This window comes from Vipera berus (assembly GCF_964194415.1).
Source record: "Vipera berus genome assembly, chromosome: 6".
NCBI lineage: Eukaryota > Metazoa > Chordata > Lepidosauria > Squamata > Viperidae > Vipera > Vipera berus.
This window is the reverse complement of record NC_138208.1, coordinates 22,562,608-22,688,919: the sequence shown is the minus strand read 5'-3', so window position 1 is coordinate 22,688,919 and position 126,312 is coordinate 22,562,608. Positions and strand designations below refer to the sequence as shown.

Genomic DNA, 126,312 nt, shown 5'->3' with positions numbered 1-126,312 from the left:
TCTGGCCTTCTAAAGAGCAGTCAGGGTTGATTTTCTCTAGGACTGACCGGTTTGATCACCTTGCAGTCCAAGGGAGTCGCAGGAGTCTTCTCCAGCACCATAGTTCAAAGGCCTCAATTCTTTGGCGCTCAGCCTTTCTTATGGTCCAACTTTCACAGCCATACATTGCAACTGGAAAGACCATAGCCTTGACTATACACACTTTTGTTGGCAGGGTGATGTCTCTGCTTTTTAGTGTGCTGTCTAGATTTGCCATGGCTTTCCTCCCGAGGAGCAAGCGTCTTTTAATTTCTTGGCTACAGTCCCCATCTGCAGTGATCTTGAAGCCCAGGAAAATAAAATCTGTCACTACCTCCATTTCTTCCCCATCTATTTGCCAGGAAAATACTATATGCCAGCTCACAAATATCATCCAGCAAATCTAATTTTGTCTTATACAAAACAAAGACATAATGTGATAATATTTATAGACCACTTTATGTTTTGCAGTATCTATAGGAAGCCACTTGATTTAGAATGGTAATTTTCCTTATTTGCCAAATCACACAGATTTATTGTGTTCATGTAAACTGATTTCATTGGAAAACTATAGATCAGTCAAGGCAATAGAGTGCCCAACCTATGCATTTGTTCAGTTAAAGAAGGACTGAAGAATGGTTGCAGCATTTGGGTATGGCTAGTCTAGAGAAAAGAAGGAGTAGGGGGTGACACAATAGCAGTGTTGCAGTATTTGGAAGTCTTCCACAAAGACGACATCAACTTATTTTCCAAAGCACCAGAGGGAAAGACAAGAAACAATGGATGGAAACTAATCAAGGAGAGAAGCAACCTGGAATTAAGGAGAAACTTCCTAACAGTGAGAATAATTAACTAGTGGAACAGCTTGCCTTTAGAAATTATGGGTGCTTCATCACTGGAAGTTTTTAAGAAGAGACTGGACAGCCACTTGTCTCTAATTGTATAGACAATTAGTTGAACTAGATACTAGAAGACTTCCAAGGTCCCTTCCTGCTCTATTCTGATTAAAGGACAGCATATGATAATGCTGACTTATCATTCTTATTATATTTACATGTTATCCCTAGTATTCACTACCATCCGGCCATCCTGGGTATATAGATATATTTTGCAGCTCCTCCATGCCCTAGAAAACTCGTTTTCTGTTGCTGAAAGGACCTCCAAATTAATGCATTTGCATGCACATCAAAAACCTTTTATTGTTCTTCTGCTACATTTAAATGCTCTCTCTCTCTCTCTCTCTCTCTCTCTCTCTCTCTCTCTCTCTCTCTCTCTCTCTCTCTCTGTGTGTGTGTGTGTGTGTGTGTGTGTGTGTGTGTGTACCGGGGGAAGGTAGAGATAATTTGAAATTTTCAGATGGCTTTTGATTCAGAATGCTTAATAACCAGAGCAGGTCTGCTTATTGAACCAACGATCGAAATACAGCCCACATCTTTCCCAGTATCTCTGGAACTGCAGACGCTGGGTGTGTGTGGGGGGAGAGCTAAGAAATCAGGCCAACAAATACTTTAAAAATAATCCTATCTGGGAATTATGAGAACTGAAATGCCACAGATCCTGAAACCAGACTGGGAAGTGTGATTATAGGTAGTATGGTATAGATAACACAACTCATTTCAATTTTATAGTGTTTTGTTCAGTCATTACATCATGCTTGCACACATGTCAATTCATCTCATGTCAAATCTATTTGGTAGCAGATTTCCAAGATGTAGTTTATTCATCTCCAGCTGTCTTCAGTCCCTCCCCCTCCCGCCTCCCCACAGATTACATGGGATATTTTGTTCTCATTTCCTGCATGCTTCTAATCTGTTACAAGGTGACATTTTAGCACTGTTTTAACCAATGCCTTTTGAAAACTGTTTTTCATTTTACCGTGGAGTTTTCTTTTTCATCCCCTTTCCTCTTTTTTATAGCTGAATCTTAGAATTGCAACCATAAAGTTATTCTCTAAATTGTTCGGCATTCCTATTTGTTGATATTCCTTTTCTGCCTACAGGTCTCTCATATGCAGTTTGAATTCATTTTGCAAAATGCTGCATTGAACCCACCATTAAAGTCACAGTGCTTTTCTCATGTTTTGGAAATTCAACCATTTTTAAAGCAATCATTTTGTCTCCCCTGATGTGGACTTGATAAATCACTGCTGCTGACTGATAATACTTCCCATGCCCTTTGGATTAATAAAGATACTTTCACTGCCTTCCTAGCTTTCCCTACTAATTCCCAAGACAATTAAACTAGATTTTGGTCTTGAACACTGCTGAACCTCTTCAGAAAACACACCAAGTTCTTCACAGCATTTCTTGCTCCTCAGCTTTTCAAAATCTGCAAATGGTTCACTGTCTCCATATACAACCGAACAATGCAAGGATAGGTAGAAAAGCACATCACTTGGGAAATATCACCACCCTCAAGCCTGCATTTGGTCAGCAGTGTGTTTGCTGGACAGAACTGGTTCCTGAGCTATTAATCTATGTGGGGCATAAAGGATCCAGTACTGCAGGGATTCCCAGCTTTTCTAAGCATATTTGGAAATGCTGAGAATATGACACAATGTAGCTGCCACTGAGAATTCTTGTCCATTTTGAAAACTGGAATATCTCTGTCCCAGAAACTGTATCCCTCCTTGTTTTCTTTTTTTTTGGGGGGGTGAGAGTTGAGCAGAAAGCCAATTAACTATTTTCCAAAATACCTATGAGAAACATTCTTGTAAGTAAAATGATTTAAGAGTCCAGAGATGGGCTAAATGTTTGCATTTACAAATGTTATTACAGAATGGTTGCTAACAGCAAATTAGTTGGCATTTTGAGAGCCAACTCTACAGAAAAGCTGATTCTGTTGGAGACTGAACATTTTATTTGCCTCCCAATCTGACTTCCAGATTATCCTCTGCATACTAGATGATTTTCTGCCCTGATATTTAAAGGAAAAATAAAAATCCTCCTCCACCAGATGTTAGGAAGGAATAAAACAATCTCATAAATTGTATACATGTATATCATTTATTTTCCCATCAATTCTCAATTCATCAACAATTGTTATCTTTTACAAATGTGAAACATACTAAACTGAATAGAATTTCCAGAACCCCTTTTTATGAATTGTTTTTAGTAAAATTGTTTATAGTAAAAAAAAAGCTACAATAAGAACTGAATTTGGAGGAAAAGAGGATTTTCAAATAAGAAAGGGAGAGAGACAGGACTGTACCAGTCTTCATATCTTTAAATTATATAGCAAAAATAAAAATGACAAGACTAGGAGACATGATTGTTGGAATCAAGCTTGGTTGGATGTTTTAATGTTAAAAGTTATTTTTTTCAATTTGTTAGCCAGAAGTAAGAGAGATTGAGAATGGTTTATTATGAAAGTAAAAATAGAAATGTTAATGTTAATTAAGATTAAAAAATAATATTGACATGTGTGTTATTGAAAATCTAGCTGACAGAAAAGAACAGAAAATAGCAGTTTCTTTTCAAGGGACCAGGGAAAAATTTACACCGTGTTCTGAAAAAGTAAAAAAAAAGACATTAATTTTAGAAAGAAACATAATAACAAAGACTGCTAGTTGGTGTAGTAGTGGCTAAGACATCAGACTACAAAATGTGAGACTATGAGTGCTAGTCCTGCGTTGTACACAAAGCCCACTGTGTGACCTTGGGCCAGTTTCTTTCAGATCAACGAAGCAGGCAATGACAAACCATTTCTGAAAATGCTGCCAAGAAAACCAAGAGACTAGTCCAGAAGTCTAAAATAATTGGACATGATTGAAGAGAAGCTTAGAATATGTCATGAATTCAATGTTAATAAGGATCCAATGTTTCCCCCCCCCCCCAATAATAATATATGGCTGTAAAAGTTGGGTGCTAAGAAAGAGTGGTAGAAAGACCATTATTAAGGGTATCATGGACTGCAACCTGCAGACTGAAGTCTTGAACCAAATAATGGCTAATGATGTCACTGATGTGCAAGCAGTTTACATACTTTGAACTTGTGACATGAACGAATGATGGGCTAAAAATATGTTTATGCTTGGCAAGTTTCAGAGAAGAGAAAAACCATGGGTAAAGTGGACAGGCAAGATTCACAGAACATTTGTTGTCAGAATATTTTGAAGTCAGAAGTTCTAACAATTCCCAAACTCTGTCCCTGAGAAACTAGCAGAGCTCAGACATCCAGCCTTTGTTTGGGAAATCCAGCCTTTCACTCCATGGGTCTTCCCTCCCTCCCTTTATAAGCAATTACTTGCTTTAAAAATAAATATACCTATAGTCTCTCTCCCAGCTGACCCTGACTTTTCCCAATGTCAGACTTTTCCAGTGTAAAAGTGAGCTTAGACATTAGGGGACCAAGAAGGCATTCTGGTTTCTGAATTTTCATTGCTAAAGACGCGGCATGCCTCATGCTGAATATGTAAGACATTTGAGGTAGATTTCTTTTTCTTTAGAATCATCTTGCAGTTTGTAGTATGTTGAGACCTCTTATGATCTGTCCAGAGTGTTATATTGACTTTTAAAATCTGCCCTGCCAATAAATATTCAAATAAATAATTAGGGAGTCAGTTATGGAAAACAAAGTCAATGTGGGAGTGGCAGGTCACAAATAATGACCATGTGATGTCACGCTTAATGACATCACAGGATTCACTTAACAGCAATCAGAACTGCTAGAACAACCTTCACTAAGCAGTGCAGGAATGTGACATTGCATTTTATGACTGCATTGCTTAGCAATGGAAATTCTGGTCCCAATTATCATTGTTAAATGAGAACTACCTATAATGCATAATACATTCAATAACCATTTGTAAAAATTATATTTATCCAACCATTTGTTAAGCTTTACATAACTAGCAAATTTAAGAAGCAAGTTCCACACAGATTTAATCTTCTCTCCTTCTTCCCAGGAAACTTATAGCAATGCAATTAAGATACAATTTTTTTTTACCTATTCTTACTCATCTGCACCTCAATCCCTAGTCTGGACTGTGTTGCTTCTTCCAAACCACCTGCCTCCCACACTCTTACATAATTTGAGAAACTGCAAACGTAAGGAACCTATCAGTAGATGAAATATTAACATAAAAGGATGAAAAAAATCATGTTGATTATAAATTTTTAAACAGTGATTAAAATAGCTTTTGCATGAAAGGCTGTTTGGCACTGAAGCAGTTTATCTGCAGTTGACCACACATCTATTTTAAATAAACATAACTCAATTTAAAATTGATGATGACACTGATGTTGTTCAATGTTTTATCTTATACTATCTTTACTAGTCTTTAATATGCATGGCCCTTGGATGTAATAATGGTTGATAGTTTTAAATATGATGGGAAAAATCAATCTTTATAGAGAATCCTGTAACTGGATCATTGACATTCAAGACATCCTACTCCTAGTCACCACACTAAGAATTAATATGGAATCATCCTTATATAATATATTCTTATGAATTACATATTATCTTCACTGAACACTGACACAATCGACCCCATTATCCTTAAAATATGGGAAAGACGAAGCCAAGCTTACTCTGTGGTTGAAAAATTAGTACTCTATGTTTATCAGTTAATTACAAAATATGCTGAGCAGAAACATTTGTTTCTTTGCTGAGATATTCCTTACTTCTCTGAGGCTCATAGCTTTAGGAACAAATTATAGTCAATATACTTGAAACAGAGGAATTTTGTCTTCAATTATAGTTTTCTTCTTTTCCTTCTCTAACTTTTATATCCTAGAAAAAGTTATAAAGCCCCTCTTGGTGAATCAAACACTCTAAAATTCTCAAATGGAACTCCCTGCTTCTTTTAGCCCCCAGGATTATTGACTTGCAACATCAGCAAAAAAAATTTTAAACATCTTCTGTGCCTGCACAGAAGAACTATTTAAAGTAAAACCCATCAGGTCTTCTTGTTCTGGACATATGGCATGCAGTGCTGTGATTCTGCAACCTATTAAGAACCATCCAGGTGCACCTTCTATGCAAGGTGTTTGGACAACTAGAGCCTTTGTTCTAAAGGACCAAAATAATGTTTTTGCTGTCAGATTTATTTTTGTGAATGAAATAAAATTGAAAATGGCATGATTCTATAGCTTTAATGGAGTCAAAAAAGTTATACAAAGCAATGAGATGAACAAAGTTGTGTTTCAGTACATCGAACACATTGCTTTTGTCATAATAGAGCAAAGTAAATTGGCTCATGTACATGCTTAAATCTTTTTTAAAAAAATATTTAGAATAAAACAGGTATTTTACAGTGCTAAAGACTACAGGTAATCCTTGATTTATGACTGAACTTACAAAGAATATCCTGAGAGCTACTTACCATCTGTTTTTGGTGTTATGGCTCCCCAACACCACACGCTCATGGTCACATGATCACATTTTGGGTCCTTGGTAACCAGTTCACCTTTACAACTTTTTGTAGCTTCCAATGGCCACATGACGATGATTGTAATATTGTCTGCTAGTTCCCAGTGTCTATTTTTGGTTTCCAACAAAAAACTGGGGAGACTGGGTTTGCTTAATGACTGTAGCTTTCACTTAATAATCATTGTAAAATAGGGGTCATAACTTGCAATCTGGACATCTGATGCCTTGATTTATGATCACAACAATTTATGATTGTAATTTCAATCTCAATTACAGTTGTAAGTCAAGGACCTTGTTCCACAAGGTTGTAACACTCTTTTCTCAGTCAGTAAATATTTTTAGTTTGTAACATAACATCAAATATATTTCTGTGTAGATAATAAATAATATTTGTTTGCACATAATATATAGCATCTTTGGAAGAATAGACAAAGAAATGAATATTTCTAGTTTAGAAACACTAACATTTGTGATCAGTGCTTTTTTTGTAAAAGAAAAAGGTGCCTTAACTCACACGTCATACAACCCGCCTTGCCTACCCTACAAGGTTCCATCCAAAAAAGGTGCCGGAACTCCATTCTGGGCGTTCTATGACAAAAAAAGCCCTGTTTGTGATATACTAGTATATCATGCTCAAGTATTCTGAGATTTAATGAAGGTTTTGAAGACAGGTGCTCAGATATTAATAGAAAAGAATTGCAGACACACATATATGCACACACACACACATATTCCACTTCCATTTCCTTGGGAAGGGGTGGCAACTGGAGGCTAGTCTTTAGCTTCAGGCTGAGGAGAATGGGAGTGAAAAATAATAAGGCAGACTTTTAACTTTGTAGAATGAAATTTATCTTATTAAATCTTTTAATAACTTATTGGGTATTCATTGATGAGACACTATCATGTTGCCATTGTTTCCCCTATTTTCTTCTGACTCCTTTCTATTTGCCAGAAGCAGGTTTATATGTTTGCTGGTTTTATATTTAACATTTACAATCAGTTTTTAAGAAATTAATACTTTCAGTGACTTACTTATGAGTGATTTCAAAGTCCAGCTTCTAATACCTGCTCTCTGGTTGAGTGTTATGGTACAAAAGTACATTCTATTGAATACATAGAACAGTTCCTGACATTCAATATAATGCTTCTGTCTAATCTGGTGATCACTTGGGCCAGTTACACTCTCTCAGCCCTGAGAAGCAGGCAACGGCAAACCACATCCAAAATCTTGCCAAGACAATTTGCAGGACTACTCCAGTTGCAGGAGTCAAGACTGACTGACATGAAGGGACAAAAAAAAAAACAACAGAAAAAAAAATACGGTGGCATAATGTAAATGTAATTATAATACAATACAATACAATTTCTAACAATGGCCATCCAGACGAGTATGCATCCAATAGAGATAGGTTTTGTTTTTAAATAATTTCACTGCATTAATTTATTTATTTTATTTATTTTAATTCCATTTATATCCCGCCCTTCTCCGAAGACTCAGGGCGGCTTACAAGCTTAGCAGTAGCCTTCATTCTATGTATATGCCTGCTTATTAGGGCTTTCACACACACACCAAGTGGCATTATTACAAAGTCAGCTTAATTGCCCCCAACAATCTGGGTCCTCATTTTACCTACCTCGGAAGGATGGAAGGCTGAGTCAACCTTGAGCCTGGTGGGATGCGAACCTGCACTAATTGCAGGCAGCTGGTGTTACTTAAGGAGGCATTAGCCCACTGCTCCACCAAGGCTCTAAACCAATACAATGAAAATAATATTTTTTTCAGCAAAGGGAAGATTGGAAAACTTGTTCTAATCAGAACATCAAAAACCCCTTTGTCCCTTTGCCCAACCCCCAAAAACCAAAAGCCTAATTCAAATGTTCATAGACAACATCTAGTGATACATTCAGGATTTCTTTTACGTGTCAAATCATAATTCTTTTAGTCAGCTTTTTCTGCTCCATATGGTTCTTGAGCTTCTAAATATTAGGGATATAGACTTAAATAGGTGAAACAATGTGCAATTGTTTAAATTAATAATGTGACTAAGCTTTCAGTAAAATGTAAGGTGCTTTAAAGCTCATTAAAATATTATTTACGTATGTTGGATGCATTCACAATATAGAGCATTTGGGGAGTCAAACTATATAGCTCAAGAATTTCATGTTCTTGAGAGCCTCTATAAATCCCTGAGCTGTAAAAGTGAGGGATAAGAAATGGAAATTTAATCAGGACCAAATGGAAATGCTGCTAAATTTGAACATCTGGATTTCAGGAGATACACCTGTCAGAAAGGAGTTGCACTTCTTAAGGATCAGGTTTGCAGTTTGAGGGACCTTGAGAATCTGGTACTGATATGAGAAAGCACATTACAGCGATGACAACATAGATTTTGACCTGATATATCAATTCTGTGCAATCTTTCATGGAAAAACAACCACGAGACATATGCATTATTAACTTCAGTGTAGGCTTTTTAGTACATTGAATTATGATAAATGTGGCAGAAGAACTTTACAAGGAAACTCTCCCCTACTGTCTCTCCCTAAAAATGTCCTGTATTATTCTTAGAATGAAAAACCGTCAAAGATGTTTTGAAGCAGTGGATTTGGGAAATAATCTCAGAAGAATTTAAGATGAATCTCAAAGGTTTACTGACCTTTCAGAAAACCCCAGAAATATCTATCTGAAAATGAGCATTTTCTACAGTTTTTTGAATACTTTCCTCATGGCAGTCTTCTGAGACTGAAAATGTAACATCCCAACTCCCAAAAGATTATGCCTATGCCCTATACAAATTGAGATTAGGTCAATTATAGAATATATTTATGTTTATTTATTAAATTTATATGCTACCCATCTTACTGTCAACAATTCAGAAAATTGCAATCTCACTCTTGTTTGAGGTTAACTTAGCTTTTATTTAAAAAAATAAATTCTAGGCCACCTAAATTAATTATATATTCAATATCTATTAGCTGACAGATAAGGAAAATATTACTTTCTAAAAATATATCTACAAAAAGCGTTGATGAATCCTTTAACTAAGGACTGTAAGGTAGGAAGGTGACCTTAATAGAAATATGAGAAAACCTAGTCAAAGGGGGCTGAAATACTGATTACGTTCTGGGAAACAATACAGTTATTAGAAAATGGTTCAAGCAAACCTCTCCCTTATTCAATGGAGTGTAAGAAGGAGGGGAAGTACAGCCCAAATCAGACTTTCAAAGTGCTGTTATTATAACTCAGAATACAGAATACCAAAGACACAATGGTGATAGATAGAGCGATGCCAAATAATAGCAATATTAGGAAGAAAGCATATGAGAAGCTGGACAAAGAGGCTGTGACTCCTAACTGGGAGTGGCCCCAAGAGATCTCAGGAACAATGTCAGAGCTGTCAGTCCAGAAGATACAGTGCTAGGAATACATAAGGTACTGTGCAAAACCCTCAAATTCCCAGGCTTTTGGTACAGTATAAGATACACACTATATATATATATATATATATATATATATATATATATATATATATATATATATATATATATATATATATATATATATATATATATATATATATATATATATATATATATATATATATATATATATATATATATATATATATATATATATATATATATATATATATATATATATATATATATATATATATATATATATATATATATATATATATATATATGTGTGTGTGTGTGTGTGTGTGTGTGTATGTGTGTGTGTGTGTGTGTATGTATGTGTGTGTGTATATATATATGCATAATTATACATATTTTGATATAAATTCATTTCACACACAAAACAACACTGGGTAGCAAGACAAACCCAATCAACAGAAATTTGTTTCACTTTTCAGAATCAGGCTTACTGGCCTGAAAATCTTAGTATCTAAAACAGATTATACAAAAGAGGAAAGTAGATTAGCAGGCATGTAACCCAAGACCAAATTTAGCTCCTTAGATTATATGCGATCTCTTAAGAAATACATTAAAACGCAATCACATGCATCACTTAATGAAAGGATTTGGTATTATTTTTTCATCATTTAATCATCCCCTAATGTATGCCTATATCACATCTTTGATTCAAATACTATTACTTTAATGCATGTGTTTTATATGCATAATCAGGAGCATTCTAGTGAAGTGGGCATTATAGTTTTAGCTTGTTTTTTTCTGCATAAAAGAAATTGTTTCGTTGTTTTGGGAAAATAAAATATAAGGCTAAAAGTATTTTAAAAGCCTAAATTTTAAATGGAGTTACTGCACTGAAATAATTATAGTAATTACAGTATAGGGGAACCATGTAAGTTAGCAGTATTGATGCAGAACCCTTGCATACAAAAGCTGTACCTCTTTTTTAACAACTGGTTTGCTTTAATGAACTTAAATTTGTACTTCATCATTCTTGCCCCTCTTATCTCAGTCCTCTGACATGACAACAGTTCAGCTAGGCTCAGAGTAGCTTATGAACCAAATATGGGTAGTCCTGGTTTAATGACCATTCAAACTTACTGTCGCACTGAATGATAGTCATGGTAGTCATGACTGGTTCTTATACTTACTGCTATTGCACTGTCCCTACAGTCACATGATGATTTGTGACCTTCCGTGCTGGCTGCAAGTAAGTCATGTGACTTAATGAGCTGTGATGGTGTGACCGTGGTGGTGCAAGTGGTTAGAATGCAGTATTGCAGGCTAACTCTGCCAAATGCCAGCAATTCAAACCTGACTGGCTCAAGGTTGATTCAGCCTTCCATCCTGATAAAACGAGGACTGATTGTTGGGGGCAATATGCTGACTCTGTAAACTTAAGAGAGGGCTGTAAAGCTCTGTGAAGCGGTATATAAGTCTAAGTGCTATTGTTAATGCCTTGTGCTGTCCTCACTTAACAATGGCAACCAAGACTGCCCAAACTGCCATTGCTAAGTGGTGTAGTCACACAGTTTTTCAACTTGTGACCATGTTGCTTAACAACGGAGCTTCCAGTCCCAATTAGCATCATTGTGAACTACTTATAGATTAGTTGTGCTTACATCTCACACAAGAAAAAAGTTAAAGGATTGTGAAATGTTCAAGATTTTCATTTTATTAGCGGAATTTCATGTGGTTATAGAGCAGACATGTCAAACACAAGGCCCGGGGGCCAGATCCAGCCCGCGAAGTGGTTTCATGTGGCCCGCGAAGTCATCCTGGAAACAGTGAGGGAATGGCCCCCACTGCCTTGGCCCTGGCCCAGAGACCCTCCTTCTGCCAGAGACCCTCAGATCTGTCCCACTCCTGCCCAGGCCCTCATAGGCATCCTTGATGCGAACGATGTAGAGCTGGCCATATGCCCACCCAGTAGGCCATATGCACTCTAGCCATGCCCACCCAGTAGGCCATGCCCACCCTGGCCATACCCACCCAGCCCCCTGAGGGCAACCGCAATGCTGATGCGGCCCTCAATGAAATTGAGTTTGACACCCCTGTTATAGAGATTAAGAATTTGGATGCAGCAGTAGTGTAGTAACTTAATGTTCATTAAATTATTCTGAAAAAAATGCAAAGAAATTTCAATGATGGGTTTTCTGTAGAGAAAAATAGAACACATCCATTTAAATATTATACTCTCAGGCAAATTCTTTATTTATGCACATGGTAGAAAAGTACATTATTAAAAAAACTATGTTCACTTATTCAAGTGAAGGTATAAAAATTATATCCTTTGAATCTTCTCAGCAGTTAGATCTGACATCTTCAGCAACTGTAGTATCAAAAATTTGATAGCAAAGTCTGTTTTCTGTTCCATCTTTGACATAGTAAGATTTAATAAAGCATTCAAGCCACGGGAAGTCATCTATAAATGAAAGGTAAATGAAATGAGAGGGGTTTTTTTGTGTGTACTGTACTTCATCACTCTGACCTATTTCAAAAAAGGTTTTACAGGGCTGGAGTGTCACTTTGTGAAATAAATATAAAAAATAATGAACCAAGAAAATTCAGCATAAAATTCATATATCTCAAAAGGCAGTTCTGATTCTATCAGACGTTTGAACTTCTAAAGAGGAAAATCTATTTCTTAGAATTCTGTTACATGGCTTAAATTCAATCGTAGTCCTTCTCTTACAGAGATAACTTGTCGATGCAACACAAAATTATGCAGAAGTTAAGTTTTGCCCTTATGCTCTATCCTCTTCCTTAAAAACATCAGACATCTTTAATTCACAAGTACAAAATACATAGTGAGGAATATAAACTACTTTTACAGCAAACAAGACTAATCCTGCTGGCAAATGCACAGATTGCGTTTAGGTTTATAAATCTTTTTGTGAGGCTTATGGGAAGAAAAGCATTTATAAAAATTAGAAAAGACAACTTACACCATCTGTGACTTTGTTTGAAGGGACAGCAAATCATTTATCTGTGATTTTGACTGACATGGTTAACATCTCACAATATAATGTAGTTCTTACACTGAACATAATGGAAGTGTCATATAAAAAATAGGACTCCACTACTGAGAATACTCCTTTTCTACTATGTTACATAGATCTGCTCTTGCATGTTATAATTTTCTATATATTCACTCTTCACGATAGTGCTACAGATTCATCAACTTTCCTGGAAATCAAAGCATATGTTTTGCTGTTCCAAAGGCCCCTTCTATCTAATTAGTTTTAATCTGCCATGTTTCAAGTACAGCAGCTCTTTTCACTAATTGATTTTATGGAATTAAGCCTATAGGTCTGCCATTATATTTTACTGTCATCGTTACCAGTCCTTCCCAGACTATAGGTCATTGATCTGATATACATAGTGAACTGGAATTGTAAATGATCTCATATACATACATTTTAAGTTATGAAATGACAAATGTAAAGGATAGACTTCAAAGAAAAAAAATGGCTAAATTGCCCGAATAATATTTTTGGGGTAGTGGTGATGGTAAAAAAGAAGGACTCTTATTATCTTTTCCAAGAACAGAGTGACAATGCAATTACTGTCTTAAAAATAATGTGTATCTTTGAAGGCAATTCTTCCTAAGAATTTAGTTGATTGATCTGCCCCACACATATTTTTTCTTCATGATGACCTATCCTTAAACTGGTCCTTCAGTTCTTCCAATCATGCACCTGTTGCATTCTTAGCATCCAAATGAACAGATTTTTTTCCAGGATGATCTTGCATAGCATTTAGTAAGTTTGAGAGCCAGCTTGGTGAAGTGGTTAAGGTATCATCAGGCTAGAAACCTGAAGACTGTGAGAAAAAACTTGCCAAAAAACTGCAGGGACTTGTAAAAGCAGTCCCCACGGATCAGACGTGATCTAAAAACTTATTTATTTGAACAAGCCGGCCTGGTCTGATGGGTTTGGGGTTTTAACATTGATCTTAACTAATTTATTGCATTGGGCACAATTATTTAATGTTTTTTAACTTTTGTATCTTGTATTTTTGATATTTATTGCCCTGTACACCGCCCTGAGTCCTTCGGGAGAAGGGCGGTATAAAAATCAATCAATCAATCAATCAAACAAACAAACAAACAAACAAACAAACAATAAATGGAATAAAGTAAAAAACAACAACCCTGAACTGCATGCACTCAAAACAAAATAACCAACATAAAAGCACAGCTTTTGCAAATATTTTGCTCTAATAAAAAAAAAGGAAATTAAGTCTTGATTTCCTGTCAGAGAAAGTTTACTAAATAGCAAAATATTTCAGACAGAACTTTTCAGTAAACTTCAATGCTTCAATAAATCTCAAGGCTAATCACTGACATATTTCTGATCTGCAATTCTTGCACAAAAGTCACTGAGTGAATGGTGATTTATTTCTAGACTATAATGGATGAATTTAATTGTTTAAATTCATACCACCTGGTTTCTGACCTTGGTTTGTGAAAAAAATTGGCAACATTATAGACATCCTACTTCTGTTTTTGAAAATTAACTTGAAAGTAATCAAATTTATATTTCTACCTATAGAAAAAGGAACTTGGCAGTTCTCTATGCAGGCTTTCATGTTAGTACTTAAAGATGATTCCAAAATAGGCTTCTTTTGTTATACTTGATAGCAGCTGTTTTGTGATATGCTGTAATAGCTTATCTTATTGCCAGAATACCAAGAATGACCCTTTTCAATTAATACTTTCTTTTTTATTCATTCCAATTATTTGACAGGTAATGTTTAACAGGACATTTATATATTTGTTATAGTTTCCAATTACTTTTAGATGTAATTCAACATCTTGGCTAGATATTTTTGCTTGAATACATGAAGGACTGCTTTTAAATTAAGAGTTTATGTTCTCATTCTTCAGAAGTTAGGAGCAGTACCTCCCTACTATAGAAAAGAGATTTCACTGACTCCTTGCTCTTTTTGTTAGAGATAGGTAAAAATCTGTTCTTTGTATGGAGCCCTTTGTGCTTCTGTTATTCTAGAGAATGCTAGAGTGTAGAATTAGAGAATTCTAGCCATTACTAGTGTTATTTTCCTTGCTCAGAATTAATAGCTAAGAATATGATTCCAAGATATCTAGTACTGGATTGTTTTCTTCTAATTTTCCCTTGCTTTCTTATTTCATAAAGCACATTTTTCTCTATTTACTTTACGTTTCTCCATTCCAAACATCCCATTAGAACACTATTTTTTGGCTATTTCTTCTCCTGCAACCAGTAATAATCCAAGATATTATGATTAGTAGTCACATAAACAACCAGAAGTTCAAAATGGATTGGGCCCTTTTGTCCAACTATTGAGTCCTTCCCAATAACCTGGGATAGGCAGGTGTTATTGTTTAATGATATTAAAGGTAATGTCTTGTTCCAAGTAAAGCTGCGTTTTGCAACTGGTTGGTGGTGATTTTATTAATGCCAATGGTGTTCAAGCAGTGTTCCATATGTTTTGTGATTGCACCAAGGCACCTATTACTACTGGTACTAGCTTTGATTTCTTTTGCTAGTCATCCTACTTCTATCTGGGTGTCTCTATATTTTGTGATGATGATTTATTAAATTTATAAGCTGCCTGACTTTAATTTATAAATGGTTTAAACATCAGCAGAAACTAAAAAAAGATAAGACATAGCAGAATAATAAACCAGGTAGAAACAAAGAAAACAACTAAGTTGAAAGGAAGGTTTAGTCATCCTTGCCAACAGCCTAGGCAAGGAGCCAGATCTTCAGGGCCCTTCAAAACAGCAGAGTGGGGGCTGTTTGGATGCCAGGGGGAACCTCCTTCCAGAGAGCAGGCCCTGCAACAGGGAAGGCATGCTTCCGAGGTCCTAATCAATGGCATTGCTTAATTGAGTGCGTCAACTCTGCCATACTGAAAATGCCAGTCAGATACTATGGGAGATAGTTCAACACCTTCCTTCTTTTGTCCCTCAACCTACAACTTTTATTCCTCTTTTGTAGTTCTAGTAGACATTTACAAGTCCATTCAAACTGCTTTCTGTCAAAGCCTAAATCAGTAACCAGAGCCCTTTTAGGATGTTAATCAAAAAGATCTCAGTTATATTCTCATGGCAACTAACTGCGACTAACCTAATGATTAGGTGTGAGCTGGCAGGTGAATTATCCTTAATGAATTTTTTAACATTGGAAGAATCTAATATAAATGTCTGTCTTTACAGAATGTAACCAAAGGGACTTATTATGAAGTTAGAAAATATATAAATTAATTTATTTTCCTGTCCTTGAGGTTAGGACAAATTGCAGTATAAAGACAGATGTAACAGACAAATATAACAGGTACATGAATAATAAAAGGTGCATAATATAAATATTATCTGCATAATTTCATCAATATAAATTCGTTACCTAGAGTTCTGCCTGCAGGGCAAAGTCTATTCATGAGCATCTCCATATTCTCTTGAAATATATTAACGATTAAGACTTGAGAAGCTGGAATTTGGAAGAATTTTTTCTGGAAGAAAGAATAAAAATAATGTTGATATTATTAAACAGCCTGTTTTTCTTCCAACGATTTCATTTTGGAATGAGAACTGAAATTAATTGTATGTTTTAATAAAAGCTTTTTATTTTCTTTTGTCCTGTTTGGCTGCTGTTTGGTATAGCAACTAAACAAGACAGGTACAGACTTCAACAGATAGTTAGGACTGCAGAAAAAAAAACAATTGTAACCAGCATGTCTTCCATTGAGGACCTGTATACTGCAAAGGTCAGGAAGAGGGCTGAGAAAAATATCTACAGGCCCCTCACATCCTGGACATATAAACTGTTTCCCCTCAGGATGATGCTATAAAGCATTGCATGCCAAAACAACTAGGCATTGATCACAGTACTGTCTAATGATCACAGTACTGTGATGATCACAGTACTGATAATGATCAGTAATGATCACAGTACTGTCTTATGCCTAGGAGTATTTATTCATGTAGTATATCTGTATTAGTATTATCCTTCTCATCTTTTCTACTATCTTCTCCTATTGGTATCTTATGATTATATTACCTTGTTTGTATATTTGTATGTACATTGATTATATTGCAATCATTACAATGATGTTTGTATGTACACTGAGAGCTTCTGCACCAGAGAAAAATTCCTTGGGTGTCAAGTCACACTTGGCCAATAAAATATTCTATTCTATTCTAAAAGCTTTTTATTAAATAAATAGTTTATATAACAAAAGTGTCCCAGTGAATTAAAGATACATTTAAAATAGAAAAAAAATCCAGAAGGACGTTCCAGGAGGATTGGAAAATAAGTAAAAAGGTTGAAACCAAGTCCAGTGCAAGTATCCTTCTTTCCGTATTTACAAAGGCACTTGTGTATGCTTATTTTTCAACTAACTGTACATGGAATTGGCCATACTTTTTTTTACTATATATTTCTTGGCATCTTCACTTTGCTACAAAATAACTTTGACCAAATGTAAATTTAGATTTAATCTAATTAAGTCAAGAGACCAATAATCTACTTTCTTACACTGTCCAGGAGATATACATCCAATGTTCCTGTTCCATCATCCAATGTAAACTTCATCACGAAGACGTACTCAAGTGGTACAATTCCTAACTCTAAGCAGAAGCAGACCAAAAACTCTATTTAAAAATAATTCAAAGGCAACAATGCACACACATATACTAGGTGTTGACCAAATGTGATCAACACTTTAATGAAAGGTGCTCAAAAGCTTATAGTCATTAGAAAGCAGCCTACAAGCTGTAAATTTAGTGTAAGGTTAAAAAAACACTTCAATAGCTCTTTTATTTGGGCACATTAAACTTAGTTGCTATTGTGGTAGAATCATTTCAATTACACAGAATTATTCCTAATCTAGACACTGGGAAAATGCTATAGATGAGAATTTCTCAACCTTGGCAACTTTAACTGGATGGATTTCAATTCCCTGAATTCCCCAGTTAGCAACTAGTTGGGAATTGAAGTCTACCCAGTTAACATTGCCAGGATTGAGAAACACTGATCTATAGATTCTTTGAAACAAAAACAGTTTCCTGCAGAAATCCTTACAGGATATACCTCATTAAAAAAACTATTTTGATAACCAATTTCTAATACAGGATTCAATCAAATAGATTGTAGTTGAATAAAAGTATACCTCTAAATCAGACATGTCAAACTCGTGATGCATATGCATCATATTGGGACGGATTTGCCATTGCCGGCAACGGGGTGGGCGTGGCTTCCACATGATGCATCCGATCTGTGGGCCGGCAATTTGACACCCCTGCTCTAAATGATCATCAATAGGTAGGCTATTTTTAAAATAAATCTTTCTTTAGCACAGTTTTTATTACCTTGATTTGAATTTTAACCCATTGGAGGACTGTAGAAATTTAAATCCAACACATGGGGAGCCTACTTTTAAGAAAGTTGTTTTACTATATTAATTTTGGAATATCTATCATTTGTTTATATTTCTCACAACCTGCTGGTCTAAAGGGTAGGCTCACTATATATTCCAAGGAAATTTCTGTTACAGCAATGCTGTCGAATATATTGCTGTTTACAGAGGACTTCTCAATACGCTTTCAGGTGAATCAACATTAAGCCTCATATATCAAAAAAAAACATTTGAAGAGCTGGGGCTGTGATTCAGTCTCTCATCTTTTCAGAGGGCTGCAAGAAGCCACTTCCTGGGGACATGGAGTTCCAACTAGAACTTAAAAGGATATCTCTCCACAGCAGAAATTGGATTAAATGGGCTGAAAGACCTGACTTTTCTTAAGAGTAGAATAGCATTTTTAGAATGTTACTTCAAGGCAGGTATGATAAAAACCCAATAGCTGAGCTAATGTGTACATGTGGCAATGGGGAAGTTGAAGACATATTCACATGTCTTGTTGTGCTGCAAGTTCTAAGGGAACATCAGATCAACGAACATTCTCCCTCTATTAGAGAAATTTCTAGGGAGATCAGATAATTTTTATGTGAACCATTTTCTTCAGGATTCAAATCCAGCCACCACTTGTGCAGTAGCAAAAATTTTGTGCTGTTGCAATGATGATAAGGAAAAATTGGTTAAAGAACTAAAGATCCTTATTCTTATCAATACTTTGCTTAGTTGTTTTCTAATAATTTTAGAGAACATATATTCTAATGTATAGATTTATTATGTTAAGTTTTATTAGTATTAGATAAACAAGGTATTTTTTTGTTAACCTTTATTGTCAAAGTACAACCATGTATACATTGAGATTGGCTGAGCATTGAGGACTACACATAGTCCTCAAGTTATGAATGTAATGGAGCCTGCCCATTCCATTCGTAACTTGAGAATTCGTGGGAGTGAATCTCATAACTGAACGAGATTCACTCCACTTTTGCCCACACATTCGCTAATCAAATGGGTGAGTGAATACGCAGTTTGCTAAGTTCACATGAGCTATCTCAGGGTGGGGAAGGCCCTTGGGTGTGGCTAGTAATGGAAAACGCCCCCAAGGCCTCACCAAACCATTAAGATACCTCATACTTCCCCCTCCCTTCTTGCCGTGCCGGAGTCACTTACCTTGAAAAGACCTGTCTCCTCTCTGCTGCGGTTCCTGCCTTTGAGGGAGAGGAGAGTCGATGGAAGCTCCTGAGTGCCGTAATATTGTGCAAATTCATGCACCCATCCTCTTTTGTAGAAAATGGGTGCCTGAACTCTCACGGTGTTTGCGGTGCCTGTCTCCTGCTTCCCGCAACTCCTTTCCGCCACCGCTGGAACACTTTTCACCAGGTCAGTGACCTTAAAGAGACTGGAAGCTCCGTCTGCCTACCAATGGGGCATTAAGAAATGGACGGAATGCTCCATTTCTCAAGCGCCCCATTGGCAGGCAGAAGCAGCTTCCAGTCTCCTTAAGGTTTCTGTCCAGGCAAAAAGTGTTTGAGCGCCTATGGGGCATTTGGAAACAAAGCATTTGCTTCGCTTTAAAGCGCCCCATAGGATCTCAAACACTTTTTACCCAGACAGATACCTGACAGAGACTGGACGCAAATGCTCTGTTTTTCAAGCGCCCCATTTGCTCACAGACGGAGCTTCAAGTCTCCCCAAGGTCTCCATTCGGATAAAAAGTGTTTCAGTGCTTATGGGGCACTTCCAAACACAGAAATTCTCTTCATTTTGAACTGCCCCATAGGCGCTGAAACACTTTTTTATCTGAACAGAAACCTTGGGGACACTTGAAGCTCTGTCTGTGAACAAGTGGGGTGATTGAAAACGCAGGGATTCTCTTTGTTTTGAAGCACCCCATAGGCGCTGAAACATTTTTTATCTAGAGACCTTGGGGAGACTTAAAACTCTGTTTGTGAGCAAATGGGCGATTAAAAATGCAGCAAATCCCTGTGTTTTTAAGTATCATATTTGCTCACAGATGGAGATTCCAGTCTCCCCAAGATCCCCGTCTGGGTGAAAAGTGTTACAGCAGTGGCAGAAAGGAATTGGGGGGAAGGAGACTGGCACTGCAAACACTTTTTGCTCCAAAAGTGAAAGTTTCTGGGGTCCGTGATCTTTCAAGAGTTCAGGCACCATGCAAAAGAGGATGGGTGCTTGTACTTGTGGGATATTACGGTATCTAGGAGCTTCCATTGACTCTCCTCTCCCTCAAAGGCAAAGAAACAGCAGCAGAAAGGAGACAGATCTTTGCAAGGTGAGTCCGGTGTGGCAGGATGGGAGGGAGAAGCAGTTGTGGGGAGGGGAATAGGGTGAATGTTGCAGAGCTGCCATGGTGCTGCAACTTTCGTAATTTTGGGACCTCCTTGTAAATACTAGGGGGTGCTTTTTGTATAACTTCGAACGAGCATTAAGTGAACGCTCGTAACTTGGGGATTACCTGCATTGTAATAAGGTGTTTAGAGTATACCATGGTTGATTTGTTTTATAATTGCTAATATGTAACTGTACCTACATCTCTTTCTTGATCCTGATTGTATTTCCTGGCTTCTATTGCTCATTTTATTATTTAATGTTGCTGGTCACTGACCAAATAAATACATTTCAAATTCCTTATCTGACCACTGGCTTAATTGTGGCTTTTCTTCCTGTTCCTCAAAGTTATTGTCATAGCCCTTAATACCTTGATTTCTACCCTTACTTTTGGAAAAAACACACACACACTCCAACATTTCTTTAGTTTGTTGCAATTAGCAGTGGAATGACAGAATGCTCCATGTTGCATATCAGTTGTGAGTTAGCTATGGCAGTCTAATTGTTAATTGAGGAACAAAAAGGAAAAGAAAAAAAGCCCCTACATTTATGGAAAAGTAGATTTCTGACATTACTTATCCAATAAAATAACTGCATCTAAACTCGTTCATGAACAATGAATGTTGCCTAAGGAAGTGAGATTATTCATCTTTGCTTATATTTCTAATTTTATTTTTATTGTCTATGCAAAAATTACAAAGAATAGCAGAAAAGCTAACAAATGCAATCTGTAATACATTCCTTAGAAGGACAAAATGCCTGCAAGTGACAAAAGCAAATGCATAATTAGGCATGGGTTGTTTTGTTAGTCAAAACTTACATTTGTTAAGGTATCTAGAAAGGTGAGGATTTAAAATGTTTCCATCAGCTATATAATAATAAAAAAACTTTACCGAGTAGAAGGTGTGACATATGTTGATAAATATTTAAAGTCTAGCAAGTAATTGCTCATTGGAATGTAACGCCAAAGACTTTGTGTTCTAAAGATTTAGCTGGTAAGCTTTCACAAAGCTATTCAGTGATTTTGATGGAAAGATGTAATTATTTGCAAATTACCAACTCTTATATCTATTTTCTACTTCTTTTGGTCTATATGCCCTATTTAGATAATACCAGAATAAACACTAAAGAATATAAAATCCTGCATGTTGTGTTTGTTTCCTATACACCAAGTGTTTTATTTATATATGAATTATCATTTAATTTAGCTAAATATATTGTCCCCTTTTTTCACCTGTGGATGTTCTACATATGTTGTACAATTTAACCACCTTGTGGCATCTATTATAAGCAAGACAGATTTAGGCATTTCCTTGCCTGCTGAAATAATTGGCTACTTTAAATTACACATACACTGCTGAATGAAAATCCAATATTATTGAATAGCAGAAGAATATCACATAACCTTGTGCTATAGAAGCGTATTCCCAATATGGTTTTTGCTGTGAAGCAAGGCAACCCAGACTTTCCATAGTCTTAGGTTTGGAACAGTGCTTGCACCTAGCATTTGGAACAAAACATCAATTAAAAATCACCACAAATATACAGATTCAGCTGGTCTCAACATCACGCTTGATGATAGGAAAGTTTTTGTTACTTTAAATACAAGTTTTTGTTTTAACAAATCTCTGGAAAGTAATGTAAGTAAAAGTAAAAATCATTGCCTACAAAAATAGATTATTTCACCACACAACCTAAAGAAACATGCAGAGAACTGGACAATGGGGTGTTCCTAAAAATCTATTTGCTGATTCTGGTTTCTTGTCTAATGCCTTAACCATTACAACAAACTGGCTCTTAGTTTAGTCGGGCAACATCCTTATTGTCTTTTTGGCACCATTAACAGCATTCATAAAAATACAATACAAAATTACAAAATAAAATCAGCAAGAATCTTTCTTCCAGACCTTCAATGTATCAATACTGCTGCAGTTTTTTAAACTTTTTAATTGTTGATTTTACTTTCTGTTATTGCTTTAATATCTGTCTTGCTGATTTTATTTTTGTATTGTATTTTCATGAATGCTGTTAATGAAGTTTATTGTTTACACCTATTACTTGTAATTACAATATTTACGTAATTGTAAACAACTGAGATAATTTTAAACAGTAAAACACACACACAAAGGGGGAGGGAGAGGGAGACTTGGTCCCTTTATGTGTACATTTAAAAGATATGCTTTGCAAAACTTAGGAATATTTTTGGTGAAAGCTTTGCATAGCTCTATGGCCATGCTACTTTGACATTGCTCAAACTCATCTGATCTCAGAAGCTAACCAGGGTCAGAAATGATTAGTACTTGTTTCGGAAACTGCCTGGGAATACTGCACTTTGGTGGTTAAGATACCAGGCTAGAAACTGGGAGATTGTGAGTTCTTGTCCTGCCTTTGACCCAAAGCCAGCTCAGTGACTTTGGGTCAGCCACTCATTTAGCCCTAGTGTTAAAGAATCTCCTTAGCGGGCTCAGACAACAAGAAAGTTCCTGCTTCAGGAACTTGGGAGCAGGAGGCAGTGGAGCATCAGGAAGACATGGGGGAATTCTGAACCAGGAGGGATGGGCAAGAAGGAGACCAGGAACTTCAGAAGGATCAGAGGAGCAACCAGATGAGCGGCTGGCTGACAAAATGAAGAAAGAAACACAGCTCCATCCAAGAGGATCAAAAGACGCAGCCGCAATTGATGAACAGGGCTGAAGAGGAACGGCCTCCTCTGCTGGGTCCTAGGGCACACAAGACTGAGAGGAGAGAGATGCAATGGAGGTCAGCGAGGCTGCTTGCATGGAGGCAGCCTCTCCTCTCCTAATAAGTTGCACCTAATAGTTGCCAGCAACTATTTAGCCCTGCACATGGAGCAGACTGACACCGAGAACAACTCTACCATTTTGGATTGTGCATTTGTTCAGTCCCTGCGTACCTTGCCTTGGAATTTCATCCTTGACTCTGTTTCTGGACTTTGCCTTGTGGACCTTGGAATTGGATTTTGGCTTGTGGGATTTATGTTTTTGGACCATGGACTTGTATTTGCTGGACTTGCTGTTTTTTTTTTTTTGACTTGAGCAATTGGACTCATTGAGTCTTGCTCTGGTTCCTGTCCTGGGAAGTACTATTCAGTGCTGGTGAAGCCTCAATAAAGACTTCAAACCCTTGGAATGTATGTTTGTGTGACTGGGACAGGACAATTGGGAAGGAGGAAATGGCAAACAATTTCTAAAAAAACTTTTCCAGGAAAACTGCAGGGACTAATTTAGGAACATGCCAGGAGTCAACAGTATGAATAAATCTTTCAGACTAATCTTACCTCATGTTTTCATGGAATAATTTTCTTAACAGATTGCTATAGTGCTGTAATAAACATATATTGATTTAGCAAAGCAAAACCATCTATGATATTGTCATAGGGCAAAATTGTCCGTCCATCCATCCATCCCTAAAGACTGGATTAGGTTAGGGATACTGTCTAGTGTACACTCAGTGAATGACACTGGGACAAATAATTCTTTTTGAAAATCTACCAACCTGCTGAATGTAAAATTGGTTGACTGCCATGTTAGGTCACACTAAGTCATTTGGAATGAGTACAGCCCCAATGGATAAATTAGTGTCTTTAAAAATTTTTAACAATATACTTTTCTAAATTATTATATGGTATAAACTTTTCTATAGCTAACATAAATTGGATGGCAAGACTGTAGTAGGTGAAACACCATAATCCATAAAGTTTAAGCTATATTTTTTTCAATTTGCTCATTTTATTATGTGCCAACAAGTCACTATCGATTATTGACCACATAATTTTCTATGATCAATTTGTTCAATTATAGGATAAATTAAAATGAACTACGTAGCCTAAGCAATTTGTTATGGTTAATTATTTGCTCAATTTATTCATAATATAGCTTCTCAAACATTTCATACTTGCAGATCAGAGGTTTAACCATCAATATTTGATTAAGTAAACAAAGCTGAACATGTATACATATATTACTTTATGCTTATGTTTGCATTTACCCATAATACTGCATGTTTCCTTCCCAAAAATATGGAACTGAAAGATCCAATAGCACAAGACAATCTTCTTTGGATGTCACTGGTATAATTCCTTTAAATTTTTTAGTGAACCTCAAGATTTCATTCAGAGTCCCTCCTATAAAAAAAATAAAGAAAATCTTGATTATTTAAATAGTATTATATTCATTGAACTACCACATTAATCTTTGGGCATTAATGCATCTGTAGTTTGTGGAAACAAATGTAGTTGTCACATGATTAGGAAAAGATGAGGTACATAAACATTTCACAGCTGTCAAGATTCCAACTGATGATCCCAACAAGGTAAGCACAGCTGAGACATTCCATTCTCTAATGCAAAACTTTATTGAGTACAGCATATCGGCACTGATGAATAGAAAATCAGCTCTGGTGAAAATGGGGCCAGAACAGTAAATTAAAAGTGTAGAACCTTCCTTCCACTCTGATTGTGCAGGTCACATTCCCCAATTAAGTGTCAGACATTTGTTATGAGAAAATTCTTCAGTTAGTTCCCAGCCCAGCCATTCTGTGATGACCTTGATTCCCAGGCTGGACCATTGCAGCTGTGCTGGGCACTCCAAACAAGCCCCCTTCCCCCTGAGTCTGTTGGCAAGCAGAGAAACAACAATGGCTGAAACAGAATAAGTTTCTTTGATGCTTGACAGCTACATTGATTGTCAAATATTAAAATATAGGCTGACTGTTTAGAACTCAACTCAGATTGTTACTTTCAATTTTTTAAATAAAAAAATCTCAGCAGACCACATAAAATCTTCCTAACCACAACCATCACCGATTATCCTCCACTATGGAATAATTCGGACTTTCATACACAGGTAGTCCTCGACTTACTTCATTTACTGACTGTTCAAAGTTACAACGGCTCTGAAAAAAGGGACTTATGAACATTTTTCCTACTTATGACCACTGCAGCATCCCCATGGTCACGTGATCAAAATTGGCCACAGACTCATATTTATGATGGTTGTGTGTCCTGGGGTCATTGCAACCCTTTTACAAACAAGTCAATGGGAAAGCCAGATTCACTTAACAACCATGTTATTAATAACTACAGTGATTCAATTTACAACTATGGCAAGAAAAATGGGGCAAAATTCACTTAACAAATTACACTCAGCAACAGAAATTTTGGGCTCAATTGTGATCATAAGCCCAAGACTACCTGTATTGAGCTGGAAAAAAAAACTACATGTAATTGACTTTAAATCCCTAAATTCCAAATGATTGCCCCCAGAGGTTTATGAAATATGGAACACTGTGAGAAACTGACTGGTAATGGCTACATTATACCTTTTTGCTGAGAATTCTGGGAGTTAATATTTCTAGAAAGTATCCAGTCTGGAGATGGCTGCATTAGAAATCTCAGCAGTATCCAAATGGGGATATTCTCCTGTCTAGCTTCCAATATATAATGATGTGTCCCTATTAAATCTGTTTATATCACAACATATTTGATTTTTCCACAAATGTTAGTCACATAATGACTGCACAACCAATCTACTTGGATAGTTGCCATTCCTTTTAATGATCATTATTTGTATTTGTTTATTTTCTCCAGTTTATATGCTGGAGACTCTTGAGCATATTGCATAGAAAGCAATGCCAAATAGGATTAAAAACAATAAAAAGCCAAACCAAGCCAATATATCTATACCTCAGAGAGTGTATGATCTTATAGTCTGTCCCTAAATGCCTCCAGAACTGTCAGATTTATATGATTCTATAAAGAAGAAATATATTGCAAGATCTTTGCTTTTAAGTATGAATACAGTTTTATCTTTGTGAGAATACTGACATCCAGAGGATGGTTTAAGTTAAAAGTATGCTTATAGTAAGAAAGGGATTACATCTCACATTTTAATCAGCCAGAACACTTTTTTAAAAAAGGACAAAGCATAGTTTCTAATTATGTATGTGTGTATACACACACACACACATACACATATATACATACATACACACACAAACACACATATAAAAACTAAAAAGATTTTTAAAATTTGTGATTCTTTTTGTTATTATGGCAAATTCTTATCCTTATTTTCCTTCTTCCAATTCTTCTTATGAATAATTTTTCTACCCAAAGATTCATGTCAACAAGAACTACAACTGAAAAAATAGTAAGATAAGATTTTCAAAATTAGATGCTAGAGGGAACTAGAAGGAACAGAAGATTTAAAGAACAGTTGTACTCAATTTACAATTTTTAAAATGTATTTATTTTTAATTATTTCATCAAGAATAAAAGAGATATGCTTTCATCTCTGCTAAGCCTTATTGTACTTTTATTGACACCAGGATAGAAATAACCATGCTTTATGGATTTCTTTATAGATAACAGATGTGATATGGAAAGATGAGATCATTTGTTGTATTTTAAGGGGTGATAAATTACTAAAATTGTTTATACTTGCTGTGAGGAATGGGAAGTCACTTCTCTATTTCTTTTTTTTCTTTACTATATTTTTACTTCTCTCTTTTTTCCTGTTTTCTTTCTTTTCTATATCTTCTATCTTTATTTTTAATCCTATTTTTAGTCTTCATTTAGCAACTGTTCACAGTTACGATGGTGATGAAAAAGTAACTGCGACAAGTTCTTCCATTTATGACTTTTGCAGGTGTGTAAAGCAAAGGAAACCTGAAGTAAGATCATAAGCACAGTTGTAATTTTATTTAGTAATCACTTTAGTTAACAACCAAGTTGCTGGTCCCAAGTCACCAAACAAGACTACTTGTTTAGGGTAATATCTCAAATATGCTGAATTCTAATTTTAATGGACCATTGGGGAGGAAGGGGTTGTCTATTATTTCCAAATCTGCTAAACAGGAACTATTTATCGCAACTATTTATATAATCTGCATAATGCCATTATGCAAATGAATAAGAAATATTATTCATGCAAATGATATACATTACCATGGCTTGTAATAACATTGACAAAAATTAATTTGCCTCATCTACACCACATCAAATACAATGGATTTGTTGGTTATTTTGAGGGTATGTCTGCATAGAATGTGGTCCATTGCATCTGAAATCTGCTAAATAGGAATTCATTATATCAAGGTTTAATTATATATCATTAGTTCTAGATGAAGTTGAAGATGAGATTTTCTTAAAAATGAAAGAAAGACACAACAGAGACTTAAGCATATAAGCTTATAGAATTGGTATATTCATTTTCCGTATTTTCAAGTCTGTATGAGTTTATAACCCCAAAACAACACAGGAAAAGATGTGTGCTTATGTAGTAAGAACTAAAAATGTGTGTATGTACTGCTAATGTATAAAACAATTATTCTCTTAAATTTTAATGGCTTGTTAGAAGCATATGAGGGTAAAAGCTGACATGCAAATGTTTTTTTAGGATTAGAGATTATTACAATGTGTAAAGAAATGTACACAGTTAATTAACTAACCTTCCAGGAAAACTAATGTATCCTCTGGGTCTTGTAATAGTTCTTTGTGTGTCACAAAATGAACAGCTACCCGCCGCTCTCCCTGATTTTCAGTCTGCCACATTACAGAATTGCAGAACGAGGTGCTTTGCAGGATTGAATCTGAACACGTAGCTGAAACTTCTCGTAAAATTGAATCAAGTTCAGTCCCATCTGGGATTTCTTGCCTGAAACAATTACAGCCTGAACTGAACACCAGAAAAGTGCTTAAAGTAACTTTTCAATAAATGCAATATAAAAATGTAACAGATAATTCAACATTTCCACTTGTATGTTAGATAGGCTGCAGTATTTTAAGGCCTTGATTGTAGTGTGTCACCTCACAGCATGATGGGTGGCAAGCAAATTTTATAAATAATAATAAATATAAAAAAGATTAGGAGAACTAAATTTCCATAAAACACGCAAGCTTGATTGAAAGATTAAAGATTAAAAAATTCAGAATCACATAACATTTATATTAATACATATAGATAACTTCACACTGGACAAAATATAACTTTACACTATTTCTACCTTTAAGACATGTCCTGATATCTGACAGCCCCATTGCACAGCTGGGTCCCTGCCTGGCCACTTTGCTGCCTTGTACAACTTCCAAAAACACTCCCTTTATCTGGTGGATATTTTGAATAGGGAGCTGTGCAGCTGCTTCCATTCCAGGTATTGCTATTTCATATGCCCCCAAATGAAAATGAAAAAAATAAAAATAAAATATTTACAAACTTCACCTGTAAGATTGCTGAATTTTTAAATATTACACCTTGGCTCATAATAATTTCCACAAATGTACGTAGATATACATTTTTAAACAAAACAATTTTAAAGGTATATTGGCACATATTTAAAGGTATCATCTCCTTCAAGTGGAATTCAACTCTTCATGACTTCCATGATTACATTCATAGAGTTTTCTTGGATAGAAGTTTCTTTTTTTTTTGTTTGGGTAGTGTTTAGAGATTTTTTGTTTGTTTGTTTGCAAAAAAAAAATAAAAACCTGGATTATTTTTCTTATTTCCCAATCCAGCCTACAATCTTGGTGTTCTTAGGTATTATCAAATTCAGGTATTAACTAGATCTAATCTTCTCAGCTCTTGAGGCTAGACTAGATCAGCCAAATACAACTAGAAGTTGGCAATGTCCAGCTTATCTCAAAAAAAAAATTGTGATGAAAATGGCCTAATTATTGCCTGGAAGGGAAACTAGACATTTCAAGATTATAAGGTAGATCAGAAAGTGAAAAAAACATTTAGTGAAAAGGTAACGGCAAATATCTTTTCTAACACCACCAAGAAAACTGCATGTTGAGTTTGATTGGAGGGTACAGAATACTTAGTTGCAAACATTCATATAATATTCCCCTTCGTTACTGCCTAGCTTGTTTGGGTTTTTACATTTTGCACTTTATTTGACCTTACTGGATATGTAGCTTTTAGTGTCTGGTTTCTTTACTATAAAGCTTTGATTGTAGCAATTTAGAATTTTTAATAGATAAAATAACAATATTAATTAATTATAGAATATAAAAATAAATGATGTATTTATTGTAGATTTTAAATTGCAGGGGATTAAATATATAATGCTATTCTATCCTGTAAGCAATGGCTCCAGCAACAGATACAAGTATCTGTATCACTTGGACACTTACAATGAATTGCACTGAGGGCAATGAAGTTTTACAGACTGGTGGAGTTTTTCAGGCTCGAATTTAAGCAACCTAGCTCTGATGCGGTAGTTCTGAGGAATCTGGCTCATTCTGATGGTATTCAGTGTAGTTGCATCAAAATGCTGGTGATCTGTTAATACTATAAAACAATGAAAACATAAAAAGCATTTGGATAAACATGAACAAATATATATTCAGGAACACCATCAGTCATCCATTAAGCTACTTTGCTGAAATTCTCATTTATTTATATTAATTGGCATTTCAAATGTTTAAGTTTAAACTATATAGAGCACTTAAAAACATATGCCCTCATCAACACTCATGTGCAACAACAGCAACAACATCTTGGACTAAGGGTGGACAAACTTATTTGCAGTTGATTACACATTTGTATGCATTCATAAATTCTCCTATTTAATTTCTGTACTGTTCTTTTAATATATAGACATATCCTTCATATATATATATATATATATATATATATATATATATATATATATATATATATATATATATATATATATATATATATATATATATATATATATATATATATATATATATATATATATATATATGTGTGTGTTTTTGTGTGTGTGTGTATATATATATATATATATATATATATATATATATATATATATAATGTATGTGTTTTTTTATATTAGCAGAATGCCAGTGCATCCAAGAATTTTAAAAACTGGTGTATAACTAGGTTTTGTTTCACAATATTGTTGATGGATTAAATCAAGTTTATAAATACATATATATATATATATATATATATATATATATATATATATATATATATATATATATATATATATATATATATATATATATATATATATATATATATATGTTGTGTGTGTGTGTATATATATATATATATATATATATATATATATATATATATATATATATATATATATATATATATATATATATATATATATATATATAATGTATGTGTTTTTTATATTAGCAGAATGCCAGTGCATCCAAGAATTTTAAAAACTGGTGTATAACTAGGTTTTGTTTCACAATATTGTTGATGGATTAAATCAAGTTTATAAATACATAACACATCAATTCAAATATTATAGCCTGGGACAAAATGCTTTCCTAGCCGAGCCAAAGAAACAAACAAAACAAACTTCTGCTTCTCTAAGGCCCTCCCCACCATTTCCTGCTCTATTACAGTTTGTTTATTAAATCAATTACTTTAATCAAATTATTTTTAATTGATAAATTTATAATTATTTTATTATTTATTAAATTCACCAACAGTGCTATTCTAAAATATCTCAGAGCCACAGGAAAGAATAGGCAGGAAGTCCTATTATAAAAGAAGTTCTCTTCCCATTCTAAAATACACAGAATACCTAACGTGAAATTCTTACCTGTAACAGACAACTGCTGACATCTTTCTACACAGGATCCTACTTTGAAAAAAAGGAAAGGGGAAATTCATTTTCTTTTTTTCCTAGCACTGTTTTACATAAGCAACACAAAAGAAAGAAGTATAGCATATAGAGATGGAAATGTAAGATAATAGAGTTCAATTCTAATTAATAACATGCAAATAATTACAGATACGGTGGGTTTCTTTTCAGATTTGATTAGCCATATTGTATAAGCGGATTACCTATTTAAATTTTCGGAGAACAACGCAGCGAAATAAGCATTTTAAATTTAAAATTCTACCAATGTAGATTTTTCCATACATTGTTGGAATTTTATTTCATTTTCAAGACAGCAGTACTACATATAAATTCAGAATTTATTATTTCATACTATTACAAAAAGAAATATTATTCTGCTGTGAATACATCTACAGCACAGTTGTTTACTAAAATGTTCTAGCTTTTCTTAGTATCTTGTTTTGCATCAAGAAAAGAAACAGCAGTGGACTTAACCACGTTATAAAAATAGGATCTGTGCTCTTCCGAATGTTGAATTATATTTTTCAGTATCTTTTCACTGCTGAACTTGCTGGCTAGGGCTCCTAGAGACTGTTGCTCAGAAAAACTTTGAGACAGGTTTCTCAATCCTGTTCTATGAATATACAAAAAAAAGATATTTTAAAAAAACTTACATAAATTACAAGAAATTTCAGGCTCCGGAGAATCTCTTTCTGAAGTCTCGCTTAATGCCAAGTCTACAGTGTCCAGAAATCTAATAATGAATATATATAAATATACTAAAAGTGAATAAAGTTTAGCAGACTATTAAAAACAGGAAATTAGATTTCAGTTAATTCTACTGCTTCATAAGTATAACAACACTTTAATATTAGCAGATATTGATTGTGCCATATTTTTCACATCTCTAAATTTCCATGCCATTATTTCCAGAATGTTATGCTCAGATCTAAAATGTTAAATTACAAGGTCTTTTGGAAGTGTGATGGTGTATGAAAACCAGTATTGTCGTAATGTGCATCTGACAAATGACCCATTCAGATGCATTCCCTACTAACTAAATGTTGATATATACTCTACTGTACTACTATTAACAAGCAAGGTGCTTGTATATAACTGTGGATAAGATGTTCTTTTATTCTAGATCAACAAATTATGCAAGTGTGTGTATATACTATGTATACTATGTACGTATTCATATACACACACATACATACACACACACACACACACACACAAACAAATAAGGTAAGGGAACTAGATAGGGAGAGATACTCACTTAAAAGTAATGTACACCAGAATTTACAAAAAAGTATTTATGCCATAGCTATATTCAACAATAGCAAAAGCAGAAAGCAGCTCTGAACTCACCTTTCTCTTTTGTCCTCTGCCACTACTGTGCTAATCAGAAGCCCAGAAAGCAGAGTGTGGTAACTAATCTTATCCTACTTGTCTACCTCCCAAAACTTATGTCTCAGAGTCCCACAGTGTATTTATCACTGACAATTCTGGGACAAGAAATTCATTCAAGAGCATCCAGAGTGGAAAAGGCTATCGCAGGTTATATCACAAGAAGATGAATTAGGAGAGCAGAGCCCCATGCTGAACAGAAGCCAATACAATAACTTGCATTCAGGCCTGCTCATAGTTTACATTTTGTACAATCATACAAATCTGAAATAATAGCTTTATCTTCAAAGGGGTGTCTGAATAGTTTTCTTCTGCTCTATGGAAATTATCCTGAACAATTCATGATACAGAGATTTGCTTACAGTATGGAATACTATTGTCAAGCTCCAAAAACCAAGAAAGACATGCTGAGATTTTTCAAAGCAGATTTCTTTATTGTTCCTTACCTATAGACAGAAATCTTGCCAAGCTAAGAGAGACTACTTGCACCATAAAATATATATTTTGGGAACTATTAGGGAGGAACCATCTTCACCTTCCTTCTCTCACACAAACTATCTAACTATGTTGTCTCTTGTCCTTTGGAATGTGCTCCCTCCCTCCTGGGAATACAGACATTCCCAGGCACAGAAGATGCACATCACAGTTCATAAATAGCAAAGAATCTCTGGTCAAAGAATTGTGGGATGTTAATTTGAGAATTTTAAAACTTTGGGAATGGAATTAATCAAGGCTGCTCCATTTATGAACAAATTAGCATGTTTTCTCTCCAAATCTTAAATGTTATTTACTCACGACTTTAGTTCTATGATATCTGGGTGGTTTTCAGGCAGGACAGCAATCCCACGACCATACCCTGTGCCTCCATGAAGAAGAAACTGTATAACATCAAGCCCGTTTTCAGAAGTTTGGGTTTTGATGTGCACGTTGTACATTGAAATGAACTGTCCAATCTTAAAATACACAGAAAAAAGAATTGGATTATTGTTATCTACAAAACATCTAATTATGACAATGTATACTTTCTTATAATTTAATAGTATTTTTTAACTTAACCCTGGATGATAAAATAATAGTTACTGTTAAGGAAGATATAATCGATATAATGGTAAGCCTTTCTAGCTGCCTAAAATTACACTAGAAAATTAAACACATAGTGAGTTATTAGGCACGTAGAATAGTGGAGTCTGATGCAATTCTGAATATAAAGCAAATCTTAGCTTCAGAATTCTTCAGTTCTAAGTGGATTTCTTTTTACATAAAATGGTGTAAATTGATGGATGGATATCAGGAATGTCTCTGTCAATGAAAAATCTGAAGGTGAAAGAAGATTGGATATTTCAGCAAGGTAACAATCCAAAACATACTGTACCTTCAAATCAACCCTGAAAGAATTATAGGAAAGAAAGAAAATGTTTTTTGAATAGCTTTTGCGGTCCCCCCAACTTGAATATTGGGAAGATCTCAGATGCACCGTGCATGTAAAGAAACCTAAGAATATTTCTGAGCTAAAAGAATTCTGTCATGAAAAGTTTTTTTTAAAAAATTCAAAAAACAAACAAACTGTTCACTAGCTATAAGAAATGGCTGGAAACTATTGTTTCTGCCAAAAATGTTTTAAGGTATTGACTAAAAGGGTATCTAAACTTTTGCAAAGGCCATATTTATGCTTTTTGTTAAATTTATAAGCAAGTCAACATAAGCAGTAAATACGGATTGCAGTTTTCAGAAAAGTATTTAACTTTATACCATACAGAGGTGTGTCAGGTGTTGTGTACTTATGGAGCATGAACTATGACTGAATTTTTGCACAGAAGTGTTGTTTAAGAAATCAGCAATGCCTCTCAACAGTGAGATCATACAAAACTAATGCACTTTAAGCTCACTTACTGGAAAAAAAAAGTTCTAGTGCACTACCAGTAATTTCCAGTGAGTGGCAGGATTGCATACTTTTACCTTTCCAGCTTGCGAACAGGAAATTCTAAACAAAAGTCTGCACAAACTAGTTATTGAAATACTTCCATGTTTAAAAATTCATAACCACTTAACTGCAGCCAAAATCCAACTCCTGCATTGTAAATCCTTGTAAGAAGATGAACGCGCTCATAATGTTCTTTGAACAAAATATAGGGCCCATGCATTTTTTTTAGCATCAATGCCCTTGCTCAGCTGCTTTTTCAATCATTTCCCCTCCATAGTCAGTATCCTTAATCAGTCCTCACCTGCTTCTTCCATTTGTTAGAGTCTCCTGTCTTTTCAGTAAAGCAGTCCTATTACAGTTCTCGACTTTCAACCATTCGTTTAGTGATAGCTCAAAGTTACAACAGCACTGAAAATAGTGACCCTCCAACTTATATCTGTTGCAGCACAGTCATGATCAAAATTGGGGCACACTGGCAAATAGCATGTAATTGTGGCAGCTGCAGAGTCCTGATATCACGGGATACCATTTATGAATTTTCCGGCCAGCTTCCAATAAGAAAAGTCAATGAAGGAAGCCGGATTTACTTAACGATGACATGATTCACTTAACAAACATGACAAAAAAGATTGTGTAAAACTGTGTGTGACTCACTTAACAATCAACCTGGTTAGCAGTGGTAATGCTGGTCCCAACTGTGGTCATAAGTCAGGAGCCACCTACACCTATCTCTGCTTGGCATTTATTTCACAATGCTCACTCCTGAACAACAGAATTTGACAGAGTGAACACACAATCAGTTTCCATACATTTGCACAACTGGATCAATGTATTAGGATTAAGTTTTTATTTTGTCACAAAATGTACCAGCAAAAAGATGAACTCTACCTCTCATATGTAATAGAAGCTGTTTTGCTGCATTTTAATTAGTAAAAATCCAAAGCAAACTGAGGCAGAATGGAAAATAAGGAACCCTAACTTTGATTTATCTCCAGTGAACAAGGACTAGACCAGACATGTCAAACACAAGGCCCGGGGGCCGGATCCGGCCCGCAAAGTGGTTTCATGTGGCCCGCGAAGCCATTCTGGAAACAATGAGGGAACAGCCCCTGCTGCCTTGGCCCTGGCCCAGGCCAGCTGGGAGCCAATGTACAATTTCGTGGTGGTCATCTATGCTGAAATACATTCAGTCTTAGCTTCACAAGGCCGTCTGGAAACAGTGAGGGACCTGCCCATGCCGCATCGGCACTGCCCCCTGGGCGCAAGCTGGGGAGGTATCACCCTTTGTGAGGAATGAAGAAATGCACCATCGCCTGGAAGTGGCCAACATGTGACCCTGCCTACTTTGGCCAGGCTAGGGCCTGGGCAGCGTTGTGCTTCTCTTCAGATTCGTGCCATCCGGCTCAGCCTCTCGGCACTGTCAGGAAAGTGCCCCACTGCCTGCCAAAACCGGGCAGGCTGGGGGCTGGGCAGCACTGTGCAGGTAACATCGACTCTCATGCTGCTCATGGCATCCCCTCCCCCAGAGCCCACCAAGATGGATATGTGAAGTAGGTGAGGGCCATGTGCTGGCCACTTCCAGGCAGTGGTGCATTTCTTCATTCCTCATGAAGGATGACACTTCCCCAGCTGCGTTTCTTGCCTGTTTTTCTCCCTGCCTCATCTCAAATATTTTCCCACCACTCGAAGGAAGGAAGGAAGGAAGGTGAGGGAGGGTCTGAGGGAAGTCCTGCCTTAGTCCTTCCCTGCTGCCCTTTCACCATCCCCTTGCCCCCTCCTCCTGGCCTATCCTGGGGGGGTCTCCAATCCTATTGCTAAGAAAGGTTTGGATACAAAGCCAGGTCTCCTCACATGGAGAGGGAGTGGGCCTCCCTTTTAACTTTGCCCTCATACCCATCATGAGCAACCTGGCTAAGGAGAGCAAGCACAGCAGCAGCAGCCTTGAGGAGGAGGTAGGTGCAGCTGGCCGCCACCTTGGGGAAGTGGAGCTGGGCTTAGTGCCATGGGTGCTTGACGGCTGGGCTGGGCATTTGACCTCCATGCCACCGTCCAACCCTCCCCCGAGGCCTGAGAGGAACAGTGAGGCTCCTCCAGTGGACCATGCCTTGGCACTTGCCCCGGTCCCATCTCCTTCTGCCAGAGACCCTCAGATCTGTCCCACTCCTGCCCAGGCCCCCATTGGCACCTTTGATGCGAATGATGTAGAGCTGGCCACGCCTACCCAGTAGGCCACACCCACCCTGGCCACGCCCACCCGGCCCGCCAAGGGCAACTGCAATGCTGATGCGGCCCTCAATGAAATTGAGTTTGACACCCCTGGACTAGACAATTATCTCTTTTCTTAAAAAGTGGCCTTGAAGAAAACAAATCCCAATTTAACTTAAGGGTTTAGTGAAAATGGCTTAAAACAAAGCAGCAAATCTACAAATGTAAATTCCCAAACAACTGGAGCTCGTTTTCCATATGGCAGGTTGGAATTGGAGGTATGGTTGGCATTAATTGGTACATGACTGCATTGCAGTGCGATTCTTGTTCAACAATGCAAGTGAGAATGTGAATGGCTAAAATGAAAATGCAACTTTCTCCAGCTACATTAGAGACATACCATGGTAAGTTGGTAAGTTGGTAAAGCTTTTTAACTATGTGGGTTAAGTATTGGTTTTTGGCAAACCCGTTGTAAAACAGAGTCACATGACCCTAGGGTACTGCAAACGTCTGTAAATGCAGCCGTGCTGCTAAGTGTCTAAAGTTTGGTCAAGTGACTGAAAGGGGAGGGACACTGTTGCAAGTTTGAATCAGAATTGCAAGTAGCCTCAAGAAAGGTTCATCGTAACTGATTGGTTGCTAAACAATAGGTGGTAAGTGGATGATTACCTGTACCACCCTCAGCTTTAGCAGTAGAATGCAATTATATTGCAATCTTGAAAATGTAATATCATTAGAAATACAATTATTTAAGACTTGCAGTAATAATTCCTATGTTACAAATAACCCTCTTAGCAAGATGGCACTCTTCAATAAGGAATAAAAATTAAAACGTTTTCTTTCTACATTGCAGAAGTCCCAAAATAATGTATGAATCTCAAAATGAAACATTTAGAAAATATTTATGAACAAATCACAAATTCATAGAAGACTATGTTCATTTTTTTAAAAATACTATTTTTAAAGCAAAAAAATTAATAACAAATAAAACAGTATAATTTACAAGGCTACATTTTTTTAAAAAAAAGTTTATCTGAGTAATAGGAAAAAAACTGAAGACTTCATCTTTTTTTTCCAAATGTTCATAGTGGTATTCAAAAAGATGTAGTATAACTCTTAAATACTCTTTTTCATAATAAGTTAATTGAATTTTCTTTACTCGTTCTCCCTCCCCCCCCCCAGAGATTTGGTTTGTTGGGACTAATCATGGCACTTACACAATTTATATAAATTCAATTAATTTAATTTAAATAAATGTACACACAGATTCACTTTTAGTAAAAAATGGAGAGTTAAAACAGAACTAGCAAAAAAAAAAGCTGTAATTGCCAAGAAGTTTCTTTACCTTTAATAGTTTTGCCACATGCACATGATTATCATAAGCTACAACATCCACTGTTAGGTATTTTAATCTACGGAGGAAATATTCATCTCCCTCTAGGTCTTCTTCTTTAACAAGCACATTCCAAGATGGGAAAGGGCATTTTGTGCCATCCCATACCTGCAATGAAACAAAAAAACACTCTTTTTTTAGAATCAGAGAAAATTGCACAAATAATATTCCACAGTAAGGCTTAAAAACTACAATAAAGGATACACAACTTGTAATTCCCCAAAGATTCTTCTTCAAATACCTGTATATATACATAAAACAAAATATATTTTGTTAATGTATTTGTCCGCTAAACTCCGTTGAAGATGTTACCAAGCCTGGTAACAAAGCGTTCGGAAACCAACCCATAAGCTCAGAGAACAAACATTCATTCACATTTTGTTAAATTTCTTTGAGACAGTATTTATGTATAAAGAACATTATTTTGCAATCTTCCGGGGAATAATTTAAAAGAACAAGGCAGAGTGCTCCTAAAAATGCTAGTGGCAATGTTTTGGATAAATGTGTTTTATTCATTCTCCTAAACTTGTAAGTAGGCCATGCAAAATGTTCCAACCATCTATCTAAATTGAGCGTTTGAAACTTGAAACAAGTTAGGAATAAAATATGCCATTTTAATGGCTACAAACGCCTTTTCCCCTTTTAATCAATGGAAGACAGAAATTCACAATGAATCAGTGCCGTATTCTAATTATAAACATGCTTCTTTTATGCAAACTCCATTACTCATTAAACATATCTGCTTGAAAGGTTAGGAGACGTTCTCCATGCCTTTCTTCAATTTTCTGCTATTTTTATTGAGCAACAAAACAGCATCATAAGCAAGGTTTCAGAAAGCCTGTCGATCCAGATAATCAAATGTAGAAATCTGAGAGATATTGGTATGTATCTGACATAGAAAACTCTCAGATCATCCAGAGAAGCAAACATGACTTCCTGAAAATGAAGCCAAAACACAGAATATGGAGAATATTTTTAAGACATTAAAACTTCTTATAAACCAATTTTCTCATAGTTTACTAGTGACAAGAGTAGTTATAATGGGCTGCAGTACAAAGGAATATAAAAGTAAATTTCGTAAAGCAGTGTAATTCAATTTATTAATGGAAAGTATGATAAAGCTAATGCATACTGAGGTAAAGAAAGCAAAATGCATCTAAACATGGCAAAATTTAAGTCTCTCTCTCACACAGAATTATCACAATTTGTATACCTATTTTGACATATTTTATATTTTTAAACTTTCAGAATTCCAAATAGTTGCAAAGGAGGTTAACAGCATACATTATTTCAATCATATTTTCTTAGTATATTTCCTAGGAAATACATTTTTGTTTGAATATATTGAAGTTTAATAAGCAATCCTAATTGCCCTGGTTCATAGGGAAAAAATCAAAATCTGTAACTGGGTAATACTAAAAAAGATTCAAAAGAGATTTAACAGGATAGGAAAAATATGGCTTCAAGCAAGGATGTTTACAAGTACATAGAACTATTTCCTTCCCAAAGTACTAATTATTTGTATGATAATCAGGGCCATCAAATAATGAAGTCAGTTTGGATAGATGCCACCACAAAGTGAGCCAAAACATGGTCAGTGAAAACCAGAACTTATTAACTTGTTTGAATGAAAATTTTGGTATCCAAAAGTTTCAGGAATTATAAAATGCAGCATTATTAGCAGAAGATTTAAAATGATTTTGATGGAAGAAAAAAACCCCAAAGATTCAGTTATAGCCTACAGTTGCAAGAAAAAGTATGTGAACCCTTTGGGATTACGTGGAGTTTTGCATGAATTGGCCATAAAATGCACTCTAAATGTCATGTAAGTCACAACAATAGAAAAACACAGTCTGCTTAAAATAATACTACACAAACATTAGCTGTTGTCATGTTTTATTGCTGCCAAAGGAGGGTCAGCCAGTTATTAAGTCCAAAGGTTCACATACTTTTGCCACCCTGCACCGTGAATATTTCCATCTTATGTTCAATTAAAACATGACAACAGCTGTTTGTGTAGTATTATTTTAAGCAGACTGTTTTTCTATTGTTGTGACTTACATGACGTTTACAGGGCATTTTATGGCCAATTCATGCAAAACTCTACGTAATCCCAAAGGGTTCACAGTTTTTCTTGCAACTGTACCTACAGCTAGTATGAAATTATTGTTGAATTAAAACGTAATGAGTGCAGAGATGGGAATAATCATAAAAAGAGACCTTGAGAAGATAAGAAGATCCATCCACTTTAGCTTTTGCTATTAGTTGGCCAGTGATTTCAAAAAACGTTGATGGCTGGATGTCACATAATTTTTTCATGGAAGGCGGACTGAAAAGATTACTTGCTACCCAAACACGCAGGTCTTCTACGGTTTTTCTGTCTTCATCCGTAAATGAAAATGTTTTACTAGATGTTCGGGGAATCACTGGAGCTCCAATGTTACCATCAAATGTAAGTGAAGCAAATCCAGGACCTGATTTCCCTTGGATCTGATGATTGAACTCTTCGATCTACAAGAATAAAAATGTGTATCATATAGAATAGAGTTTCTCCTAAAATGTTAAAGCTTCATACTAAAAATTATGTAATAAAAAACCCAAGATGTTTAGAAAGTATCAAATTACAGTTAATAGGTTAACCTATGGTTTCAGAACATCTCTTTATTTGGTATTTTTTTTAACTCTCAACTGGTGGAATGGAGAAAGTCCTCAATTCTTCTATATGCTCTGGGGTCATTATCTGAAATCCAGCAGATATAAACTGAGTACATATGGCCATTTTATTTGCAGAAAACATAAGTGTGAAACCTTCTAGAATTAAACGGACAAAGTGACTAATAACGTGGTGATAAAAACACTAACACAGTACCACAGATTGCCTCCCTGTTTCTGAAGGAAGACATTAGTTTGCAAAAATATTGAATTTCAATGTGTTTGAACTAGAAACAATGTAAGCCAGCACTGTTGATGCTTCATGTAAACAGCTGTTCTGCTATAATAAACATCTGATTATAGCATTTTTATTTGCAGTTGGTTGCTAAAAGGATGATCAACATCTGAGAGGCATAACAGTTTCAAAATTAGGTACTTTCCAGGTAATAAATCTTCCTTGATAAAAATAATACTAGTCTTTGGTGAAATAAATCAGCTTCTGTAATCAGTACAATGATACTTGAAATGGCTATTTTCTTTACTTACCTGGTCACCAATATTTGCTATAAGGAGAATGCGTTGTCAAACATAATACAATCACTGTCTTGCTCAAATAGCTCATTCTTTCAAATGTTATTTCTTTCCAATGGGAGAATGCATTTGTCTCATCTTTCCTTCCTCTGGCTCTTTATTTTCCTAATCTTTTATTGAGTCTACTGCAATTTTGTTTGGTTTATTGGTCAGCAGATGCAATAGGCTACGAGTCCTTAGTATAGTCAACTGGGCCAGAAGGATGCATCTGGTTTGGAGAAGATCAGTTAAGATCAGTCTAGGAATAGATTCTTTCAATAACTGATTGGGGAATTTTAATGTATTTCTTTAATGTATTTCTACAATTATTAAATGTATAAATGGTTATATATTTCATAGAGCCTAAGTACATCCGCAGGGATTTATGGCACGATTTATCTTTTTTCCATCATTACCATCAGTAGCTGCATGGGATTCAGTGAATTCTTGCAGAACTTCAACTTGCTGAAGCAATTATATGATTGTTCTTGAACAGGCTTTAATGACAGCCTACTGAGTTATATTTTGGAATATATGAGCTGTGAGACTTGATCCCTTCAAATAAACCTGGATATCTAAAGCAGTTCTGATTTTAATATTTGAGAAAAATGGCATCTTTGGGTTAGGTGTTAAATTAAATTTTCATATATAATATTGGCTTAGGTTTCAAACAACCATGGTGTTCCTAAACTGAAACTATATTTATATATTCTCATTGGAAACACCTAATTTATTTTACTTTACTGATGCAAATTGTTATAATACTTTATTATGCCCTACTGTTTAAAATCTTACCAATGCATATACCTACAGTACATATCTCTATCTATATGGACAGAAATATTTATATACATATATATTAAAATTTCCAATTAATCATTTACTTTTTTTGTCAATAAAACGATATTAATAAGATAGCAGTTTTGGGCAGAAAGCACAGTATTTCCATTTTTAGAGCAAATGTGTTTATGAGGAACTGAAGTCCTTAGCTCATACATTCCTCTATAACACTCGATGCTCAGACCTTCAGACTCCCTTTATATTTAACAGATCTTGTAGAAAAGAGATGGATTATATTATCAGAGTACTGCCAAGTATTTTAGGAGAGTTAAATAATTTCTGTCACAAACACCAGTCCATTTTATGGCTTATCAATGTGTGAAATTTTTCTTCTCTTGCTTTTTTTTCTTTTTGATTTGTTTATATATTACATCTAATCTAAATAAACAAGCAACAAAGGAATGTTGTTTCATCTGTCCATTGATTAAAAGTCTGTGCATTCTACATATAAGTTTGTGCATCTCTATGTGAGAATACCATAATCATTCAGGAAGCTTAAAACTAGAATGATTGAGTAGCTTAATTAAAATATTATTCTAAATTTGCCTGCAATTGAACCCCAAACACACCTGAATTGAATTTTCAGAGAAACGGTTACAAAACTGCACTTGCCCAGCAGCGCCCAGCGCTTGAAATATGCTTGATGGAATGTGGCAAATAGCAAATCATTTCATTCAATGACGATGATGATATCCATTTAGTTGTGTTCAACTCTTGGTGATTTTTTTGTTCTTTGGTGGCTTTGTTTTCTTTAACCTAGGGTTCCTCAACCCCCGGGGCTACAGCCCAGTACTGGGCCTTGAGCCATTTGGAATTGGACGGTGAAAGTGGGCAAGCGCACACATGTTCCACTTGCGTGAGCAGTGTGCGTGTGTGCCCACCACACACATGCTTTCCCACCACTCATGCGGAGCCTGGCCGGCCTGCAAAGCCAGAAAGATTGGGGAATTCTCTTTTAATCACTAACTCTTCCAAACATAATTACTTTCTACAGTGAATTCCTCTACATGACATGGCCAAAATAAGTGAGACACTGTTTTGTGATTTTGCCTTTCATTTTAATAAGTACCTAAAACATTTATTTTATTTATTTTTATTTTAATTCCATTTATATCCCGCCCTTCTCCGAAGACTCAGGGCGGCTTACAAGCTTAGCAGTAGCCTTCATTCTATGTATATGCCTGCTTATTAGGGCTTTCACACACACCCCAAGCGGCATTATTACAAAGTCAGCTTAATTGCCCCCAACAATCTGGGTCCTCATTTTACCTACCTCGGAAGGATGGAAGGCTGAGTCAACCTTGAGCCTGGTGGGATGCGAACCTGCACTAATTGCAGGCAGCTGGTGTTACTTAAGGAGGCATTAGCCCACTGCTCCACCAAGGCTCCTATCTAAATAAAACATGCCTATCTAAATAAAAAAGGTGGACTCTACCATTTGGGGGAATAGTGTGCTTAATCTAAATCAGATATAAAGGCAGTCGCCATTTAACCATCACAACTGGGTTCAGTAAAGCCGTCATTTAGTGAAGCGGTCACTAAGTGATATTGCTGTGGTGCTTGTCAGCTTACTTCAGCTTTCCTTCTCTTTGCAGACCTTTGAAGGTCGTAAATGCAAGAATTGGTCACAAAGTTATATTTTTATCACCGTCATAACTATGAACACTCACTGTATGAAGCAATTGCTAAACGCTAACTGTATGTTAAAAAATAACTTCAACTAAGGTGCAAAATGAAGTAAATGATACATAATCATTTTTAAAAAATCAGGAATTCTAACAGGATATAAATCAATGCCCAATATAAGTTTGCTTACATTTCATTCTCTAGTGAACAAATATATTGCCATAGTTGGAAAAAAAATCCACCAGAACAATATTCATGCAATCGAACCAAATACTTTGGTATGCTATATACCAAATATTTATGTTGCTTAATACTGTGAATATCCCCTAATTTGAACCACTGAACAAAGTAAACACTCACAATTTTCACCTGTAAAATGTACTTTACAACCAGTTCACCTGACAAAGTTGAAAAATTATCCCCAAATTATCCCCCCCCGCTCCATCAAGATTGAAATATATTGAAAAGTGAGAGAGAATTACAAGTTCAAGGACATCAAAATTCTGCTAAAAGAATAGCAAACAAAAATAAATAAGGCTAGAGCGCCTGTTACTCGTCCCAGCTTCTGCCCACCTAGCAGTTCGAAAGCACGTAAAAATGCAAGTAGAAAAATAGGGACCACTATGGTGGGAAGGTAACAGCGTTCCGTGCACCTTTGGTGTCTAGTCATGCCGGCCACATGACCACGGAGACGTCCTCGGACAAACGCTGGCTCTTCGGCTATGAAACGGAGATGAGCACCGGCCCCTAGAGTCGGAAACGACTAGCACACATGTGCGGGGGAACCTTTACCTTTACCTTTTTAATGACCAAGAAGAGGCAGCAAAAGAGTATCTCTAATTAATATTTGTGAATGATTGTGTTTCTTTAAACATGATAGCACAGAAGTAAAATGTCTAATAGAAACAACCATGCTGTCTGTCATGGATCACAGTTCAAGATCCACCTACGATCAGGATGACAGATCACATACAAAATCCCACCCTTATCATAAGACAAAGACAAAATGCACAGAGTAATTTGAGAAAGCCTCAGTTCCGCCTACCTACAAGAATAATATGGCTAGTCCTCTGGCTATGGTAGAGAACTCAAAACTTTGTGCAGTCCATTAAAGGCCAGGAATTGTCTAAGAATTTCCCTCGACGTTAATGTGGTAGAAAGCAACATTCCTAAATAGTCATCCTATTATCATTAATGTAATCTAATTATAATTCATTTAAAATTAAGTTCAAAGTTTTTTGAGCTAGACCTGCGTTCCCCTACCATGCCGCCCAAAGGCCATGTGGAGCCTTCTAGTTCAGTTGAATGGATAAGTGACCAATATGCATCAGCAAGCCCATAAAAGTTAGAATTCTCTCTGTCAAAGATTAATGCCAAGAAGTATCTGCTCTCTTTCCTTTGAACAGACTATAGTGCTTTCTTACCACATGGCAGGAAGTGCATTAAAATTACCATTATTCTGTGAAATCGAACAATATCACCATTTCTGTAGACCTGTGGAAGGGCATCTTTGACTAGATGAAAAAATGTACACACCAGCTTCACGTTGGACTGATCTACAATGGTCACCATTGAGCAATAATCTGCACATGTTGAGAAAAAGAATGAAAAAGAACATGTTTGTCATGCAAAGAAATCCAGATTATTTCTTTATTTTTCATTTCCCTGTCACAAATGACACATAGTACATTGGCATATTTATTTTATTTATTTATTTAATAATATTTATTTATTTAATAATATTTATATACCGCCCTTCTCCCGAAGGACTCAGGGCGGTGAACAGGGCAAGAATAAAAATACAAAGTTACAAAAATTAAAAAGGAATTAAATATCTGCCCAGTAAAAACAGTAAATACAATATTAAAACCCCAATAAAACAACAATAAAAAACCCCACCAATCCCCCATCAGGCCAGGCCGGCTTGTTCAAATAAGAATGTTTTTAGATCGCGACGAAAGGAGTGAAGATCGGGCGCCATCCGGAGCTCAACCGGTAACTGATTCCATAGCTCCGGGGCGCCCACAGAGAAGGATCTCCCCCTGGGGGCCACCAATCGACATTCTCTGATCGGTGGCACCCTGAGGAGGCCCTCTCTGTGGGAACGCACAGGGCGAAGGGAAGTTGATGCCGGCAAAGTACTAAAGTACTAAACTGTAAAATTCCATATGACTTTACTACTAATTCCTTGTCAATCTTTCAGTGACAATACAAATGAACTAAAGCAATATTTGAAAAGTTCATATAACAAATAGCAAAATGTGGTTAATTAGTAGCAGATTGATTCTATCAATATCTTTATTTTTCACACAAAATGTTGTCAGTTGTGTTGCTGCCACCATAACAGACATATTGTACTCTTTTCAATCAATTAGATCTATCTGCTTATTTAAAATCAAGAAACAATATGAACTGATGAATGGATCAATAAAATCCAACCTATCAGACAATTTGTTATCAAAATATTTGTCTGATCCATGAATGAATTTAAATGTTTTTTTTTTAAATATAGCTTTTAGCTAGAATTTTCCTATACATCTACTTTATATGAAAGTAATTCCGACATTTTTTTACAATTTATTTATAAACAAATAAAACAAGAAAATAAATCTTGCATGCTAATTTTCCCAAAGTTTTAAAATATATAATAAAATGTTCTTGCTGTCTCAGCAAAACAAAAACATATCCATCCATCTCTTTTCATACATTACACTCAGTAACAAATGAACATCTTCTCACAAAAGCTTTTGAACGGAAAACTATTTTGTTCAGATACTTAATTTTGAAAAACCTGCAAATCGACTTAATATAGAAATCAATGGCAGATGTCTAAAAAATGGAAACTATTACTTTAAGATTTTGCAACAGGTTTATTGGAATGGACTCTCCCTATGTGTATTGGACATTAACAATAACTGATAACTCTTTTATTCATTACTCGATTTGTAACTTTATTTATACATTCTGCATTTCATCAAAAGAAAAACTGAAGTCAATGTGATATATAGAATGTTGCCACCTGCTTTGCAATCACATTGTGATTACATGTACATTAATTCTATAAAAAGATCTCAAAAGTATGCTAGTTACCAATATACTACTGAATACCACTAAAAGTGGCACATGGTGGCTCAGTGGGTTAGGACACTGAGCTTGTCGATCAGAAGGTCGGCAGTTTGGCGGGTCGAATCCCGAGTGCCGCGTAACAGAGTGAGCGCCTGTTACTCGTCCCAGCTTCTGCCAACCTAGCAGTTCGAAAGCACGTAAAAATGCAAGTAGAAAAATAGGGACCACTACGGTGGGAAGGTAACAGCGTTCCGTGCGCCTTTGGCGTCTAGTCATGCCGGCCACATGACCACGGAGACGTCCTCGGACAAGCGCTGGCTCTTTGGCTTTGAAACGGAGATGAGCACCGGCCCCTAGAGTTGGAAACGACTAGCACGCATGTGCGGGGAAACCTTTACCTTTTTACCACTAAAAAGATCTTTATAGTATCCACACATTTAATTTATTGGAAAAGCATACCAGCTTTGCTTTGTAAATATTAGCAGAAAAATAAGATAAGGAAAAAGTGATCAAAATGATCAGAAAACCAACAAATCTTCCAGCTGGAAATGGTGGTGAAAGGGAAACAGGCCAGATGCCTTTTGCATAAAGCTGTGGAAACTGCATTGTTTAGATGGGGATCATACCTTAAATGAGTGACGGTGGATTTTTTTTGGTAAAAAAAGTGATTATCTAGTTTATTAGATATGCTATACATATTGTATATTCATAGAGTGGCATTAAAATTGTTGAAATAAATAATTAAAATAATAAAGAATACCCTTCAATTGAAGGTTCAAGAATACCCTGATCCATCCAGAATTCAGGCAGAAAGAAAGAGTTAATTGTGAAGAACTGCTTTGTCCATGAGTTCAGTGTGGCACACCATTTTATCTTTAGTACCCTACTGTTGTCAAGTAGATCTAAACTTAATTAAAAACCTAAACTATCCTCAATGTTTCTTTCATATCTCAAGATAAACTTTTTTAGTTTATTTAGCTATGAAAATTGTGGTTCTTATTATGTTTTTTAATCAGTTTCAGTTAATATCTAATGTCTCCAAAACAGTCTCAGATCAGATATTTGTCATGATACTTTATAAATGAAACTAAATTCTAATAACTATGCACTATAATTACTATTATAATATGATGTAACATTTTACAATATTATGGTATGTGAGAATCATTTCATAATATTTAAAAAGTAAAAAATAAGGGTTTTTTGTTATGAATTGAGGAACCTATGAAAATCTAAATTAAATTACTGGAAAAAACTAATATTCAATTGATCTATTTCCTAGGATTATTTTCTTCAATGGTTTAATGCTTAAAAGCAATTACTACATAATATCTTTGTTTTGAGGATTCATATTTTGCCATTGCAAATTTCTTTATTTAAAGAGTTGAATCCCTTTTAAAGCAACAAGTCCATTTTATTACAATGACAAAAGTCATTGTTAATTTAAGTTTTAATTATTTCAATGAAAATAAATATCATCAAATTTGGATTCAACCAATTGTTTGCAATGACTTTGTTGTAGTACTTTTATAAGTTTTTAAGATTTCTCACAGTTTTATAACCCATATTACACACAAGCAAACAAAAATGTTTTTTATAAATGGTTTACAAAAAGAGTGGGAGTCTATGAATTATACAGTATGAAGAAATTATACTCCTCTCTCCAAATTATCTAAATTTCCAATACTTTCGTTCATTTCATTAACTTTTTCAAAGCTAAGTATGATTATGGTTATATTTGCAGTGGGATTTTAATTATCCAAATTACACTTTATTGGCATATTTGAATAAAGTTTGTAGACCAAAATGGGTTTGTAAATAGTTTGGAAAAGAACCAATAATAACCATTTCAAAACACATTAGCCTAACTCTGACTAATCTGAAAAAAAGGGGGGATTTAAATGAGAAAGAAGCACTGTTAGGCATATGGTGTTAGCCTACAATGTTGGGTTGAAAATATATTAACCATAATGCTATGACTTTAAGAAGTTAATTGGCCAATGGGTGTGTAAGTGTTCTCATGGCCATAAGAGGAAGCTAGGAACGTAACTTTTCTCTCTCTCTGAATTCACTGCTCTCTACTGTTACTGTTTTTGCTCTGTTGTAAACCTGAACTGTGTATTGACCTCTGAACCGGTAAGAAGACTTTGTATTTTGGATTACTCCTTGGACTGTTGCTATTGTTTATGACCTGGACTGTTTATTTTTGACTGTGCATTTTTGTTTTTACACCACCTTAAAGTAAACTACATTTTGTTTTTACAACTCAGTTTACTCTTGTGTGACTCTTGCTGCTCTCAGTACCCTTCCTTGTCTGTGCAACTCTTTGGTAGCACAAGGAGACCTCTGCACAACAAATTCCTTAACAAGCACAACACACCTGACAGTGCACTTTTCATTTTTTCTTGTGAGGAGATAAACACAACAAATATACTGAATATCTGTGGAGTCTCACAACAATATCACATTCTTCTGAAAATTCAGCATGACTTTCCAACTTTTTCTGGTGATATAATTTGGGATGTTTTAAAGCAGAAGTTTCCAACCTTGGCAACTTTAGGCTTTGTGGACTTAAACTCTCAGAATTCCTCAGCCAGTCGAAGTCCACAAGTCTTAAAGTTGCCAAGGTTGGAGACCTCTGTTTTAAAGTAATTATTCTTGGAAAAACATAATTGCACAAGGACTCTGCAAATTTCAGATTCTGTTTATGCAGAAAAAGTTCAAATTAAATTATACATTTGTTAGCAATTTATAAAGTTGGCTACTTCAATATTGCATATTTTCCTTACCCATTCTGAAAGGCACTCACCATGGTAGTCACTTTAATAAGTGTTACAATTACAAAGAAAAAATGCAAATCAACATCCCTTCAAAATTAATGCATAGAAAACAGTCTTACAGTAGCAAACCTTTTGCATCTCTTATTAAACCAAAGTTTTATAATGGCTAAAGAGCCTGAGGCCAACTTGGCCCCTCTATTCAAAGAGTTCTTTTTTGGAGGAAAGAGTAACTCTTAAGTTCTTTGTTTTTCTGTGTCCTTATTACTTTCTTTCTTGCCTTTTTCTCTTTTCTTCTACAGTTTGCCACTGCATTGACAAATGAGAGTAATCGAAGTCAGCAGCAGAGAGAGACAACTGCTGAACTTTTCTTCCTGCTCCATAGCCTGTGTCCACTTAATTCAGAAAATATTCTACTGTTAGAAAGCCTTGAGTGATAAACTTTGATGTAAGATATTAAATTCAGTAAATTTAAGATAAAATTAGAGAAATCTACTTAAGAAAAATAAATTAATGGGTTAGGACGCTGAGCTTATCAATCAGAAGGTCGGCAGTTTGGCGCCTGTTACCTGTCCCAGCTTCTGCCAATCTAGCAGTTTGAAAGCATGTAAAAATGCAAGTAGAAAAATAGGGACCACTACGGTGGGAAGGTAACAGCGTTCCGTGCGCCTTTGGCATCTAGTCATTCTGGCCACATGACCACGGATACGTCCTTGGACAAGTGCTGGCTCTTCAGCTTTGAAACGGAGATGAGCACCGGCCCCTAGAGTTGGAAACGACTAGCACGCATGTGCGGGGGAACCTTTACCTTTACCTTTAAGTAAAATATGGTTAAAGAGGTTTGGACACATTCAGGTTTTATTCTGGACCACTTATGAACATGTCTACTTTTCCCTTGACCTGGTGGTCAAGGTCCACTCTACAAGATTCCTACCCATTCTGTAATATCAGAATGTATTTCATTTATTTATTTAAATTTAATAATCACCAAAATCATTGGACAATGAGCAGGGCAGAAAACTAAAAAAGACATAAAAACAGCTAAAATCATAGGGAGCCCGGACTAAAATGCTTTAATAACAAAATCCACAAAACAAAACAGGAGTCATTAAACGAATAACATCAAACCCAGGCCTGGGACAAAAACCAGGTTTTCAAAGCTTTCCAGACCCGTAGAAGAGAAGGTGCTGTCCTGATCTCTGGGGGGACACTGTCCCCAAGGTAAGTGGCCACAACAAAGAAGGCACACTTAGACCCACAAGATGGCAACATTTAATGGAGATGTCCTGGAGCACCCCCTCTCTGCCAGAATGTACTGAGGACAATAAATAGTTGGAGACTAGCATTCTCTCAGGTATGCAGCCACCTCTGCCATACAGGGCTTTTTATAGGTAATAACCAACAAACTGGATTGCATTTGGAAGCCAACTGACAACCAATGCAGCTTTTGCAGCAGTGGTGACACATGGGCACATTGAGAGGTGCCTGTTACTGCTTGGTCCACTGCATATTAAACCAGCTGTAGCTTCTAGGCAGTGGTGGGATTCAGCCGATTTGCACCAGTTCAGTAGAACCGGTAGCTAAATTTTGTTGAGTTCAGAGAACTGGCTGAACGCACACAGGACTAGAACAGCCCGCCGGAAGTGTGTGGCTGCCACTTCTGGAAGTCTGTTCTAGGCCTCGGAGGCCTGAGAGGCCTAGAACGGCCTGCCGGAAGTGCATGAAGCTACTTCCAGAAGTCCATTTTAGGCCTGGGAACCTTCCCAGGCCTAGAACAGCTTACTGGGAATGCATGGATGCTACTTCCAGAAGTCCATTCTAGGCTTCAGAGGCCCAAGCCTGCATCCATGCGAAGAACTTGTTGTTCAGGTATTTGAACCCCACCACTGCTTCTGGGTGATCTTCAAGAGCAGCCCCATGTAGAACATACTGCAATAATCCAACTGTGATGTAACCAGGACATGAGTGAATCTCTGAAGGATCTCCAATTGAAAAAAAGGGCACAACTGGCACACAAGATGAACCTATGCAAAGGCCCTCCTGACCTCAGCTGCCACTTGCTCTTCATGCGGTAGCTGCCCCCACCCCAAGTTGTGCACCAGTCTTCTCTGGAATAATGCAGCCCCATCCAAGACCACAGCTGGCGAGATCCCCATGTCAGGGGGTCCAAATAGACACACAGTCTTGTTAAGATTGAGTTCTGCCCTATCCAGACTTGAAAAAACCCCATACACTGGTCAATACAATAATTTTATCTACACAGCTTGGGATGGTAATGTAGAAGTAACTATGATACAGCAACCTGAAGTAGTGGCTAATCTAGCAAAGATCAAGCCCGAAAGTACCCCAAATAGGAGACACCATGAATCAATCTCTGTCATCATCAAATAAAACTTGACCATGGGGAACCACTGCCACATAGTACCTCCTACTCATATCCCACAGCTGGTCCAACAGTATCAAAAGCCATTGAGAGAACAAGGGGCATTAGGATGGATACATCATGCTCTGCCAAACATCATGAGCATATGTGCCCAAACTGCCTCTGCACGGTACCTTGGTCTGAAGCCAGACTGAATAATAATTTATATCCATGGATTATTATTGATCCATTGAATGATAATCCATTTCCTCCAAGATCCTCTGTTGCTATTATTCAACCACCTTTTCCACAATTTTCTCCAAAATGGGCTGATATGACTATTTACTTGATCAGCTATGGCAGTTTATCTGAAATTGGCCATTAGTTCACAATCTATTTTGGCACTCATTTGCTTAAAAAAAGCATATACCCCAACATATTATAATGGTAAGATGTATATTCAATCATACATACCAGTTCCTTTGCTGAAATATGGAGGCTTGAAGAATGTCACAGCCCCATACAAGTTGACAACAGTTCCATTTTTAAGGTGATTCAGAGGAGTGTATGTGTATTGGGGAACAACTTTCTGGCAAGATAAAAGATAAAATGATCCGTGAGAACATGATCTATGGCAAGCTGGTCAAAAATTCTGTGACTGAACTATTTTATTTTTTTATTAACCTTAAAATGGTAGAATCGATTATGAAAAAAGAGATTTTTCCCATATAAACTAGAGGTCCATTAATTTTTTCAAGTAGTGGATATCATCATGCAAACTCACATAATGCCTTATTTTTTTAAAAAAAATACAGAAGTAGTTATCAATAGAAAAGATTGAGAGGTTTTTATAATTATAGAAGAGAGAATTTTGTAAATTGCTGCACAGAAAATCAAAAACTTTTTATATTTTTTATTATTTCTGCACTTCTGCTTTTTTCTTTCTTTTACTGTTTCTGTTCTTTATTAATTTGAGTTAGTTTGTATGTCTTTTTAAAAACTTTAATAAAAAAGCAAGGGGCTTCTTCACTTGCAAGCAAAGTGTCTTTTCAAATTATTTGCACTAGTATAAGAGCTACCGTATTTTTCAGACCATAAGACGCACTTTTTTTCCCCAAAAGTGGGGGGGGGGAAACGAGGGTGCGTCTTATGGTCCGAAGGTGATCCGTATGGCCAGCCCCAACCTCCGCAAGTGGAAAGCAAGGGAGATTGCCAGGAGCACGAATCGGCACGTGCTGAGAAACGCCAATCTCACGCTCCTGCACTCTCCCTCGCTCGGTTTCAGCTTCCCTTGCTACAAGAGAAAGCAGGCTGAAACGGAGTGAGGGAGATTGCCAGGAATGCGAATCGGCTGATCTCGCGCTGCTGCAATCTGCCTTGTTTCAGCCTGCTTTCTCTTGTAGGAAGGGAAGCTGAAACCGAGTGAGGGAGTTTGCAGGAGCGCAAAAGAATCGCATTTCTGGCAATCCCCCTCACTCCGTTTCAGCTTGCTTTCTGCAAGAGAAAGCCGGGCTGCAGGGCCGCCTCCGCGGGTACTGCTCTAATGCAGAGAGGGAAGGACAAAGAGGGAGGGAAGGAAGGAAGGAAGGAAGGAAGGAAGGAAGGAAGGAAGGAAGGAAGGAAGGAAGGGACAATGGGAGAGGGAGGGAGAGAAAGAAAGAGAGAGAGAAAGAGAGGGAGAGAGAGAGAAGGAGAAAGACTTTTTTTTCTTGTTTTCCTGCTCTAAAAACTGGGTGCGTCTTATGGTCTGGTGCGTCTTATGGTCCGAAAAATACGGTAATTCTCCTTCCATCTTATGAAAAAAATATATAACCTATCTCTATATAAAACCATTGGCAACAATGTGATATTATTTCCTGGATATTTTCTGACCTTACAATCTCTTCCCAGTGTGGATAGGGTTGGTCCAGGCCTTGTCACCTAATGCAGCAACATATTGTGAATAAGGAAAACTTATTTTAGATATTGAGCCCACAAATTTAATTGATTCAAACTTACCATGGATACTGTTTCTTTCCTAGTCACATGTTGTGATGATCCAGTACAAACCTGGGGGTAAAAAGACTTTTAGAACTATAAACATGTTAAAAGTAATTTCAGAATCTTCATGCCAATATTTTAACAAGACTTTCATTAAATATTTATTAAAATTAAACACTATGTATTATATCAGAAATGGACATTTATTTCAGATGCTATTGAACAGGAAAAAAGAAAAAATGATCTTATGAACAAGAGATCATTTTCTTTTTTCATCAGTTTGTTCTCTAAAACAAAGCTATTACTTTGTAGATTCATTACGTATTTACTATTTTGAAAACATAACATTAAGTATATTCTATCAATGAGAAACATCTTCACTAAACTAATAGTACTGTAATACTATTGAGAGATTTTATTTCTCCTATTACACTTAATTACATCAATAAGGGATAATGAGAAATTCAGATTTTTATAACTTATTTAGATTTAAAGATCCAGAAACATAGCATTATCTGATATTTTAATTTAAAAATCTATATCTATATATTTATATCAGAGAACACACAATTTTATAATAGTATACACTAATATTCCTTTGAAAGCAACTATCAAATTTATAGTTTTTAGTATTTTTAACTTTTTTAGTTACATATTTATTTGCATACTGCTTCAAAAACTCCCATAAAAACACAATATAAAACAAGCATCGTGTAAAAATTAATATTCTTTCTTTATTGTTATTTATTGATAATGACCATGACTGCTCATATTTACTAGAAATAAAAAATATATAAAACAAAGAGGTAACTTTGAAATCTTGTTAAGCATCATGACTTAATTAAATTGTAATAACCACAGTCATCTTTTAAAATTACTAATTCAACTACAGATTAAGTGAAAATGGAGAGAATGAGGAAAAAAAACTTGATCAATATACATAAATCGTAGAGCCGGCTTCATCAGACACTTCCACCTGACACCCATGCCTACTGCAATCGTTAGTGGACTTTGCCAAGCTGAACCCAACCACCATGATGATAACCTATAAAAAAAAGCCAATGAGAATGTTATTATATCCGTCACTATACCATTTACATCACATCTTTTTATCCCTACCTTTTAAAAATGGTAATAAAAACCATGATGGTGCAGTGTTTAGAATGGAGTGCTGCAGGCTAACTCACTGCTCACTCCAGGAGTTTGATTCTGAATGGCTCAAGATTGACTCACCCTTCCATCGTTCCTTGGTCAGTAAAATGAGGACCCAGATTTTTGGTGACAATATGCTGCCTCTCTAAACTGCTTAGAGAGTGCTGTAAAGCATTATGGAATGGTATGTAAGTCTAAATGCTATTGCTATAATTTTGAAAAATACTAAAATGAATAAAATGAGACAGAACCAAACTGCCCATTTTAAGATGAATAGTGTGCCTCCATATATTACAATCCTTAACAAAGAGAAAACATGTTAAAAATAGAGAAGCCTTTAAATAAATGCAATGACAAAAACAATGCAATACAAATGAAGGAGAATGGATTGAGTACAATGTAGGTTTGCAGATTATAATAACCAATTATAAGAAACCTTGATGTAGTAGCAATCTGATAGAATTGGGTAAGAGAAGATCCAACAGCAAAGATTTGAAGTATAAATATTATAGTCTGAATGCTGAATGTTATAACTGTAACTAAGCATGTTATATATGGCAATTTTAAAATAAAACCCACTTTAACCAAGAAATGTATTTTTTTCATGCTACGAAAGATGTTTAAGTGTTTATTTCTTTCTGACTCCTATGGTAAGCAAAATAACCATTTAAATTAAGGAAGAAATAAGGCTAAGATTAATAACTCTTAAAAAAAACAAGACTAAGCTGAAAAAAAATCAGATGTAGAAATGTGCAAGTATCAAAGTGCTGAATAAGTGAAATATGGGTCACTTAAATAAGATAATAATTATAAAAATATTAAGTTTATTTAAAAAGTCATTTTTAATAATTTTATTAAAGATAAAACTTATATGGTGTCTGAAAAAGTGCAAATTAAAAAATAAAAAACATTTCTTGAAAAATTCAATTCTTGATAAAAGTCCCCTTCACCAATATATTTTATAAATCAGAATTATGAATATAAATACAAATATACACATATATTTTTCAGCCTATATGGTATTAACTCAATAGCCAAAAAGTTATAAAGTCAAAAATGTGACTTGATGAAAAATGACTTTTGTAATGCTTTCCATTACACTTTCTAAACAGTATTTTAAATGTAAATAACCTGAAAACTGTACTACAGCAATACTTGCATGTAATAATGAAATGAAGCCAATCCAAACCAGACTATATTAGCTTGTCAGAAGAAGTAACCCAGACATTTCTTAAAACTCTCTCACACATATACAGAGGCAGAAAAATAGAAAATATTTTCTAATATCTCAAAGGGAATGACATAGCTTATTCCTGTGTAAGTACAATATAAATCATTTTTGATGTTTGACATTAAAACAGGTTGTAGGTCTAATAGACTTGGAAACAATTCTGTGAAAAAGTATTTACTCCCTTTCAGCTTTTTTATGTACCTCTGCCATTAAACGTGATGAGAAAAGAAATGTTTTGTAATTCTTGAGGCCAAAGTTGGTGCAACCAGATGCTGAATCTAAAGGGTCAATTACATTTTCACAATGTCATACTGCTTACAGATGACTTTATCAAACCAATGAACTGCACTTTGCTGTTATTTGTTCATTCAGACTGACTTTTAATATTGATAGGGCCCATGTAAAGCTCTCGTACAGTTGCAAGAAAAAGTATGTGAACCCTTTGGGATTACGTGGAGTTTTGCATGAATTGGCCATAAAATGTGCTCTAAAGGTCATGTCACAACAATAGAAAAACACAGTCTGCTTAAAATAATACTACACAAACATTAGCTGTTGTCATGTTTTAATTGAACATAACATGTAAACATTCACAGTGCAGGGTGGAAAAAGTATGCAAACCCCTAGCCTAATGACTTCTCCAAGAGCTAATTGGAGCCAAGAGTGAGCCAAACTTGACTCCAATCAGTATGATGATATTGGATGTGTTGCTGACAGCTGTCCTGCCCTTTAAAAAAACACACCTGTTTTGGGTTTACTGGTCTCAAGAAGCACTGTCTGATGTGAACCATGCCTCGCAGAAAAGAGCTCTCAGAAGTCCTACGATCAAGAAGCTGGAAAGGGTTACAAAAGTATCTCCAAAAGCCTTGATGTTCATATGTCCACGGTAAGACAGTCTACAAATGGAGAAAGTTTAGCACTGTTTCTACTCTCCCTAGGTGTGGTCGTCCTGTAAAAATGACTGCAAGAGCACAGCGCATAATGCTTAATGAGGTAAAGAAGAATCCTAGAGTGTCAGCTAAAGACCTACAGAAATCTCTGGCACATGCTAACATTTTTGTTGACACATCTACAATAAGGAAAACATTAAACAAGAATGGAGTACATGGGAGGACACCACGGAAGAAGCCATTGCTGTCCAAAAAAAATATTGCAGCACGTTTGAAGTTTGCAAAAGAGCACCTGGATGTTCCACAGCACTACTGGCAAAATATACTGTGGACAGATGAAACCAAAATTGAGTTGTTTGGGAGAAACACACAACACTATGTGTGGAGAAAAAAAGGCACAGCACACCAACATCAAAACCTCATCCCCACTGTAAAACATGGCGGAGGGAGCATCATGGTTTGGGGCTGCTTTGCTGCCTTAGGCCCGGGACGGATTGTGGTCATTGATGGGAAAATGAATTCCAGAGTTTATCAGGACATTTTGCAGGAAAACGTACGACCATCTGTCTGCCAACTGAAGCTCCGCAGAGGATGGGTGATGCAACAGGACAATGACCCAAAGCATACAAGTAATTCAACAAAACAATGGCTTCAACAGAACAGAATACGCCTTCTGGAGTGGCCCAGTCAAGAGTCCTGACCTCAACCCGATTGAAATGCTGTGGCATGACCTTAAGAGAGCGATTCACACCAGTCATCCCAAGAATATTGCTACACTGAAACAGTTTTGTGAAGAGTGGTCCAAAATTACTCCAGATCGTTGTGCAGGTCTGATCTGCAACTACAGGAAACGTTTGGTTGAGGTTATTACTGCCAAAGGAGGGCCAACCAGTTATTAAGTCCAAAGGTTCACATACTTTTGCCACCCTGCACTGTGAATGTTTCCATCTTATGTTCAATTAAAACATGACAACAGCTAATGTTTGTGTAGTATTATTTTAAGCAGACTGTGTTTTTCTATTGTTGTGACTTACATGATGTTTAGAGCGCATTTTATGGCCAATTCATGCAAAACTCCACGTAATCCCAAAGGGTTCACATACTTTTTCTTGCAACTGTAGCTTTTAATGGAAAAGAAATGCAAATGTTTAGAAAATCCAAGGTGGAGAAGGGTGAATACTTTTTCACCAAATTGTATATGAACATTACACTGAAAGTGATGGACTCATGAAGAAGTACCACTGATTTCAATATTATTCAATTACATTTTATTTTCTCAAGATGTGCCCAAATCATTTATGCTTTACAAAAAAAGGATGTATAAGTATGTGTGTGTATGTGTTTGTACCTTTAAGCCAGACTTGGTTCCTGACCACTTCTGTAGTGATCTCAGCAGCATTCTTGACAAGGTGTTTCAGAGATAGTTCCTCCTAGGTCTGAGAGAGACTAATTGGGCCAAGGTCATTCAGTTGGTTTTGTGCCTTAGGCAGGATTAGAACTCACACTTTCCTGGTTTCTAGCCTGCTGCCTTAATCAAACTGGCTCTCTTTACAAATATAGAATGTATAAAGGTTTGTAGAGATTTGTATTCCAACTCACTTTTCTTACATATAAAAGAAATTCTGTGAGCTGGCTGCTTCATTAACATATTCATTTTTAAGACATCAGCTGCTCGCTTAGAGCAAACAGTAGAGATGGTATTGGATTACAATGGTCTGTCTCAAAAACATGTCTGCAAAAATTCTAAATGTGAATGGTTGTAAGACCATTACAAGCCATTTGTTAACTGCAAATGGTCTTCCAAACATTCATCATACTACCATGCAAAATTTTACAAAAAAGATGAGGCAAAAAAGAAAAACAGTAAGAAATGTGGGGAAAATGACAATGAACAATGATTAATAAATTAAAATAATGCTACATAGGTTGGTGTTGCAATTGTTAAGTGTATCAGTTGGGTACATATAGATATACAATTTATATTAATATTAGTAACAAGAAAAATAAAATCACTTACCCCTTGTTGGACAACTTTGGCACAATCTTCTGCCAGTTTCCCAAATACTAAAATATAGATGCTGCTATTCCTGGAAGATGAGTTTTCTGATTCTGAAAAGATAAGTATCAGTCTCACTATTTTTCCATATGTCTAAATTGAACAGCAGCAGCTCCTGCTCCCACATTGGCCAATATTACAACTTAGCATACCAGATTATTTCTCATCAGAAAGTGAAGGAAACCCTACAACGATTAAGAAGAAAACACTTCTTAATATTCAGTGACTAGTCACGGAACATTTTTCATAGGATAGTTTTAATGCTTAAAGAACTATTTGTCCCCAAGTCATTCTACAAGCAAAATTATGCTCATCTTGTTTTACTTCACAGTGAACAAATACTAAAAAGCAAGATTCACAGTTTGGAAAGTTTTTCTCAAATTATATCTAGCATTATTTACACTATTTACACTGCATAATAGAACTTGCACCCATTCCCTCAGGAACTATATAAATGTTCCGTGATCGTTCCCTGCTGTTCTATTCTGTATATCTCAACCACATCTTCCATGTTGAACTTTCTTTGACAAACTTAACCAAGAATATAATCATGAGAATATAGTACTCATTGTGCTGAAATACCTTGAAGTAGTATCTTGAAGAAAGATGTCCCATTTGCAAGTCGAATCAATTGATAGGACATGACAACTGATCCCTAAAATAGAGGAAAATACTCTAACAAATGTTGAAACTTTATAAACATCAACCTTATTCAGAACTTAAAATTATACCTTAAAACAATATTATTTGCCCACATCCCTCTGAAATATTTCTATCAATACTAAATATATTCAGGTGTTTTTATAGAGGCAGAGGAATTAAGAGTACATTCCTAAAAATATAAATATAATACAACCTGGCAAGACAACATCATCGCTTTTCTGTCACAAACAGTTCTGAGGGAAAGTCAATATTCACAGTTAAGTAGAAAATAAATTTCATTTCCCTTCAAGCCAACATTTACACAGTGGATCACTGGCAAAAAATAAGTATGATGGTTGGGATGATGATGATTCAGGCTACAATCCTAATTTCACTAATCTTGTAATCAGGGCTTTTTTTCTCATAGAACTCTCAGAGCGGAGTTCTGGCACCTTTTTTTGGTGGTTTTTTTCAACTTTTGCACAAGCTGTGCTACTCCCTCTATTGCAGGGGTGTCAAACTCAATTTCATTGAGGGCCGCATCAGCATTGCAGTTGCCCTCAGGGGGCTGGATAGGTATGGCCAGGGTGGCTGTGGCCTACTGGGTGGGCGTGGCTAGAGTGCGTATGGCCTACTGGGTGGGCGTGGCTAGAGTGCGTATGGCCTACTGGGTGGGCGTGGCTAGAGTGCGTATGGCCTACTGGGTGGGCGTGGCCAGCTCTACATTGTTCGCATCAAGGGTGCCTATGGGGGCCTGGGCAGGAGTGGGACAGATCTGAGGGTCTCTGGCAGAAGGAGGGTCTCTGGGCCAGGGCCAAGGCAGTGGGGGCCATTCCCTCACTGTTTCCAGGATGGCTTCGCGGGCCGCATGTAACCACTTCGTGGGCCGGATCCGGCCCCCGGGCCTTGTGTTTGACATGTCTGCTCTATTGGCTTTCCAAAGCCAATAGGAATTGCTGCTGAGCACGCCACAAGACCCAACCGGCAAACGTTGCACATGCAAGTTGTCTGCAACAAAGGCAAGTTGGCAGAAACTTTGCACCCCTCCCTGCTGCCCAACTACACCATCTCCTAGTTGTAAGTTAAGAGAGGACTAGGAGTGGGAGGTGAGGAGCAGCACTTAATTCTGCCCTGCCAAAAAAGTGGAGTCCATGTGCACTCCTGCCTCATTCTCACCCGTGTCAGCCAGGCTCTCCATGCCACGCTGCAGCATGGAGAGCCTGCACCGAAGCACGGAAAGCATGTGTGCGCCTGCCTCGTACTCACCTCATGTCAGCCAGGCTGACCACAAGTCAGAAGGAGAAAACGCAGTGGAAAAGAAACCCCCTCCTCAAATAACTCGCATTTGTCAAGTCCACCCTGCCCTCTGAGAGACCCTTGGCCCAATGGGGAGGTGAGGCCTGGCGGACACGATTTCCCTCTCCACTTCTTTTTAACAGTAGTCCTGAAGATACCTGGACGAGACAGAAGCGGCAATGCCACGGTGCTGTGGGAGCCACGGGGCCCGCTGTACACAATGGGGCTGCGCGGGGTGGGCAGAGGTGGCGCACGTGGGGTGGCTGACCTTCCACAGGCCAGGCCAACTAGTGGCCTATCAGGTGCTGGACCTGCACCGCCGCCTCCTCACCCTGCATGCCTACATGGCTGCCCTGGAGAGCCTGGCCCATGATGCCTGCCGCCACCTCGGCCTGCCCGCCGCCCTCCCGCACCAGCGTCTGGCTCGGCAACTGCAAGCTCTGCGCCATCAGTGTGCATAGTGGGAGACACATCACCTTGCACGGATTGGCCCTGAACTGCTGCACTGACTTAACCTGGTTTGACCACATCGTCCTGTGTGGCTGAAGGGGCTGGGGGTCACCACCCTCAGCTAGGAACTGTGTCTCATGGCTACTATTTTAGTGGTTATCTGGATTCTTGCAGATTTTGTACTTCTATCTGAAGTGGTAATCTTAAGCATTTTTTTCATAAATATATTTTCTCATATTTATCTAATGTTACTTTTGCATCTACTTTTTCAATCCATTTTCTTTCTGTCATTAATTCCCCAAGAATAAGAAATGTAAATTGTAAGCTCCTCATAGCACAGTTCTATATCACTATTAAAATACACTGGGCAATTATTTATTTATTTATTTATTTATTTATTTATTTATTTATTTATTTATTTATTTATTTTTGGGACTTATATGCCGCCCTATCTCCTGAAGGACTAAGGGCGGCTAACAACAATAAAATACAACAATACAAAAGTTAAAAAGAATTAAATTAACAGCCCCAATAAAAATAAATTACAATTGAAGTTAAAAATTAAAAAACATTTTAAAATCCCTGTCGTCAGTCCAGGTCAGCCTGATGGAAAAGAAGTGTTTTAAGGCTGCGGTGAAAGGACCGGAGATCCGGGGCCATCCGGAGCTCAAGGGGAAGTTGGTTCCATAGGGCTGGCGCTCCCACAGAGAAGGCCCTCCCCCTGGGGGTCGCCAGCCAACATTGTCTAGCCGACAGCACCCCGAGGAGGCCCTCTCTGTGTGAGCGTACTGGGCGATGAGAGATTGTTCCCGGCAGCAGACGGTCCTGCAAATATCCCGGGCCTAAGCTATGTAGAGCTTTAAAGGTAAGTACCAGCACCTTAAATCTCACCCAGAGGACAACCGGTAACCAATGCAGCTCACGCAGGAGGGGTGTAATATGGGAGTATCGGGATGCCCCCATCACTACCCGCGTGGCCACATTCTGCACCAGCTGGAGCCTCCGGGTGGTCTTCAAGGGCAGCCCCATGTAGAGAGCATTGCACTAATCTATACGGGAGGTAACAAGTGCGCAAGTGACCATACGTAGGGCATCTCGGTCCAGATAGAGGCGCAACTGGCGCACCAGGCGAACCTGGGCAAATGCCTCCCTGGCCATGACTCCAATATGATCTTCGAAACTGAGTCGTGAATCCAGGAGGACGCCTAAATTGCGTGCCCTATCAACGGGAGGTAACACCTCTCCTCCCATAACCAAAGATGGAACCTCTTGGACTAAACGAGATGCCGGTACATAAAGCCACTCAGTCTTGGCCGGGTTGAGCCGGAGCCTGTTCTTCCCCATCCAAATCCGTACTGCTTCCAGGCAACGAGACATCACGTTGAGGGCATCACTGGGTTGGTTCAGGGTGGAGATGAAAAGCTGGGTATCATCAGCATATTGATGATACCTCACCCCGAAACCACGGATGATCTCACCCAGCGGCTTCATATAGATGTTGAACAGGAGGGGCGAGAGTACCGACCCCTGAGGTACCCCACCCCATATGCCTGGGGACATATTCATTTTCATAAATAGATTGAATTGTAACACTTTCCCCCTCACCTAAGCCTGTTCTCTTGTGTGTATAATTTGAACATAGCCAGGCCATTTTTTATCAGCAGTTGTAAATAGAAACAAAATGTTTAACTTATGTACTAATAACAATTTCTTTCAATTCATTATCTTGTAACATGACTCCATCAATTAAACACATATATGTTGAAGGCAGCATATGCACTTGTATTAGACATCTATTATCTCCCACTGCTAGTCCTTCCAAAAGGAACTCAATATATGTCATACTATATATGCAAAAGTTGTCTCCTATTGAAGTGCAACACATCATTTTCCAAGTAGACAAAAAAAAATAATGTTCCATCTTTACTATACCCACCTGGAGTATATAAACATGGCAGTTATTCTACAATTTTTCACCCCATGGCAGCCTACTATGCTGTCTTCATGATAAATTTGATAAAATTTGTTATTGTTGTTAGCCGCCCTGAGTCCTTCAGGAGATAGGGCGGGATATAAGTCCCATTAATAAATAAATAAATAAAAACAGAACTTAGTGTTCTAAGTTCTTCATGAACTATGTCTGATGAAAATAACTATTTTGGCAGGGATGAATTTTGGGTTATAGGAGCATCTCATTCACTTGAGATGGTATGTACAAGCCATTAATAATGTGGTTGCTAATACAGGTAGGTCCGGCTTATAAGCTGTTTGTATTTAAGGAGATGCTTACAATTCTAGTTTATTTGGTGAATGCCTGAAAGATGCATTACTTCATCTAAGCCAAAAAGAGATGAAAAAACTAAAGGCAATTATGAATTAAACTTGGCTCAAATCTCAAAGATTTGCCGGATGAGAATTGGACAAAACTTTGGAATTTACTATGAACATTTGTCTTAAATACAATAAATTTAATTTGTTAAGAATTGAATATATAATTTTTAATTATATAAATAAATATCTAAATAAAATTATATAAATAAAAGATTAACAAGATGAGAGTTCTGGCACCTTTTTTTGAAAAAAACAGTGCTTGTAATAGATATCAATGAATTTAGTGCAACTTATTTCTGAGCAGGCATAGAACTATGTTGCTGGCCCTTTTGAAAACGTTTTATAAAACTGACAAAATTGAGTTAAAATATTTTTCTTACAAAACTCCTGTGGCTCTTCCTAATGATGCTTTTTACTTTGTAGTTCTCAGGTTACCCATTATGAGCAATGAGAAACACATCATCTTTGGCTTAATGTCATACACGCTGTGTATATGAATATCAATGAAATCTGATTGCAAGATTTTTCTGCAGAGCTTTTTCTCAGAATAAACAAAAGTAGTACATAAACAGCAACCGAAATACTTGTTCAAGATCAAGGAAAAGCAAAGATCAGAAGAAAGACTGGAATCTGTATATAAAAATGTCAACAACAGGCCTAATATATTGTTGTATCTTGAATCACAGTGTATATTCAAAGCATAGGTGACATAACATAATACTATTTATATTGGAATAACTATGGAACAACAGAAAATTGCTGACAGAAATAAAATTCATTCTTCTGACGTGGTTTGCCAATTAAAAAAAAGGCTAGGAGACTTTATAAGTTAATTTAAAAGAACAGTGAAAAAATCCTAATAATTTACCAGATAGATTTTTTATTCCACAACTGTTAGCTTTATATTATAAAGATTTCTCCAGCTGCAATTCTGTATCAGTAAAACAAACTTGCATATTTTATACCCACATGGAATAAAATCGCCTAGGATTGTGCCTTCAGAAGGCTCCTATGTGTCTTCAGAAAAAGAAATAAAAACCGAAAATAAAACGTTAAAATTAAAACATGAATGGATCATGTGAATTACCTTATCTATGGAAAAGATTCACCTACAAATCCCAGTTTATTCTCTAAATATCTATATATTAGATATGTGGTTCTTAAACTGAGGTTAATTTGGGCAAATCCTGAGGATAAGAGACCAATTTGTAAATCCGTGTTTGGTGTGTCAAAGATCCAACTTAGAATTGCCAAGTTGCTTGCGTTAAATAGTCTGGGGTCTTTTTTCCCCCCACAGGAATTGGTATTATTCAAGATCAGGAAAAGAGATACCTATTTTAAGAACTACTGGATTTAAACTGAATGCGTCTCGTAACTCCACCCGTATCTCAAGACTGGCATTTTGCCAGTCTTTTTTCCCTCTGAAATGCATGAACTGTTTTTACCTGAATGTATTGGTTCGCATAATCGTGCCCCAGCTGCAAATGCTCGAGACCGGCTTTCTGTAGGTGTTTGGGCAGAGAATTTTTTACCCTCCTAAGGGACCTACTCACTACTTCCACAGGCATGGTGCTTGTTCCAGACCCACATTTAATGGGAAAGATCCGTAAAGGGGCGGACTGCTCCTTCCCCGGACCAACGCACCAACTTGCAGCAAAACCTCTTGGCTTTCTCCTACTAAGCTGTTCTAGCCCTTCTCACTCTATCATTTGTAACCCGGAAATTGCGGAACAGGAAAGATGCGCATGCGCTCTTGGTGATGTGAAGTGCGAACGGTCTAATTTGTCCTTTTCTTTATTGGGGGCGCTAATGAAGAATGTTTAGTACCGCAGCCTCCCTTCGCTTTGCTGGTCAATGCATAAACTTCATAGAGATTTGTAAGCTCCCAGCCCAATAATTATTGTATGTCACCACTGATTTCTTCAGACTTGACAGCATCTCCTACTATTTCTCATCTCTTTCTTCTTCCAACTGTGGTTGTTCTCGACACGTTTGAGATTATCCATATCTTTCCCAAATGTGTACAATATTCCAACTATGGTTTGACCAATGCAAAACAGAGAGGAACAACGGTTTGTATTCTTCATCAGAAGAAACGTCTAAAGGATCATAGCGTGGTTATCATTAGCCAATACATTACAGATAACAACCTCCGTACCTTCCGCATAAACTAGTTAAAATTATTTCTGGCCATTAACTCTTGCTTTCCCATTGGAATTTTCTACATCAAGGATGATTCCACAGGCGCAGGTTTCACTTTTTCATAAAGGCTATGAAGTCCATTCTATTCCCCATCCTTGATTCTGTGGGAAGTCAGCCCCACTCCAGGAGAAAGAAATATTGTTGGAAATATTTAAAAGGCAGAATATATTTCCCTAAAGGATTTTAAAGGCAGAAACTACCCCCCCCCCACACACACACACAAGTCTCTCTGTCCCAAACAGAAACCAAGTCTGCAGAAATGCAGATGTAATAATCTTGTCAGAAAGACTAGAGTCAGGAAATGGATTAGGAAGAAAGATTCCTAGAAACAGCAATCCCTCACACCAAACAATCCAACTGTCATCAGCTCCAGCCCCAGGGAAGCAGGATATGACCTTTGGGACATAATAGGATTAACCCACCACCATCAGAATACCAGAAAGGCATGCTCAGACTCAGGTCAAAGTTCATGCCACAGGAACAACTACAAGCAAAAGGCTCAAGAATGTCTAAAAATCTACCACTCCCTGCTACATGTGCTTTTTCTCTTTTTCTTCCAGAGCCATCTTTCTGTTTGGCTCTCCTCTTCAATAAACTGGAACCTTTCTAAAGCAGTCACCATGTTGTTTATTCCCGGCTTGGACTGAACCATGATGAAGACTTTTCCATCAACAATTACCTACTGGATTCCCTCAGTCTGATGGTAGCAGAAATTTACCTGCTACCATCTGCCTCTTTTAATATTCTGTAGAATATTTTATTTTATTCTGTGCATGCAGACTTTATAACATCTGTATGCTGATGCTATTTCTTTTGAGATCCCTAGCTGACTTCTCTCTGGTTTCATGCAGGATTTTTAGGGAAATGACGATTTGGAGAATCTTACAACAGTTTATACTAATCATGAGAAGAAAAAGAAATTATCTTCATTATCTTCTTAAGCTGCTCCTGCACAACAAGTCTTTATGTTGGCAATTCCTTCTACTATCACTCAACATCTGGGATTGATCTGGACTATTTTACTGTTTATTTTTGGTTTCTGAAAAACAATGGGTCTGGCCCCTTAGCAAACAATGGGTTTGCTTAACAACCATGGGATTTGCTTAATGACTGCAATATTTGCATTATGATCATTGTATTCACTTAACAACTGCCACAAAAAGATTGTAAAATTGGGCACAGTCAAGTGACAACCCACTTTATGAATGTCACGACATATGAACAAAATTGTGAGCTCAGTTATGGTTAGAAGTCAAGGACTACCTTTAAAAAACTTTTTTATGTTTTCATTTAAACATTTACAGTATCCCTTATTCCTTTTATATGTTTAGGTTGTCTCTTTCTAGAGTAGTGTCTTTTACCCTTTTCCACTTTTTCCTAGTTGTATTGCAAGTCTAAACTTTCCTTTCTCCTCCATGTTATATGTGTGTTGCAATTGTAACTCCACACCTTGGATCTTCTGAATTTCATTTCTTGTGTTTGTCTCTACTCTTTGGATAGGCTACCTCCTTTCCAGATGTCCCCAGTTCTGATTTTTGTATCAACTTCAAGCTGTCTTCCTACAGCCACTTTATTACTTCCCTTAATCTGTACCTCTGTAACACCTGCATGGATTTTTCCAGTTCCTGAAGAAGCACCTTAATTAATTTCCTTGTTTCTGGCTATCAATGCAAGTCTAAAGCAGCTTTAACATTTTTACTATTTCTTAATAGTAACATTTTTACTAATTTTTACTACTTTATCCAGCTGGATTCCATATGTCTAGAGCAGACATGTCAAACTCACGATGTCACGTCACTTTGTGCAACATATCGGAGCTTTTTCCATATTGCCGGCAATGGGGTGGGTGCGGTTTCCTCGTGACGTGTCCAGCCAACACTCCTGAGGTTCAGTGTTTTATGAAGTGACCCAGACATTAATCCCATAAAATATCATAAATATCTCTTCTAAATAAAATAACCAGTCTTCTATTGTACAGTTGAAGTGGATAGCATTTAAAGAGATGGCTATACATCCAAATAATTTATATAATGTTCAAGATAGCTTTCTTTCAAATGAAAATATCTGCAAATTCTGAAATCAGGAGGTTCCTTCTCACCAAATCACACCAAATCAACAGTTTTTATGTTGCTAATTAAAAGTTTATGTTGTTATTTAGGGCTTTTTTCCTCATAGAATGCCCAGAATGGAGTTCCGGCACCTTTTTTGGATGGAACCTTGTAGGGTAGGCAAGGTGGGTTATATGACTTGTGTGAGTTCCGGCACCTTTTTCTTTTACAAAAAAGCACTGTTGTTATTTAAAACAGAGGCAATGAGACCAGGTAGCAAAAATTCCTACAATAGTATTCCATTTCATCTGTGGCTACTATGATGAACAGTAGATGGCGATGTTTATAAAGAAAGAAAAATGTCATTAACAATAAAAGGATGAAGGAAAACATCCCATTAAAAGTAGCAGAAATAATATTTTTAGAATAAGGTTTTAATGATATCAACCTTTGCTATAATTTATTCAGCATTAAAAAGACTAAGTGAATTTATTATTTAAAATTGTGTCTTGATTTCAGAGTAGCACTTGACTTTGGGCCACCATTTTATCTTAATATTTTATTAATTGCAGCAAATCTATGGTAATAAAAGTTAAGGGAAGTCTGCACCCAGCAAAGGTTTCTTTCAGTTTTTAAGGCAGCCTTTTATGGGCTGTGTGTTTAGTCAAAGCATACTGATGATTATATTACACCATTAAAGCAAGTGGGAAAAGTAAGTCTGGATCCAATCCAAGATGTTCATCAAAATGGTAAAAAATTGAGGTCGCTTATTCTTGCCGTTGTATCTTTCTATAAGCAATGGGATAGTCAGGCTTTCAAGAAACATTTTCTAATCTCATTTCAGACAAAAAGCAGTCTCATACAAGGTTCAGTTTTTGTTTTTACTTGAAAGAGAAGCAGGGAAAGAGAGATGAGCCTGTTTGATGTGGTCATTAAGGCACTGAGCTAGAAATGGGGAGACTGTGAGTTCTAGTCCTGCCTTAGGCACAAAACCAGTTGAATGAACTTGTGCCAATCACACTCTTTCAGCCATAGGAAGAAGAAGGAAAGGGCAAACTATTTCTGGAAAAGAAGAGAAAATGAAGTCAAGATTGACATAAATGCACCAAATGTAATAAAACAACAACAACAATAACCCCCACTGAGGCACTATCATGACATGGCTATGGGATTTGTGTGCTCTGAAGAACATGAGAACTATGTCAGAGGTTCAACCGTACTGGACAGATCTCATCAGATGATAAACAGTATATGGTCAGACATAATTTACAGAAACCTATACTAGGCCAGTCATTGCCTGGCTCAACAAGTACTGCTAGGTGTTGGAATTTCTAGGTGTCTGTTGAAAAATAGACTATAGTACTCAAGAATGTTGGCTGAGTAACCAGGGTCAGCAGCTGCAGGAATACTGGAAGCAGTGGAGGGATTCAGCTAGTTTGCACCACTTCAGCAGAACCAGTAGCTATTTTTTTGTTGCCCAGGCCCAGAATGGACTTCCAGAAGCAGGATCCACACAGAGAACCTGTTGTTCACATATTTGAATCCCACCACTGACTGGAAGTAAAGGTGTTTTCCCATCAGAAATATACAAGGATAGAAAACAAAAATATCATGATTTTTTAATTACAAATCAAGTCCAACAAGAGGAGGATATCTGAAAAGAACACCTCAGTTATGGAAAAAAAACAACAACATCCAAATTCAGAAGTAAAAGAACAGAGACTAACATATCAATGTTGAGCTATAATAAAGTATTCACAGAAGCAGAACTGGAATAACTGCAAAAGTCTACGCAGGGCAAAGAAACTGAAGCATGGCCAGAAGTAGCATAGACCACAGAGGCAAACCATGGGAGGTTAGCAGTAGAGGAAGCCAGTATAGATATTGAATTGTTTTCACTCCCAAATCAGGTACCTTCTCCTCTCACTAAGTACTAACTAAGGTACAGTATGGCTACAATTATAAATACCTGCAGCTGTGATTTCACATGTTGTGAAAATAATAAGTAAGTCTGGATCCAATCCAAGATGTTCATCAAAATGGTAAAAAATTGAGGTCGCTTATTCTTGCCGTTGTATCTTTCTATAAGCAATGGGATAGTCAGGCTTTCGAGAAACATTTTCTAATCTCATTTCAGACAAAAAGCAGTCTCATACAAGGTTCAGTTTTTGTTTTTACTTGAAAGAGAAGAAGGGAAAGAGAGATGAGCCTGTTTGATGCAGTCATTAAGGCACTGAGGTAGAAATGGGGAGACTGTGAGTTCTAGTCCTGCCTTAGGCACAAAACCAATTGAATGAAGTTGTGCCAATCACACTCTTTCAGCCATAGGAAGAAGGAAAGGGCAAACTATTTCTGAAAAAGAAGAGAAAATGAAGTCAAGATTGACATAAATGCACCAAATGTTTTGTGTAAATAATAATAATAATAATAAATAACAAAAACCACCATACTCAGAACTGCCTATATACCCACACATTACCTTAACAGCTCTTAGGTCCTTGGTTAGGTCATTAGTTTTTACCAGTCACAGACTGGGAATCAAATCGAAGATTAAATCCATAATAATGATAATGATAGTGATGTTGATAGTAGTAGTAGTAGTAGTAGTAGTAATACAGAGATACCTGGTTGATACCTAGGATGCTGGCAGCAACCCGTGTCAACCATTAGTACCAGTCAATCTGAGTGTTCAGTTGACTGAGTTTCATGTTTTATGAATAAAAGTTTTATAATACAGAGTGGTTGAAAACAAAGAAATAATTATCTGTTATTACATATCAGATCTAACAAGAACAGGATATTTTAAATGAATACACCAGTTCTGGAAAGAACAACATCCAGAATCAGAAATAACAAAACAGAGGCTAACAGATCAATGTCAATTTATAATAAGAAATAAAGTATTCACAGATGCATAATTAGAAGAACTGCAAAGGTTTACCCAGGGCAAATAAATCAAAACTTCACCAGAAGTAACTCAGAATGTAGAAGCAAATCAGGGGGAGTTGGCAATAGAGGAATCCAGCAGACATAAAGCTGTTTTCATCTGGAAACCAGGCACACCCTTCTCTGCCTATGGAAGAACAAAGTCTTCTAAATAAAGAAATACAAGAATTGAAACAAAGCATAACTGAGCATCTAAAGCAGCATAACAACATCAGAATAAGGCTGCCTGCATTGAAACTTGTTCGAAAGAAACAGCTAGCACAAGTGTTAAAAGATGCAAATACTGCAATATCAAGTATAAGCACTAATTCACTGCAAGAAACAAACCAACTAATGTACAGCACAGCTGCAGTTATAACTGAATACCTGGGATGCAAAATCAACAAAGAAGAAAACAAAAACCAAATAGTGTACCACAAAAATGGAAGATTAGCCTGGAAAATAAAATCAGCAAGTTGAGATCATACACAAGCAAAGTAGAACAGATGAAAGAAAAGAAATTGAAGAACAAGAAGACCAAAGACCAAAGAATACAGAAGATCAAGGAAGCGCTGCAAATAATAAAGCAGCAAATAAGAGCTACAGCCAAGAAGATCAGCAGATAGGAAGCACTAATTGCAATTTATAGGCAGAACCTCCAATTTCAATCCAATCAGAAACATTTCTACCAATCCATCAGTGGAGAAATTGCAATGAATCAGTCAGCACCTGGCAAGGAAGAAACAGTGCAGTTCTGGGACAGATAAGGGATAACCCAAAGAAATTCAACAAGGATTGCAGCTTGGTTAAAAGAGGTGGATGTGAATAAAAAAAGTTGAAATGAAAGAATTAGTAATAACAGCAGAAATGGTAGGGAAAAGAGCAAGGAAGATTAAGAATTGATCAGCACCAGATGAAGATTTACTGCATGATTTTTTGATTGAAACATCTAACTGGTCTATACCCACTTGTTGCCAAGCAGTTTAACAATATACTACAAGGAAGTGAAATTGAAGAATGGCTAACATCTGGGAAAACCTACCTGATAATGAAAGATTCAGCAAAAGGGGCAGGACCAGGCAACTGCAGGCCAATTACTTTCTTACCAACAACTTTCAAATTGCTAATGGGTGTGGTAACTGATGCAGTCCAACAGCATCTAGTTGAAAACAATCTCTTTCCATGTGAAAAAAAAGGAAACTGCCGCAATAGCAGAGGAACAAAAGATCAACTTCTAACTGACAAAATAATTTTGGAAAACTGCAAGAGAAGGAAGACCAACCTGAATGCAGCATGGATTGACTACAAAAAAGCATTTAACACTCTGCCACATGACTGGATAATCAAGTGCCTAGAAGTAACAGGAGTCAGTAGAAATGTCAGAAGCTTTGTGCAAAGATTGATGGCACAATGGAAAACATAGTTGCAGAGACTGGGAGAGAATAGTATAAAGAGAGGAGTATTTGAAGGAGATTCACTATCACCACTACTATTTGTCACTGTACTGTTTCCTCTGTCAACAACATTGAATAACTCAAACCGTGGCTATCAAACATCAAAAACATTTGGCAAATTATTCCATCTGCTTTACATGGACAATCTGAAATTTTATGGAAAAACACTACCTGAAATAGAATCATTGCTCAACATTTTCTGTATATATAGCTAAAATATTACAATGGAGTTTGGCAGTGGCGTAGCGTGGGGGGTGCAGGGGGGGCCGGCTGCACCGGGTGCAACATCTGGGGGGGCGCGACTGGCGGGCTAGGGTGCCTGCGCCGACACAGAAACGCTTCTCTCTCCGGGTGGGGGAAGGCTCGGCGGCTCCCTGGGTCTATATACGCCTCTGTATGTGCACGCCGCCGCGCGCTCCCGCGAACGAGAAAGAAAGAACGGCAGCGGCGGCGTCTGCGAGCCTCGCCAGCGGCAGCATTCCTCGGTGTGGGCGTGCCTGCGTCTTTGGGTGTGAGGCTTTCGGAGAGGCTGCCTTTGGCTCCTGGTACTTGCAGCCGGTGTAAAAGAACAAGTCTGTGAAAGCGGGTGAGAATTTCAGGGGGGTGGGGGGGGACGGGAGATCACGGGAGGCTTGATTCTTCTTACGCCAGGGGGGTGCCAGGCGTGCGGTGCGAGAGCGAGGGGGCGCAAATTACTTGCCTTGCCCCGGGTGCTGACAACCCACGCTACGCCACTGGAGTTTGGATTGGACAAATGTGCCACACTCACTATCAAACAAGGAAAAATAGTGAAACTGAAGGAATCAAGATGCCCCATGAAAATAACATTAAGAGTCTGGATGAAAATAATTACTACAAGTACCTGGGTATCCTTCAAACTGACAACATCAAGCACACTGAAGTCAAGAAAAAGATTAGAGGTGAATACATTAAGAGAGTGAAGAAGATCTTAAAGTCCAAACTCAATGGAGGAAATACTATCAAGGCAATCAACATCTTGGCAATTCCAGGCATTACATACACAGCTGGAATAGTGGACTGGACTCAAGCAGAACTAAAAGCAATGGATAAGAAGACCAGAAAAATAATGACAATGAATCGTGCCCTTCATCCTGGCAGTGACATTGATAGACTCTATCTACCATGGCAAATAGGTGGGCATGGAATGTTGCAAGTACATCAGATGGTTAAAGAAGAAAAAATGCTTTGGAAAAATATCTGAAAGATAATGAAGAAGATGGACTGAAGTTAGTACACCAGGAAGACTTACTGATTACTGGAGAAACCAAACTGGCCTACAAGAAAGACTAAATGAAAACAGAATGGAGGCATGGGAAGAGAAAGCACTACATGACCAGTACATTAAAAAAATAGCAGGAAAAGCAGGTAACAATAAGTCCTGGCAATGGCTAAGAGCAGGAAAGTTGAAGAAAGAGACAGAGGGACTAATTCTGGCTGCACAAGACCAAATCTTAAGGACAAAGCCAGAACGGAAAAGACAGGAACAGACAGTAAGCACCACCTATGCAAAGAAGCTGAAGAAACAGTGAACCATCTGGTAAGCTGCTGCAAGAAGATTGCACATACTGACTACAAGCAATGGCATGACAAAGTAGCAACACATGCATTGGAAGATCTGCAACAAATATCATTTGCCTGAAAGCAACTGGTGGGACCATAAAATAGGGAAAGTCATAGAAACTGAAGAAGTTAAATTGTTCTGGGATTTTTGAATTCAAACAGACAGTTACCTGCCACATAACACCTCAAACTTAATAATTGCTGATAAGAAAGACAAAAAAGTCTAGATAGCAGATATGGCAGTGCCTGGAAACAACAGAATAGAAGAGAAAGAAATTGATGAGATAATAAAATACAAAGACCTACAAATAGAAATAGAACAAGTGTGGCAAAGGCAAGCAAAGAGTAGTAGTAATAGGCACCTTGGGTGCAATTCCAAAACAACTGGAGTCCACTTGAACACCATTGGCATTGACAAATACATCATCAGTTGTGAATTGAATTGTAGAGTAAATATTTCTGTTCCTTTGTTGTTGTTTAATTCATACTTTTCCAGTGATTTGTTTTGTTTAGTTTTGTCTCTGTTTAATTTTTTCCTTTTGGGTTTTGTTGAAAATTGTTGAAAGCATAAATGGTAAGCTTTTCATGGCAGTCATAATGATATTAAAATTAGGGAATGTAGTAATGCAATAGTGGCAAATGTAATAATATTTAAATACATGCATAAAAGTGCATGTTAGCCAATATAAATATCTCCATTAGAAATATTTATGTAAAAATCTATTTGCAAATAATAATGCAATTGTGTCCTGCAGCCACTTTTTTTTAGGAACATGGACATTAAATTAATATTGACTTCTTTGACCACATTCTTGTAGCTACTATACTATACCTTAATAATACATCAAAATATTTTAACAGGGCAGAAAACATTAAAGTGAACATTTATGATAGAAAATGAAAAATATTCAGCCATATTTTCATATCAATGTTGACACATGAATAATAACAAATATTAGATATTTTTCAATGTCATTATTTTTGACTCAAATTTTATTTACATAATTACAAAGGCAAAGTGGAATAATACCATATATTCTGCAGTGACAGGCTGACTGACTACAAAAAGCAATTTATGGTATTATACTGGCATCACTATGCCGATATAAAGGTCACCAGCATTAAAAAAATATATCACTATAATGATGGCTGAATTATGCTATAAATTGGTCGTATGCAACCGTGGGATTTAGCTGGTTTGCACCACTTCGGCAGAACCGGTAGCTAATTTTTTTGTTTCCCAGGACAGAATGAACTTCCGGAAGCGGCATCCACACAGAGAACCAGTTGTTCACATATTTGTGTATTGTTTTGTTTTTACAGAAAAAAATATTAAATGTACATTTAAAAACAAAAGTGGACATGATTCAACTTCCCTGGCTACAACACTACTATTAGTATTACCTTATGTTACAGAAAGAAATAACAAAAACTTAAAATACATTCTATGACAGGACAGAGTATAACAAACTGTACATATAACATCTGTAATTTTTTTAGTAAACTGTCTTTCAGTCGTCAGCGTTATATTTACATATCTTTCAGTTGTGTCCTGATATAGGTGCTCATAAGAAATCCTTACATTATCAATTAATCAAACAATAGTCATCTCAGCAATCCTCCTTATCTCTAACCAATTGTACAAATTTTGCCAAATTTCATAATACTCTGTTTCAGTCTTATTTTTGATCTCTAGGGTTAACCTGTCCATTTCGGTGCAGGATAAAATTTTATCTATTATTTCTTCTTTCATGGGTGTTTCCTTTATTTTCCATTTTGGGGCATATGCCAATCTTGCTGCGGTTAAAATATGCACTAATAAGTAGAAAGATGCTTTGCTGAGTTTATCATTAATAATCCCTAATAAGGTTTCTGGTTTTAAATCAATTTTTTGTAGTAATGTTTCTTCCAACCAATTTTTTATCCGCTGCCAAAAATTTTGCACTTCTGAACATTCCCACCACATATGATAGTAAGTCCCTGGAAGCCTTCTGCATTTCCAGCACATCGGTGAGATTTTTTTTATCTATTTTTGCTAACCTTGTAGGGGGAAGGTGCCATCTATAAAACATCTTGTACAGATTCTCTTTATAGGAGGTGGTTAGCGTTAACCTCCTATTTCTATCCCATAGTGCAGTGTTTTTCAACCACTGTTCCGCGGCACACTAGTGTGCCGCGAGATGTTGCCTGGTGTGCCGTGGGAAAAATTGAAAAGTAATTATAAAATACTTTCTTTGTGTTTATTTGATTCCTATTCAAGAGAATTACTTTATATATAGTCAATATAGGCACAGAGTTAAATTTTTTAACATTTTCTAATGGTGGAGTGCCTCGTGATTTTTTTCATGAAACAAGTGTGCCTTTGCCCAAAAAAGGTTGAAAAACACTGCCATAGTGATTGCCAATTATCTAGGTCAATACTGTAACCAAATTTTTTACTCCAGGTTAACATTGTTTCTTTTACCTGTTCTTCTAACAAATCCTGTTCTAATAAATATTGATATATCTTTTTTCTCATTTGGTCTTCTGTTCCTAGAAGAATTTTATCTAATTGTGTATGCTCTAATTTTATCCCTGGTTCTTTTTTTGTCTTTTCTGTATTGTGACTGTATTTGTAAGTATGCCCACCATTCCAACTCTACACCATCTTCTGATAATCTTTTTCTTGTTTTCAGGTCTCCATTTTCGTGTAAGAGATCTTTATATGTAATTACACTTCCTAAATTTATGAATTTGGGATGCATGAAAATCTCTAATATGGATAGCCAATTGGGTATTTCTATATAATTATTTTTTTATTTTTATCCACACGTCTAATACTGCCTGTCTAACATGATGATTCTGGAAGTACTGATGAACCTTATATTTTCCGTCCCACATTATAGCATGCCAACCAATTTGCATGTCATGACCTTCTAATGCTAGTAGTCTTCTGTTCTTTAAGTGTATCCAATCCTTTATCCATACCATATCCATACATAGTGGGATTTAGCTGGTTCGCACCACTTCGGCAGAACCGGTAGCTAATTTTTTGTTGCCCAGGACAGAATGGACTGCCAGAAGTGGCATCCACACAGAGAACTAGTTGTTCACATATTTGAATCCCACCACTGGTCGTATGGATAGCCTCTTACTTGGAAAAAAGTAAGAAACAGTACTCACTAATATCTAAAATAATTTTAAATGGTTTTGCTTTATCATGTTATGTCAAATGTTTTGGATGCATCATTTTCTTTAGGTAGTAACTATCATGAATATTTTATTGTCTAATCAGAAAGGCTGTCAGCATTAATAACCGATTAGAAATATTTAACCAGTTTGCATGGCAGTCAAGAGCCAGTGTAGTATAGAGGCATCAGGCTAGAAACAGGACACTATGAGCCGGTTGATCTCTCTTAGTCCCAGAAAGAAGGCAATAGCAAACCATTTCAGAAATCTTGCCAAGAAAACTGCAGGGACTAGTGCAGGCAGTTGCTAGAATTCAGCATTGACTTGAAGGAACCCCTCCCTCTCCAAAAAGCATGACAGTGTGCTACAAGCAATGACTCAGAAATTAATACTATATACACAGTTGTTTTGGAGCAAGGAAAATGAACAAGCAAAAAATAAGTGTGCTTAGTTATAGCTACTTAACAAATGGCAGTGTTTATTCTGTTTACAAATCCACAACTATGAATTTGAAAGTAGCAAAAAGATGAGGCTCCTGAGCCATCTCTGAGAAGTGGGATATCCAAAAAGATTTTAAAAAATATTTTTGATCTCTGAGTGCTCATAAGCAAGGATGGTGACACTTAAATCTTGTCAGTGGCTTGGAAACCTGCATAGTTGTGTGTAAAATTCAGAAATTAGGAAGCTGGAAGGAAAAGAAGCTGGATAAAATGTTATGCCAAAGGGTTAAAAAGTGGGTAACTTCTTTGATGAAATCTGAAAGTAGTATAAAATCTATAATTCATATTTTAAGAGGAGCGCTCTGTACCAGGCATCAAAATTAGAAAGAGACCATCGTATGGAATGAGTAGTTACAAGAAAAAGATGCTGCATAAAAGAGGAAAACTTTACATCCAAGTGTAAAACACAAATGTCTGAGCAAGTGTGGCAATGGTTCAAGGGATAAAGTATGCTTTTCTTTTTCCTGAAAGATGAGCTAGGAATTCAAGCATAACAAAAATAGGAGGAGACTCAGACCTTGTCTTGGTGACTCAGAGAACCTTAGGTTTGTCTTAAAGCAGAACTCAAAATCAAATCAGTACATTACAGCCATAAACATATACATAAAATATTGAGTAGTAGAACGCTTACATTTCTATATGTGTAAGACAAAAAAAACAATCAGTATAATGGGATTTTAAATAATTAAGAACATAATAAAAATGGATAAAAATGGCACTATCAGAAGCGATAAGTAAATGAGTACCCAGATTTAATATGGTACAGCATATTGTATACACATAAACTGATAAATGTCATATTTTGTTGAATGTCCAAGAAAAAAGAAAGATATATTTGATATAAAAAGGCAAAGATAGCCATAGGTGTTTTTGTAAAAAACAAACAAACAAGGATTATGGAAACTATATTTAGAACAGAGAAAAAAGAAATTCTGATTCTTTGGTAATAAGAAAATCTTAAAGAGATTTTGATCCCTTGATTAATGTTACAGCTGGCTGACTGAACAATATTAAAATGATGTTGTGAAACACAAATGGATACTAATATTCTAAGAACAAAGAATAATTTGGGTCCCCAGATGGTATTACAATTAGCTGATTTATCTTGGGATTGAAAATAATTCAGAATTGGGCTTTCCCCCCCCAGTAAGTTAAAAAGTTGCTCAGATTAGCAAAATGACGCAACGCCCTTCAGCGATGTAAACCTAGAAATACTTTGGCTAAGATCCCTCTGCAGTCCTTTAGTGATATGTTTTAGTAGGAAGCATATTTCCAGATCTCTGTTTCTTCTGCTTTCTTGTGGGACAGGGGAATTGTTTACTGAGACCAACAAAATAAAAATCTCCAATAAAATAAAAGTATAGGTAGATATGCACACACAATCAATTTGACTTAGCTCTTGTATTACAATGTTTTCATAAGTGGAATATTCTGAAGGATTCATTTCTGCAGTCCTTAGACAATCCTTAATGCCAAGTGGTTTTTTCCTAGCAGAGTGAAGAGGAAACAAGATCTCTATAGCTGCAAAGTCTGACCAAAGGATGGGACTTTATGGATTTCAACATTATCAAAAAGTTCTTCATTAGAGGTTTGTGATCTTTTTCTCTTGTCCTGTGTTTGTGTTTAGGTATAAAATATATATTACAGTATTTCAAGACTTAAGTTTATTCCCACACAAGTTCCACTTAATCCAATAGTATGTTAAAAGTCAGTAAATGATATTAAATAAATATGGGATAGGGGTTATAATATTGAATTGGAACCAAGAAGGTCCCAATTCCATATTACATGGTAATATATATCTCAGCCCAGCCTTATATGGGCTGAGAAATATATCACCATTATATTGGTGACTATCTCTCAGTCCAGCCTATCTCACAGTTTGTTGTTGGAATAATAAAGCATGACAAAAGATCCCACCTTTAACTTCTGAGAAATTCTCAAGAACATCTTAGATATTTTATTTAAGTAATCTTTCTTAAGTAAACTACTTGGTAAATAAAATGTTCTTTTTTGATGTTCTAGATGTTCCCAAATGCTCGTCTTTATCCACAAATTTTCCATAGATATTCTGCAGAATTTCGATTTTATAAATGATATTTTCTGTAATAGCAGCATTGAGATTCTGAATCTTGTATTATAAAAATGGCAATGATGGGTACAAGCTTTAGCATATTTATTACAGACTGAACTTCACTGAACAAAACAAGATTTCCAACTGGGAAGATAAGCATAGGATTATGCTTTGAGTATTCTTTATTTGTGTCTTGTATAATTATGCTAGAAATAGAGGGAACATTGAAGACAGAAAAACCAGGTAATTCATTGTTGAAGTTAACTGCAAGATTTTATAGGGCAAAATATGACATTTACTGCATGGAATACATCAAAATGTTGTATTTAACATTCGAAAAAGGAATGAATACAATTAGACTATGGTGTAAAATGTGAACTGCTCACCTAATATATAAACACTATCCATATTCTTACAAGAATTAACATTTAGAAAAGTAGAATAAATATCTATGCTCAACCAAGCACACTGACATTGAATTTATTTTGATATCCTTTAGAAGATGTGAAAAGATTTTTATGTTAAAGAAGATTCTATTGGTTAGAATCAGTTGTGGAAATATTTTATTAAACAATTTCATTCAAGTGTCTATGGATATTCTCAGTCATCCAGGTCACGGATGTCCCAAAAGTGCTTTTTCAAAAGGCAACTGGACTTTCATTTTTTTCCTTGAAGACATTTTGCTTCTCATCCAAGAAGCTTCTTCAGTTCCAATTGAGGAAGCTTTTTGGATGAGAAGTGAAACTTCTTCAAGGAAAAAAAAAAAACTTAAGTCCGGTTACCTTTTGAAAAAGCAACTTTGGGACAACTTCATTCAAGAATTTATCCAGAATATCTTCAGCCTCTTCACTGTCTTCCTTCATCTAAGAGTACACGGCATAAAATGTTAAATAGTGAAGGGAACTATTCTTAAGAGTACATGTATGCTCTTAATGAACAATAAACATTAAAGGCTAGATTTGGCATCAAATCTTTCAGAGATCACACCTAATTTGCTCTTCAAAGAAGAGTGTTTCAGGCCAAGGGACAATGAATATCTGTAGTTATCAAATCCCATAGCAGCCTGGTTGAACAAAAGTTATGCCTCATCTTAATTTCATTCCAGAAAATTTATTAGTTCTTGTGGATGTTTATATTTTGAATTCTATAATGCTGATTTGGAAACTAACAAGAGATCAAAGAAAATTGATATTGTCCAGTTTGTGAAAGAATTGTTAAGTACCTTTTCTGTCTCTTGTACAACAATCTGAAGAAACAAAAAAAATCATATATTTAAAAAAGTACTTTATCCCCTGGGAGTTCCATTTGACAGATTGGTTTGACTGAATGTATTAATTTATAATTTAATTTCCAATCACTTTTTTGTTAATAAATACATAAATACAAGTAATTTAATTGTATGATATGAATGTGTTTGTAACACTAGAGTTGTATTGTTCTGTGAGCTTTTCGTGCTTTCCTTTGTTTTCCTATTGCTTTCTGCATATACTTATTTAAAAATGAAGATTTTTAAAAGTGGCATTGCTCATAAGATTATCAAATTATCAAATTGTTGGATTAATAACTTTTTAGTCTATTTCTACCTTAATCCATCGCTTGTCCATGGTATAAAAGACATTTGATGGTGATTGATTGATTGCTTTATCTCTCTCTCTCTCTCTCTCTCTCTCTCTGACATACAAACATTTTCACTCTATTTAAAGTATTCTTGAAACACAAATGAAAAGATAGAATAGCTTTTCTCCCCCTTTGAGAAGAGGAAAATAATTTCTGCTTTGATACTGATGTCAGTTTGTTCTATGATCTTGAGTGACACATGTCAAAAAAGCAGGTGCACACATTTATGTACAGACACCTGGACAATAAAATCTATTTTTCATTTTAGATAACTATGCATTACCCATTCATAAGCATCACTCAGATTCAAGGTTTTTTATAAGGCAATTGACATAGAATACTTAGCAGAGTATGGACTTTGGGGAGATAGACCTAATGGTTGCCTAGTGGGCTAAGGCCTCCTTAAGGAACACCAGCTGCCTGCAATTAGTGCAGGTTCGAGTCCCACCAGGCTCAAGGTTGACTCAGCCTTCCATCCTTCCGAGGTAGGTAAAATGAGGACCCAGATTGTTGGGGGCAATTAAGCTGACTTTGTAATAATGCCGCTTGGGGTGTGTGTGAAAGCCCTAACAAGCAGGCATATACATAGAATGAAGGCTACTGCTAAGCTTGTAAGCCGCCCTGAGTCTTCGGAGAAGGGCGGGATATAAATGGAATTAAAATAAATAAAAATAAAATAAATAAAGTTGATTTTTCTACAGGAATAGTTTTGACTTCTTTATGTGACCCTTTATGGGAAAGGCTACCCTTATTTCTATCCCATTAACTTTTAGTGTAAGGAAAGCACTACTGAATCTGATCAAAGGAATGTTTCTTTAGCTATCTTTCTTTCAGTACCCAAGTATTTGCCTTCAGGTAGACCGCAAGCAGAATCTAAAGCCAATTCAATGTTTTTCAGTTTCTGAACAATTTGAACAAATCAAATCCTGATCACATACCTACATTCTGTATGAAGCATTATATAATGTAGTTCAGAAATATGCAATGAGGCATGCCATGCATCTTGACTGGATAACAGAATGGACTTCATAATCAATGGTGACATTAGCTGCATGCTGCAAAGAATAATTTTAATATGTTTGTTTGTTTTGAAATTTATAAAGCTGCTCCCTCACAATTTATGATTATGGGCAGTGTACACTAATAAAAATAAACAATATAAACACCTATAAAAAATAAGCAAACATTTTGCTCCCACAAAACCCACTGGAGAAAAGTGAGAAAAGTCAAATCACCTGAGCCAGTCCAGAAAGATATCATGGCAGTTGGTTGTAAAGGCCACTGAAATATCAAAAAGAGTCAGGAGGAATGTACTCCTACCATCCTGATTACACTTAAGCCACCAGAAAACATAACTACTGCCATCTTGGTACTATGTCCCAGCTTGGAACTCAACTGAAAGGTGTCCAAATTATCTCTTCTTTCTATGATCCTTTGAAACCACAATTTGACTGCTTTCTCTTGCCTTCAGATGGAGACTAGATGAAAACTGTCCAGTTCTGTTAGATCCATTGACTTATTTGGATGGGTAGAATCAACCCTTTTTTCTAAGACCTATTTACCACCATATAAATCACTGGAAGGCATTTGAGGACCAAGTGAAGCTCGATCTAGAACACAGATGGTCAGACTTATAGACCATGGACCTTCTCCACTTATTCAGGACAGACCCAAATTCCTCCTACATAACTACACTGGAATGATTTATTTAAAAATTGAAAGAATTACTTTAGGACTCTGTTATCTGTGGCATAGAGGAAAGTATTGACTATATTTGGGGAATTAAAAAAGTCGACTGCAGAGATTATTTCAATTAAGTATTGGATATCCTTTAGAAACTATTTTTTGCATGATGAAAATTATATTAAGGATCCTGTGGAATAGTTTATAATTTGGAATATGGGCCTTTTTACACTTAAAGTATTATAAGTTTAGTCTACTGGGGACAATAATAGGACACTTGCTAGACCTGTTTTGCTATTAAAATCAAGAAACAACTGTGTTTTAAAGATGAATGGGTAAGGCATAGAAACACAGAATTATAAAATTGGAAGGTTTCCATTTATTGAAGACAAAATCATATAAAATACTTCAACTTAAAAATACTTAAAGATATGACATAATAAAATCTTGGAACAATGTTTTATTTCACAGCAAACTATATATATATAGTGAAACAAAGTTCTTTTCAACATTTTGCAATACAAGTTTTCTTTCCAAAGCCTTAAAGATACATGCATTGAGGAAATAAGTGCATAATCATTTGAATCCTAGCAAAAAAATTGAAACATAAATACAGTAGAAAGTAGAAAGACAAGCTTGCATTCAAATATTCATTATGATTTCATGTAGACTTTTTAAAAAAATCTCAAATTTATGCAAAAGTGGAACAAAAGGAAGGTAAGAAAAACAAGGAACTAAAAGCAAAAAAAAATATGTAGCATTAACATTTCAATAAACATTCTGCGCTTTGGCTACTTAAATATTTCAGACATTAAATCGAAATTGGGGCTTGTCAGATGGATTATGTAAAACAGTACTGCAATCATTGAAGCCTGAAGAAAATGGGAAAAGAGCCTAAAGAGATGGTATTTAAAGAAGTAGGTTTTCACACTGGAAACCTATTCCATTGAATTCTGTAAGATTTATTTCTGAGCAAATAAGGATAGGATTGGGTAGCATGTGTTCATTTAAATCAATCAATCACATAACAATCAACTACATCTTAGTTTTCAATCTTGTGTAGTAGATTGTATGCTTAAACAAACTCTTTATGTATTCAGTAATTACATGAAGCAGAATATGCACATTCTGAGAAGTTCAATCAATAAAATATGTTCATCTAGATGGTGTGGATAAACTATGGTATGTTTATAAAAATACAATGCTCTCTCATTGACCTATTTTAAGCTTCTTCCACTATTAACAAGTTCTGTGCAGCGCACTCATTTGTTCGCCAATATATTTGCAATAGTGGTGACTATCTGTAGCTCGAGCATAGGATGAGGGTGAAGGTTCATTCTCTGAGCTTGTGGGTTGGTTTCTGAACATTTCATTACCAGGCTGGGTAACATCTTTGGCAGAGTTTAGGGGATATCTGTGTCAGTATTAGTGTTCTGTTTATAAGGGCTTCAGGTGTGGGTTTGTCAAGTGAGGGTTTTGTGGTGGGTCTTGTGAGGTGTGAGTCATCAGTGAGATGCTTGTGATGGGGAAGTTACCTCAGGTAAGAGTCATTGGATCACCACTCTCTTCACCTTGATTGATATCAACCTGGCTAAACAAACCATATACCACCTACTCACTAAACACCATACCCACAAAGATGATGCCACTACAAACCACTCCATGTCCACAGAAACCATCATGAAACTCCTGGATCTATGCCTCAACACATACTTCAAATTCAATGGGAAAATCTACAAGCAAGTACCCTGATGGGACCATCCATATCAGGCCTAATAGCAGAAACCGTCATGCGAAGACTCAAATCTATAGTTCTACCCACCATCAAACCAAAATTCTGGACACACTATGTCGATGACATCTTTGTCATCATCAAATTGAAGAAACACACCACCTACTCAATAACATATTCCCTGGGATCAAATTCACGTGTGAAGTTGAAACAGACAAGAGACTCCCATTCCTCGACATTGACATAAGGAGACTAGACAACACAGAACTGGAAACCTGCCTCTACTGAAAACCCATGCACATGGACCATATCCTCAGCTTCACAAGCAACTGGTCCACCACACACAAAAGAAGCTGGGTCCAGACCCTCTAGACACACTGTAACACCACAACACTAAGAAAAGCAGAAGAGAAATGGCTGCCTGATGTCTTTCTCTGTAACAGCTATCCAAAAAACCCTTTTTATTCTGACACACAGCACCCAAACCACAACACACCACACAGCCAACCACCACACAAAAACTAACTTACCATATAAAAAGGGGATGTCGGAAATAACAACCAGAATTCTCCAACCCCTAGGACTATCAATAGCCCACAAACCCACAGCCCCACTCCACCAGGAATTATCCAGAACTATAGTCAAGATACAGAAGGATGAAATAAACAATATAATCTACAAAATCAACTGTAACCGTTGCAACCAGTTCTATGTGGGACAAACATCACATCAATTAAAAAACCAGGATCCATGAACAGTGGCTGGCAATCAAATGCAATGATCCCATATCCTTAATTTCTACATACACCAACACCAAATAGCACCAGTTCAATTGAAGCAACACAAAAATAATTGGCCACGCTACCAGCCACCATGCTTGTGAGTTCATTGAAGCTTGGCACTCCACAAGCAATTCCATCAACAGACACATTGACCTACAACCAGCCTATGAACCCCCCAGAATCCAAATCAACCACATAGCCAACCAGAAAGGCACCAACCCTCAACCAACCTACACAAGCCCCCCCCCCCAGGAGTTTAACTCCCAATGACTCTGACTTAAGGTAACCTCCCCATCACAAAACTCTCACTGATGACTCACACCTGACCCATCAGAAGACTCATCACGGACCCTCATTTGACACACCCACACCTGAAGCCCTTATTAACAGAAGAACACTGGCACTGACATCCCCTAAACTCTGTTGAAGAAGTTACCTAGCCTAGTAATGAAAAGTTCAGAAACCAACCCACAAGCTCAGGGAATGAATCTTCACCCTCAATATAAATATTATCCAGCCATCTAGCTATCTATTTTGCATGCACACATGTACAACAATTTCTACATTGGTACACAGCAGCTTCTCTGATTTCTTTTAACTGCAAATTGGGATACAGGTAGTCCAGAGGTAATGGCCAAGAACCATTATGTTTCAAAGTTAGGGTGTTGAACAAGTGGTTTTTATGACTGGTTCTTGAAATTCTGGCCATGCTCAGTGTCTCTGCAGTCATATGATTATAATCCTCACTTAGACTTTTCCTAGAATTATATGACTACAATGTGGCTCCAGGAAAAAAAAAAAGACTTGTTTAAAGATGCTCCAAAGTGTGCAGAACGAGCATAAAAGCTTTCTCAGAAGTACTTTGTCTGTTTTGCATCTGCTTATATCCCTCACTATATTTTATGCTTTCACTAGACATTTAAAGAGCCAATTGTGGGTTATGCAATAAATTAGGTGAATGAAATCAGAGTTTAATGCAACAAGTGAATCATGCCTCTCAGGAGCAGTATATGGATTCAAGACCATATGTTCTTTCCCCCTGAAAGTATAATGGCCCTGAATCAACAACAGTTAAAAGATTATGCTGATTTCTCATATTACCATTATCTATGGAATAATAGAAAGGAAAAAGTGTATGAATAATCATTTTTATTATATTTAAATGTAAATAATTTTAAAATGTATATTAAATTATACAAAATTTAGAGATTGTCCTACTTTCTCCAGGACAAGATGTTAAGTTCCAGCAAATAGCAAAGAATACCCTCCAAATGAAAATGTACAGATTTGAGGGATATATTTGTTTCTGCCTGGTATCTTTCTTTTAGTATAGACTGATGTACAATAAAAATCAAAATCTTGTCAAATAAGCACCTAAAATGTAATATTTGGAAATCAATGTATTACAGTAAAGAATTGCTAATATCAGAAGTTGTTGAGTTTCCATATATTTGTCTTAGACACATATCTACTCTGCATCAATCCAATTAGTGATAACTTCAATTTCATTTTGATAAAGATCACATTCTCCTAAAATCGACACAATGTGTTACCCATTTTATTGAGAGTACTTTATAAAAGCCAAAAGCAAATATTTAAGAATGAAGGAAATATTTGCAGGGAAATGTTTAATCATTTTAAGATGTATTCCAAAGAAGTGTTTCCATGAGGAGTGTTCAGTAAATATGCTGAAATGGTAAAGTAGGTTTTATTTATTGATTTATTTGTTAAATTTATTTGCTGTCTAGGTCACTATGGGATTACTGTAGGTGGCTTACAACAATAGCATTTATGGTGTTCCTAAAATCCAGTTTAAATTTTGCATTTTTACCCATGCCTTTCTAGAATTTTTAAAAGCTTTATGCTGCTAGTTTTTAAAAGTTTGCATATATAGAGATATAGATAGAGAGATAGAGAGATAGAGATAGAGATAGAGACAGAGATAGAGATATGTATACTGTATATCTACACACACACAGAGAGAGAAAAGTCACTCACTCACTGACACTAAGCCAGCCAGAGCTGTTGGGAGTGAGTGACATTTATTTGTTAAATAAGCAAACAAGCAAACAGTTTTATACTGTTTGTCCTAAGTAGTAATAAGAGAAATAGACTTGTCTGATATTTGCAAGATAGTATTGGACTTTACACCTAGAAAGTCCTTGAAAATACTTAGCTTTGAGATTTTTTAAAATTTACCTTCATCTGTATTTTCCCTGCTGTTGTTGTTGTTAGCTGCGAAGTCGTGTCCGACCCATCGCGACCCTATGGACAACATTCCTCCAGGCCTTCCTGTCCTCTACCATCTTCTGGAGTCCATTTAAGCTCACGCCTACTGCTTCAGTGACTCCATCCAGCCACCTCATTCTCTGTCGTCCCCTTCTTCTATTGCCCTCGATCTTTCCCAGCATTAGGCTCTTCTCCAGTGAGTCCTTCCTTCTCATTAGGTGGCCAAAGTATTTGAGTTTTAGCTTCAGGATCTGGCCTTCTAAAGAGCAGTCAGGATTGATCTCCTCTAGGACTGACCGGTTTGATCGCCTTGCAGTCCAAGGGACTCGCAGGAGTCTTCTCCAGCACCATAGTTCAAAGGCCTCAATTCTTTGGCGCTCAGCCTTTCTTATGGTCCAACTTTCACTGCCATACATTGCAACTGGGAAGACCATAGCCTTGACTATACGCACTTTTGTTGACAGGGTGATGTCTCTGCTTTTTAGTGTGCTGTCTAGATTTGCCATGGCTTTCCTTCCGAGGAGCAAGCGTCTTTTAATTTCTTGGCTACAGTCCCCATCTGCAGTGATCTTGGAGCCCAGGAAAATAAAATCTGTCACTACCTCCATTTCTTCCCCATCTATTTGCCAGGAATTGAGAGGGCCAGATGCCATGATCTTGGTTTTCTTAATGTTAAGTTTCAACCCAAGTTTTGCACTCTCCTTCTTCACCCGCAACAAGAGGCTCTTTAGTTCTTCTTCACTTTCTGCCATTAGAGTGGTATCATCTGCGTATCTTAGGTTGTTGATATTTCTTCCGGCAATCTTAATTCCAACTTTTGATTCATCTAGCCCTGCCTTTCTCATAATGTGCTCTGCATATAAGTTAAATAGGCAGGGCGACAGTATACAGCCTTGCCGGACTCCTTTCCCAATTTTGAACCAATCAGTGGTTCTGTGTCCAGTTCTCACTGTTGCTTCTTGACCCGCATATAGGTTTCTCAAGAGACAAATAAGATGGTCTGGTACTCCCATCTCTTTAAGAACTTGCCACAGTTTGTTATGATCCACACAATCAAAGGCTTTAGCATAGTCAATGAAGCAGAAGTAGATGTTTTTCTGGAACTCTCTAGCTTTCTCCATGATCCAGCATATGTTGGCAATTTGATCTCTAGTTCCTCTGCCTCTTCGAAATCCTGCCTGTACTTCTGGTAGTTCTCGATCCACATACTGCTGAAGTCTAGCTTGTAGGATTTTAAGCATGACTTTACTAGCATGAGAAATGAGTGCAATGGTGCGATAGTTTGAACATTCTTTGGCACTGCCTTTCTTTGGAATTGGGATGTAAACTGATCTTTTCCAATCCTGTGGCCACTGTTGAGTTTTCCAAATTTGCTGGCAAATTGAGTGTAGCACTTTTACTGCACTGTCTTTTAAGATTTTGAATAGCTCAGCTGGGATACTGTCACCTCCACTAGCTTTGTTGTTGCTCAGCTTTTCTAAGGCCCACTTCACTTCACATTCTAGGATGTCTGGCTTGAGGTCAGTGAGCACCTCATTGTGATTATCTGGGACGTTAAGCTCATTCTTGTATAGTTCTTCTGTGTAATTTTGCCACCTCTTCTTAATCTCTTCTGCCTCTGTTAGGTCCCTGCCATTTTGGTCCTTTATCATGCCCATTTTTGCATTAAACGTTCCCTTCATCTCTCCAATTTTCTTGAAAAGATCTCTGGTCCTCCCTATTCTATTGTTTTCTTCTATTTCTTTGCACTGTTCATTTAAGAAGGCATTCTTATCTCTTCTAGCTATTCTCTGGAATTCTGCATTCAATTGGGCATATCTTTCTTTTTCTCCCTTGCCTTTCGCTTCCCTCCTTTCCTCAGCTATTTGCAAAGCTTCCTCAGACAGCCATTTTGCTTTCTTGCTTTTCTTTTTCTTTGGGATGGTTTTGGTTGCTACCTGTTGTACAATGTCGCGAACCTCTGTCCATAGTTCTTCAGGCACTCTGTCTATCAGATCTAATTCCTTAAATCTATTTGTCACTTCTACTGTATATTCAACAGGGATATGATTTAATTCATACCTGAGTGGCCTAGTGCTTTTCCCTACTTTCTTCAGTTTAAGCCTAAACTTTGCAAGGAGAAGCTCATGGTCTGAGCCACAGTCAGCTCCTGGTCTTGTTTTTACTGACTGTATAGAGCTTCTCCATCTTTGGCTGCAGAGCATACAGTATAGTCAATCTGATTTCTGTGTTGACCATCTGGTGATGTCCATGTGTAGAGCCGTCTCTTGGGTTGTTGGAAAAGAGTGTTTGCTATGACCATCGTATTCTCTTGACAAAATTCTATCAGCCTGTGCCCTGCTTCATTTTGTACTCCAAGGCCAAACTTGCCTGTTATTCCAGTTATCTTTTGGCTTCCTACTTTAGCATTCCAATCCCCCATGATGATAAGAACATCATTTTTTGGTGTTAGTTCTATAAGGTGCTGTAGGGCATCATAGAACCGGTCAATTTCATCCTCTTCAGCACCGGTGGTTGGGGCATAGACTTGGACTACTGTGATATTGAATGGTTTGCCTTGGATTCGAACTGAGATCATTCTGTCATTTTGAGGATTGTATCCCAGTATTGCTTTTCCTACTCTTTTATTGACTATGAAGGCTACTCCATTTCTTCTGAGGGATTCTTGCCCGCAGTAGTATACCTGATGGTCATCTGAATTAAATTCACCCATTCCTGTCCATTTTAGTTCGCTGATACCTAAGATGTCGATGTTCAGTCTTGTCATCTCTTGTTTGACCACGTCCAGCTTTCCTTGATTCATGGATCTTACATTCCAGGTTCCTATGGAGAAAAAATCTTTACAGCATCGGACTTTCCTTTCACCACCAGACACATCCACAGCTGAGCGTCCTTTCGGCTTTGGCCCAGTCGCTTCATTCTTTCTGGCGCTACTAGTACTAGCCCTCTGCTCTTCCCCAGTAGCATATTGGACGCCTTCCGACCTGAGGGGCTCATCTTCCAGCGTCATATCGTTTTGCCTTTTGGTACTGTCCATAGGGTTTTCATGGCAAAGATACTGGAGTGGGTTGCCATTTCCTTCTCCAGTGGATTATGTTTTGTCAGAACTCTCGGCTATGACCTGTCCGTCTTGGGTGGCCCTGCACGGCATAGCTCATAGCTTCATTGAATTACGCAAGCCCCTTCGCCACGACAAGGCAGTAATCCATGAAGGGGTTTCCCTGCTGAGTGGATTTAAATGTACCTGGTAGGAAAATATTCATTGCAGATGATTTATACATCTAATTCAAGCTTCATAATTCCTTAAAGGACCAGCCAAAAAAATGTATGGGCCTTTAACCAAATTACCAGTGTGAGCTTTTGTGGACCAGCCCAAATATCTTCAGATGTAATGCATTGTGATCCATGAAAGCATTTGCAATTATAAACTGCTTAGTCTTTAAGGTGCCACAAGATTTAGTACTATATTTGCTGCAGGTAACTCATACGGTATTCCTCTTGAAGTAAAAAGGCAGAGCTTAAATTGTTAAATTATTAAAGTTTGCCCTGTGGTATTGTCATTTGTTCTTTTGGAAGAAAATATTATTAGAAATAGAGCACATATTAAGAAGTTAACCTCAAATATGATGCACTAATAAAGTCATTCATTAGTGAAGTGGGCCTTAGGAAAGCTGAGCAACAACATAGCTAGTGGTGCTGACAGTATTCCAGCTGAGCTATTCAAAATCTTAAAAGACAATGCAGTAAAAGTGCTACACTCAATTTGCCAGCAAATTTGGAAAGCTCAACAGTGGCCACAGGATTGGAAAAGATCAGTTTACATTCCAATTCCAAAGAAAGGCAGTGCCAAAGAATGTTCAAACTATCACACCATTGCACTCATTTCACATGCAAGTAAAGTTATGCTTAAAATCCTACAAGTTAGACTCCAGTAGTATGTGGATCAAGAACTACCAGAAGTACAGACAGGATTTCAAAGAGGCAGAGGAACTAGAGATCAAATTGCCAACATACGCTAGATCATGGAGAAAGCTAGGGAATTCCAGAAAAACATCTACTTCTGCTTCATTGACTATGCTAAATCTTTTGATTGTGTGGACAACAACAAACTGTGGCAAGTTCTTAAAGAGATGTTAGTACCAGACCATCTTATTTGTCTCTTGAGAAGCCTGTATGTGGGTCAAGAAGCAACAGTGAGAACTGGACACGGAACCACTGATTGGTTAAAAATTGGGAAAGGAGTCCGGCAAGGCTGTATACTGTCACCATGCCTATTTAACTTATATGCAGAGCACATCATGAGAAAGGCAGGGCTAAATGAATCCAAAGTTGGAAATAAGATTGCTGGGAGAAATATCAACAACCTAAGATATGCAGATGATACCATTCTAATGGTAGAAAGTGAAGAGGAACTAAAGAGCCTCTTGTTGCTAGTAAAGGAGAGTGCAAAAGTTGGCTTGAAACTTAACATTAAGAAAACCAAGATCATGGCATCCGGCCCTCTCAATTCCTGGCAAATAGATGGGAAAGAAATGGAGGTAGTGACAAAAGTGTGTACAGTCAAGGCTATGGTTTTTCCAGTTGCAATGTATGGCTGTGAAAGTTGGACCATAAAAAAGGCTGAGCACCAAAGAATTGAAGCCTTTGAACTATGGTGCTGGAGAAGACTCCTGCGAGTTCCTTGGACTGCAAGGCAATCAAACCGGTGAATCCTAGATGAGATCAACCCTGACTGCTCTTTAGAAGGCCAGATCCTGAAGTTGAAACTCAAATACTTTGGCCATCTAATGAGAAGGAAGGACTCACTGGAGAAGAGCCTAATGTTGGGAAAGTTTGAGGGCAAGAGAAGAATGGGACGACAGAGAATGAGGTGGCTGGATGGAGTCACTGAACCAGTAGGCGTGAGCTTAAATGGACTCCAGAAGATGATAGAGGACATGAAGGCCTGGAGGAACATTGTCCATGGGGTTGCGATGGGTCAGACACGACTTCGCAACTAACAACAACAACAACAAAATAAAGTCATTCAATGATTGTTATAGTTGAATTGGGTTTAAAGTTGAGCATTCTTACATAAATCTAGGCAAACCATCAGAAACACATAGAATAATCCAAGTTGATAATACATTAGCTATATTACATGGTAGGATCTGCTTATGACATGATGGTTTAATAAGATTCTAAAAGAGCAGGTGTGAACCTACAACATACTGAACTATAAACAGTAACTTTTTAGCTTAGTCTACTCTGTTGTGTGAACTTAGCCAATACGTGTGAATGTGCAGTAACTAGTGGTGGAAGTAAATTAGTGAGATCAGATTAAAATTAAAGGTAAATATTATGGGTGGTAATTTCTTGAGAATGGCCACTCTATAAATAGGTATGACAATATTTGTAGGACAACTACTGGAGAAACTCTGTTGAACATCACTCTACATATGAAACTGCAAAGATTATATTAAATGTTGGGCACAGGTAGTGGATAATCAAATTTGCATTTTAGTTTATTATGTCTTAATTTTCTTTGTGTATTTCAGGCACCCTAGTTTTGATGAATGCATTATATGCATGAATTATAGCCAGTGTGCAAAATCATTCTGGTTTATACATCCACAGCACATGCAAAGTTCTACCTAAAAAACTTCCCAGTATATATCATCCAGTTAAACACTCAAATCCTATTTAATTTAACAGGAATTGGACATGTGTTTCAACATCTTTAATTGAATCAGTGGAATCTGAAGATGCTTAATGTTGGTTGGATGAACATGCCAAATGCATTTTGGATGTGTTACAGTATCCATTAGATCTGGGATCAAGTCCATCATCAATGTAAGGAATCATTAATTTAAAACCTGAAAAAGTGTTTCCAGCTATATGCTAGAGCAGCATCAATGTCCTTGTTTAAATGCGATCTCTCCTTTGCTAAATTAATACACTTGCTAATTATCTTCTAGTTGCTGTTTGGTATTTGCCTAATTAGTTTAGCTGTGTCATCCTATTGTCAACTTGCAAATGATTCAATTAATCTTATCTTGTCTTCCCAATAGCCTTATGTTAAAATGAACAATGGCCCAGCATTTGTGTACATCTATCTTTGGGTATAATAATTGCATTCTGTTGTAATTTTTTTTCTTATGAAGCTATTTCTGTATATCTTTTTATACTAAAGCTTCAGCTTTTTCAGTAGTAACAATGTTTAAACTCTTCACTAAAATAAAATAGCCTGTATTCTGAAACTGAAGCCATAGCGGAAGAAAGGAAGGAAGGAAGGAAGGAAGGAAGGAAGGAAGGAAGGAAGGAAGGAAGGAAGGAAGGAAAATTTAATCAAATAATTTTCCACTGCACAAATGATCCAGGATGATGCATATCCTGGAAATTTAATAAAAATAGTTTAGAATAAATGAATTATTTATCCCTTTACAGATACAGCTCTACTGTCTACAAGATAATGAAGATCAAAATGGTGCCACATATGTAATTATTAAAATGTCTATGCAATCCAGTGGTTCATCAATTATTATAATTGATACTTGTGGCATGAGATTTTTAGTAAGAACATTCCAGTAGGAAAATGTAATAAATTAGTAGTACCTTATAATTTCAGCCCCCAAAGGATATAGTTTGTTCACTTACTTGTTTGGTAATAGAATCACTAGAAATTTAAAACCATGTCTATTTTCATAACTAAAATTCTATTTAAGTATCAGTTTTAATATCAGGTTTTTTTTCAAAGCCAGATTCTTGGGGATGATCAGGCACCACTGAACATGGCCTTAACTCTCCTGTTGAGATCAATAGAACATAACATGTTTTACTTGTGCCTGAAGTTTATTTTGGTTTGGGATAGAGATTATAATTAACTATTTTAATTGCTTTAATGGAACAAATCTCTGTTATGTCAAGCAGGTTAATATCATGGAGAAGAACATGGCTCAAGGCTGTGATATATAAAAGGTATGTTAATGAAGGGCAATAGAAAAACATAATTGCTCTCATGCAGCTTTGCAAGATTTCAGGGAGGATCTATGGTTGAGAATTTACAGATTCATACCTTTTAAAACATTTGTCAAGAGAAAAAGTCTCAAACTCAAAACACAAAATACCCTGTGAATCTTGTGAATCCTGGCTAAGTAAAACCAAAGAAAGCTCCATAAATGTTGGCACACTTTGATGAAATTGATGACAATAAGAATTTTAATGGATAAATAATAAACAAATTTACAAGTTAGGGTTTAGCCCAGGGGTAGGCAACCTTGGCTCTTTTATGACTCATGGACTTCAACTCCCAGAATTCCATGAGTCATAAAAGAGCCAAGGTTGCCTACCCCTGGTTTAGCCTAAAGGCTGTCAGCATTATGACTCATCTCTGCCTTTGAACCTAAACTGAGGAAAGTCTGAATCCCTTCACTTCCTTTGTTTTTTCTTGACACTTTTTAACTTGTTTCCCTTATTTATCCTCTCCTGCCAAAATGTTTTGCTTTTTCCCTTTTTGTATTTTATATCTTGTTGAAATGTAATAAAGTTGATTTTTTTTTAAAAAATGACTCATTTCTGTGTTTGTCTTCTGATTACATTTGCCTAGAACAGAGCTATAAAAAAATGTCAGCTGGAAACTGAATGTAACAGATTCTGTTTTGTTTATTTTTGGGGGGGTTGGGTTGCATTTATTGAGGTTTGGGATATTGGAAGCAGCAAAATGAGTATCTTAAATCTTGCCTATTTATTTCACTCCTTAAACCTCCTGAGTAATTCAGGGCTCATTCTGAAATATTTTGCCTTGATACTCAGATTAATTACATTGGATTACTGTAAAATGCTTTATCTGCGGCACTCCTGAAAGTGATTTGGCTGGTGCAACTATTGTTAAGTTATTTACCAGGACTTCTTACTGCAAATTTGTAACTTTTTGTCTTGAAAGCTCTGCATTGTTTTTAGATTGTTGCTCTTGGCCCTAAACAGCTCGAGGCCATTTATCTGTGGAGCTGCTTGCTTCCATAGAGACCTGGCTGATTTTCAACTTCTTTTTTTATTGAAAAGTTTTACAGTACATTTTTTAAATAGAAAAAACTCCCCCCCTCCCCCTCCCCTCCCCCCAACCCTACCCTCCCCTCCCCTCCCCCCTGCCCGACTTCCCAGAGGGTATAAACTCACAAACTTAAGCTAAAATATGCTAACAACAAAAATAAAACATTAAATTCTATCGCACTTTAACTCTCCATAAACATGACTATATTACTAACAAATAACAAATAACTAATAATACATCTTATAAAACCACTACTTATTCAAATGTTAAATGAAACTTTTTAGTCCCATATTTATTCTGAATATACTCGATCCATCTTCTCCATTCCACAATATATCTCTGTTGCAATTGTTCTTTCAAATATGCTGAAATCTTTGCCATTTCCGCCAAGTTAGAAACTTTTAAAGTACACTCTTCTATAGTAGGCAGTTCCTCAGGCTTCGGGGGGGGGCTCACACCCTTCAACCACCAGAGTTTAAACTCTGGTGACCTAGGGGAGCTCTACCCCTACCTAAGCGCTCACCCCCTCCTCTTCTCCCGAGGAGTGGGTTTCCGAGCCGCTAAACAGCTGATCGTCGCTGTTTTTAGCGGCTCTACAGAGAACAGCAGGGCTGACGGCCAGAACGACTGCCATCAACGGAGCCTTGCCACCCGTTCAACTTCTATAGAGAATGCTGTCTTGATCCTACTACAGACTGATTATATTCACTTTGCTAGGATGCCAAGGATATTTACTGCTGTGGTCTAATATGACATAGTGATTATTTAGGTCTCCAGTAGTAATCCTTTTCTTTGTAAAATTAATTAATTAAAAATCCTCTCATTTTCCTGGAAGTTCTCTTCATTTCTTCCATGCCTTTTTGCCAGTTCTTGCTGATAATTTATTATTCCTTGTATTTCTGTATTTTTTTCTTCTGTGTTGTAAATGTTTTTAATGGAAAGCTCTTCAAGATTTAATGAAAAGCAAATCTAAGACACACAAACAAATGCATACATAATAAAGGGTGAAGAACTTTATAATAAGATAAATGGGAGGTGATGTTTGTAAAGCTGCTAACACTATTGCTTATTGGCAAACTCAAGGCATTACATGATCAAATTTGATTTTACCAGTGGAAAAATATCACATGTAATCAGGTATCATCAAACTCATTTACTATAGGAAACAGTGAATAGATCAGACGTGTCAAACACAAGGCCCGGGGGCCAGATCCGGCCCGTGAAGTGGTTTCATGTGGCCCCCGAAGCCATCCTGGAAACAGTGAGGGAATGGCCCCCACTGCCTTGGCCCTGGCCCAAAGACCCTCCTTCTGCCAGAGACCCTCAGATCTGTCCCACTCCTGCCCAGGCCCCCATAGGCACCCTTGATGCGAACGATGTAGAGCTGGCCATGCCCACCCAGTAGGCCATATGCACTTTAGCCACGCCCACCCAGTAGGTCACGCCCACCCAGGCCACACCCACCCAGCCCCCTGAGGGCAACCGCAATGCTGATGTGGCCCTCAATGAAATTGAGTTTAACACCCCTGGAATAGATACTGATGTTTCAGTAATCTTACAACTAGCTGCTTCAGAGTAGGCATACCAGGGCCAGATTAAGGCCAATTAATGCACTAAGCGCAGCCCAAATATGATGCCACTCAGTTGTTCCTACTGTTGCTTAACTCACAAAAACATTTACACTGAATAAGTGCTGAAAACCAAAGTTAAGCACAGTACTGAAAGGGTTAAATGCATGATAATAGGGGAAAATACTCTGTACTCCCCATTTCCTTGGTACCTTAAGCATGTGCTTCTTTTGCTTAATGTTTAAGCCATGGATGATGCATACAGATATACTGTAATTGAGACGAGGAAGTGAGGGACATATTAGGTTTTAGGGCTGTGAAGTACTTTAATTTGATTTGGGAAAAGTGTGGCTGCTTTAATGGTTCAGAGACAGTAACATTTGTATTTGAGATCCCACTTGCTTCAAAGCATTTTATTCAAATGAAATCCAAAGTATTGCACAGTTCTGTTAGTTTTCATATGCAATCCTATTGTAAAGTTAGGAGATGTATTCAGTCTGAGCAATGTACATTCCAAATAACACACTGGTATAGGAATTTGGTTTCTTCGTTTAAAAATGCAAAACAAATGATACTTTATAACATCTTTCTCTCTCTGTATGTAATAGTCACACACACTAAAATGAAACAAAAACATAAATTTGGATGATTTATAACTTCAACAAAAAAGAAATTAACAGTAAGGAATTAGGGACATTGATCATTTAAGAAGCAAGGAACCCCATAGTAAACTTTAATATTTTATAAAGCTGGAAGAAAAGCTAAGAAATGTTAACAGCTGGTGGGCCTTGTGAGACATAGGAACTAGCCTAGAAGTCTGACTAACACAATATTTTTCCTTTAAATCAATTTGAAACTAATTAAATTGTCCTTAATTACATTAAAAATATCCTCCAGCAAAGAGAAAAAAATGACATCAGCTCTAGTTATGAAAAAGTGGAAGAGATAAGAAAATGGCTTACTTTTAATTACATACTATAGTATATTTTAGGAAAGATGAAGAATAAAAAGGTTGCTGTTCTGCAACTATTTCGTGATACTTTGCTGAATTGCAATGTTGTATGTAGTGTATGAATTTGTCTTGAACATCCATAAATGCTGGATTTAGACTGCACAAAGATTCATTCTTGTTTAGATCATCAATCAAGGCTCTCTCTCTCTCTCTCTCTCTCTCTCTCTCTCTCTCTCTCTCTCTCTCTCTCACACACACACACACACACACACACACACACACACATACACACACACGCACACACACACACACAGAGAGAGAGAGAGAGAGAGAGAGAGAGAGAGAGAGAGAGAGAGATGCAGTAAAGAAGCTATGATTGTATAGAAGATTGCACTAATACATCATATAATTTGGCTATTTACATATACATATGTAGAAAAATGTAATGCTTAATTATACTTTTAGAAATACATGCTATACATAAATTTGGTAGATAGATCTACCAGATTTGGCCTGCAAAAAGCCAGCTGACAAGATGACAGCAAACATACAACATGCTCTAATTCAGACATGTCTAACACAAGGCCCGTGGGCCAGATTTGGCCCCCCATGTGGTTGTTTCAGCCCAGCCCAGGCCAACCAGACACTGATCTGCAACCTGGTGCCAGCCGTCCAAGCCAGAATATGCTCAGGCTTAGATCCATGGGGCAGTCCTGGAACCAGCAATGGGCGCCCCCACCCTGCCCCTTGGGTGCACGCCCAAAAGGTGGCAAGCAGACGGAGTCCAGCATCCTTGCTGGCTGTCTTGCCCTGCAAGCTGACGTCGCCCACGATGCCAGTGCTCTCTGTCTCCAGTGTGCACACCCAGGGGGCAGGGCAGAGGCAGCGGAGCAGCTCCTCACTGATTCCAGGGCTCTCCCATGGATCTAAGGCTGAGTTCCCCACCACCACCACCAGCACCTCCATGGCCACCTTGCTGACTTAGCCTCACAGCCATGAGGCTTCCCTTTCATCGGGACTGGCCCCGCCTGTATGGGATAGCGACAGCCAGTGGCAGCATGGCTACCAGCAGTGCTGGCAATCTCTCCAGCATTCAATATTCTTGAATTATGAGCTCTTAGGAAAGGAATCCTTCCTTGTGTGTTGCAAACAGCCATTTCCAGTGGGGAAAACAGGACAAAGCAGAGTGGGGAAAAATATTTTCCTTTGCTATATTTCCAGTCTGAATTAGACCATAGCAGGGTCCCTGTAGGAGAGCTCTTTTAAGGATTATGTATTAATAGAAAAACAACTAACTTACCTCTGTTCCTAAATGCTAAATCTGTTGCACGTAAAAAACAGAGAAGCTCTGATCAACTATCACAGCCACCATTTTGACAGTTCTGCTGTACTGTTGTTTGTGGATGACCCCACTAAATGCAAGCACGGGATAAACTGTGCCTGGTTTCTTCTCCGTCTTTTAAGTGGCCCCAGACTAGTAGCAAAAGTGGCATTTGATCACAAGGCAAGGAGGTATCGAGAAATGTTTCCCCTTTTGCATTTGAGCATCCAAAGAAGGGACAGGAAAGGAGAAAGAGAAAGAGGAAAGACAAACAAAAAGAAGGAAAGAGGGGAAGGAAGAAGAAGGAAATGAAAATGAAGAGGGAAGGAAAAAGAAGAAAAGGGGGAAAGAAAAGAAGGTTATAATGAGAGGGAGAAAGGATCTGAGGGAAGTCCTGCCTTAACACTTAGCCACGAGTAGCCCTGCTGATCTTTCACCATCCCCTTGTCCTCTCCATCTGACCTCTCCTTGTGGTCTCCCATCCTATCGCTGAGGATGCTTTGGTTACAAACCCATGTCTCCTCGTGGGGAGAGGGAGTGGGCTTCCCTCTGACCCACAGATTTGCCCTCCTGCACACACCATGAGCAACTTGGCCAAGGAGAGAGAGAGAGCCAATCAGCGCCCCCTTGGGAAAGGCTGGACTGGGCACTTGCCCTCCATTGCCCAGGGCTCTGGGCAGCCTGAATCACTGGGGGTCCTCTGCATTGCTTGAGAGGGACAGCAAGGCTCCTCTGGTGGGCAAGGGTATGGTGCTCACCCTGGTCTCGCCTTCCTCAGTTGGAGACCATAGATTCCCCGACAGGTGCCCCACAATGTGAGAGATGTTGAGCTGGCCATGCCCACCCTGGCCATGCTTACCTCCATTGTGCCCATCCCAGCCACGCCCACCCCAGCCCCCCAAGGTCAACCACAACCCTGATGTGGCCTTCAAGGAAATCGAGTTTGACACCCCTGCTCTAATTCTTTGCTAGAACAGTGTTTGCCAACCATGCTGATTTTGTGTGAATTTTAACTCCCAGAATTCCCTAGCCAGCATCCAACAATTCTGGAAGCTGAAGTCTTTACATCTTAAAGTTGACAAGCATCAATCTAGAGTCATCTGAATTTTTGCAGTCATGATCTAGAAGCCATAATCTGCACACCATGTGTTCCTCTGAACTGAGCTTTTGTGAAATCAGGGAAAAAAGTAGTTTGTTACATAACGTGAAATACAATTTATTGTATGAATAAACTAAAAGATTAATGTAGAAGCTCTCCTGCATTTAGTGAGGAAATAATTGTTTAAGATTTCAGGGATGCAAAATAATTTACCTGGTCATTTCTGAATCTCTCTCAGTTTATATGCAAAAAGATTGTAATCAACAGCTGTTTTTTTCATACTAAAGATATTAGGGGACTCGTTCTGTGACAGGTATGAACTATTTTCTTTTCTGTAGGAGCTCTCCATGTCCTCAGTGAGGTTTAAGTGCAGCAAGTAAATAAAGTTAATAATTGACATTTTGTCCCTTTTCCTACAGCAGTTTTCAGTGATATCTCATGGCTATATATATTGCATGCATGCTGTACATTTATTTACATTTGATTTCTAATTTCCGATTGACAAAGGCAAAGTACCAGATGTGGCCTGGAAACTGTAAAATGTCCAGGGATGCTTTCAGGACTAATGTAAACATAGTATGTGTGCCCATGCACATACAGATACATGCAAATAGATATTTTGAACCTTAGTTGTTTCCTAATATCCAATGAAAATAAAATTTGTGTCCATGAATATTATATTTCTAAAGTGTTTGTGAGAGTGCTTAGCATGCTAGGCATCCCCAAGAAAGGCTGGCAAATTCTTGGGAACAGAAAGAGAATATATAATCTCCAACAAATAAATAAGAATGATTGCTGTTGAACACTTGTTTAGAAAAATATGTTTTGAATTTGTAGTTTAAGTCTAAGCCTATTCATGCCTGTATATGGCAAAAAGAGAATATAAATCAAAGAATAATGGAATTGAAGGAGTTCTTATAGGACTGTAGCTCAACCTCTGCTCAGTCAACATCTCTGATGAATGGACACCCAGCCTTTGTGAAGATGTTGGATGAAGGATGAAGCACTCACCACTTTATGAAGCAGCTTATTCCAGGGCTTTTCAACTTTTTCACCCATTGTACCACTTTTAGGATATGGCAACATCCAAGTACCACCAGTCACCTAGCAAGGTGTCAAAAACTTGATGACCAAAAATGAAAGGAAAAAAGTGATGAAGTACAGGTAGTCCTCGACTTACAACAGTTCACTTAGTGACTGTTCGAAGTTACAGTGGCACTGAAAAAAGTGCCCCCCACAAGCCACAGCCAAGCAAGACACTTGCCTGCCCACCCAGCGGCGCTCTTCCTCCTGTCTGAGGTTTTCATTGTTATGAGCTTTTCTGTTGAGGATTGGGAGTGGGGTGGTGTTTGGTTTTTATTTCCCCTCTGTCTGTTGGGTGTTTGCCCTCAGCTTATTGCCCTCCCCCGCTAATTTTCTAGGATGGTCATGTACCACCTGCCAGGTGCCAATGTACCACAGGTGGTACCCGTACCACTGGTTGAAAAGCCCTGGCTTATTCCATAGTCTGATAGTATATATTTCTTTGGTTGTTTGGTTGTTTGGTTGGCTGATTTAACATATTTATATAGCTACCTTTCTACCAAAGCTGTCTAGGTGATGAATGAGTAAAAACAACAACAACCCATAACTGTAAAAAAAACTGTCATAAAAATGAAATCTTCTGTTGTACAAATTATTAGCAGTATTGTGCCATTTGCAAACTTGATAAACGTCTAGTAAATCCTTCCTCTGGGTGGTTGATAAAAATATTGAGATGTACAGATCCAAAACAGCCATGTAGCATTGCATTCAGTATTTCCCTACTAGCTGAAATGGTGCCATTAACCAACAGTCTTTGGGTAGCAGTTGTTGTTGCTTTAAATTAATGCGCCATCAGAGCTAAAGCTTTTATGAAGCATTCATAGCATAATACATGCAATATACAAATATTGAGCATTGAGAAGAAAAATACAATAAAACATCATCCTTCACTAGACAAGATCAAAAATCACTCCAGTGATTTTTTCTAAAGGATGTCAAGGTTGGGGCCAGATAAATCTCTAAGGGATTATATGATAGATAGCAGAGCTCTAGGATCTTCTGAGATGGTGCAATTTAGTTATTGAGTCATTTGGGAATTGATCTAAGTACAGTTTTATGTATCTTATATTTTAGTGCTAAAAAGGATGGCATCATGAAGAGATTGTTGAAGATTTTGCTGAAATTCATGTACACTGTGTGTATGGTGGTTCTCTAGGTCCACTAAGGTAATAATGCTATCAAAGGAGGAATCTGGCAAGGTTAAGCCCGTGCTGGTTACTAATTGTGGCATGCATATCCAACAGCTCAAAACAAGCTCTTTGGTCATCTGTTTAAGGACTTTGTCTGGTATAAATTTAAAACTGACAGGTTTATAGTTTCCTATGTCTTCATCCTTCTTCGTTTTGAAGATGGTGATAACAATTGCTCTCTGTCTTCTGTGACCTCAGGGTTTTTAAAGTTGATTGAGAGTGGTGACATCCCCATCCCCATCAGTTTCTTTAGTAACCTGGGACATAATCAATCTGGTCCTGGAAACTTGAATTTGTTTAAATTAGATTTTTTTCCCTTTCTCCTTGACTTTGCTAAGTTGCATTTCCCTGTTTTTCCTAATGACATAGTGATGACCAGCTAGGGTTCCTTTTCCCTTCTAAAAGAAAAAAGAAAGAAAGAAAGGAACCAAAGAGAAGTTAAGAAGTTCTCTCTTCTCACCGGTGCTTTTCTCTTTTCGATGGACTTACAAATTCTTTGACACTGATTTGTTTGTTTCTTTGTTTTCTGTGCTACCCAACTCCCAGCTATGGGAAAATTCACACATAAAATTACACAGAACAATAAAATAATAGTGATAAAAGCAAAAAGCAAAAGATAGCACAAACCAGAGAAATCACAGAAAGTAGACCCAATAAATAGAGTGCAACATTCATAACCTAAGCTAACTCTGTTTTCAATACTTTCCTAACATGTGAGCAGATCATATGTCAAGGTAAGAGTATTCCTCATGGTATACCTGTTGACAGAAAAAAGAGTATCTAGGGCTCATCAGCTCTCTTATCTTTACCTCTGCTATTAAATACTAACAAATTATCTTGGGACTTTCACATTGGGCAGATTGAAGCTGGTGGACAAGATGGTCTTATAAATACTTGGAATCTGGTCATGCCGAGCATTAAAGGTCAAAAACAGCATCCTGAGTTGCTCTTGGAAGCCAATATGAAGCCAGTTTGGGTCCTGGAGTATACTGGTGTTACTTCAACCATGGAAGGAGGCAAAAAAGATTATGAAGTTACAAAGTCAGTGGTACTCAGATTTAGAATCTTAAATCATTGATATGTATTTGTTTTTTTTCTTTATGAGCTATATAATGGGAATACTAATAGTATTTCATGTGGTCGAGGTTTAATAACACGATTAAAAATTTGCCTAAATGGTTTTCTGTTTCCTTTGTTGGCTGATTTCATCTTGTTTTTGTTTCAGTCTCCTGTTCTTGTCTCTTTTTATCTAATAAGGAATTTAAAAATGGCTTATATACATTATATACATTAATGATTCCATATATAACAGTTTCCTATTCTCTTCTTTCAGTAGTCTTGTTCATTCTAGCTGTTGACTTTTTTTTTCTTGTTTGCATAACTCTTTAAAAATCAATGGCACATCAGTTGATTAAGTTAACTGGGAGCCAAGTTCTTAAGTGTAATTGAATTGACCTAGAATGTGATATACCCGTAGGCTAAAAGAGTACCATGTAAAATGCCCACTTTATATTTAATCAACTTAGCAACCTAGTACAAACCAACAAGGCTGTTACACTTCAGGTCCCTTCAAAAAAACAATATCATCTATTGGAACCCAGGAAATGGGTCTTTTGCAGAGAATGGGAGCCTGAACTCTCAGAGTGTTTGCTCCCACCCCCAACTCATTTCCACCACTGCTGGAACAATTTTCAGAGACTGCAAGCTCTCTACTTGAGAAGTAGAGCCTTCTGCCAGATCTCCGTTGGGATTAAAAAAAGGTGTTTCAGCACCTATGGAGCGCTTCGAAACACAGGGACTGGCTGCATTTGTAGTGCTCTATAGGTGCTAAGAGATGTTTTATTCCAATGGAGATATGGCAAAGACTGCAAGCTCCATATGCCTGGAAAGGGGCACTTGACAAATGGAGAACTCCTTTCTCTGCAGTCACACAGGGTGCTTCCAAATGCAGAGAATCCCTGCAATTTGAATAGCCTCACCAGAGCACAAACACTCCATAATCTACAATGCCAAACCCTAACCCCCACCATGGCCCAGGGCATCCACAATGCCAAATCCTAACCCCCACCTCAGAGCAACCACATTCCTTCACTAACCTCCTTTCCGGTTACATTCTCCCTGTGTAGGGCAACAAAAGAAGTTTGTGGGACTAAAAAAAAAAGAAATCAATCCGACCTTCCAACTTGTTGTGAAGGAAAAAAAAGATCTCACGAAGTTGGAAGATCTGATTGACCTTTTTTTTTAACCAGTAGTCCCACACACTTCTTTTGTGTGCAAGTTAGTGAAAGGAGGCTTTGGGAAAGTAAGGGGAGATGGAGAAGGGTGTGCTTTGGTTGTTGCTGCCTCACTCTGCCAGAATCAGAACTTGGAAGTTTGTTTTTGTCAGAAAAAGGCATTTCTCAAGTCCCTTCCTGTTGAAAACAAGCCTCCAGAGCAAGCACACCTCGCTCTTTGGTTCTGTTTTTGCAGGGAAGGAGCTTGAGAAATAGCTTTTTCTGGCAAAAACGGAGCCACAGAGTGAGGCCCACTGGAGGCTTGTTTTCACCAGGAAAAAAAAAACATTTCTCAAGTTCCTTCCTGGCAAAAACAGAGCCAAAGCACACATCACTTTTATTAAGAGCAATCCTGAGAAAACAAGCCTCCAGAGCGAGCTGGCCTTATTGGGAGCAATCCTGTCACACGGAGTTTCAAACAGTCACATGGGGCATTTCTTTCCATTTCTGAAGTGCCCCACTGTAGGCACATTGACCTTCCAATCTCTCTCAGGTCTGCATTCGGATAAAAAGGGTTTGAGCAGCAGCAGCTTGAGTTTCTCCACTCCACCCCAAAGGAAGAAACTGGAGGTGCAGAGCAGATTGCTCTCAAGAAGATGCAGGTGTGCTCTGTGCGCTGGCCTTATTGAGAGCAATCCGGCTCTGCACCTCCATTTCCTTTCACCTGGAGCAGAGAAACTCAAGTTGCTGCCACTCAGTGAGTGACGAGGAGGAGGAGGAGAAAAAGAGTGGTGAGGATTTGTGCCAGCCGGCTGGCCTAGCAAGGACTAGGTCAGGCAGGATGGCCGGCTGGCTGGGTTATAGTGTCAGTTTGGCAAGATTCTGTCTCTTGGCTGTAAGCAAATAAATTTGATTGGATTTCACTATGTTTCACTATGTTGTCTTTAGGTTTGGGCCTGATAGAAACAAAGAACTGCATCCAGCAACAATATTCAAAGCTACATTTAATTAACAGAGCTGATGCAAATTCTTTAAATACACCCACCATTTTATCCTTAAATTGCATTGTATCTTCCATCTCCAATGAAAGATCTGATTTTATGTGTCAATTCAGCCTCGGCAATGAGACAGTTGCTCCCATGTTTTCAGTAGTTTATCAAACCAAAAATACCTTGCAAGAACAGGTATTTTTTTTATACTGTAAAATCCCAAAGAAAAAACTGTGTGGTAGTTATGATGGCATCATTTATGGCATATTCAAGCAGGCAGTTAAGCACTAGTATCAACCACCATTAGAGGTTCTGAGAACCACATAGAAAGATAAGTAACACATTTCTTTTAAAGCTAGGATTAGAACTTAAGGGAATTAGCATTGAGGGAAATAGTGGATGACACCTGTGAATCAATACTGAATCATGTTTCAAAGGAATGTACAAATATAAAAAAGGTTCCCTTTCCAATTTCCCATCACAACTGTCAAAGGCTATCTGTCTCTGACAATGAAGAATTTTACAACATCATGGCAGCTACATTTATTATCTGTCACAATTGACCATAACTTCACCAATTAATATGATATAAATGAATGTACATCAAAGAAAAGCTTGTTTCAAATCAAACTCAACTGCTGGTGACCTTCTGAACACATTCATGCAGATTTTCTGTCAATAATATGAAATAGCTTGCCACTGCTTTCTCCTGAATGTTTTTCACTTCCCAGCCAGACAATCCCTCTTGTAATTTCCTATCCAAGAACTTTGTACTGAAGTACTGAATGAGGTAATGATGGCCCTAGATTTTCCACGTGTTCTGACCTGGTAATCATTATGAGCAGTGGTTAGAATTCAGTACTGCAGGCTACTTCTGCTGCCTGCCGGCTGCCTGCAGTTTGGCAGTTCAGTTCTCACCAGCTCAAGGTTGACTCAGCCTTCCATCCTTCCATCCTTTCAAGATCAGTAAAATGAGGGCCTAGCACACTGGGAGCAATATGCTAACTCTGTAAAATGCTTAGAAACAGTATATAAGTCTAAGTGCTATTGCTATTGGTATGAAAATAAGCTGTGTATGTTTGTATATATGTGTTTGAAAGAGGACTTTATAACTTCTCAATGTTAAAGGGACAGATATATCCACTAATCCCATCCTAACAAGCCATGGTTCATATTCAAAATGCATATATTTGGTATGGATATTTGAAAAGTGATGTGTAATGCACATAGGTTTCACAGAAAATTTGTACATAGAAGCAGAATTCAGAAATTCCTAGGAATCTTACATAGGGAGTGGAATGGATTGGGCTTTGTCTTACTAAAAAGTATCACATGGGGTTAATTGCTGGAAGGTTGTTTAAGCAGGGAAGCTGGCTAATGGCTCCCAGCTCCTCAGACAACCCGTCTCCAGCACCGCCATTGGCTGCTTCTAGGGTGGCAATAGGTTGCTATTGGCTGCCACCTAGAGGCCAGGGTATAAATAGCTGCATTTGCAGCCCGGTTTTTCAGTTCAGTTCCTGTAAGCAAATAAAGAATGATTCTTGCTGAACTCACTCGCCTCATCTCTTCAATCAAGCACAGAACCCAGCAAATAACACTGGCGATGAAGGTGGGATCCTGCTCCTCCAACAGAGCTGAGAGTCACTAGGGGAGAGGCCAGAACTCGCCTGGCGGGAAAAAGCAATTCCCCCCTACAGTTGGTCTAGCACAGCCACGCTAGTGACCACGTGCCCAGAGGACCAGTCCCTGGGCATACGGAGGAACAGGATAAGAAGACGACAAGCCCCAGCCGCAAAGACCAACAGAAATGGTGAAGGTCAGAAAGCTGGAAGAATTTGATATAGCTCACCCAGAAAGATAGTCTTTGTATCTATCCAGGGTCAAGAACTATCTCCACACCAATCAAGTCACTGAGGAAGGCCTGAAAGTTGCTACCCTCCTGTGTGTTTGTGGCCCAGCCACATTCAACATCGTGGAGAACTTGTTCGCGCCGACGCCATTGGAGTCCGGAACATTCACAGACTTGAAGAAACGGCTCGGTGACCATTTCCAGCCCAAGCTGTCGGTAATCACTTGGTGCCATACGGGTTCAGCAACAAGGTGAAACAGCGTCTGAATTCATCGTGGCGTTGAGGCAGGCCATACGCCTGTGCCAGTTCTCCGATATAGAGGAGAGGCTCCAGGACCGGCTCGTCTGCAGACTCTGGAATCTAGATCCTACTGTAGTGCCGGTCAGGATTAAACCTCGTACAGTGCCACAAGATAGACGCTGAGTTAGATAAACTCATAGAACAGGGGGTACTTCAGCCCATAGATGGGGGTGAATGGGAGACCCCAATTGTCACTCCATTAAAAGCCAATGGGGAGGTCAGAATCTGTACTGATTACAACTGCACAATTAATTGTGTACTCAAACAGCATGCATATCCGGTACCTGTAGTAAGCCACAGCCTGGTGTCCTTGCAAGGTGGTACAATTTTTGCAAAATTAGATTTGGCTCAGGCCTACCAACAGCTTCCTGTAGACAAGGCCACAGCCGAGGCACAGACAATTGTAACCCACAGGGGGGCATTTAAAGTAAAATGCCTGCAATTTGGGGTCAGCGTAGCCCCTGGCATTTTTCAAGGCATTATGGAGCGAATGCTCAAGGGCATTCCAGGGGTTTGCCCCATTTCGATGATGTGCTCATCACCAGTGAGTCCACTGAGGTGCTAGCAAGGAGGCTCAGAGCCGTCCTCCAAAGGCTGCATGAAGCAGGCCTTAAGCTTAAGAAGAATAAGTGTAGTATTGGAGTCCCTTCAACTGAGTTCTTGGGTTTCCATATAGATGCTGACGGCATCCACCCTGCTGAGTCAAAAGTGAAAGCCATTCAGATGGCACCCAGCCCCAAAATGAAGGGAGAGCTTTAGGCATTCCTAGGCCTCCTAAATTTTTACCATGCATTCCTTCCTAACAAGGCCACAGTGGCAGAGCAGTTACACTGGCTCTTGGACAAAAATACTGTGTGGAAGTGGACTAGTGTTCACGAAAGCAGCTTTCAGGAATTGAAGGCCCTATTGTCCATCAGTTCTATGATCACTCACTTTAAGGAATCAATGCCTTGCGTGTGAGATGTCCCCATACGGGTTGGGGGCTGTCCTAAGTCACTTGGAGAGCGATGGGACTCAAGTCCTGATTGCTTTTTATTCCAGGACACTGTCCTTCGCAGAGCGTAATTACACACAAATTGATAAGGAGGCATTGGCCATAGTAGCTGGAGTAAAAAAAATTCCATGACTACTTGTATGGCAGGGACTTCACGGTCTTCAGAGACCATAAACTGCTATTGGGGTTATTCACTACAGACAGACAGACACCCCACATCTTATCCCCTAGAATGTTAAGATGGTCCATTTTTTATCGGCTTACAGCTTTAAGCTAATTCACAAACCTGGCAAGGATATGGGCCATGCAGATGGCCTGAGCAGGCTTCCACTGCCTCAAATCAAGCCAGATCTGGCCCCAGCAGCCCATGTTTTGTCCATTCAGGACTTTCCGGTGTTTCCCCTCCACGCGGGGGACATAGCTGCAGAAACGGCGGCAGACAAGACTCTAAGCAGAGTGCTATCTTGGGTCCACACGGGGTGGCTAGAAAAAAGCCCTGGACCTGAGTTCCAGAGCTACTTTACAAGGAGACACGAGCTCTTAGCTCATAAGTTTTGTATTCTATGGGGGAACAGGCTCATTGTTCTCACCTCATTAAGGGACAGGATATTGCAATCGCTTCATGAAGGTCATCCGGGTATTGTTCGCATGTGTTGTGATTCAGGGTCAGCCTGTGGGTTCGGCAGTTGGGTCGGATGACTCAGATGAGGGGGAGGAGGGGGTGTTGAAGAACTTGCTGATGATGGCTTTGAGGCTCCGCAGAGCCCCCAGCCAGGCCCCTTCTACCTGGTGGAGACCCAGACCCAGCTGTGTGAGCCTGACAGTGTGGATGAAGATGACCCACAGCTGGCCCTGTTCAAGGACGCCCGACGCAGGAGGCAGTCAAGTAGGAGCAAGCAGAGGAAGGCTGTGGGACTTCTCGGAAGGAGGCAAAGAGAGGCCACGCCCTGAACTCTTTATAAAGGAAATGTTTGGGGGAGGGCTGGTTTGCTGAAAGCAACCGCTCCGATAGAGTTTCAAAGCTCCGGTATCTTGTTTCATGTTTTGTTTGTTTTTGTAATAAATTTGGCAGACGTATTCCAGCCTTTTGCCGTCTGTAAAGGGGTTGCCTTTTCTGCAAGGCCGGTAGCAGGCTGGTACAGAACAGCATGAAAGCTTTGGCACAAATCTATTTATGGTGGCTAGGATTAGATAAACCCATTGAAGCTCAAGTACACGGGTGTTACACATTTCAGCAGTCTAGGCCTGAAATGCTGCATGCTCCTGTCCATAGATGGGAGCAGACACCCTCCCCCCCTGCTCAAGGGTTCATATAGACTTCACTGGGCCCTTTCAGGGACAGCTCTTTCTTATAGTGGTTGACAGCCACTCTAAATGGCTGGAAGTTATACCAATCACAAATATGACTACTGCTAGGACCATCCAGGTGCTTAGGAAACTCTTTGCAACGCACAGGCTACTGGACGTCGTAGTGTCCAATAAGGGGGCCCAATTCACTGTGGCAGAATTTCAGGCTTTCCTGAGGGCAAACCTCATTAGGCAACCGACATCAACTCCATTTCATCCATCTAGTAATGGGCAATCCGAACAAATGGTGCGTAAAACGATAGAATCACTGAGGCACATAGTGACTGGGGACTGGCACCACAGACTGGCCAACGTTTTGCTCTGCCAACATTCCACACCGTGCATGGCAATGGGCAAAAGCCCAGCAGAGCTGCACTGGGGGAGACGATTAATCACAAAACTGGACAGTTTGTACCCAGACCGGTTGGCAGCAGAGGCCTCTCGTCCAAGACCCCCAAGGGGGTTGCAAGTGGTTGACAGGGCGTGAGCCCAGAACTATGGGCATGGAAACTTGTGGGTGCCAGGGAAAATCACCAAAACATCAGGCCCTCTCTCATACGAAGTGGGCCTAGAGTGCGGGTGAGTCATTCGTCACCATATTGATCAGCTTAGGAAGTGTTTTCCAGAATAACCACAAAACAAGGACTTCGTCCCAGGTCCCATCCATGGACCTCAAACCGGCAGCCAGGCCGAACAATCCACATGCTCTGAGGTCCCAAGCAGTCAGACCAACGTGGAGGTGGTCTTAGAGGGGCAAAGCCCGGGAGTGCAAGATGGGGCCCATGATGGAGAAAGTCAACCAGAACACTACAGCCGCTGTGCTAACTCTGTGGAAGGATTAGACTCTGGGGTGGGCCGACCTGGAATGGCCAGCCAGAGAATTCCGAGTCAGCCAGACTTGCTTGAACTTATGGACCCTGGTCTACCCAGCCCAGCAGGCAAGCTGGTAGACCGGGGAATGCCTGGCTCCCCCATGCATTCCATGAGGGTTTGCAAGCCTCCTGTGTATTTACAGGATTTTGTTCCAAAATAACTGAGCTATAATGTTGTATGTGTCATTGAATTGCTGCTAGCCAGGAGAGCCTCTGTATTAGCAAAATACGGAAAAGCGTGTACTTTTGCATACTACTTTTGTATCTCTGTAAACCTTGTAATTGCTGTAATTATTCCTTTTGTTATTATAATGTGTGTACCTTCTAGGGGGGAGGGGTGTAATGTATTGGGCTTTGTCTTACTAAAGAGTATCATGTGGGGTTAATTGCTGGAAGGTTGTTTAAGCAGGGAAGGTGGATAATGGCTCCCAGCTCCTCAGACAACCCGTCTCCAGCACTGCCTTTGGCTGCTTCTAGGGTGGCAATAGGTTGCTTTAAACCTAATGGCCGCCACCTAGAGGGCAGGGTATAAATAGATGCATTCGCAGCCCGGTTTCTCAGTTCAGTTCCTGTAAGCTTATAAAAAATGATTCTTGCTGAACTCACTCACTTCGTCTCTTCAATCAAGCACAGAACCCAGCATATAACAGGGAGTACACAATTATATTACATTCACTGATCAGCTTTCCATTCAATGGAATGCTGGTAAAAATCTATGAAGAACCAGCAACCACGTTAAAAACTGATGCAGCATTCTGAAAACACTTTTATTCAAATTGCTATTTCACATGGATTTTTGTGTCCAAATCTGTTAGTCCAAGCTTATCTTTTTCTTCTTCTTTCTTTCCCATATCTATCTTTTGAATTCTATTCTCTCTTTAATTTTCCTTCTTATAATCTCATAGTTGTAAGAGATTAACAATCTCTAATGTTAATAGAATCTTTCTCTTCTCAACATTTTGTGGATAAAATTTTTTCATAGGCCATATATGTTTAGAATAATAGGATTTAGGTGTTAAGCCTAGTTCTGTTCTCATACTCATAAACAGTGGTTTATCTGCTTCAGTATTTTAAAAGGTTTGCATAAGTTTGATTGCCTTTTAAATTATGCTATAAATCTGAGGATACATTGCTTACAGGTATGTTTTAAATGAATAAAGTTATGCCTTCCTTTTTGTTTCACTGTATGCTTCTAGAGTTAGTTACAGTGGTTAATTTTCTTCATTATGATGCTTCTTCACATACAGGACTATTCCATACAAACATTGAGATAACTGTGTTTTTATTCTTGTTGTTGTGATGAACCCATTTCCCTTGCAGTCAACCATTTGTTTTGTGTTACAAAATGTTGCTGCAGTGGTAACATTATTGTCTGAGAAAGGAAATTGTTAATCTTTTCCCCTTATGATGGACTTATTCTAAAACCAACTATAAGCTGTTTTTCCCCCCATGTAAAAGGAATAAGCTAGATGTTCACCTGTTTGGGCCTATTGTTTTACATCACAAGTATGAAAACAAACCTACATGGGTATTAATTGTATAAAGCTACTTGGTCATTAGACTGCAATGGATCTCTTATGTGTGGAATGAATGAATGAATGAATGAATGAATGAATGAATGAATGAATGAATGAATGATTCATTCAGAAAAGTAGATATGCAAAGCTGTACTAGTTTGCCCTCTTTCCAGATAGATGTTCATTCACAAGAACCTCTTATATGCAGTTTGAAGTGATTCAACTTAAGACAAAGCTTCACCACCTCAGGTAGAATTAAGCTAAAGACATGACATATTACAAGCCTTTGTTCCTTAATGAAGACATCATAAAAAGCTACAAGAATGGCTTCTAACCAATCAATCTAAGATAAAGTCTAGAAGAATAGGCACTATTAATTATATAACCTTATTTATCTGGGATTAAAGCTTTAGAACATTATACTAGAGCAGTAGCTTTTATATATAGTATATCTATAAACTACAAAAAGGTTGTAGGATACCAGTTAACTAGCTATATAGTATCTTTTCTTAGAATATTCCTGTTACCATCATTATTTCATCCACTGCATGGGTTTTACTATATAAAGCCTGCAAGAATCAGGTCAGACTTTATTCAAGCTGCAGATTTTAATTATGAAGAAAAAGCAATGAAATCGGAGCTACATTGAGATTTGTTAAAGAAGAAAAAAACACAAAAAAACACAAACGGGTTTTCTGCACTCATATTGAGATAATTAAATATATATTAGATAATAAATATTATTGTACACTGCCCAAAATCACTTCCTTGTGAGGTATAGAGATAGAGATTGATGAGAGATGAGAGATGAGAGAAGATAAATAGATAGAATGATAGATCCCTGCCAAAATTCAACTGCACACTTATAAGGATTTCATTTCAACATATTTTTAATTATCCTTCTCACACCTTTTTTTAAATTTAACTTATTTTTTTTTAATATGGTCTCTCACTTCAAAAGACTCAGAAGAATTAACAGAATAACAAAGTTGGATGTGTCCTCCTCAAGTAGGAGACCCTATACTATTTCAGACAAAAGCTGACCAATCTCTTCTTAAAAACCTCCAGAGATAGAGGGCACACAACTTCTGGAGGCAAGATGTTCCATTGATTAATTGTTCTAATGGTCAGGAAATTTCTCCTTATTTCTAGATTGGATTTTTCCTTAATTAGTTTCCATCCATTGCTTCAGGGAAGCTCTGTTCCTGAAATGCTGCCCTATCTTATAAGAGATATATACTCTCCATACCTTGTCTGCAGTTACCTCTCAATTCCATTCTTCAATTACAGCCAACACTATGAAGCCTTGGTGGAGCAGTGGGCTAATGCCTCCTTAAGTAACACCAGCTGCCTGCAATTAGTGCAGGTTCGAGTCCCACCAGGCTCAAGGTTGACTCAGTCTTCCATCCTTCCGAGGTAGGTAAAATGAGGACCCAGATTGTTGGGGGCAATAAGCTGACTTTGTAATAATGTCGCTGGGGTGGGGGCGAAAGCCCTAATAAGCAGGCATATACATAGAACGAAGGCTATTGCTAAGCACATTGATTTGTGCTTTAGATTGTAAGCCGTCCTGAGTCTTCGGAGAAGGGCAAGATATAAATGGGATTAAAAAAAAAGCCAGAGATTCCCCTGTCCTAATGTTAAGTGTAAGGGAGCCATTCACTTGGTGCTGGAGAGATTTCACAAAAGGAAGCATTTAGCTGTGGAGGAAGGAAGACTACACTTAACAGCTCAGTAGCTTTAAGAAATGTCTTAAGCACCTATATGACTCGATGCATTATAGATCTGACCTGTCTGATAAATGGTACAATGATGCCAGTTTCTCCACAAAATACTTGTGGTTTTTTCACAGCCATTCAGCCAACCATAGCTTCAAATATGTGCAGGTCTGCTGAGCCATCACATGCTTAAAAACTCAATTGTCTGAAAGACCTTCCACTGACTACTTCTCACACAGAAACTTTCAGCCTTTATATCATAAGGAAAATAGCACATGATTTTGCAACAGAACTCCATGTGATGGCATGTAGTGTTGGTGTAGACAAATCCAATTCAACATGAGGAAAGAATGTATGCAGATGCAGTGGTCATTGCATATTGAATGTGCTGTGCCTCCAACAGGCAGTTCATAGAATGTCTCAGTTCAGAGGCAGTGTGAGACAAGTTCATCCTTTCCAAGCAATCCAAGTAAAGTTCAGGAATATGTGCAACCAGGCTACCAAGGGCTTCTTTCATGCAGTATGCAGGGAATGCACCACTAAAGCTAACTAAAGATGGTATAACAGGGCATAGTATAATCTGAAATTGCTATTTCCATTAAAGAAGAAAACTTTCATACCATACCAAACAAATTGTTATCTAAGCCTATTCCTTATTCTCTAAGTAACCTCACAGGTTTTGGGATTTGCTTTACTTCCCAAGATTTCAAAATATTTCTGGTAGGTATAGTTTGTGGAGATGATAAACTCATTGGTCAGCCAGTTTGATCATATCAGTGTTGGAGAGCCCTTCCAGCATTTTCCATAAAGGAAAATGAAATTGCAACATTCCAGATTGTAACAAGTCCAGAGGTAGCAAAACTTTCTTTGAATGTGCAAAGACCTTTCACAGTCTCCAAATTTGATCTGCTACATTGAAGCGGGTCACTATTTTGATTAATAAATCTGCTTTCATTGGTTGAGTTGATCAAATCTTCACAAAATTAAGTCACTATTTCATACTATTTCATGCATCTGAAGGGTGACAGTATGCTGACCATGAATGATCAATCCACAGTCAATAAACAGCGCTAGCCTCACTTGGCAAACTGCAGACACCAGGTTGTATGGGACATATTTGATATTCAGGTGATCCATACTCTTTAAAATTAAGTTAACAATGGGTTGAATTTTTGTCTTTTAATTTTCAGCCTCTGAAAATTAAAGTCTCTGCTGCCTTCCAGCCCATTTTTCCTCTATTCAGAAGGAACCTAATAATGATCCTTTGTTTGAAGCTAAGAGAGAATGTGTTGTCCCTTAGCTTCCACCTGCTTTGCTTTAAAAGATTTTCTAATCTGCCAATCAAAAATAAACTGTTTTCCCTTTGCCAATAAAGATGGGGTAAAGGGCAGCAGCTGGGAAAGGACGGGTAAGCCGTAGTTTTAAAAAGTTGATAGGATACAAAGTGCATTGCTGTAATTCATTTTCAGCTTAATTTCACTATAGCTAAATTGGGTCTCATAGATCTCAAATGGATCTATTCTATGTATCTCTAATTTTGAATCCAAGCCTGCATTTCTAAATACATGGAAGTGGGAAGCTCTTTTGAATGAGAAAGTATAACTAATTTGATTTGACTTTGTCTTCTGTGAAGTGCTTTTAGCCAGACTTAGTTAGCTAACTCTCCCACAAAAAGCAGGATCTTTTTTCACACACAGAGCTACCTATCACACACAGGGTACACCAGCAAGCTCTTCAGCAGGTCCTCAGGGAAATGTCATTTGATAGCCATAAAAATCAACACATCCTTGAAGGATTTGTATTACTATAAAGGCTCAGAATGTGACTTGCAATTTTGGACACAACTGTTTCTGCCCAAGTGCCAGAGCATTAACCACCGTTCTTGGCATTATTGTGTCAGTTATGTGTCAAGAAACCCAAAATGTCACATGAATTCCTTTTTCTTGCATTACTGCTGTGCAAATGTTATTTCAGCCATTTTGACTGGTGCCACTATCACTGACATTTTCCTTTTCAGCACTGTGCAGCTGCCTTCTTTAACACATTCAACCCATTCTCTGGTCAAAATATTTCACAGGAAGCGGAAAATCAATTCTGTTTTCTTGCCCAGCAGTTCAGTAAATACCAAAAGCTTGACATTCTGTCCTTGTGATGGAAAACAGAATGAAAATGACAGAACACTTCTTGGTTCATGGCACCCACTGGAACAGAAAACTACTTGTTCACCAAACTTCAGCCTTTTGTCTGAGGCCAACATTCTAGTGCTTCTAATGCTGTTTCACATTTCATATTCTACAGGGATACATAAAGATCGCACAGCCTACTTTGTAGTGGAATTCTTGATTCCCACATTAGTCCTGCAAATAGGAGAAGAAAGGAGTATCATGTATTTTATAAAAATAATAAAGATGGACTAAAATAAATAAACAATAAAACAGTTCACCCCAATCTGGTCCAAATTCTGAGCTTCACCCTTTCATTATAGTTAACATAAGGGAACCTGATAACATTCAAAAAGGAGTTGGAAAGCTAGAACATTATAAAATACAAAGGATATCATATTTCCTTCAAAACAAGAACAGGAGATATAAACCCTTGCTAGATATCTACCACTTTCTCAAATCTCTGAATGATCCTCTCTCTACTTGGCTTGAATCCATTACTTATCTTCCCCATGCCTGATCTCTCTGATAACTCTAATTTAAAAACATGTGGGAACACTGGCATTGCAAGATCATGGATAGTACAGTATAATCCTCAACTATTCTTTGTCCAAATTTTATATCCAAAATAATCCCCCTACAAAAGTTATTATGAGGGAAACATTCTTCATCAAGTATTTTTTCCCCTCTGAAAGTTAAAAATATGAAATAAAGTTTGAAATTTATAAAAGTCATGAGACAGTAAGGTTCACAACTTTCATCATTTCTATGGCACAAGGCACTGTTGAAATACTTGATTTAATCCAATTCATACCTAAAAAAATATCTCAAGGATTATCTTGAAAAATGGAAGCACATATTTCACTGGTTGCACAGAGTTCCTATACATATGTACTAAAATACACAATGCTTATAGATTCTAATGTATATATGTTGGACAATTCTCACTAGTATTGGCTTTCCAATACCTGTATCTGCATATCATAATTTTCCATATTCTATTTGGAGAGCCAAATAGAATAAAAGCATAATTGATGTTTTAGAAGAGTGTTTTTCAACTTTAAGATGTGTGGGCTTCAGCCCTTGCTGAGGAATTCTGAGAGTTGAAGTGCATACATTTTAAAGTTGCCAAGTTTGAAAAACACTTATAACCAACATTTATAGAAGGATACAATACTCATGTTTGTACAATTTTTCAGACTTCATAGTCTTCACTAGAGTAAACACAAGTTCCATTTCAGAGACTAGCTTTCTTCTCTCCATTCTGTTAGACATGACATTGCCTAGGTACTTGTTAATTAGATTATAATTAAAATCTGATCTATATAAACAAAGCTACTAAAGTGAAAAGCATACCAATGCTGTGAAATTGACACTCAGTTAAATGCACAACCGCTATGATACATTTGCTCTTGTTAAGATGTCACTTGATTCTTCATGTTTTTGCTGCAAGATATCAATGTCTGTCCCTGTAGAAACTGCTACCATGCAAGGTTATTATGAGGACAAAATTGTAAAGAAGGGAATGGTGCCTATTTAGAAGAATTACTAGAGATACTATGTGATATGTCATTAGTACCACCATCATGGGCAGCCTGTAGAGAAAATGTGAGCTTAGAAATGTTATCTTTAATTACAAAGTTCATCAATTAAAATCAATAGCCTATAAGTTAAGAAAACCTCAAATTAAAAAGAGCCAAACATTCCAAGGTATTAACAGGAGAATGTGCTTTTGGTTATTACAACACTGAGTAATTCTTAAATCCTCCTGAAAATAGAAGCTAGTAGCCTGACCTACTAGATTTTTTTTTAATGTGAGGAAGAATGAATATATCCCTTCAGAATTTTACTTTAGGTTTTAAAAATTTAATGTATATCTCTCTAGTCATTAAACTGCAATATTTTTCCTGTACAAGGAACAGGTGAGGATTTTTATGAAACAGCAGAGGTGAGTAACAGCTGACAGTACCTTCCAGCCTCCTTTGATGTTCTTTTATTTTATTATCCTGTTTGTTTTTGAAGGAATCAAAAATTGGGACAGAAATTCAGAAGTCTATTGATTTTTGTTTCAAGCAAGAGTAATAGCAAAGTTAAGTACAGTAGGAATGTTGAAATTGTCATGCTCAAAGAAAAGGGTGAAATGTCTATTAAAAGCACCCTGTCAGCTGCTACACATTCAGCTAAGAATGGAAAGCTACATGTCTGCCTACTGAGAATTCAATCTCACTGAATCCAGCAGGTCTTACTCTTATGAGTGAGTGTAGATGGCATTGCAGCCTTAAAAATGCATTGGCTCTGATTTTGATAAAAGGGAAATCTGAACTCATGTTTGAGAGAGAGGAAGGAAACCTGGCATATTAGTTCTGATCACTGCAAGTAGTCCTTGACTTATGATCACAATTAAAACTGGAACTTCAGTTGCTAAATGAGATAGTTGTTCAGTGAGTTACACCCAATTTTATGACCTTTTTGCCACAGTTGTTAAGCAAATCACCATGATTGTTAAGTAAATCACACATTTCTTAAGCAAATCTGGCTCTCCCCATTGATTTTGCTTGTCAGAGGCTGTCTAGGAAGGTGCAAAAGGTGATAATGTGACTTTGGGACACTGCATACATTGTAAATATATGATGGTTGCCAAATACCTGAATTATAATCACATGATTGCGGGACTTTGTGACAGTTATAAATGTGAGGACTAGTTGTAAATCATTTTTTTCAGTTCTATCATAAATACAAATGTTTATTATACAAATGGTAGTAAGTTGAGGATTACTTGTTTTCAAACTTTAAACCAATTACCCCTTTTCCTGATCTTGAATAATGTCATTCTCCCCATGACATCCTCCCCCCACCATTTGTTTTACACAAATGTCTCAGCAGCAGCAGTCTCAAAATGGATTCTTGCTCATAAACAAGCAATTGCAAAGTGTTCCATTACCCACAGGATATTACCCCATTGGGCAATTACTTCCAGTTTAAGAACTGCTGCACTACACTATCCCTTCTTAACCTGGTGCTAATAGGATGCTGGTCAGGTGGCCTGTTGATAATGAGAATGACAGTCCAATGGAGGATATCAGACTGGAAAAAAATAGTGCAAATTCACTGCTAAATCTCGTAAGAACCACTTATGAACAGCAATAAAAAGGAAGACTCAAGTAATGATGGAGAAGCTGCTGACAAACCTACTTTGTGTGCACAAGGCTTGACAAAAATATCATTTACCAGTACAAACTTTGCTACCTACAACATTAAAAGAAGAACAGGAACTGGCTTTAGGGTAAATTTGTTGGATTGAGTTTATTTGTTCAAAGGCAAGAGCAGATACATGAATTTCACAGAGTCTGCTTTTACGGGAATTATGCTTCTACCTCATACATTTCTTAGAGCTTATGTGGCTGTGAACGCTTCCTTGTCTGTGCATCATTTTCTTTTGGGAGCTCATTTAGTGAGAAGGACTAATGGGATGGATGAGGTGGGAGACAACCCCATGACTGTTACAATTGCATTTTAATAGGCACTTTAAAAATAGGTTACTAAATGATATTAAAACAATGTTCTTAAAATTACTTTACCAAAAGGATTTAGAAAACCTTTCATGCAAATAATTCTTTCTTACATTCATTATTGAAAACTGAAGAAGCTGTATTTAAACTCTCAGCTGAAACATTATATCATATTTTAGAAAGTGTTTTTATTACATCTGGTTGCATTGTTAATTTAATCAACTTTACAATGGATGTAGTGTAGGCAGTTGAGTCAAAACTCTTCAGCTTAAAAAACTGAGCAGGCAGATTACCTTTATTCTAAACATACAGGTTATACATTTATGCCAAATCTAGATAATGTCATAAATAGCCAGGTGCCATGGCTCTTAGAAACTTTTTTCCACCTTGACAATTTCCAGTGATAGAAATTGGGTAAAGTTCAAAATCTTTATCTTAAATGTATTAAGTTTAATTTGACTTTGATACACTTCCCTATTATGTGAGCAACTTAATTTCTTAAATGTATGTATGTACATTTTCATGGCTGAATATTCTGTTTTCTAACAGAAATAAATATAGCACTATATTGGCTTTCTTGTCAACTTCTTTTGTTTGTGTAGTTGGACATAAACCAGGTTTCAGTTATATACTGACAAACATTTACAAGAGTATCATTATTTGATGGTGTAATATTTCAAACACCTTTGGAAGTTTCTCAGGTTTTATAGTAACTTTATACCTAATATGAACTGTAGTGCTCATCAACATCTTCATAAGTGACCTAGATGAGGGGATTGAAGGGGGACACTCATCAAATTTGCAGATGAGGTAAAGCTGGGGTAAATTGTTAAAACTTTGGAAGATAGACTTAAGATTCAGAAGGATCTTGAGAGATTTAAGCTTTGGGCCCTATCCAACAAGATGCAGTTCAGTGGTGAGAAAAGTAAGGTTCTGCACTAAGGAAGGAAAAACCAAATGCACAGGTACAGATTAGAGCAGAGTTGTCAAACTCGCACCGTCAGGTGACATGTCGTGACATATCATCACTTTTTCTCCATTGCCGGCAATGGGGTGGGCACGGTTTCGGCATGATGCATCCAGCCCATGGGCAGGCAGTTTGATACCCTTGGATTAGAAAGTCCTGGCTCAAACATAGTGGCTGTTAGAGGGAACTAGGTGTCCTAGTGGAGCACAATTTAAGTATGAGCCATTAGTATGCTGGAGCTGCTAAAAAAAACCCTATGTAGTCCTAGGCTGCATCAACAGAGGGAAGTGATAGTACCTCTCTGTGCTGCATTGGAATAATATGGACCATACTTTAAATACGTACTGTATCCAGTTCTGGTCACCATAATACAACAAAGATGCTGAGGCCTAGAAAGAGTGCAGAAAAGAGCAACAAAAATGAGAAGGGATTTGGAGGCGAAATTATACGATGAAATCTGAGAGAACTAGGTATCAATAAAGGAGAAAATTTGTAACTCAGGGTTGAAATGAGGGGTCTTTGCTGGTCTTTGAGCTTCATTGTTTTGTTGCAAATATTTTATTACCCAAACTAGGTAATTTTGTCTGTGCTAGGACTGCTAGTTTGGGTAATGAAATGTCTGCAAGAGACCACCAAGGACCCCACAGAACTACTGTAGGTATGTTTTGCCTAATAAAGAGAAGGCTTAGGGGAGTCATGATAGCTGTCTTCTAATACTTGAAGGGCTGTCACAAGGAAGAGGGGGTCAAATTATTCTCCATAGCACCTGATAGAAGGACGAGAAGCAGTGGGTGGAAGCTTATCAAAGGGAGACCTAACATGGACCTAAGGAGGAGTTTCCTGACAGTGGGAATAATTAATCAATGATTGCCTCCCAGATTTCTGGGTGCTCCATTGCTGGAGATTTTCAAGGAAAGATTGGATAACCAGCTTCCAGTGAAGACAGCTAACTGACCAGTATTTTTAATTTACAAACAAGGTAACTGAATTCACTAGATTTATATGACTTTTCTGTGTTGGGAAGAGTCCCAGACTCACCTCACAAGACCCTCTCTACAGTGGCAGTCTGCAAGGATACTCTGGAGTGATGCTTTGAAGTAGCTGGGTGAGTCATTTAGCTAGGGTCGTGATGGTGGCTGCAATCACTTGGATATTGAGAAAGCAGCCATTTTGAAATTTATTTTTTAAATAGAGAATAAGTTGTGTCTTTCACTTCTTAAACACTTTTTTATTATTACTCTTTATTTCTATCTACTATTTAGTATTTACTCCTATGAACACTGCTATCATTACCAAACTAAAAGTGGCTCTTTTCATTCACAACCTGTTACTCCTTTTTGAAGATCAGTGCCATTTTGGGGACATTATTATTGTAAAACAAGGAGGACAGTTTCTGGAAGCGAGCTAAAATAAGAGGTACTTCTTTCTTTCTTACTTTGAGGGAGAAACATAAGGATTTTAAAAGTTGTGGTTTTATTTCATCATTTTTATGAATTTGTCACATTTATTTATAGTTATGAGTTATAGTTTGTGATTTTGGATTGTTTGTTATGGGAGGCTGAAATCTTCTGATTTTAATGGATATTGATTGGCCAGGAGATACAAACTGCAGAGAATTTTTTAAAAACAATTTGACCACAAGAGGGAGCTAAAAAACAAAAGAAGTTGAAGCTACATAGGAGACACTTAATCCAGACAAAAACTGCAAAAATTATTTTGGAGAAATTTTTAAACAAAATAATTCATTTCATAGATCAGCTGTTTTCCAAAGATGTTGCAAAAGAGGACCAAATTGCCCAAGCAATTGGAAGAAAGATGAGTAACCCAGATATGTAACCAAGTGTAGAAATTTATCAAACCACTGAGGCTACTGCACAAATATTTGACAATGCAAAGGGCTTAACTATAAATTTGGAATATAAATCTGATACCAACAGTGCCTATTATGAAGATGGTAAAGAAGAAGATTTGCAAATAAATCTACAATCCTAAAGAGAACACGTTGAGATCTCCACTTCAAAATTGAAATGGAAATTGACAATGTTGACATATTTATTTAAAAATCATATTGGAGAATCTATTGAGAAAAAGAAAAAAATATATATTTAATTATGAAGAAGAAAAACAATTGATTTTATGAGGACAAGCTGGAGGGAGTAACTTAAATTTAATGTTAACTGGAGTTATAATTACTATATGTATAATTACATACATACAGTATGTAATTAGCAGAAAGTTCCAATGCATTGTTTTGTGCATATAAAGTGGATTTGAAAATTGCTCATTTTTTCTTTTTCTTTTTATGCATAATGCTTGAGTAATTCCTAAAGTTTGTAAAATATTATTGAAAGTGAATTTGAAAGTATATATGTTAAAATGAAATTTAAAATACATCCATTAGAATTAATTGACTTTAATTACAAAGATGAAATTTTAAAATAAATGTTTAGAATCTTAAAATGAATATAAAAAGGTTTTCCCTTTAAAGTTAAAAAAATGATGGAGTATAGTGATTTTTCTTAAAATATTTATCAAACAACTAAAATATATTTTAAATATATTTTAAACTAATGATGTTAGTTTAGAAAGATTAATAAGTGTAAATAGAAATATATATCACTTCCCACAACAGGAGAAAATATGGTTAAGATGGTGAGATAAATGTTTTAAACAAAGACATTTTTTTGATCCTGTTTCTATTTATTATTTATTTAGCATACGGCATACAATGTCAGGGAAATCTACAGCAGGGCTTTTCAACCAGTGGTACGGGTACCACCTGTGGTACATTGGCACCTGGTAGGTGGTACATGACCATCCTAGAAAAGTAACGGGGGAGGGGAATGAGCTGAACCAGTGACAGCACCGCACAAGCCTGAGCGAGAGATGGCTGGAACTGCAGTGCTGTCAGGGCTCAGTGGAAGCACCAGGATCAGCACTTCTTTGGGGCTGTCAGGGCTCAGCGGAAGTGCCAGGATCAGCGCCAGACTCCAGCTGGAGCTTGGCACTGATCCCGGCACATCTGCTGAGCCCAGAAGAAGCACCGAACAGCTAGAATGTTACAGTATCTCCAGGGTCGTGTGATTTACATTCAGATGCTTGGCAACTGATTCATATTTATGACAGTCACAGTGTCCCAGGGTCATGTGAAGTGACCAAAACCTGTTGCAAACACCCAGCAAATGAGGGGAAATAAAAACCAAACACCCCCCCACCCCACCCCCATTGCCAATCCTGAACAGAAAAGCTCACAACAATGAAAACCTTGGACAGGAGGAAGAGCACCACTGGGCAGGCAGGCAGGTGTCTTGCTCGGCTGTGGCTTGGGGGGCACGTTTCAGTGCCACTGTAACTTCAAACAGTCACTAAGCGAACTGTTGTAAGTTGAGGACTACCTGTACTTCAGCACTTTGTTCCTTTCATTTTTGGTCATCAAGTTTTGACACCTTGCTAGGTGACTGGTGGTACTCGGATGTTGCCATATCCTAAAAGTGGTACAATGGGTGAAAAAGTTGAAAAGCCCTGATCTACAGCATAGATTGCTAGATTGACACTTGCCGCCTATCCTTGGTGTACCGTGGGGGGCAAACTAGCTTTACAATAATTAACTAGTGACACTCTGGTTGCTGGCTCTTCCAGGCTCTTCTGTTGGTCTTGCCTTGCCTCATATTGTGATGCCTCATGTCAGGCCAAATCCAGTGCTGGCTTCCACTCTGCACACATATGAAAACAGCTGAGGTTTCTTGCCCCCCTCCGAAATGGTACCTGTTACGTATTGACATAAAGAGTTAATATGTTTTGATTTAAACATGTCTCCAACTGTTTTGGAGGGAAAGCTAAGTTTAAGTTTGAGTGGGAAAACAGCTTTTGATCTGATTGGTCGCCGCCTAGAGGCAGCAAGTATAAAGATCTGTCATTCTGCCAGTTAACCTCAGTTCTGTTTCTGCTGTAATAAAATCGTGTTGTATTATATCAGTCTGGTTAATGCCCCCCCAAACCCACTACACAATAGTACCCATTTATCTACTTGTAATACTGCATGCTTTTGAACTGCTGGGTGCGACTGAGAGATGAGATCTTGTCTCATGGAACCAGACTGTTCTGGCCAGCAGCTCCAGTGTCATTAGCCCTCTGTGCCACTGTGTCTTGTTTCTGTTGGGACATTGCTTTCTGGTTTTTAGGTTGAAATAGAGAAAATGTACTTTGAAATTTAGCTTGAATATTTAATAACTGTGTAGTTGTAGAACATCATGTAATAGTAATAGGTAGTGAAAAAAATGGAATTTATTTATCTTTTTTTTTATTTATACTACTGAGTTGTAAAGAGTTAGAAATCAACACTTCTTTTCTGTCCTTTATTTTTATTGTATTTTATGCTATAATTAAACCTTAATCAAAAAATTTAAAAGAAAAAGATTGGGCAACATTTGTCTGGGATGGTTCAAGGACTCCTGCCTCAAAGAGGGGTTTGGAATAGAAGACCTCCAAGGTCCCTTCCAACCCTGTGGTTCTAAACTGATAATTTCAACTTTGGGATTGTTTTTAAGAGTGAATAAACAGATTATTAATTGCGCAAAAAAGAAGCAGATGAATTTTCAGACATACTAATAATGG

The 126,312-nt window shown here is 37.5% G+C and overlaps 1 protein-coding gene across 1 annotated transcript; it reads right to left on the bottom strand.

Annotated features, from left to right (window-relative positions):
• Positions 1 to 12,010: 12,010 nt before the first annotated feature.
• On the bottom strand, positions 12,011 to 65,689 carry POT1 (protection of telomeres 1). The gene is made up of 19 exons (XM_081331548.1): positions 65,469 to 65,689; positions 59,887 to 59,959; positions 59,266 to 59,357; positions 54,916 to 55,020; positions 53,994 to 54,044; positions 52,470 to 52,584; positions 45,243 to 45,373; positions 40,323 to 40,613; positions 38,055 to 38,210; positions 33,379 to 33,536; positions 31,848 to 31,927; positions 31,153 to 31,194; positions 29,729 to 29,885; positions 28,042 to 28,247; positions 24,580 to 24,715; positions 21,977 to 22,071; positions 17,352 to 17,443; positions 16,221 to 16,326; positions 12,011 to 12,253 (listed from the first exon to the last, which is right to left on the bottom strand). Exons 1-19 carry the CDS (start codon positions 65,589 to 65,591, stop codon positions 12,132 to 12,134), a joined length of 2,331 nt encoding a protein of 776 aa, XP_081187674.1. The 5' UTR covers positions 65,592 to 65,689; the 3' UTR covers positions 12,011 to 12,131.
• Between the last annotated feature and the right edge of the window lie 60,623 nt (positions 65,690 to 126,312).

Bases quoted from the DNA above. Each gene is read 5' to 3' on its own strand.
- POT1 (XM_081331548.1), bottom strand. From the start codon at position 65,591: ATGCCTGTGGAAGTAGTGAGTAGGTCCCTTAGGAGGGTAAAAAATTCT. The intron at 40,614-45,242 runs GTAATTTTAATG...TTATTCTTGTAG, and splicing joins TTCGATTTCACAGAATAATG to ATCGAAGAGTTCAATCATCA. The intron at 31,195-31,847 runs GTAAGTTTTTTT...TTTTTTTCAAAG, and splicing joins TGAAATTTCTTGTAATTTAT to TAGGATCCTGTGTAGAAAGA.